Consider the following 140249-nt stretch of genomic DNA (forward strand, 5'->3'; position numbering starts at 1 on the left):
CGTCTCACTTCTTATCTCTCCCAGCACTTCAGAGTGGGGCAAGACTCCTTCCCTGCATGAGAGTACTTATTTGGGCTGAGTAGATCGTTTGAGGGATAAAAGTGCAAGGTGTTGGTCTCCACCTCTCCAGGGTTAATTAAAAATCCCGGTCCAGACTTCAGAGACTGAAGGCCTACAGGGGCAAGCGCAAAACACATGCAGATTTCCAGGCTGAATTTGCATTGCTGGAGCCGTGGCTAAAAAGAGAAGCAACTGTGTGGGCAGCTGATGAGAAGTCTTTCCAGCTGCCATCATGTCTTGCTGGTGCACAGAAGTCCAGTAGCTTGCACATGTGCTTGTGGAAATTTCTCCTTTTAACTGTGGCGTACTGAGGGGGTGCTTGGGGATGCCTCCGTGCCATAAAATGGGGCTTCAGGTAGGATTTCTCGTGACAATGGTGGAGAAAAAACAGTTTGGTCACATCAGGCTAAGGCATTGGGGCATCAGGGCATCACTGGGGCTTGAGGATGGGCCTGTGCAGCAAGGCCAGCTCCAGCACCCCGATCCCCAGCCTCTGCTGCAGGTTCTGATGGGACAGCCCTGTGCTTCTAGAGATCGCTGACTTTTGGAGATACGACTGCCCAGACCATGTTATATCCTTCCTTCAGCCTGTGGGTGCATCTATGAGGCTGCCTGCCAAAAGCCCTGCCTGTGCTATCCCAAAGCTCTCTTATTCTAACTTGGTTTTAGCAATTCCTCAGTTCCTCCAATCTTTCCTGTGGAAACAGCATGGGATATGTGCCTGCCAGACAGCCTTTCATCTCAGCCCTGCTTTATCCTCCTCTGCCCCAATACTGAAAACTTGTTCACTTTCCAGGGCAGCACTTAAACAGCCAGCAACTGCTCTGTTCAGCTGCTTTTGAGCAAAGCAGGGGCTTTGCACAGCATCATAGGGGTAACCAGAGCACACCTGGGACCTGGGAAGCACAAAGGCCAAGAGGCTGCACATAGCAGCCTAGAGAAAAAGGGGACTGTGGCAGTGAGGGGATTTCTGACCAGGCAAAGACAGGAAAGCAGAGGCAGTGTGGTGACCCCACCTGAGGCAGCTTCAGCTTATTTTGAAGTTAGCCCTAATGTCTTTTTTTGGTGTTATCTTGATCTCTCCTCAGGAATGACAGCAGCTGGAGACATCTCCAGGGTTTTGTCTAGAAAAGTGAGACGAGGAGGCTTTATCACATGCTCAGCTGAATTACCGTAAATGGGATAACAGCTGGAAAGTCGAGTTAATTTGTACGGATGGTCATTTAAAGTGTTTGCCAAAGCTTATGGATAAGAAAAGCATTTGTGCAAACTGTTTAAGTGTCTCTTGTGGCTCTCTTTCTGGTTCCAGCTGGTAAGGACTGGGCACAACAGGATGGGTACCAGGCAGTCTCAGCGCCAGCCCTGCTTGGTCTGTTTGCAGAGTGGTTCTGTGAGTGCAGATGGGGTCATTCATCTATTTTTTTTCTTGTTTGTATATCTTATTTTCAGAAACCCAGTCTGGAAAAAAAAAAGAAAAGAGAGGTGGAGGATATTTTGTTGGAAGGTTTTTGGGTGATGAGCTGGCCTGTGGTCATGCCTGATGGTTCCTGGTAGAGCTGCAGCCCAAGCAGTGGACAGAGAGTGGTCTTGGCTACACCCCTGCTCATCACATGCAATCTGCTTGCTTTTGTAAATGAGAGGTAATGAAGTGCTGGCTGCTTTTTCAATGCAAATTCAAGGTGTTTAGACAAGTCTGCTGAGACCTCCTGACTCAATTTTGCATGGGTGAGATATCTGAAAAAAACTTTGGAGAAGTTCTCATGTGTTAGAGCCCAAAAAAAGTCACAGGCTCTTTTAGTGGGGATTTAGGTCACATGTGCTTCTGCCTTGAGGTAGTGCAATGATTTCAAACCATTCCTGTCCTTGCCTGTGCTTTTCCAAGCAAAAAGATGTGGGTTAACCTGTTCTTGCAGTCTTTTATTCTTTTTTCCCCCATGGCAAAACGAAGTGGAAAGAGATGGGAATAGGGAAGTGAAACCTTCACTCACAATGGCTGTAAGAAGCAGAAAAGTATGTGATGCCAGGGGCTCGAGGTGAGGGGCTCTGCTCCCCTCCCAGCCCCAAACACAATGATCCTTCTGTGCCAGTGCCTCTCTCCATTCTCCATGCATCCCTATCCTTCTCCCTTGTCCTCCGGCTGCTCCAGGGCCTCAAAGTGAAAACTAATCCTAGGGGATAACTTTCCACTCTGTTCCGGGTGGGAGGAACGGGCTATTTATTCCTCTCCCTTAAGCCTCGGCAGTGGATCAGCGGCACAGTTGTCGTTGCCAGCTTGGGGTGGGCAGCAGCATCCACCACGTCCCCTGCCTGCTCCCATGCCCTGCCTGCACGCTCCTGCCTGCCTCGCTGCTAAATAAGGATGAAAGGCTAAAAATAGAGCTGAGATGGAGATTTTGGACAAACCAGGCAACCCTTCCCAAGGCTGGGAGCAATATGGGGAGGCCAAGCAGGTCTGTGTGCAAGGGAGAGCTGACTGTGGAGAAGGGTCTCACAAGTGGCTCCTGACCGTGCTGGCAGAGGGGAAAGTCTGAGACCTGCCACACTTGTGTCCCTTGTGCTCATTTGGCTCAGTCCCCTCTGCAGGATAAAAAGATCTGTCCACCAAAATATACAGGAAAGTCCATGCCACTGTGCCACTGCTGATGGAGGGGTACCCATGTGACCATTCCAGCATGATGGGGGTGCCTGGGGCAGCTCTGTCTGGAAAATGATCCACAAAACAGGGGGTAGGGATGCAAAAGGAAACGTTAAATCCAGCATTTTAGATAGACGGGTGGTAGGGATATTGTGGCAAACTGCCCAGTCAGGGGCTACCCGATGCCAGTGTCCCCTCCCCCCTGCTCATACACATCGGGTTCGAGGGTCCCAAATATGTGAATTATCTCAAATATCTCTGCTCTTCAGCTGCCACCTGCCCTGTGCCGAGCATGGGAGGAGCGTGGAGGTCCCGGCTATTGACCAGAGGGTACCGACCCTTGCACAGCCGGGCACCCTCGAGCGGGATGTGAAGAGAGCCGCAGCCCTGGGTGGAGGAGGGTGGTGGGGAGATGGTCGTACTTCCCCTGTCGGAGCGGGGTGATGTGTGTGCTCCTAGGTGGTGGGTGCAGCTCCCGCCCCCCCGCCCCAAACGCCGGCTCTGGGAGCTTGGGAAAGCGGCGCTTCCCGTCCCAGCATCCCTGCGAATCCAGTCCTGCGCTTGGCAGAGAAACCGGGGAAGGGAGGGGAAAAAAAAAAAGAAAAAAAAAAAAAAAGAAAAAAAAAAAAAAAGGGGAAGGGAAAATGTGAGCGTCCTCGGGAGAGGGAGGGGAATCGGGAGGTGGTGGGCCGGGCTCGGGGAGAGGGCTCATCCCCTCTGCTCGGGGCTTCATAGAGCGGCCGCTGCCAGCCCGGTCCCGGCGAGGTCACTCTCCGCTCGCCTCTCCGCCACTCGGACCAGCTCCCCGGACCCATCCCGGAGCGTTCCTGGCGCATTCCCGGAGGATGCTGTGCGCGGGGCTGACGCTGGCGCTGTGCGCGCTGCAGCTCGTCCCGGCCGCGCTCGCCGGGCCGCAGCCACAGCTGCTGGTGGAGCGCAGCGGGGCCCGGCGGCTCAGCAAGGTGAGGAGAGACCCCGCACTCTGCACCCCGCATCCCCCACCCTGCACCCCGCATCCCCCACCCTGCACCCCGCATCCCGCACCCTGCACCCCGCATCCCGCAGCTCCCGGGCATGGAGGGGGCTGCCGGGGGGGACTCGGCGGGACGGAGAAGGGGAACACTCCGTCATCCCGCTGAGATTGCAGGAGACCAGAAGCATTTTTTATCCTGTCAGGGTGGAAGAAGGTCGCTGGTGCGTGTTTGTGGTTGGGCAGGGGATCGGGGTCCATGGCCACCCTGGGGCCTCGCAGCCCCCGCGCTGGGGAGCAGTGCTGGAGGTTGGGGGCAGCTCGGAGCAGAAGGGATCCAGTGTTTACAAACACTTCTCAGTGCAGAAACCCAGCGGCGTCGTCCTTCAGCTCTCATTTTGTTGCTCCATGAGTCTTTTCCAGCCCAGGTTCTTTTTCCCTATTCCCACGGAGTGCTGGGCCGGGCTCATTAACACGCACTGATTAAGACACAGCAGACTACCACGTGTAACTCTCACGCGGTGTGGAGGGAAATATCGCAATTTATTTTCCAAGAAAGCTGCGCTTGCCCGAGGGAAGGGGGAACCGGTTGGGAAGGCTGGAGAGGGCTCGGCGGGCAGCAATTTGCAGCCGCACACTGATGCTCAGCTCGCTGGATCCTCTTTGCCTGCAGACTCTCGGGCTGGGGGCTCCCAGCTCTTGTTCAGTGTTGGGGTGCAGCCTACCCTTGTCCCGGCTTGTCCTGAGCCCTGTGTTCTGCCCCGGGCTGATCCCGGCGGGCGAGCGGGATGGTGGGATGGGCTGCTCGGCTGCGTGGGCTGCGCTGTGCCCGCTGGGGCTGCCGCATGGCACCAGCCAATACAGCCTTCACCGGTTCTGCGGCTGCGAGCAGGCAGGGAGAGCCCCACGTCATGCCATGGGGACACGGGATGCTCCGGCCAAACCTGCTCGGGGAGGGAGCTGGGCCTGGTCTCTTTGCCACTTGCCTCTGGCAGGCTCAGAGGTGGCTGTTGCAGACAAGTGCGGCCTTTGAATCGGAGTGTCTTTATTGGCGGTGGCTGGAGAGGTTGGTGGCACTTGTAGGAAACATGGGAGATGTCCCAGCATGACTCTTAATTCAGAGAGGACATGTAAGTGATGTCCATCATTCAGGTGATATCTTACATGTGGATTTTCATTATCCCATAGAGTAATGCTGCTTCCCTGGCTTACTTGTACTCTGGATCAGGATTTGTGCTAGTTTGTAGATCAGGATCAGGTTTCTGGGGTTGTATCAGGCAGAGGATGAACCCAGCTCATCTGGTCCCCAAGTGTGATTCCTGCTCCTGTGTGGAACCAGGTGGCTGGAGCTGGTGAATGAGGGCTCACAACAGCAGGGCTGGTCCTGGATGAGGTGAAAGGCTGTGCCAACCTCACAGCCCCTCCAAGGCGATCCCCCCACACCCCTGCCCAGCATCGCCCTTGGCAGTGCAGCCACTACCTGGTCCCTGATTGCTTTGACCTGTCCCCACACACCTTGCTTGGTGCCATTGGCATGAAGGATGCATCTTGCCTTGGTCACATGTGAAGTGTTTGAAGGCAGAGCTGAAGCAAGCTTAAAAATTGCAGCCTGGTATTCCTCTCTGGGTGTAGAGTACATGCAGACGCACATGGACAGAGGGTTTTTGCAATGTCCTCAGTCTCAGAGAGCTGGGAGTTCAAGAACTGGCATTTGAAGGGGCTGAAGGTCATTTTCTGGCTCTTTGTGACCAGATATTTGGCAGGGGTCAGAGGTGCAGCTCTGGATAAACCTCCTGTGAACATGAGGCAGGGCTTGCCCTACCTCTAACTCCTCCTGTCCCTCGGTGCTGCAGGTTGGTGGCTTTGCCTGGGAGAACTGTGGTGACAAGAGGGATCCCGTGGTACTGCAGAGTCTCTCTGTGGCACCCGACCCCATTAGCATTCCGGGGAGCCTGCGTGTCAGTGCGGCTGTCAAGAGTGGCAAGACCATGGGTTCCCCTCTGAAGGTAAGTGCCAGATGTGTCTCTGTGTGGTGAGGGAGGGCAGAGCTTCCCCAAACCATTGGCAGCTGGGAAATGCCTGTCACTGGGTACAGGAATTAGCAGCCCTTGGAGAGTGAGGTGCAGAGAAGTGCAGGGCTGAGCACACTGGTCTCTGTACAGGGCAGTGGGCATGGGGAGACCTGTGATGGGAGCAGGCAGTTCAGCAGGAGCCTCACAACCTTGTCCCTAGGACAGAAATCACCTGAGTTGTCTCATGTCCTGGGGGTGTAATGGCTCCAGGAGGGAAAGCACTGTGGGTGCTCCTGGAAGTTACTGCAGTACTTGTTTTTCAGCAGCCAACCCGGCTGCTCCCTCCAAGGACATGTCACAGCACTGCTCTGGGAGCCTTGGGCCTTGCCAGCTGCCCTGCACCACCTTTTGGGAAGTTTTCTGGAATGAGACATAACGTGTCTCTTGTCCAGTGTCCATGGGCTGTCTTGAGCAATGCTATGGTTTCTGTTTGGGACTGTGGGGCGAGTACTGGGGGAGTATGGAGCCAGAGCTGCAGAATGGGAGCACCCTGTTTTGAGACAGCCACAGGAGAGGGGAAGGAGGTGGGAATGTGAGGTGTTGGGGGTGTTAGCTTAAGGGGTCAAGCTGAGGTTGGAGGAACAGAAACTGCAGGTTGGGAGGAACTGAAAGCAGGCGGGGGAGGCAGAAGGGCATTCATGGACATCCCAAAGACTGTATGATCAGGAGCTGAGGGAGTTGTCTGGTGAGGAGATATGGGTGCCCTGCTAGTTGTGCTGATGCTGAACACCTTCCCTCCAGGCAGCGCTGGTGGTAGAGAAGGCATTGGGTGACCTCTGGATCCAGCTGCCCTGCATCGACCAGCTGGGCAGCTGCACCTACAACGACGTCTGCAGCATTCTCGATGAGCTCATCCCACCTGGCACACCCTGCCCGGAGCCCCTGCTGACCTACGGCATCCCCTGCCACTGCCCCTTCAAAGCGGTACGGCCGGGCCTCCATGGTGATGCTGGCAGTGCCAGTGGGTACCACTGTGTCCTTTGGTGCTGGGCTGGGCTTTTGGTTGACCTCCTGCTTATCCGTCCCCTCTCTCCATAGGGCTCCTACTCCCTGCCAGCCAGCGATTTTGATGTGCCTGATGTGGAACTCCCTTCGTGGATGACCAATGGCAACTACCGTGTCCGGGTGGTCGTCAGCAATGGCGGGGAGGAGCTCAGCTGTGTCAAACTGGCCTTCTCCCTGCACTCCCACTGAGGAGTTGCACTCCCCTCCCATCCAGTTGCACCCCATCCTGTCCCAACCCGTCCCTGTGAGGTCCATCCCTCCTGATGTCAGGAGGAGGCAGGCCCTGTCCCCACCGCCAGCACCTCCTCCCCTGCTACACCCAGAGAGGCCCCTTTGGCTGTTCTGCTGTCCCCAAACCCATGACCAGCGTGTCTTCTGCCTGGACAGGGTGGCCTTGGAGCCTAACCCCAGAATGACCTGGGGTTGTACTTTTTTATCCAGTTTCTTTTTTTTTTTCTTAATCCTATCAGGGTGAGTTTAGACAAAAAACATTCCAGGGAAAAGCAGTATTTCTTGGAGCAGTCTGTGGGGATGAGGAAGTGTTTGGGAGTGCTGGGGCAGGCTGGAGGGATGCAGCACTAGTTGCAGAGGGTGTCCCTGCTTCCCACCATCTCTGACCAGAGCATGGGGCTGTTTTGCAGAAGTGTTCCCAAAGTGCCTGCAGGAGACCTGTCTCCACACAGCAGCTTTGAATCTGCTGTTGCTGCATCCCTGCCCTGCATGGGGAACCAGCTTGCTGGCACGAGGCACCTGTGAAGGCACCTCCCCATGCCCTCCTGTGGCAAACATCAGGAACACAAGAGGATGGAAACCACCCGAGCTCCACATGGACATTCCCACTTGGTGATGCTCCCAGCAGCAGAAGTTGCTGGTTTATGGCTGTGCTTGATCCAGAGGGGACACAAGGCTGTGATGAGTCGCTAGGGCACAGCCTGGCTCATCTCGCACTTATCTCATTTTTCCTCAGGGAATGAGCTGAGGCAGATGCTGCATTTGGGACTATCCTTCCTCTATGCTGGCAGAGGCACCCAAACACAGCAGCATCCTGAACGTGGGATACCTGTGAGATGACCATGAAGATCAACAGCCCAAATCCGATTTGGGGGCATCCTGGTGGTGGCTGGGGACTGTCATGTGGGCAGGCAGCATCCTTCTTGCTGCAGCTTTGGGCAGGGTGTGAGCCTGTCATCGCTGCCCTGTGCCAGGTGCCACCAGCCACCCACATCCCTTACTGTCCCTGCCTGCTTGTGTTATTTAGCCCCTCAATAGGGCTGGTCTTCTACAAGCACTTTATAAGCCTTAACTGCTGTGGCTGTTCCTCCACCACGCAGATGTGCTCCCACTGCCTTTCTGTGCCCTCCACTCACTTTGTTTCACCCTGTGGCTTTAGGAGAAGCACTAATCCTCTGCCCCCGCTCCTGTTCAGTGCCAGGGCAGCAACCTCCTTTTGGGCGGGTTCTGCTGGTTCTTAATAAATCTTTTTATCAGGACATGGAGCTGGTGCCTCTTGTTGTTGCTGGGGGTGACCTAGAGGTGACATTTATTTCACTGGGAAGAGTGTGGATGTGGGTGTGAGCTGGGGTAAATGGACGTAGTGGTAGAGGATACTGTGGCCAGTGGAGCTGAGCAGCCCTGAGGCCAGTTCCTGTGGGGGGGGCTGGGCAGGGGTCTGCCAACGCTGATTTCTGATGTGGGGACACTGGGACACAGCCATGGCCCAGAGGGCCACAGCCCATGCTGGGGGGCTTTGAGGGTGTGGCTCATCCTGGTGACCTTCTATAACCCTGACACCTGCATGGCTCTGCAGGCCTTGCCCCAAGGAACAGCCCTCCTGCGGGGGATTACAGAAGCACAGAATCAATTAGCTTGAAGATCTCAGTGATCATGACCTCACTCTGCGAGCACAATCCCTGACTGAACACCACCGTGTCCACCACACCGCGGTGCTGAATGCCATGTCCAGTCTTTCCTTAAGCACCTCCAGCGATGGTGACTCCACCATCTCCCTGGGCAGCTCATTCCAATGCCTAATCACTCTCTCTGTGAAGAAAGCCTTCCTAACGTCCAACCTAAGCACTCCCCGGCGCAGCTTAACACCATGTCCTCTTGTCATGTCGCCGGCTGCTTGGGAGCAGAGCCCTAGGCCGCCTGGCTTCACCCTCTTTTCAGGGAGTTGTAGAGAGTGATAAAGCCACCTCGGAGCCTCCTCCAGGCCGAACAAGCTCAGCTCGCCCTCAGCACTGACGCTCCAGAACATTTCCCAGCTCCGTTCAGGGCTCGGCCCTCCCGCTTTTCCCCACACGAGGCCGCGGGACTCGCCCAGCGCACCTCTCCCGCTCGCCGCCAGGGGGCGCCGCCGCCGCCGCACCGCCCCAGCCCCGCCCCTCGCCCTCAGCGCTCCCCGCGCGCACGCGCGGCGCTCAGCTGAGCCGCGGTCACGTGACGGCGCGGCCGAGCGAGCGGGCCCGGCGGGGCCGGGCGGTGCGGGGCGGCCGAGAGGTGCGGGACCGGCACCGGGACAGCGACCGGGGGTGACACAGGCACCGGGGGGCTGCGGGTGGGGGCTGTCAGCCGCCTGTCAGCCTGCGACGTGTCCAGAGACCCGGGGGCGCCGTGGATACGCGGGGTTCCGGCAGCGCCGCGGTCCCGCGTGGGTGCTCGGGGCAGCTTGGGCGCGCTGACAGGGCTCGGGGCTCCACGGCCTCCTTGATAGCCTTTGTGCATGGGAGGGTGCTCAAGGTCTGGGGGTCCGGGCAGGTGACAGGGGTGCTGGGGGTCCCTGGGGGTGCTGGAGGCTGACAGGGGTGTTCCGTGGGGTGCTGGCGATGCCCTGCATGAAGGCTGGTCACCCGTGGGGCTCCTGTTGGTGTGTCCGGGCGTGCCGTGCAGTGTCGGGGGCCCAGCCCGAGGTGAGGTGCTGGGAAGGGTGCGGGGTGCTGTGTGGCACTGGGAGGGTGCAGGGAGCCCCACACCCTGCAGGCTTCAGCTGTGCTCCTCTATGGAGGGGCAAGGGGAGCTGGGCAGCACAGCCTGGCTGGGGTGGGAGCCGTGTAGACAGGTGGGGTTTGTGCCCAGCAGCCTTTCTGTGGGGAGAAGCTGGGGACCAGGTCATGCTGTGAAACTTTGGAAAGGTGCACCTGGGGGTTTTCTGGAACTGTGGGAGCACTGCGCAGCACAGGGACGAGAGGACTGATGCTGTGACTGGCAGGTGTCAGGCTGGCATCGGTGTAGTGGCCTGGGGAAGGGGCTTGTCTGTGGCCTCCCTGCAGGCAGGACAGGGAGATCTGGCAGCACTGGCTCTCCCTTGTGTCACGCTGAGGTGGGTTATTACAAGTAGTGCTTTGGAAATAAAGGTTTCAACATGCATGGTGGGAAGTGGCAGTGAGTTTTGCTGTGAGGATCACATTTCTGGAGGATTTCCTGATCTACACACATCCCCAACTCAGCTGGGGAGTGCTGTCAGGGTCAGCAGCAAGTCACAACAGGCTTTTGACTTCTGGCATGGGGCTGTCACTGTAAGGGATAAATTGCTGTCACTACCCCCTCCCCAGCTTTCCTAATATGATAAAATTGCTTCAGTGTGTGTGGGTGGCAAAGAAGGCACAGGAAAGTGGCTGAGGAGTTGGATTTGAAGTGGAAACTGAATGTAGATGTTCGTGCCTTTGCTGTTTCCAGTGACGAGGAAATGGCATAGTGGGGTTTTGCTTTGGTTTGTCGTGTGGATGAAACATGTTTTTCAGCTTTTTCTTGTTGGTTGTGGGAGAGCAGAGTGCTCACTCGCTCCCTGCTGCTATGCAACCTTTAATCCAGACACAAGGTGTGCAAGTCACGATTAATGTATTTCCCTGGCTCTTCAAAGCAGAAAGCAGGGCCTGCTTGAAAAGGAAAAAAAAAAAATCTAGAGGAAGCGATCAGGCAGAGTGATGTCAGCACGTTGAGTTTATCTCAAGGTCACTGCTGTTGGGTACTTTGGATGCTGTGCGGGCCGTCTTTGGGATAGGTACCATGCCTGACCCAGTCCTGCACCCCCTCTGCCCACTCTCCTTGCTCTCTGCCAGCCCATGGTACTTGGCAGAGCCTCCCAAGTTTCTCTCCTGCCCCTTGGGTCTGTCACTGATGACAAATAGCTTCTAACGCTTTCCTTGTGTAAACTCCTGCTGCCGCTCTTCCCGGTCCCTGCCTCGCCCGATCACCCTGCCAGCGGCGGAGCCGGTTCAGGACACGGTTACGTGTTCCAGCTGTGAGGGAGGAGGCTGGGCAGGGGTGATGCATGTACTGCCTTTGGCTCTGGAGTGCCTGCCTGCCTGCCAGCCAGTGAGCCTCACTGCTGCTCCAGAGCCTGGTATTCCATGGGACACACTGCTGCTTCCTGCTGCTAGTGTTGTCTGGTGCCTCAGGAAATATGGCACCACTGTTGTGGCCTGGATAACTGCTCCAGAGCAGATGGGGTCGGGAGCATCCAGACCTGAGGAAAAACCCTTGCTCCCTGCTACCCTTCTGATCGCCAGGCTGGACCCTCCCAGTGGTTGCAGCTTTGGCTTGTTCTCCATGTAGCAGCCAGGTTTGCAGAGCAGTGCTCTGGGGGTGAAGCAGCACCAGGGTGGCCTGGGCTGAGCGTTCCCTTCACATGCAGATGTGTCGGTCTGTGCTGAGGCTGCATCTGGGAGTCACTCACGTGACTCGATGGGTGCATGAAGAGCTCTGGCAGGAAATGAGACAGATTTTTGCAGTAGTAACATTTCACTGCTGCTTCCTCATACTCCCAGTTCTTTACCAGTGCTGGGGAGTGGGACGGGGAGCACCAGAACTACTGGGGCAGGTGTGGTGCCTGGGGCATGACAGCCCAGAGGAGCCGTGGGGCAGCGACTGGCTCACCAGTTTGTGGTGCAAGAGCCTTACACATAATTTCCCTGCCTCTAGTGCTCGTTCCCAGTGGGTGTTCGGGATGCTGGGTGTGGCATGCGTGGGAATTGAACCAGCTGACTGTTTTCCAGACAAAGGCATCAGGTGTGTGTCCTTGGTGAGGCTTGTGCGGGTGCTCCTGGGTTGCTGGACACTGTTGGAGTTTCTGCTGGAGCAGCTTTTCCCCACAAGCACCTCCTTGGCTGTGAAACCTTTAGGGCAGGTGTTTTGCTGTCAGCACATGGTCTGGCTTCTCTCTGAGGGAGTAAAATAAATTTTTGTATACATTCTCTTTAATAAAAAGTCTCCAATAAGGAATAAAAAATAAAACAGAAAAAAAAGGGGGAAAAGAAAGAGAAGTTAGGAAACTTTCCCTTCCCTAGCAAGAGCAAGCTGTTCCCTTGCAGCACACTGCGTGTGAGTTAAAAGCAGTTACACTTTCCTGGCCTATCCACTTGACAGCCCTTGCCCTGAGTGCCAGAGCAGGGGACACAGTGCCAGCATGTCCCCTCCTACCCCACTGCCTGTGGTGTCACATTCACCGCCCTTAGAGCAGGGGTACACAGCTCACTTGCCTGACATGAAGTGGGTCACATCCAGGCTCTGCCTGCAGGATCCTGACCCCGTTCTGTCTGGGTGTGCCCAAAACATGGGCACGAGCCTGAAGGAAGAGCCAGTGCCATGCGCCTTTGACCTTAGAACATGCCAACTCTGTGATTGCTTGGGCGGGAGCATGTGGCTGTATAAAAGCCCTGGAGGAGACCTTGCTCTGGCAGTGTGAGCTGGGCTCTCTGCATAATGGCTGACCCCAAGGAGCCTGAGAATGGGGCTGTTGAGCTGGGCACCCCTAATGCTGCTTCCCCCCCAGGGACCATGTCCACCCGGCGCCTGCGCAGCGAGGACTACAATGACTACAGCTCCACAGATGTCACACCAGAGGGGAGCCCTCCTGATGGCATGAATGGCTTTGCCCACCCCGAGTCCTACCAGCGCTTCGGGGAGACCAATGGCACAACGTGAGTGATGCTTCCCTCTTTCCTGGGCTGGCCTGATGCTGGGGAGGGTGGAGGAGGTCGTGGTGGCTGCCTGCTGACTTTCCTAGAGGATGATGCAGCTGTGGGGAGTTCTCATGAGGGTAATGAGAGCAGAGCTGTGGTCCTGCATCTGTGGGGTGCTGGCACCAAGCAAGCAACTGCCCCAGTGTTGCTGTTTGCTCTCTGGTGAACCTGGGCATGCTGGCAGTGGGCAGTGATTGATGCTTTTCCCAATATTTTCCCACTCTGCCTTCATTCAGTGAGGAACTCTGGAAAGCAAACTGTATGCTCACATTCAGAGGATGTGTGGGCATGTTGCAGCCATGCTCTGGGGGCTTCCTTGTGCCCAGGTGTGCAGAGGATGCTGTCTTTGCCTGGCAGAGACTGATGTCTTCAAGTCAGAGGCATTTCTTGTGCAGCTCCTTGGCGCTGGGCTGTGCTTTTTCTGGGTTTTGCAAATGCCCACCCAAAATCTTTGTTCAGTCTTTGCTTTCACACCCAACTTGGTCCCAGCTGGCTGAGCTGCGTTCAGGGGACAGGATCATGACCTCCATGCATTCCCTGCAGCAGTTCAGAGTTGCTGTGGACCTTTAACAGGATAAGCTGTGTATAGTCTGGGTGTGGGCACCTGCTGCCAGTGACCTCTGCATCTGCTCTCCCTCAGGTGGTACCAGACCCTGATCCATCTGCTGAAGGGGAATATTGGGACGGGGCTGCTGGGGCTGCCCCTGGCTGTGAAGAATGCCGGCATCCTGGTAAGGCAGCTTGGTCCTGCTGTGCTGGAGCTTATGGGGCAGAGTGACCCTGGTGCACTGGGCAGCTCACAAAGCCAGTGTTGAGGGTGTTGGGGCTTGAGTCCCTGCTCCGACACCTCTCAGTGTTTGGTGACTTGAACATGTTTGCACTCTGAGCTCCGTGGCTTTATTTTGCTGCTGAGACTTCCTGCTGCTCCTGCATTTTTGCTGCCTGGTGTGGGGGAGTTCAGTGTGTGAGCTGGGCCTGTGGTTTCTGTGCTGGGGTCAGGCAGGACGTTGTGTCCAGGCCATGACCTCTTCATCATCTTGCATAGTAGGGATGTGCAAGATAGTTTGGAAAACAATCCTGGAAGTGCTTTGCTACACCCAAACTGCCCCAGCTTGCTTCTTTTGCATAATTTCTGCCAAGCTCATGGTTCTGTCAGGTTACTAGGTCCTGAAGGGCTTGTTCCTGGGAGCTGCACCAGAGCTCTGGTTCAGCCTCCAGCGATTTTTGCATTTACCCAGCCTGAGGAGTTCTGTCTGGAAGTAGAAGGTACTGTGCAGCTCTGCCTTTGGCCATCAGAGTGCAGCCTTCCCCCTGTCTTCCCTGCAGCTGGGTCCTCTGAGCCTTCTGGTGATGGGAGTCGTGGCTGTGCACTGCATGGGCATCCTGGTGAAATGTGCCCATCACTTCTGCAACAGGTAAGGAGCAACTCCTCTTCTTGGCCCTGCAGCTCCTACAGTTGTTCCCTCTTGCCCAAAAAGCCCCGGGATTTTTCTGAGGCCACTAAGCAGCAAGTTGCTCATGCCAAAGCCTCAGTTGGGAACTGCTCTTCTTTTCCCCAGGAAGTTTTCATTTTAATGTCACTATTTGCCTTGGGAACTAGCAGACAGGGCTGATGTGATGACCCTTCTCTCTTCTCTGGACAGGTTCCAGAAGCAGTTTCTGGACTACGGAGGTGCTGTGATGTATGGGCTGGAGGCAACTCCCAGTGCCTGCCTGAGGACACATGCCATCTGGGGAAGGTACTGCTCCCTGCCCCAGGCAGGGACTTGTCTTTGAGCCTAGCCTGTGGTGCAGCTGGGATGGAAGAGCCTCTGGTCACTGAGCTGTCTCAGCAGATAAGCACAAGTGACATAAAATGGTGTTTGGCTCACCTGCTCTGAGTGCTCAGTGTCCCTCAGAGGGTACCACTGATGTCTTTGATCCTGTACTGTCCCCAGCCAGATGTGACTTACACTAAATGCTTGGGATGACTAAGCATGATGAAGAGGTGAATAGGGTCTTGCAGTTCTGGCCTATTTTGCTAGACATGGAACATGTCCAGTGGCTGCTCCCTGCCCTGTCCCATGTTACATCACACAGATCATTGCACATCAGGGGATGGGAACATTCACCTCTTCCTGGGTCCAGGGAGTGTTGTCTCCAGCTCTGATAATTCAGCAGCAGACTGGTGATGCTAAACCCAAAAAGAAGACTTTTTGGGGGGGCTGGTCCTGACCATGTGGAAAGGATAGGAGGGGGAGACTGGAGAGCCTGAGATCTGTGAGGTTGGGTGGAGAGAAGGTCCTCTCTCCTGATCACAGAGAAGTGAGCTGGGTGTACTCTGACCTGTACACCCCTACCTTGGGAAGAGCAGTATCACTGCACTGTGCAAGTGCAACCCAAAGCAGCCCAAGTGGGCTCTTATTTCTGTATGATCTGGCTGACAAATAGTTTTCTTTTGCTTTCCAGGCGTGTAGTGGGACTTTTCCTGATCATCACCCAGCTGGGTTTCTGCTGCGTGTACTTTGTCTTTCTGGCGGACAATCTAAAACAGGTTGGACTTACACCTCCTTTGTGAGCGGGGGGGAGGTGAGAGGGTATGAAGGTGCTTGGGTTGTTCATAGCTCCCGTGTCCTGTGCCCTGTTTTCTACCAAAGGTCTGGTTTCTGTAGGATGTGCTGCTCAGAAAAGTCCACAACTCTGCCCACATACTTTGGAGGGTTGGTTTTCCTGTTCAAACAGAGCAGGTTTTCCTGAGAATCTCTGTGATTTTGCAGAGCTGCTGGAGGTGTCTGTGTTGCCCGGGAAAAGTGGGGCCATTCTTAATGAGGGAACAACAGGAAAGGGATGAAAGCAGAAACACTGTGCCTTTTCTGTCATGTCCCCCTCAGTTAATTGGTTTATTGGTGATGATGATAATGTGTGGGTCCCAGGACCTGCTGTGAACCTGTCTTCTCTGTTCCTTGGATCTGTTTGCATTCCAGTTTCTTTCCTCATCCTGTGGCTCTGAAGCTTAATTACATCTTTAGAGAAAGAGTTTCTTCCTGCCAGGCCTCAGGAGGAAATAAACAGAAACCCTGAACCACTTGGCTAGCTCCTGTTCTGTAAGAAACTGGGAATAATGAGTCCCCATTCCCAGCCTCCACCAGCTGAGTGCCTTGCAGGTACTGCTCAGCGTTTTTCCCCATGTGCTTCTGCTCTGCTCTTGCAGCAGTGGTCTGGTCACTGTTACCATGGCTGTGCCCTTCATCAGCTCTTCAGTGATGGCCATCAGCTTCAGAGGAGGCTTCTGGGGAGCAAGGGGGGGGGGGTCCCTCCAGTGTGAGACTCTTCCTCTGCTCCTGGAGCTGCAGCTGAGGAGATTTCCCATTGTGGGGTGGCAGGAGGAGTAAATGGGTCAACACTGGTGATCTGACATCACCTGCCCTGAGAGCAGGAGGAACCAAGGGTGTGTGCAGGGGCCAGGCTGCTACTGGCCCCCACCCCTGGGAGCAGCCCCCATGCTCCACTTCAAGGGTGGGCTTCTTTCTCCTCAGCCCCTCACAACAAAGACTGAAGGCTGTCTCAAGCCTCAAGGGAAATTTGCAAAAACCTGCAAATCCACACCATGTTTTTAGGCCACAGGTGGGAAACCCCTTGGCTTTGGTTTTGGAATTTTTTTGGGTGGGGAGAGGGGAGTGTTGCTTGTTTCTTTTTGTGGTGAGGAATAGCGTGTTATGTGGGGAGTCATGGTGCAGGTGGTATCTTGGGCGAGGTGCCACAGTGTTGGGCAGGGCTTTGGTTTGGAAAACTGCTTTTGGAGCAAGCCATGAAGAGGCAGGGCAGGCTGGGGCTTGAGCAGCATTGTCCCATGAATGTGTGGCCCTGCACTGCCCTCTCCCACAGAGGATGCTGGTTTACACAGAATTCTTCAGCCTCTCCTCTGGGGCAGGACTTACTCTGGAGCAGGTTAAATCAGTTTCCAGGCTGCTCTTTGCTGCAGTGACTGGACAGGACCTGGTACCTGAAGCAGCTTGGTCATGGTTCTATTGGTGATTCAGTGAGCCCATGCTCTTAGGAGGGATGGCTCAGACACCTGGGTCCTGGGCCTGAGCTACCTCTAGAAATGAATACATGGCTTGCAGTGCCTTTGGAATGAAAGACCCCAAAGAAAGGATGATTTGTCATAAAGAAAATGAACTTGGGGACCAGCAGTAGTTTTCAGATGTTCTGGCATGTGAACTTGACACTGGGTAACTGAAGGACTGTGTGACTTAGATAACAACCTGGTGAAACAAGAGGAAAAGGACCTTTGGAAATAGCATTTAGTGCCTCTTTCCTCTCTTCTCAGCTGACCTCCTGGGCAGTACAAACATTCAGCCTGTGCTCTCTGCCCTCTGTGTGCCTGGCTGGTGAGTCCTCCTGCTTGGTGCACCTGGGCTTGGGCAGGATTTGCTGTCCTGGCTCAGGTGCCACAGCCAGTCCCACTTCTGCCCCCTGCAAGATAACAGGGATGTGCTTCAGAACTATCTGAAAACTCGTGTTGTTTAGATTTTAATCGGCTAGCTTTGTTTGATGTGAGCTCTTTGGGTACTCTGACCCACCTGGCTGCTAAAATCTGTGGCTTTTACACCTGTGTGATAGGGGTTCACCAGGGCTTCCTGTGCTTCCCCAGGTTGTGTCTGCTGCAAATGGGACCACCAATGACTGCAGCTCAAACAGGACGGTGGTGATGACCCCAACCATGGACTCCCGCCTGTATATGCTTTCCATCCTGCCTTTCGTGGTGCTGCTCACATTTATCCAGAACCTCAAAGTCCTGTCCATCTTCTCCATGCTGGCCAACGTGGCCATGCTTGTCAGCCTTGTTGTGATCTACCAGTACATTGTCAGGGTACGTGTGTATGGCTCCCCTGTCTCATTTCTGAGCTGTTCCATGTTTTGGCAGGTGGAGAGAGCTTGGCAATGGGGTATTTGGATGCTGTGGGGTACTGCTTGTTCCTGTGGGCATGATGGTTCCCTCTGCTCTGCAGAGCTTTCCCTGCAGCATGAGACTGTGACAGGGAGTGATGGGAAGAGGCCAGATCTTCCCCATCCTCCCTGTGTCTGAACTCTGCATGGGCTTTTTTCCAGGACATTCCTGATCCCAGAAACCTGCCTCTAGCAGCAGCCTGGAAGACCTACCCTCTGTTCTTTGGCACTGCAATCTTTGCTTTTGAAGGCATCGGCGTGGTAAGTCTGGGCGTGTGGCAGTTGGGCTGCTGCAAAGGAGGCTCAGCCCTGCTCGGACTTGCTGCAGCACCTGCTCTGCTTTGCAGCTGCAGTTGCAGCTGAATTTCTCTGACAATAGCCCAAATTCTGGATGATGCTGTTAGCTTTAGCTCCAGGCTATCTCCTGGGTCAAACTCTGGTGCTTCCACATGAGGCTGGAGGAGCATGTGCTTCAAACCTCAGGAGGTTGGTTGCTGCTTTAGAGGTGGCTTTTATCTGGCAGTAGACCGGGAATCACACCAGCCTCTGCCCTTGGGCTCTGCTGGCTGACCTGCAGATGAGGAATTGTGCTGGGTCTTGTTACCAGTCTTCATCCTGGAGTTGCCTAAATGGGAGGCCAAAAAGTGTGGCATGAAAAGATGTGATCCTTCCCTTCCCACCCTGCTGTGGAGGCACCGAGATCTCCCTTTGGCAGCCACGTGGCCCCAGCCAGCCCATGCAAATGGGCCTCTCATGCATGAAGCCGTAAATAGATCAACTGTGTCTGTGAAAAAAGCTGGGTGGGTGGGTGGAGAGCTTAATGACTCTCTAAGATGTTGTGGGTTGTTTCCGGGAGCACCCTTCAAAGAAGGAAAAAATGTTTTCATCTCTTAATATAAGCTGGCTGTGTAAACACAGGACTGGAGAGGGCCAAAGCCGTTACAGGCGGAGTGTTTACTGAATGCTGTGCCCTGGGCAGAGAGTTCTTGCCAGTACTGAGGCACAAATGCTCTCTTCCTCACGTGACTTGGAGGTGGAGAAGCAAATAAAAGTTTTTCCTGTCCTGCCTTTTCACCAGATCTGCCACTGTGTCTCTTCTTGAAATCAACACAACCCAAGGACAGCTACAAAATTGTTTGCTGAAGGCCTATATTTAGTGTTAGTAGTATAGAGATGAGAGAATTTCTATTGTGAAAGAATCTTTTTATTGTTCTGCCTAATTGAAATCTTGATAACAGAGGAGACAAACTTGATAGCAGAGGAGAGTGTGTCTTGGTCTTTCCAAGGTTTACTGGGGAAAATATGACAGTGTAAAACAGTGGGCATGGCTGTGCTGTTTTGGAGTGCAGAATGTAATGCACCCAAGGCATGGCGTGGTTGGCATTGCCCCAAGACCCAGCACTGGGCACAGCTCCTGCCGAGGGCAGGGAGCAGGTCCCATCTTTAAGACAAGGGCGTGGGTAATCTGTTGGAGACTTGCTGTGCCAAGCATGAAGGTCTCCAATGGGAGCACAGAAATTGGATCTCCAGTATAGTATTTTTTTCAGCTGGATTCTCCAAGCTCCATGTGGAACCATCCTATCCCCTGGCATGGAGGGCTGTGCTTGGCCATGGGGCTGCCCCTCCTGCTTTTTGGGACTGAGTGGTATAGAGGCACAGGCAACTTGCTGCTCTGTCATCTTCTTCCTCCTCTTCTCCCAGGTGCTGCCTCTGGAAAACAAGATGAAGAATCCACGGCAGTTCCCAGTCATCCTCTACGTGGGGATGACCATTGTCACCATCCTGTACATCAGCCTGAGTGTCCTGGGGTACCTGCGCTTCGGGGCAGACATTCAGGCCAGCATAACACTCAACCTGCCCAACTGCTGGTGAGTTCCTGTGGGCAGTGGAGGGACTGGGGGGTGAGGAATGAGGGGCCCAGACAGGCAGGTGGGAGAGGGGGACCTCACTCCTTATGGGAGCTAATCTGGGTGAGTTTGAGGAAGCTTGAGGAACTGTGCCACAGCCAAACTTCAGGGAGTTTGATAAGGATTGTCAGATGCGTGGGCTAGAAGAGCCTTGTTGCTGTAGTGTCTGAGCCTGGCCTTGGAGCTCAGGCTGCTTCATCAGGGTCCCTGGTGGTTCCTGCCTGGGTAGATGCAGCTCTGGGCTTTTTCTTGAAGCTTTGTAGCATCTTTTGGGGGCTCAGCAATGCTCTGGCTAGCAGATGTTGAACACAGCCCTCATGTAGCTGTACCAGAACATCACAGAATTCTGAAGAACCCACTTCTCTTCCTCCAATGTAACATGAAAAAACAACTCAAAGCTGGGAGCTCCCAGAGGGAGTGAGATGTGACATCTTCATGTGTGGGTTGTGTTCCTTGTTTGCGGCCCCGGAGCTCAAACTCACACTTCTTGGCTCCACATTGTGCCTGGATGTGGCTGATCTTGAGCCAATGCTTTGCCTATGAGCACTGGTGCCATGAGGATACCCCTTCCTTCTGTGGGGGTTGAGCTCTGCAGCAGCCTCCCAAACCTGTCTGTCCTTTGGGATCTGGTGAAGCCTCTTGACATGCTCCAGTTTCTGTCTGGAGCCCTGTGGCCTGACCCCATGCCTGCCTGCCTGCCTGGAGGGGTTATTTCTCCTCTTGCCAGGGCTGGTGGCTGCTGCAGCAGCTGCCCAAGCTGTGTGCTGCTCTGTCCCTGTGGATGGGTGGCTGCTCAATGTCGTGGATCCATATTCATTCACAGAAGAAATGTAAGCAGTTCTCTTTGATGGTCAATGCTGGGGGGTGAGACCTGGAGCTGGGGGTGCCTGTCCTCCACTTCAGCCCATCCTCTCTGCTCCTAGTAGCACCCAGCACCTTGCAGTGTGACTCACTGTCTCACTGTTGGAGTAAATTGGGCAGGACTCAAGTTTTGAGTCACTGGGTCTTTCACATGCTGTCCTTGTAGAGCTGTGCAGCTGGGGCTCTCAAGACAGCAAAGATTTGGCAAAAATAGAGCCTGGTTTTGCTTTAATTATTGCTGCGTGGGTTTCTTATCAGTTTAAGTGCATGGATGTTCATTCATGCTGGGTCTGTGTAGTGACTGCACTGCTGGATGTTGGTGTGGTAGAAGATCCATCCTGCTTCCAAGAGCCTTGTCTTGTCCCCTGCAGCGGTTGGGAGCTCTGCCAGGCCCCTTCTCTCAGTGAGGAGGGATGGGGCTGGTGGAAAGATGTGCCTGTGTTGTGGGGAGGTCTGAATCCCACCATGCCAAGCACAGGAGGTGTGAATCCCTTCTGCTTAGTAAACTGAAGTACAGTGTGGAGGGGATGAGATGCTGCTATTTCTCCTGAAGGTGGAAAGCAGGTCATTTCCAGGTTTGGGCTCTGCATGCCACAGCCTTCAATGACATCTGCTGACCTGAAATACTGCAAAGGGTCTTCTGCATGGAATCTCAACTCTGTTTGCCCTGAAGAGTGACATTCTCTTAGAACAGGTCCTTAGAATGGGATTACTATGACATGGCAGGCTACAGAGAGAAGATTGCAAATCCATGTTTCTAGGAGTATCCACACTTTCTGTCTTTTCTTAAAGTAAATTCCTTTCTTGAAAGTAAAGTATTCTAAAGTTACTTTTCTAAAAGTAACCATAGGGTTTTTTGGATAGGGAGAAGAGAATAGCCCTTTGGAAGCAGTGTCTGGGGAAGCCTGGGCTCATGGCAGGGCAGCTGCAGAGAAGGTGTGTTGTGGTACTTGGCACACAGGACACCTTGATGTTTGTGCACGTTGCCTCTTGGCAGTGGATGTTGGACTTGGAAGTGGGTTATCTCAAGTAAGGGCTCTGATAGTTGAGATAAAGTCTTCACTACAACTCCTGTGGATTAAACCACAGGTGTTGGGTGAAGACTTGCTCTTGAAATGAATGTCTTGTCCATCCTGCCTCGCCCATGGGTTTTTTTTCTGGCAGTAAAAGGCTGGGCTGCAGAAGCTGGTCATAAAGGCTGTGGGTGAGAAGTCATGGGGTTTGCCTGCAGCCTGGGAGACAAGGCAAGGATTGTGGTGCGGGTGCTGCAGCCTTCCTTAACTGTAACCATTGCCTGGAGGTCTCTGCAGCAGATTTGGTGAATGTTTCATTAATCATTGAGTTACAGGGTGACTAAGGACTTTCCCAGTCTCATTTCTCTGAAACCACAGCTTCCTCAAATGAGGAGTGTGTCAGTTCCCAGTGCCCAGGTCTAACTGCAGCCAAAATATGGTGCTGCTGTGCAGAAATCTCTCCTTGCCTCCTAGGAAGGGTTGCCTCACTGCCATCGGAAGGGTGAAGAAATGCTGTAGTGAGGGGGAAGCTGTTGGGTTGCATGTGGACGGTTGAAGGCAGGTAATGACAGAGCTTACAGTCCCGGGAGGGTATTTCACTTCTTGCAGCCTTTTGGGATGGCTGGCATGGCGACCTGGCAGATGCAGGCATTGCTGTGGTTGTCAGAGTGGCTTTCCAAGGCCCTGCATGGCCCTGTGTTTTCTGTGGATCAAGGGTAATGCTTGAATTCTTCCTCTTCTTGGTATTTAAAATGCCCTTTGATCTTGTTGTCCTGGTTCCTGACCTGTGCAGGACAGGTACACAGCCTTCTTCTGTACTTTTTTTTAGTAACAACTATTAATCTTGGATTGCCCTGGAGCACTTTACACATTTTATAGAATCATTTTATTGGGAATACAGTGATAAGATATGCCAGCTGTGGGTCAGTGGCTCAAGGCTCCTGTGCATACATGTGGCTGCACAGGTGCACTCTGGACTCTGGAGATTAACTTTGTGTTCAGTTTGCCTCTGGAACCTCGGGGTAATTCAGGTTGGAGAGGACACCATGGGATCACTGGGTCCTCTCACTTGCTCATAGAAGGGCCAGCTTAAGTGTTGACTATCAGTAGGGACAGAGATTCCCTACCAATCCAGGCCCTTCTTCTGGCCTTTAATCATCCTTTGGAGATGCAGATTTGTCCCACTGCACCTGGTTCTTCTGTGTGCAGCTCCAGGAGGCTGTTACTCTCTCCTCCATACCCGCCTATCAGGCAGCTGAAGACATTAATATCCCCTTTTAACCTTCTCATCATGCTGAACAAGCTCAGGGCTTCCACCCTCTTTTTGTACATCATGCTCCAGCTCCAACCATCTTAGTAGCCTGCACTCAACTTGCTCTGCAGGGTAAGTCAGTGTCCTGTTCTGGGAATATCAGGGCTGTACACAATACTCAAGATGCACAAGCCGCAAACAAGAAAATAATCTCTTGATCCCTATCCTTAACCTCCTGGCTGTGCTTTTGCTATCACAACCTGCTTTGTGATTGACTTCATGACTGCAGGGTCATGCTACTGGCTGATGTTCAGTCTGCTGCCCACCAAGATCCCCAGGTCCTGTTCTCCTGGGCCCAGCCCTTCCTATGTGTGGGAATTTGTGTTTGCACTTGAGCTTTGCCTATGACATCGTGTTGTTGCTCCAAGCTGTGTCAGCCATTTTCTCCAATTTGATTTTGCTTGGAATTTGCTGAGAATGTGCTCTGGGTCACTGAAAGCTCATCTAGGTCACTGATGAGGTTATTTGCATGATTGCCCCTTGGCAAATCCCTGCTGGCTGTTCACTATCCAGTATGTGCCTGGAAATGGATGCCAGGAGAACTTGACCCATACTCTTCTGGGGATTGAGGTGAGGTTGATTAGCCTGTACCTTCCCTCATCCTTCTTGAAGGTGGATATTATTCTTCTCCCAAGGCAGCAGGACCTCTCCCTGAGCACCTTGCTCTTTTGAAGATGATAAGGTGGCTTCATGCTCCTGTTGGCCTCAACCTTGAATACATCTGGTCTGGTCCCACAGACTTGTGTAACATTCCATTCACTTAGGTGATCCCTAACTCCATCTGTGGGAAATGTTTGACTCTGCCAGACTGCCAACTCTGCCACTAGGTTTCATAGCTGTCTTGCATGGGAATACTTGGATTCCTCTGATTTAAGGCTGTTGTAGGAGGTGAATGCTGAGACCCAGCATACAGAAGGGCACAGGCACAAAGAAGGTAGAGGGAAGGCAGGAGCCAGATTCATTCCTCAGATTGGATCCACCCCATATTTACCCAAGTGATAATGGCCAGGACTCATGTTTCCTGCTTGGTTAGTGTGTCTTGAGTTGGGGAAGGGTTAGGACCATGTGTGAGGTTACTTCTCTTTTGTTGATGCTTTTTCTGTGGCTGGGAATCTGAGGGCAGAAAAGGGGCTGGGAGGTGCCTTTTGGTTACCTGTGACAGGCTCTCTCCTGCAGCCACACTGTATCACTGCAGGGTACAGTGGGACACCATGAGATTTAACTTGAGGTGAGCCTAAGGTGCTTTTCAGTCTGTCTGCACTCTGCCTTCCTTCTGCTCAGCCCAAACTGCTCTTGTAACTCTCTTTCCAGAACATACATATCATGCAGCATTCCAAAAATAGCTGCTCTTTTTTGTTTGATGGAGGAGGCTGACTTGCCTGGTCACATTGCTTTGGTCTTGGAACACTGTCATGTTCACTCTGCATGGAAGCCCAGATTTATCCCATCAGTGCTATCCTCTGCCCCCTCCTCAGAAGCCAAGCAGTAGCTGGAATGTGTAATCATGGCTGCAGCTGATACATGTCTTTGCTGTCTCTTGCTCAATAGAGGTCCTTGTGAATTAAATACATCACTCCTAATTTTCTGAGAGTGTTCAGGAGTTGAGACCCCTGGCTCACAGAAGTCCTTGCAGAGCATTCTCCTTCTGCTTTCTGCTATAGGTGTTGCAGGGGCTGGAGCAAGAGGTTGTCTCATTGTGTCCTTGTTCTTTGCAGGCTGTACCAAGCTGTCAAGCTGCTCTTCTCCTTTGGGATTTTCTTCACCTACGCCGTGCAGTTCTATGTGCCTGCCGAGATCATCATCCCTCCCCTTGTGGCCCGGGTGTCAGAGCGCTGGGGCTGGCTGGTCAACCTGCTTCTCAGGATGGCCCTAGTCTGTGTGACCTGTGAGTACAAACCACCTTGTCTGACTTGCCATATGAGGCTGTGGCACCTCCTTCCCACTGAGCCTTCACCCTTCACCCCATCACCTTTGGCCCTGCTGCTCAAGCCCTCACAGCTGGCAGTCCCTGGGCCTGGCTAATACAAATCAGTGGGTCAAGTGGCCTCCAAGGAGCAGCAGCAGCAGCGGGCCTTTGTATGGGACCAGTCTTCTCAGTGGAGGAGTAGTAAACTGCATTGTTTAGAAGTGTCAGATCCCCATGGAGCCTCAGGCCTGGGGATGGCAATTTTGTGGGATGTGAGTCCCAGCAGGGTTTGCATGAAACACCCAGTACAGCGTTCAGTGCCAGGGCTGTGTAGCCTAGAGGCTGTTTTCTCTAGGCAGTGTGCAGCCAGGCTCCTCGTGTCTGTGTGATGGGGACATGACTGCAAAGGAGTTACTGACTGTGAGGGATGAGGTGTTCTTGTGCCCGTACACTCATTGCAGCACGGAGCACAGCAGGAGACAATTGATGGGCAGGTGACCTGTAACCAGAGCCCTGGTGTGCTGCAGTGTAGTGTTCTGCTGGGCAGGTGTGCCTGGAGCAGCCCCACAGGGTCCTTTCCCTTCATGGTGTGTGGTGCCTCTAGTGAGGTTTTGGTGGAACAGGCTCCTGGCTTGAGCCTGGTGGACCTTTGGGAAAGGTGTGGAATGAAATCAGGTGGTATCTTGTTTTGGCTGGCTTTGATTCCTGAAGACTAAATGCTTGGTATTGTCAGCACAGCTGAGATGCTTGACTGAACTCCCTGGTGTCCCCTGTTGAAATGGAGCTTTGCTCCATGACTTGATGCTTCTGATGCACCAGAGCGGAGTGTTAGGAATGTGTCCCAGCTGGCTTTAGTTTGGGTTTGAGAGGAGCCTGGTGCTGACTCTTGGGTGGTGGAGCTGGCTGAGAGCAGGGTGCTGCTGTTTCTGACTCTCAGTAATGAAAGGCCAGAAGTGCTGCATTAACAGTGGGCAGGGCTCATCTCCTCTGTGCTGAGTTCCTGAAGCCTTGATGTCCTCAGAGGATGCAGGGTTGAAATTCTGCCATGCTGGGTGATATGCTCTGGCCACCCTCATGCTGTGGGTGAACTTGGAACTTGATTGTGGGGTTGGAGCTTCTCCTGGAGGGTGTTGGGCTGTGCCAAGCAATGGAAGTGAAGGCTTGGAGGGATGGGGTGGCTTTAGGCATTCACAGTGGCTGTACCCTCCTATTTGGGGATGGGGAGGCAAGCAGAGGTGTTGGTGGAAGGATGCAGGTTCCTTTGTACCTCTTCCCTTCACCCTTCCCTGTAAGGGATCTCTGTGGCTTCTGCTGAGGATAAAAGTGATTAGGGGGGTTGCATGAATATTCATTGGATGATTGTGTGGCCGCACAACAAGCCCCCACCAGGGCTTTGGCTCCCAAAGAGAGGATGCAATCTGGTGTATGGGTGTCTTTCAAGCTTAAACTTCAAAACCAGCATGCTTAAAACCCCTTTGAATTAATACCTGCAGAAATTAAACTGTTTCCCCGGAGGCTGAGGACTGCAGCTGGTGTTTCAAATCTGCTTGTTTTAGAGGGGAGTTAATAATTTTGTTTATTTTTGAGTCCAAAAAGCAGTGTGGGGTGGGCTGAGGATGCTGTTGGAGAGGAGCTGCTCTGCTGTCCTCAGAGACTGCTGGAGCAGGGATGCTGCTTGTAGCAGTCACCTGGCAGAGCACTCTTTTGGCTCTGTTCAGGGCTGAGTACCAGGATAAACTGGCTCAGGACCTTTGTTGCTGTTTCCCTTGGTGAAGGGATGGTTTATCTCTAGGTTTATCCAGATGTCAGCAGTGTTGCAGCGGTGGCACAGTCAATGTCCCAAGCCTTCCTTCTTCTGCAGTTCCATGGGTGATCTTTGGCTCAGGGAATCTCCAACAGCCTGTCTTGCCTGTAGCTGATGGCCAGGGAGAGAAAAAAATCCCTGCAATAAAGAGCCCTAAGATGTCCCTTCTCCACTGGGGCTGCACCTGCCATGGTTCTAAGTGTCTCCTGTTTCTAAGCAGAAAAGCTTTCAAAGCAATAAACCAATTTATTTCTCTTGGTCACTGGTTAAGCACTGAACTCTGCTTTGCTTGCGGAGGGTTTTCTTCTGTTATGCAGAGCTCTGGTGACATTCTTCTGTCCTCTCCTGGTGCTGTGCAGGAGAAGAAGGAGGAGCAGGAATATCCTGGAGCTCGTAGTCCTAAGCTGAACCTGTCAGGAGTCTCCCAGGGGGATTTTCCTTGGCTGCAGTTTTCACCTAACAAATGAGTCCTAACAAATGTTCTTCCCCCGGGCTGTGCCGTGGGCGTGCTGCTGCTGGAGCAGCTCTAAACACACCGCACGGATTGATTTGGGGTGGGGGCATGCCTTTTTCTTCTGTTTTCCTGCTTTTATGGGGTTTCTGAGGCTTTGTGGCTCCCCAGGTGTGGAGAGCAGGAGTGCTGGCTTGCACAGGGGGGTCGGGAATGCTGGCAGCCAGCGGCACCCATCCTGCTCATCCCTGGAGCTCGCTCTGGTGGCGCCCAGGGCGACAAAAAGGGTTGTTAATTTAACAGCTTAATTGCTTCTTGAGGAGGAGTTGCCGGAAAAATACACAACCTTGCCTTCTGTCAGGGAGGAGGGCAGAGGTGTGACTCAGCCAGTGGCATCCCTGGGTGGGGTTTTGCTAGCTTTTGACACAGGGAGGAGCCTCTCTGTCGTCGGGGAGACGGCAGCACTGATGTCGTGTCCGTTCCTTCTCCAGGCGTACTGGCCATCCTCATCCCGCGCCTGGACCTCGTCATCTCCCTGGTGGGCTCTGTCAGCAGCAGCGCCCTGGCTCTCATCTTCCCCCCGCTGCTGGAGATTGCCACCTACTACTCCGAGGGCATGCACCCCCTCGTCATTGCCAAGGACATCGCCATCAGCCTCTTTGGCTTTGTGGGCTTCGTGGTGGGCACGTACGAGGCGCTGGTGGAGCTGGTGGCACCCTCGGCCACCGTGGTGAACGCCACCACTGTCCTGGTGCAGTGACCATGCCCTGGCCCCGCCGGATGCTGAGCTGGGGTGCATGGACACCAGGCACTGCTTTCCTGGGAATGGCCTCCCCTCTCTCTCCTCTTGGGAAGCTGGCAGTTTGGTGTGTGAGGGGATGGGGCTGCCCAGCACCGCACCCACCTGGCTACAGCAGGATCCTGCCCTGGGCTCCGGCTGGAAGGTGGGATCCAGCCTGGGGCAGTGCCTTCCCTCAGGGCTCTTAGGGCACGTGATAGAGCAGAACAGTTCCTCTGTAAATAGGCACTTTGAGAGGTGAGGAATCCCAGGGATGTAGATTTTATTTTATTTTATTATTTTTTTAAAACCCAACCTTTCCATATTTCCCCTGTCCCTTCAGTCAGGGTGGGGAACAGGGACTACTCTTTTTTGTGCCAGTTTGATTTTTTTTTTTCTTTGAGCACTTTATTTTTACAGCAACAGGCAAACCTCAGCTCAGGTGAGCGTTCAGCTCCCTCCTCAGCCTTTTGGGGAGGGTGGGCAGAGCCTGGGGTGTGGAGCATGCTGGGGCCCACAGCTCTCTCTCAGTGGGATCCCCAGCCATGGGTACTGGCTCCTGCAGTGCTTCAGCTGTGTTTCCAGCTGTCTTGAGCAGGAAGTCTGAACAGGCCCTTGAGCTGGGCACTGGGAATGGTACCTCCCTGGCCTGGGAGAGTTTGCTGACCCCTGGCCCATGCTTTCAGTAGTGGCACTTCTTTATCCCCATCCAGCGCACAACCCAATACTTGGCTTTCATAAGCTTTACAGAACCGAGGTGTGTGGGGTATGGCTCTGCCATAATGGGGGGCTGAGCTGGTCCCCTTTGGGTGGGATGGGGTGTCCCCAGGGGTCACCACATGCTGCCCACATGCCACAAGAATACATCACCTTGTTTACAGTGCCTGAGCTGGCCCTGGCACGCTCCACCTGCATCTGCAGGTCGATACTGAATGTCAAATCACACGCAAAAACTCCGTAATATTTCTGTTTTTAACCCCCTCCTGGTTCCACTCCCTCTGCATCCTCTGCTTCTGCCCAGCTCCTCTCCTCCCATAGGATGCAGCTCCCTGGCACTTCTCCCTGTGCTCCTGTTGCTTCTTTTGTTGTGGCTGGTGCATGCCTGGTGGGGATGGTCATGTGGCACTGCTGCTTTCCTTTCTCTGAGAGCCCAGCTTCCTTCCTAGAGAGTTTCCTTGCCTTTCTGCTGGATTTCTACTTTTTTAAAACAAGGGAGAAAATGCATCCTCCACAGGACAGGCTGAACTCCTGCCTGCTAACACAGCATCTCCCAAATGCTGGCTCTCTTTGGAGAGCCTTCATCCCTCATACCACTGTAGGCATGTCTCCTTGGTGGTGGGCAAAGGCTTCTGGTAGTGGGAAAGGAGGGCGAGTAAACCACCAGTGGGCTGTGTTCCCGTTATTTGGTGGAGGGTGAGATTTGTGATCATTTTTGGTGTTTGACCAGGTTCTGTGAGGAGAAGGCTGTGTGGAACATGTCCCTGCGGCCTGCCTCTCCCTGGGTGGTGCTTGTGTCTGTACTGTGTCCCTTTGCTGGCAGTTCTGGGTGCCACATGCAGGTATGTGGACCTATGGCCAGGCATGGGGTGGATCTGTGCCATGTCACTGCCCTTTTCCAGCCCCTCTTCTGCTCCCTGCATCTCTTGGGGCTCACCTTGTCTCCTCCAAGGCTGTGCTAGGAAAGGTTTTAACAGGACCAGCATTGCTTGGTCAGGAGCAGAGCGAAGCTTTAACTCAAATCCTCCCTCTGGAGGGCACCATGGGGATAGAGAGGCAGCACCCAGGGCTGGGGAGGGGCTCCAGGGCATGACATAGGCGGGACAAGTGCAATATTCCTGTCCATTTCTGTGTACTGACCCCAGCGTGGCCCTTGGGGTTGGGTTTGAGTCAGAATTGTCAAGCAGAGGAGGGAGTGCTGTGAGGAGCAGGCGATGTCTGATGCTTCCCCTTGCCCTGCTAGTAGTGCACTCTAAGAAGGCTGGCCACATTTTAGGGACAGCTGTGTGCCAAGGCATGTCCCCGGCCTTGCACTGGGCATCAGTGGGTTTGCTGATGAGGCTCCTGGCATCCAAACTCACTCTGCAAGCAGCAGTGAAGACCTCATTTCTAAGGGGGCTGGGATATCACACAAGCATTAAATGGGTTTTGCAACTCTTCCCTTTTATTGGGGTGAACAGAGGTGTTTGAAGATGGGGCAGATGTGCTTGTGGCACATGTGGTGTGAGAGGCTCTGCTGAGCCAGGGGGAGCTGCCGCAGGACCCGATGGACACGAAAAATTGACACTTGTATATTGTAGGCTGCTCAGTAACTAAGAAACTTGTCTGTGTAAATATAGCAATGGTCACGTTCATGTCTCGTGCCTATGGATATTGTCAGCGTACAGCATGGGTGGCTGCCCAGCAGCAGAGCTGGTGCTGCACCTGAATCATGTATCTTACTTTAATCAATAAATATGATCTATTTTTTATGTGTAAAGGATTTGGGGTGTGAAGTGTGGGTTTGTCTTCCAAAAGAAGTGAGAGCAGGAGACGTGGAGCGCATCAGGCAGCCAGGATACCATCCTGTGCTGCTCCCACCCCCACACAGCATACATGGTTTCACCTCCTAGCAAGGGTTTCAAATAAAAGTGTTCCAGCTTTACTGCCTGGAAAATTTTTCTTTTGACCTCATTTGTGCAAGTAGGTTGTGGGCAAAGCTTATGGGCTGGGCTTTTCTCTGCTCCACCAAAGCTAAGCATTGGTTTCTCATCTCCCTATTTATGCCAAAAGTGGGGCTGCAGCTGAAAAAAGAGCCTGGCATGTGCAAAAAGATGGGGGATGCTGAGCTGCTGCTGATCCACCCTAGAGATCAAAGGAGCAAAAGTCAGCCCACAATGGGAGACTGCCAGCACTGCTGTGGCTCAGCTTATCCTCACTGCTGAATAATTCATGCCATTGCAGTGTGTCATTTCAGGGCTGTTGGGAAATCAGTGCTATAAAAAGTTCATCTTTAGAAATTCTGGCAGAATTTTTTTCATAAACTAGGAGGCTTTTGCAGGCTGATGAGGACTGTGGATCTGAGGTCACCTGAATGACAGGGCAAAAGGGAGAGCTGAACATAGGTACTCCTGGTGCTTCAGGGTATTTCTGACTCTGGAGAGTCACCATGGTGGGATCCACAGCTATCCTTTCTTAGGGCTGAGCATTGCAAGGCTGTCCCCATCCCATGAAATGGCTTTAAGTGAGGCTGTTCCTTCCCAGGTGTCACTTCACCTAGGAAGGAGCTTCATCTCAAGTTGCCTTTGCCCTTCCCTGTGTTGTGACCACTGGCCAAAGCAACCCTGGGGAGTTTAAAAATCTGAAGGAAAATATCACTTATTTGTGCTGCTGCTGCTGCTGGGAAGAACAATTTGTGTTCTCCTTATGGGCAAAAGTGGTGCCTGTTGCTGAGGCACCTCAAAATTAAATGTCCTCAAAACAAAGTACAGAAATGCACTATTTTAGGATGACATTCGAAGGGATTTACCAAGCAGAATAAAACCAATTAGATAAAATAGTTCTAATCTAGGCAGGGACTGCTTTCTACTTAGCAGAGCTGGTAAAAAAGTTTTGTGGAAGTGCATGAGAGTTCTGAGAGATAAAACAGGTGTTTCTTAGGGATGCAAATTAAAGGCTTCAATTTGGATCCTTTTAGTCCCTTTACACCTGAGCTAAGAGATACAGGAAGCTCATGGTTTCCCAAAGCAAGACAGCAGCATACTGTGGGTCTGTCTGCCCCATCCCTCTAGCACTTACAGGATCCTCAAAAGTGTTTAACTTGGTGTCTTGGTGCTTCTCCGAAAGCTTTTGATGCCCAAACAAAGCTGTTATTCCCTTGGCTGGAGCTAGGCAAGGATGTCCTATTTACTTAGAAGAGAATCCCTGAGATATTGAATAAAATCATAATAGTAAAAAAATCCAAACTCTTTTTAATACTTTCCAAAAATTCAACAACAAAAAACGTTACATCAAACGACCAACCAAAGAAAACCTCTCACGAAGAAACTATACATTTCCAAGCACAAGGACAATCAGGCAAACCCATGCTCAGTAGCCTTGGTGCCTCTCTCTGCTCAGAGATTCCAGGCGTTGCTGGCCAGGTTTTCTGGGGTACAGCACGGAGTCCCTGCTGTTGGCAGGACTGTGCACAGCTGCATTCAGTGTGGGACCGTGACAGCCACGGGGACAAAGCTGTGCACACAATCCTGTATACAGCTCAGCTGGGCAGCCTGGTTTGAGTCTGTGGGCAGTTCCTGCTGTAACAAACCTTGTTGCTTGGTTTTTCTACAGAAATCGACTCTTTTATTTTTCTCCTTTTTTTTTTTTTTTTTTCTTTTCCCTTGGACTTCTTTTTAGCCAATGAGGGATGTGCTGGTGGGACCAGCTGCATTCCCTCTTCTCTCTCCCAGTGTCAGGGAGCAGGTATGAAGAGGGTTTGCACCAGCTGATCCATTCCATGAACAAACTGTTGGCTTGATGCAAGCCCTTGGAGACAGAGCTGAGAGCAGGGAGCCTCTGTACCCCACATGGGGCACTGCTAGTCCTTTCACACCTTTCCCCACCATGACTGGTGCCATACCTGCAGTGCTTGCCCTTCTCCTCCTCCTCATCCTCTCTGTGGCCAGGAAGCCTGGGGTGTGAGGAGGTAGCATGTGGTCCTACATGGTGAGGAGGCAGTTCCCTTGGTGAGGAGGCAGGTTAGTCATTGGCATCCCAGGAGCATCCTCCATGTCCCAGCAGTGGCTGGAGCATTTCCCCTCTATTTGCAGCAGGAGCACCATGGACAGTGAGGGGAAAGATCCAGCCAAAATTACAACCCAGCCATGCAGGGGAAGGATGGTGCAAGCTGAAGGGGACGCACACAGGCCTCCCCTTCAGCAGCGTGTGCCAGCCCCCTGCACTCTGTTCTTCATGGAGATGTGCTTCAGTCCTCATCCCACAAGCAAGCCCCACTAGAACATCACCTCCTCGCAGCTCCCGTAGTCACTCTCCACCATGTCGGAGCCCTCGTAGTTGGGTGGTGGCAGGGGCTGGGCTCGGATGCTGGGCTGGTGGCCCAGCTCACAGTCGGCATAGGAGGGCTGGGCCACGCTCAGCCGCATGCTGACCCTCTTGTAGCCCGGCTCGGGCTGGTACGGGACACCCTCGCCCTGCACCAGCTGTGCTGGGTAGTAGCTGATGGCCGTGTACTCGTTCTGGCACTGGGATGCTCCCATGTCCACGGGGCCCAGCGGCAGGAAGTCCTCCAGGTTCTGGTTGCTGTAGCGGGGTGGGATGGGGGCTCGCTTGTTGCTCTGGTCCAGCGGGAAGGGGAAGCCCCCGTAGAGAGCGACCGGCTCCGTGTCTGCTGGGGGAGGGGGTGGCGGCGGGAGAGGAGGGTGAGAGGAGGAAGCAGGGGGCCCTTGAATGACCTCGTAGTGGGAATATTCCTGGACATCTGATGACAGGTACCGGGGGGGCCAGTAGGTCGTTTCTGCTGGGTAGACTGGAACAAAAGAAAGTCTTGTTTAGCTGCAGCTCTAGGAGTTGCGCCTCTCTTGCCCTCCTGCCAATTCCTTCTGTAAGCTCTGACTGAGCCTGTAGGAGATGTGGCAGACTGGGGAGGAGAGGAGACGTAGGGATAGGGAAGGTGTAGTTGCTAATTTGGGAATTGTGGGGACCTGAGATCACCCCTGGCTGTGCTGAGGCAGTGTCCCCACCAGCCTACAGATACCCACTACTCTAGCACCCAAAAGACACACTTCATCATTATGTTTGGATACAAGAAACTCATATTATGAAGGGATTGGGCCAGAGATCCCCTGGATCTCTCCCTTTCCCTGCAGCTACTCTTGTGAGGAACTCCTGCATGGGATAACCTTGCTGTCCAGAGCTACTGAAGGGGTTTCCCTGAGAATGTGATCACTCTGCCTAGGAGCACTGATGTAATTGTCTTCACTAAAACTCCTACTCATTTTTAGTATCTTAAATTTTTTTTCCAATTTTTTGCTTTTACAGGGTTTTTTGACCCAGGATCACAGCATTAACGGTTTTTCTGCTGATTGTGTACAAGACCAAGCAGGTTAAAGCAGAAAATTGGGATGTACTGGTGAACTAGGAGGAAAGAGCCAATCAAGGCCCTGTAGCAGAGCTGGGGCAGTATTTGCCCCTGCTCTGCTTTGCTTTAGCCAACAGCATTTGTCCCTCATGTTTGCAAAGCTCGGATCCACTTTCCAAGGGAAAGAGGGATGTGTAAGAGCAAGAAAAAGCTGTGGCCACTGACCCATCTCCTCCCTGGCCCAGGTGCACTTGATGAAGGACTCGTTGTCAGAGTTGGACGGGGGTGCAGCGGGGGGGAGGTTGGGGGCCACACTGCAGACGATGGTGCCCCGGTGCTTCGGGGCGTTGGCCGAGTTGAAAGTGATGAACTCGGGGGTGCCGGTGGCTTTGCGCTGCTCCGGCGTGGCCCGGTCCAGGTTGTTGTGCGCCGTGTCGCTGAGGATGTTGAGCTCGATGGGGGGCACGGGCTGGGTGCCCACACCCACGCTCTTGGAGAACTCGCTCTTGGAGAGCAGGTCGGGGTCCTCGCGGGCCACCGGCTTGTGAGCCTTGGCGCGGTGGCGGCAGCGCTTGCGGACCAGCACGAAGGCCGCGGCCAGGATGGCCGCCCCCAGCACGCCGGCCGCGATCTCCGCGATCTCCTCGGGGCCCAGCGCCCACTGCGTGGGCACGATGGCGGGGGTGATGATGGGCTGGGTGCAGTAGTCCCCCTGGTAATCCGACGGGCAGATGCAGTGCACGGAGCCCTGGCTGCTCACGCAGCGCCCGGCGTTGTGGCACGGGTTGTCCTGGCACTCCTCTGCCAGCCTCTCACACCTGTGGGGAGAAAGGGATGGGAGACAGTCTGGGATGTACCAGAACTGCTTCATCCTGTTCAGGCTCTGGCTTACACCACTCAAGGGTGCTCTATCCTGGTCTGCTCCCCCTCCCTTGCTGGATTCTTGCTGCCTGCTCATCCTGGCAGAGGCTCCTTGAGTATAAAATGATGCTTTTCAAGAGACCATGTTTTACAGGGTGGTCCTATTTTTCAGTTCTATGCCCAGATTAAAATGGGGGTCTTTCTGCCTCAGGGCAGTGTTTTGAATTCCAGGGCTAACACTGTACAGAGAGATGCTCCCATCCTGTCAAATTAGGAAGCCCAGGGTCAGCGTGAGGTGTGTTAACCTCTCATGAAGTCTCCCATGTCCTCCAAGTTGGATGGCTCATTGATGTCTGCAGTTTGCAGCAAACATTTGGTAAAAGACTAACCTGTGAGGTGGTTAATGGACACCCTTGCTGGAGAGACTTTTTGACATTTTATGGAGCATCTTCAGAACTGATATGGAATTTCTAATTTTATCTTGCTCCACCCCACACACAACCTAAATGTTTGCCAACAGTACAGGGGACCCTTCCTTCCAACAGCAATGACCTCCCCATGCTGGGGGGAATACACAGTGCTTTCATGGCTTTCCTTCCCTTTATTTTGTTCTCATTACAGAACAAACACTGTGAGGTTTGCACTGCTCTTGTAGTCAGTGATTTAGGATGTGTGAGCTGGTGTGTGCAATGTGCACCCACAGGATCCAGCTGATGTCAGGTATTACACTGCCACCTAATGCTCAGCTACAGGCTTTTATTCCAAGAGCTGAACAGGTAATTTCTGCCTTTGCATTGATCCTCAGGACCAGTGTCCATCCTGGCTAAATGGGCAAGGCAGAAGGATGAACTGGGTGTGAAGCTGTTTGAGCCTGTGCTGGGAATCTCTGACCAGGCTGGGCTGGAGGCAAAGAGGGTGGTCTTGGAGGGGCTGCTGGGCTGGGGTAGTAATGCCCAGTGCTTTGAGCTGGGATTTGAATTGGGTGAATTGGATGAATCAGAGCTGTAAGTTGGGACAGAGACTTCTTTTGCATGAACCTCGTAGAGCTGGTCCTGGATAGAAGCAGTCCCTTTAGCACCCTGCAGGATGGGTGTTCAGGCTACTGAAGCAGGGGGCACCTCACAACTCTGCCAGGCAAGTTCCCCCAGCACCCTCCTGCTACCCAAGGCAGTGTCTGCCTCTACCCTGCTGCCAGGCCCCCCATTGTGAGCTCCCACCATAGCCAAGGTGTTCCCATTACTGCTGAACTCGGCTCCTGTCACAGGGAGCAGCATTGTGTGGGGAGAGACTCTCCCCCAGCAAGGAGAGGCTTTGCACTGCTCCACAGCACCTGCAGGCACCAAGGTATCTGTAAGCAGAGGAGGTGTCTCTGTTTTCCCTCCTGCTCAGAGGAGATGGGCACAGAGGGGCAATGGCTACATTATTTGTGTCCTGCTCTGCTCAGCTCTGCCCTTGAACACCTCCCAGCTGCAATGCTCAGGTGCCTGCAGCTTGCCATTAATCCCAGAGTGTGTGGGTCTGGTGAGCTCCAGAGAAGTGCAATGCTCACGTTTTCAGCCCATCATGGAATGTCACTTGGGATGTCCTAAAGCCCCACCAGGCCTTACCTTTCCCCCAGGTACCAGTCAGGGCAGTGGCAGGAGTAGCCGGTGGCCGAGAGGGTGCAGGTTCCCCCATGCAGGCAGGGCTTGGACTCACAGGGACTGTCCCCAAGCTCACAGTGCTCACCAGAGAACAGCCCGGGGCAGATGCAGCTGTAACCTGGAGAGGGTGAGAGTGAACATATCTGTGTGGAAAAATGGGCAAGGACAGGGAGGAGCAGTGCCTGGTGCTGGTGGCCCTCACAGAGGGCTCACACAGCTACCCAAGCACAGGTATTTGCTGCTGCAGCAGGTGCTGTGGGACACCCAGGCCATTCCTGGAGGCCCAGTGGGTTCATTACAGGATCTGGTGTGGTTACTGGAGGCTGGGTGGCCACTCTGGGGCAACACAGTGTCATTAGGGAGCTGTTTAAGCAAGTCAAGCCTGTTCCTCTCCTGACACAGATCAGAGATCAGTCAGGGTATAGCTTTATTGCATGAAGAAGCTGAGGGACAAATCTGGGATAAAGGAAGGGGAACTTGGCTGACTGATTCACAGTTTCTGACTCTGTTAAGTGAAATCCCCTGTAATTTGTTGTTCTCAGGAGCCTTTGGTCCTGCAAGTTCTCGTGGTATGAAGTGCTTGTCTCAACATGCTGAGTTTCTCCTGCTTACAGAGATGTCTGCTCACAGACAAAGAGAAACCCAGCACAGCCAGGGACTCGGAGGGGGCTCCTGCTGTTTGTGCTTTTGGCTACTCTTTAGCGTAGCCCTGAGCATGGGAATGTCCCTGGCTGTGCTGAGCTCCTGCTCGTCACCTGGCTGGTGCTGCTGTGTGGGATATTCAGTTTCCACCTTGCAGCACACTTGAAAAGTCTTTGCTACTCATCTGCAAGCTGAACAACTCTGCTGTAGAGCATGGGGCAAACAACCTGGGCCTGTTTCCACATGTGTGTCAGTGGTTGTACCAGAAGGATGTGCTGACACTGGTGCAGCAGGTGCTGGACATTGCCCACAAGGCTGTGTGTGTGCCCAAACACATGTCCTGGATGTGGGGCTCACTTGTGTTTGTGGTCCTGAGCGCTGTGGTTGGGGTGGTGCTGGGCTGGCCTGGGCTCTCTCCCCACAGATGTGTTCTCACACGGCCACGTGGTTCCCCAGGCTCGCTCCCACAGGCGAGTCCCTGCCTGTGCTGTAATCCCACGCCTGAGATCCCCGGGCACAGCTTTGCATGAACTCGTGCTGCCTGCCTGGGGTCCTCAGGACCAAGCCCATAGCACTCAGGGAAGCCAAGCAAGCAGGATAACCTCACAAATAAACATCCCTTGGGCAATCCCTTCCCTGCAGCAGTGTCCTGCCTGGGGCAATGTCCCACAGGCTCTTTCATGGTCAGTTGGGCCATCTGCAGGAGAAATTATTCATCCTGGAAGGAAACTATGGGAAGGGCTCTGGATGATCATTAGGTTATTACTGAGGGAGTGATTTTTCACCTCCCCCTCCTGCCATATTCTCTCTGCAATGAGAGCAGGGGATGCCTTGACTTAGAGATGTGTTTTCCCCTCAAGGGCTTTGAGCTTCTTCCAGCCCAGCTAGAGAGGTTTTCTGTGCAGAGGGTCTGAAGGCTGAGTGAGTGCCAGCCAGACTAACTGTACTGCACCTTTACACCTGGTGTCAAACAAGTTCACCTGAACCACGCAGCTGCTGAGTCGACAGGGCTGGGAATCTTGTTCCCAGAGGCAGCGGGCAGGGCAGGAGAAGGTGGTGCCTCCTCTGTCCTCACTTGCTCGCTGGGCAGGGTGTGCTTTGGCAAGGGCCCCAGAAAGCACAGAGCTCCAGGAGCAGCTTCTGCCCCACGCAGCAGCGTGGGAAGCATCCCACTGCCCCTCGGAGGGGCCGAGGCACTGGCAGTACCCATCTCAAAGATGGGGTGTTATGGGGTGCAGCCCTGCTGTGCTGGCAGCTACAGCAAGTTGTAGGGCAGTGACACATGGGTGGACATCACGGGCACCAGCTCCTCTCTTCACAGCCCTGCAGTGGGGAGGGGACACAGCTCACTGCAAGGAGCCCCTCTGATGGCAGGAACAGGGCAGCAGGGACACTGCCCAGGGCAGAGCCTCTATCAAACCTCTTTCCCCGTGTTAACCTGGGACTCTTGGGTTTGGGCTTACGGGTTTCCCATATCCCTTTGCATAGCCTTGGGGAGTTGCTCACTGTAGTGGGAAGAGACCAAGATCTTGGCTTGTTTCTGCCCAGATACCATCACTGCATGATCCCATCTTGCCTGATTCCAGCCTTGTTAACAGCTCCTTAAGCAAAAAGGATGCAGAGCTGTGGGTGGAATTTCTATATGCATTTGAGTTTTTGGCAACACTCTGCTCTCCTATGTCATGCACACTCCTTAGAAACACCCTCCTGCCCTCTGGGCCCATGGTCCACTGGTGAGAGCCAGGATGATGATCCCTGCAGCTTCTGCTGCACTGAGTCACTTGAAGTCCCCTGGGATAGAGGACCTCTGCTTCCCCTCTGGAATATTCAGCCCCTCCATGGGGATGAATAAAGCAGTTGCATCTTTCCCCCCTCACTTCTCATTGCTCTCCTATAGCCCTGTGTAGGATGTTCACATACCTCCTCCATGAGTTTCAGAGCACATCCCATTGTTGAGGCAAGGGTTGCTGCTGCAGGCACCGGTGGGGGAGCAGCACTGCCTTATCCCCACCTCCTCCAAGACTTCCTTAGACTGCCCTTTCCCAGGAAGGAGAACCACTTCTCTGCCGTTGATTGCAACCACATCCAGGCAGCCCCTGAACCCCCGTGTGACTCTCTGGGATTGCAGTGACTGCCGGAGGCCCCCAAAAATCAGGTCTCGTCTGCCCTGGGAGATACCACAGGTCCCTGGCAGCTGGAGAGAGGCGTTTCCCAGGCCATCGATGAGCAGGCGGACGGAAGTGTTCTTCACCTCCAGGAACACTGAGTGCCACTCACCGTCGCTCACAAACCTTGAGGAGGAGAGGTTCCCAGAGGAGCTCCCCCGGCAGCTGTAGCGAAGCTGAGGAACTCCATTAACCACCTGTAAAACACACAAGTCACAGGTAGCTGTGACACAGGTGGCTGCTGTTTATGAAGGGTTTCAGCATTTTTCCTGCTGCTTGTTCCCCTCTTTCCCGGCTTCACATTGACAGTTGAGATGACTCCCAACTTTCTGATTCCAAGAAGCACCAAATGCAGCCCCTTTCACCTTTTTAACCTATGCCTGGATCAATTAAGTGACTGCAATCCCCTTATCTTGCAGAACACCTCATCTCTCTGGCACAATTTCGCCCATGGTCCTTCCCAGCAGCCTTTGACCAGCATGCAAGGAGGGGAGCTCATCTTTCCCCATAACAGAGAGCAGAGCCATGGGATCATACATCTGCTGCTGCAGCTGACTGCCCTTTCTCCCACCTTCCTGAGCCTCAGCAGAGCCCTGGCATTCAGACTATCCATAAGTGGAACACCAGTCACAGATGGACTCTTGTTCTGGGCCACGTGGCTTTTGTTCTGTTCTCACTGTCTCATTAGTGGTGGGGAAGGTGCTGGAGCAGTTGCTCCTTTGGCAGGGATGAGGGTGGTGAAAGAATCTTATTGAGGAGAAGTACTGGCAGTTTTCTCTGGAGGAAAAAGGAGGACTTGGGAGGCAGAGAAAGGAATTACTGTTGTACCCATGCTGGAAAACCAGGCCAAAGTTACTGATATGTGCTGCAATCTAATCCTTGATCTCCACCAGACTAGAGAGAGACAAGGTACTGAGCCGCTAAAAGTGAACCACACCAACATTTTCTGCATTAAACTGGGACATCAGAAGTTCATATTTCTGGCACAAGATTAATCTTTAAAAGTCATACAGGACAGAGAAAGGAAAAGTTAGCTGCATTGCTTCAGGGTGAAGCCAGGATTAAATCCCTTTTTCACCTTTATCTCCCCAGTGCTTTGTTGATAAAACCTCTCTCTCACAGAAGCCAAGATCCTATGGAAAAGGAGAAAAGAGATGGAATGAAGTGTTGGTGGCAAACCTGCAGAGCCTGCTATGTAACATCAAACAATTCATCCCAGGCAGGAGCGATGTCCATGGGGGACATCAGAGACAGCAAGGAGGGTTGATTCTTAGAAGGGGTTAGAAGAGCAGGAACGATTATGGGCTACGCTGACTCTAGAGAAACCCACATACAATATGAAGGGGCTACTCTGGAGCAGAGGAGGACAATAGTAAACTCTTAGAGAAGCCCATGGTATAAATAAATACCAGTGGGAGGAGAGAACAACTGCTGAAGGAAGGAAGAACAAGAAGCAGCTGGCACATGCCATGGAAGGGCCTCAGGGCAACACGTGTGTAAATCCCTTTGCACAACTGGCAAGCACACCAGAGAATTTTGTCACTTCACTTCATCTACAGGAACATGATTTCACTTCAGATGGGTCTGTAGATTTGGCTTATCAATTTCTGGGGCTGGGAGACAGCTGAGAACTCAGTTCCCTGGAGCAAGAACTGACATGCTGCCAAGCCTTTCCCAGTTTGCCTGGTCTGCCATCCTCTTGATACAACCTATTTCTGAACATCAGGAGAGCTCATAGACTGGAAAAATGATATATGCATACTCTTGGGAGAGAGCTCATCCTCTTCATCAAATCTACAAACCATCACTTATGGTCCTTTCAAGCCTTTGGCTCATATCTGGAGTACTTCAGTCTACAAAGTTTAAAATCTTGAGGGCTTCCGTCATTTTTATCAGGCCAGGTGATTTAGAAACCTTTTTATACCTAAGATATTGCTAATAAAGTGAGTCAGGAAAGAAATGATTCACAGGCACTTTTATGGAGGAGGCTTTATTGAAAAGCTTGTGGAGACAAGCTTGGGCACAGGAGATCATCAGCTCACTGAACTCCACCAATAGTGAGCCTTTTCTCCCTTGACTCCCTGTGCTGGCCTGGATCAGCAGAGCTTCTCGCCATCTCGTACTTCCTGAGCACCATCTATAGTGCTGGATTGCTTCTGATGAACTGTTTGATGACTTTCCTCCCCAGAGGTGAGGTAGAAAGCTTGAGACCCTTCTTGATAAGTTTTTCTCACTGGCCCTTTACCGTTCAGCTTAGTCACTCTCAGAAATGGGTACAGGACATATGGATGGCATTTCTCTGCTCCTGCTCTTCAGGAGTGATGGCAGTGGCAGCAGGAGCTTGAAATATGTGCAAAAGGCATGTGCGTGGGGGTTGGCTGCTGTGCAGCTCCCTGTCTGTGCAGGGCTTTTGTAACAGTGGAAAGATGGAGCAACAGGAAGATGGGGTTGTGAAACCATGAGAAGGGATGGGGGAATCCAAGGACAGGATGAACACTTCCAGGTAGGTTGTAGTGTATAGCTCTCAATGTGATCAGTCTCAAGGACAAATCTCTGTAAGCTGGTAAGCATGTCCTGTGATCTTAGTCTCCAGTTAGTTTGAATTCAGTTGATGAGGAATATACAAAACTGCTATTCTTTAGTCATCTGCTGCTCTTTTTCTGTTGCCAAAGTGGAAGAGGGAGATGATCTTTGAATGATTTGGTAAGTCCAGTGTTCACCTGAAGGGAGGAGAGTGATCAGAATAAAATGTTCCTGTCTCTGCAGGTGTCTAAAATAGTGAAATCGTCTGAACAAAGTGGTTGAAAAGAGGGGGTGTGAATGAAAAATATAATTTAGGATTCCTGTTCTGTCTTTTCTGTCCATTATTGTAAAGGACCTTTAATTTGAAGTATGGGAGAAAGTTTACCATTTGCTTAAGTAGAAGCAGACTGGTCTATGGACAACTCCACCTAATAAACTCTTTGTCCTGAGAGGTGAGATGCAAGAGAGGAATGAAGAAACAAGCTGGAGGAAAGAAGGTGGTGTAGATCTGCTATGGGTATCTGATGACTTTACCAGAAGTCACACCAGAGACCAACAACTGCATTCACATGTATCGAGGACAATTCCCAGTTGTGGTTGCAGCAACTGCCAAACTGTGCTTGGCTCTCATTTGATCTTCCCAAGTCTTATATTTCAGCTGCACAAATTACTAAGAGTACATATTTTTGCATATTCTTTCTGTGATTCCCTTCCCTGAGGAGAGTAAGGTTTTTGTACCTGTGGAGAGAAATCCCCCTGCACTGCCATACACACCTCCAGAGTGGCGTGGTCAGTCCCATTGGTGTGGAACACGACTGCGTGATGCTGGTGGGTCTTGAGGCGAAAGTGCATGTGCCAGGAGCCGACCTGGGAGTGCTGGTACCAAATGTAGCTGTGGCCCCCAAACCTCACAGCTGTTCCTAAAAGAAGAATAAAAGAAAGGTCTCATCTTTGTGGCGCTTTGAGGCTATGGACTGTATCAAGCTTTGCCTCTTTTCCTAGCCTGATGCCACAACTGTCCAGGAGCAGTCCCATCCACGGCAACCCATGGATCCCTGCACTGCATCTCCCACAGTCCTGCAGGGAGCTCCCAGTATTTCTTCTATGTACCCTACTGTGAAGCAACCCTGAAATATCAGCCTGGATATTTCTGTCCTTTAAGGTGCCCTCAGCATGGTCTACAACACCCTTGAATTTCTCCACCCTTAGTAAGTTTTTATATTATTCTGTGGTGTCCCCTTACATTCCTGCCCTAGTGTGACTGATCCCTGCTCCCTCCAACTATTTCTTGAAGTATCCTAAAGACAGTATAACAAATATACTTTATTTGGCTTTCCTCAAATTTATCAGTTACTCTGTAACTTTGCCAGATCCAGGATCAGCACATGAGATCACATATAAATAATTCTAATCACTGATCTTCATGCCCTGCTAAGTATGAGTGACTTTTCCCAATAAGAGAGACAGATGTTGCTGTTATTAAATGCTACAGGAGAATAATTTTAAAAAACAAGACTATATGAAACTTTCAGACTCTAAGAGTCTTTGAAATTGTGGGCAGAGCTGTTGGTCACTGGACAACCTAATTCCATGGAAAATCCAGGTGCTCTATATGTACTGAAGGAAAACACAACATGCCCAGGTTTATAGGGTCAGACACTATCAGGAAGGATTTCTCACCATTGCAGGAGCAGATCTGCTCCAAGCTGTGCCGTGGGGTGAGGACGCTGAGCCGGGCAGTGCTGTATGTAGACATCATGCCTGGATCCAGCTGGATGGTCTCCTTGCAGACACGGTGGGCACAGTCTGCCCCATGACAGGGCACATGGATGGCTTTCTTCATCCGCAGCCCGACGAGCTGGTCCATCTCCCCAGCTGACCCAGTGAGCTTGCTGGCCAGCACCCGTGGCTCATACAAGGAGCCATGTGGCTCTCCAACAGCCAGGAGCAGATCCACTCCATCAGAGGCAGCTGCAGGCTGCAGGCTGGCCATGTGGATATTCTGACGCCGGGTGACAAGGATGTTCCCCAGAAATCTCTGCAGGTTGCGCCAGTGGTCCCCCACAAACTCCTCGGGGGAGAGGTGTCGGAAGTGCAGCACCACTGCCTTGTCCAAGGCCTCCTGCGTGAAGCACCACACGTGGACGCTGACGCTGGTGGTGGCTGTGAACGTTCCGTCACTGACTGTCACGTTCAGAAGGTAGTGGCCGTGGGGGAGCTTGTCCCCAGCAATGATCTTCCCATCCGCAGCCCCGACAGAGAAAAGCCCCTCCTTGGGCACTTGTGCCACCAAAGTGTACACCAGCGTGTCGTGGGGGTCCCGGTCCGTGGCGTGGATCTTGCCCAGAACGCCGCCTCGGAAGGCTTCCTCGTTAGTGGTGATGAATATTTCCAGGGGAAGGGCCGAGGGGGCGTACTGGCTCTGCTCAGTCACTTGGATATTTATAAATGCAGATGAGGAGAGGGGAGGGATGCCGCTGTCCGAGACCTGGAGAGGAAAACAGTAGGATCTGTTAGAGCCACACTTACTGTTATAGCTGACTTACTGTCACCTCACCTGACTGCTGAACTCTTGCAAAGGAGAGTGCCTTTCATGGAGCAATGAGTAGAAGCTCTCAGGCAGCAGGTTGGGAGTGAAGAAGGAATGAGAAAAATTGGCAGCAGTGTTGGAGCTCTGCCTGGAGAAGGCCCTAGGGAAAGGTCAGCATCCCTTCCAGCATGGAAACTGATTGAGGCCTTCTGCTAGTGGGGTCACACTCACTTCCCTGTGCATTCAGCAGCAGCTGAGGCACCTCTGAGTGGCTGTAACTCCTGAGGGTTAATTATTTTTTGTGATGTTGCCAATCTTTGTGGTTCCATGCATAACTGGAGTGTACAGAGAAGCAAAGCAGTTATGCACATCAACACAGTCGCTCACCTTCCAGGCTGATTAAGCCCCTGTCCCACCTCTGACAGTGTCTGTCTAGCATTGAATCAAGGAACCTCAAACACAAAAATGCGAATAATCAGATTATGGGATAAGTTTCTCCCTAATGCTAAGCAGTTAGAGGTTGAGGTTTGTAATTTAATAGTACCCAGCTTTTACAACAACTACCATTACTGAAGAAGTATGTACTTTACATGTTATTATCCTTTTGTTTGTAATGGACTATCCCTACTGATAACATTGAAAAATAATGAATTCATTCTGCAACAATAGAAATCCTTTTTGAAGAGGAACTGAAACCACTTCTTAAATGACAAGGATAATTAGAGAAAGCTTGTAGGACCAGATCCAGGTCTCACTTTAAATTGGAATTCACTAGAATGATTATGGGGAAAGCATCTGTCTAAGAAAACTGCTGACAGAGTATTTTTCATGATCACATTATCTGATTTTATCAACACAGAAGCTGGCCCCCTGCTTCTTGTGGGCAGACTGTGTGGAGAAATGAGCTCTGGAGCTGGCTCCAAGCTGCACAATTTGTGCCTGGATTGGATTTCTTCAAAGCCAGAGATGTTTTCATTCACCTGGGCCATGCTAATCACATTTTATTGCTACTTAAGCTGGCTGGGGAATTCAGGCACCAGGACAGTAACACAGGCTCTACCTGCACTTGCAATAGGTACTGTTCTTTCATTCTTCTGTTCAGGACAGATGATGTCACCAGCAGACCATTTTGGGTGACTTCAAAGGCTTTCCCATCATTGCCCTGGGTGATCTGGAATGAGTATGGTGGTCCATTTTCTGGAGAGTCTCTGTCACTCATGATCAGCTCCAGTACACTTGTCCCCACGGGAGCATTCTCCTGAAATGGGGAAAGATACTGTTGGAGGAAGGTAAGCAAAGAGAAATGGCCCTGGGAAATGTACAGTGCCCCAGGAGCTGCTGAATCAGGAACAGGAAAATAAATCCCACCCCTGCCCTAGAACACACAGAGCACCCAACAGCAATGTGATCACTGTCTCCCCACTTTGTTCCAACAGCAGCCTAGGAATGAGTTCCTCAGTGCAGTGAGAGGGACAGGGAGAACAAACTGTCTTCTGGCTTACCTGCACCACCACACTATAGTTGAGCTGGAAGAAGCGAGGAGGGTTGTCATTGACATCAGACACATGGACGTGCACAGGGACATCACTGAACTGAGCTGGGTGGCCGTTGTCTGTGGCTCGAACTGTCAGCGAATAACTGGAGATCTGGAGGATTTGTAGTGTGGGATTACTTGGAGAAATGGCAGAATGGTGGTGTTTCCACACTGAAGTTTTATTCTGCTGCAGCTTGTTGAAATGCCTGAGGCCATGCACCATGGCCTCAACAGCTTTGCCCTTGGCATAATTGTCACTCAAAGCTCATTGCTAAACTAAATCAGCCTCACAACATTTGCAGAGAAGAGAAACAACTTGGTGTCATGGTTTAGGCAAAGATGGATGAAACTAAGCTGGGCAAACACCTGTCAATAGTGGTTTAAGAATCACAGAATCACAGAGTAAGCTGAGCTGGAACGGACCAATCAGGATCAACTCCTGCCCCTGTGCAGGACTGCCCAGGAATTCCACCATGTGCCTCAGAGTGGTGCCCAAAATCTTCTCAACTCTGGCAGGCTGAGACAAGTTGCTGCTGTTTTATGAATGAGAGATTGTGACCTTTCTCCTCCCCACACCTGTTTAAACTAATGCTCTAATGGAGAGAAACAGAACCCAGCTATGTTGGTTTTCACAAACAACATTCCCAATACTGGTTGGGGCTGTCACCCAGCCAGTCTGAAGTACCAGTGGGACAGACCAGAACTCAGAGCTGTGGAAGGTGTCCCTCCCTGCCCATGGAAAGGGCTGGAACTAGACAATCCTCAAAGTCCCTTCCAATCCAAACCATTCTATGATTCTATACTGCCTTTCCTAAAGCCCAGCCTTCCTATTTCAGGATCTGTGAGTCTAGAAAACAAATTAATGCCTTGTCTTCTACCTACAATATTATAAGTAAATAATTCAGAAAACAGGAGGTAGTTGAGTAAGCTGCTCTCCCTCCGTCTTTTGGGACACATCGGTTCTAGCCTTCCCATTCTCACTTTCCTGAACTCACCTCCTCCCTGTCCAGATGCTTGGCAATGCTGATCTGCCCATTTTTGGGTTGAATGGCAAAGTGTCCCAGTGGGTTCCCTTCCACAATGGAGTATGTGATCTGATTGTTCATTGACCCATCCAAGTCATCAGCTGACACCTGTTTGGAGAAAAAACAAACAAACAAACAAACAAAAAAAACCTGCTAGGACCCTTGGATCAAAAAGGACATGCCATGGAGAAATGGGACCACTTTGTCCTTTAAGCGTATTGGTTTGAGCTTGCCTCAAATGAGGAAGGACAAAGCAAGGTGGTTCAAATAAGTGTCATTTAATAGTTTTTTTCAAGACAACATAGTTTCCTCAGCTTTCTCCCAGTCCCTTTCCTGACTTTACCACCCCTGTGAGAGTAACAGGCTGGAAGGAAACTCCACATCACCTTGGGCTCTGCTACTCCATCCAGAGGTGCCTCTGCCTTCCCCAGGTAACAAGGGCATTGTCCTTTTTCAGGAATGTTTGTTTTCTTGGGATGTTCTCAAAGCTCCTGAGCACACCCTTAATTTTCATTTCAAGGTTTCTTATAATGCAAAGTGTTCTCCATGTCTATGGAGTCTCAGGAATTCTACCAATCATCCTTTTTAAACGTTATGCTTCAATCTTAGATGCTGAACATCACAAGCCCACTGAGATTGCTGTGTCCAAGGAAAAGTAAAGTGCACAAGAGGACTGAATACTGCATAGCACAAATAAAGAAGAGGTAAAGACAGCTGGCCTGGTTCAGTCATACCGTGAGGATGATTTCTCCAATGGCAGCATCCTCCCGAATTTCAGTGAAGTAGGGATCTTGGATGAACTCTGGTGCATGGTCATTAATGTCAGTTATGTTGATCACCACCATGGTCACATCGCTGAGAGAGGCTGAGCCCTTCCTCGTGCCCTCGATGGACAGGTAATACTCGTGACTCGCTTCGAAGTCCAGGCTCCCATTGATGTACAAGGCACCTATGTTGGCAGATGGGGAGGAAAGGACAGAAAATACTTTGAATGAATGGCACGTTTAATGAGATTTCTTGGAATACTGCAGGTATGCCAAGGCAACTACCAAACTGCCAGCTGAAACAGTGTAGTTGACCTAACTTTGACCACCCTGATGTAGAAAAATTATGAAGAACCTTGTGACCAGAGAGGCTGAGGTGCCATTGATGAGGATGTTAGAGCCGAGGGCAGAAGGCCATTGCTGACAGAGCCATGGGCTTGTTTCAGGGAGTTAACACTGGCCTTCTGATAACAGCTCTTATCACATCCATGTGCAAACAAAATAGGGCTTTATTTGGCTGATAATCGTGGCTCACCACCTGCCCACAGTTAGGGTGCTATTATTCATGTTCATTGAGTGCTACTCTATAAAGCTGCCTGCTATCCTGGGCTGCAGGCTCCTCGTGGGATCTTGATGGAAGGTTTTTAAATGAAACCACTTTCCCCTGCATTTTGAAGTGGGAAAATTTCCTCATCCTGTTCTCCATGTACCTCTCATTCACATGGACCTGTCTCAGATACATAGAAGGAATCCTTCCATTAATTTCAGTAAGATTTGGATCACTCCTTAAATGACTTGGATAGCAAAATTTGAAGTAGAAAGGAAGACTCTATTCCCTAACCTTGTGCTGGGTAAAGACAGAGGTGAGCACAAGTGGGAGCCAAATGGAGAAGAACCCAAGAAGACACTCAAAGACAGCCTTTGATGTTGGATCAACCTGGACCTGCTTGGGCATAAAATCATTTTACCTGTGTTTGAGTTGAGCTGAAATTTCCCGTGGTCATTGCCATTCACTATTTCATACTTGATCTCTGTGTTTTCTGCATTGTCCCTCGTCAGGGCTGACAAGTTGAGGACCTCAGTACCCACAGCCACGTCTTCTTTTACCATGGCCACATATTCAGGGGCCAGGAAAACAGGCAGGTATTCATTGAGATCCACAACAGAGACAGTGACAGTGCCGAGGGAAGAGAGGGGCTGCGGGGTGCCCCGGTCGGTGGCACAGACTGTCAGCTCAAAGGCTGAGTGCTGGGAATCCTTCAGAGGCTTTTCCAGGCGGATCACCCCTGTGGTTTCCTCAATGGAAAAGTGTCCATTGGCAGAGTCAGACAGAGAATAGACCACTTCAGCGTTGAGACCTGGAAGGGTAATGGACAGGCTGCAATAATTCATGGGTAGGGATACTGCTGGGTTTATTTATAATGCATTAGGACTACATGAACTGAATGACCTTTAATTCCTAGAGAAAATGGAGGCTGTAGGAACATCATATGAACACTGAGTGTACCCCTGCCCATCTGCAGGTTCAGTCATCTAGCCACCCTCACCAGTATCCACCAGTGTCAGCTGTCTGCATTTACTAATGTTCCCCATTTTTAATTATCTTGTTTTCAAATCCAATTTCTCTTCATATCTGCTTCCAAAGAAGATAAATATGATCTTGCTTCTCTAAATTCAACCTCTGCTGGCTTATTTCCTTTCTTAGGAGCCTTACCTATATTTCTGAGAATCTCTGTGCCTTCAGGAGGTCCTCTCCATCCATATTACCTACCCCACCCATATCTAAGACTCCTTTTTCCTTTATTATGCTCATTCTCAATCCCCACCTTTGAAAAAGTTTCTGTCCAGTTTGGGTCCCTGTGTCACAGTTTGTGCTGTGTATCACAGCTGCAGTTACTGAGCACATTCTCAAAGATGGTCTGCATGTTTCTACAGATACTGCTCTCCCAACAGGGTCTCAAAAATGCTGATGCCAGCCCAGTAGTCAAGAACATGTCAGCGATGAGATCCAGGCACATCTTCACCAAGATTCAATCATCTAAGCCCATTGCTGTGGCACTTCCCTAGGTTTCAAAGGCCTCTATTCAGAATGAAAGATGAATGCTACTAACATATAAATCCCATTCTGACTCACCTTCATCAAGGTCCCTGGCAGCAACTACAGCAATGGGTGTCTTTGTTGTGGTGTTATCAAAGATGGCCACAGCACAGTGACTGGGGAAGAACTTTGGTGCGTTGTCATTGGTGTCCTCGATGATCAGTGTCACATCAGCCTGGCATGAACGGCCCCCACCATCTGTGGCTTTGGCTACGAGGTGGTATATGGGCTTCTGCTCACGGTCCAGGGGTGCAGATGTGGTCAGCTCTCCTGTGGAGAAGAACAGGAGGTGGTCATGTCTCCAGCAGTCACAGCCTACAAGACCTCAGAGAGGTTCAGCTGTTTTCCTGGATGAACCGTGGGAGACAATAATTGAGCTAATAGTGGTGATGTGTCCATGCCACATTGCTCAGGGTTATCCTCGGATCATTGCCAGCCAGGGTCCTGGCAAGGCTTGGCATGGGCAGTCCTGCAAGTTCAGCTGAACTTCATCCAAGGAATGCCATCATGGGATAAAACTGTTCATAAATAAATTGTACTTCTAAACCCCACAGCACTGAGCTTTCTGCAATTTAATGAACTCCAAGTGGTCTTTAGAATGATCATCAAGTCTGTTTGGGTAAATACACTACCCAACACCTGATAAGAGGTGTTCTGGAATTTAGAACTTTTGTCTTTGGCTCAAGCCAAATACTTGCTCTCTTTCCTCCTTGAGACCTGGCTGCTAGCAATAGTGCCTGCCCTTCATTTTAACAACATTTGCAAGGACAGCAAACAGGATGATGTGGAGCTCACTCTCCTATGCTGTGGCCATTCCTTCCCAGCTTGGGAGAGCTGGAATGAAGAGCTCCCTGTGTTTGCTCAAGAGGAGGTAAGTGTTGAGCCATGCTGGGAGCGTGCATTTCTTGGGAGTGGGTGAGGAAGAGGACAGAAGCATGCTGCTGCCCTGCTCTCACCGGTGTGTGGGCCCAGCTGGAACTCCTCCGCGCCGGGGCCGTGCAGGCTGTAGGTTATCTGGGCATTGCTGCCCACATCGGGGTCGGTCGCTGATATTTTCAAAATGAAAAGACCTGGCCCAGCATCTTCAGAGACTTTCCCAGTGTAGAGTATCTGGCAAGGACAGAAGAAATCACTGGCATCTGAGCCATCTCCAAAATACCACCATCCCATATGGGGGGAGAACAGACCCACAGAAGCTTCACAAAGAAGGACAAACCCTGTGGTTTACAGGGGAACACGATGTGCCTCCCATTCTTGGCTGCTGGGGTGTGGACTGGGACTAGTGAGCTCATTTTACACAAGCCTTTGAATCTCTTTTGGGAAGTAACCACCTCTGTCGTTCTCACCATGGGTGACGTCCACACCAGCGATCAGCTCTCTACAGCAACAAACCTCCTGATGGGAATCTCCCAGCTTAGCAGGATATAAAACTCAGTAATTTACATGCCCCTTCCCAAGAGGCTTCCTGGCATTGTTTATCTCCAAAAATTACTCTTCATAATGTTTAGGCTCTCACTTGCTGCTGGCAAACATGCTTGGAGGCTAGATTTAATATTCGTGCTTGACATGCAGCTTAATTAAAATTGTTAAGCATAATCAAAGCAACAGGATTGTGTGAGAAGAATTATGACAAGCCAAACCCTTTAACATGCTCTGCCTGTTCTGTCTTCTTTTCTATTGTGTTCTTTCCCTTCCAGGGTCTCCCTTTATGCCCTGATGCCCCAGAACAGATGCCTTACCTGGCCACACTCAGGGCTGTTGTCATTGATATCCAGTACAAAAATTTCCACTTCAGTGGTAGCCTGAAATTTCCCATCAGAGGCCATAACCCTGAGGAGATATTTCTCTGTATCTTCTCTGTCCAGAGGCTTCTTGGAAGAAATTGTCCATTCGCCCTCAATTTGATCAACTGTGAACTGTCCCAGTATGTCGCCTTCTAGAAGGGAGCAGGAAGCAAGTAAAAAAAGGCATTTACTAGGTGCTGAAAATCAGAAGTGATAAGGAAAGGGAATATGGGTGTGTCCCACTGATGGCTCCTTAGGAGACCTGAAGGACCTGGATGGACCTTAGAGGTCTTTTCCAACCTAAATGATTCCATGACTCTCTGACTCACACTGGTGATGCAGAGAGGGCACTGGTGAGGAGCTTTTGGTCAACCTCACTGCCCAGCTGGGAAATACCCTGCATGTTTTAGTTATTCCCCATCTGCACATTACAGCGGGAGAAAGAAACGAATGCAGAAAAGTCAGTAATGTTCTGCAGATGTGCATATTCATTGCCTCAAAACCACATTGTCTCACCTTCCCAAAGCCTGTCAGTCTTTCTTGGTGCATGTTCCTAAAGGGATCGGAGAGTTGGAAATACCCTGCAGACATGGTTTGGATCTTACTGTTAAGGTACCATGTACAGTTGTACTTCCTCTTAACCCATAGAGGTATTTAACATACAGCTTTGTTTTCTGGGGCCACTTTTTTGTTTCTGTAAGAGCCAAATGATGACAGGCAGGTAAATCCAGACTAGACAGGCTCTCTGGTTCACCAGATTCATGTTGCTCCTGCTGTTGTTACATATGTTGGATTTTAAATGGGCTGGATGCTCCCAGTGGAGAATCCCTCTCTCCTGGGAAGGAGCTGCTGTTCTCTGCTGACCCAGGAGGAAGCACGTCAGGCAGTGGGAGTCAGTGAAAATAGCTGCCTGTGGAATCTGTTTGTGTTGGACCCTGAAGGGTCTTACACAGTGGGATAAATTAAACTCACTCCCTTTCTGCTTTCATTTGTGCTGCAGGCATGAGGCTGTGGAGGCACAATGACACCTGTACTAGCTCTTCTTCTGATGCTGGGAAATACCAGCCCATGCCCAGATTTAGTTTTCTCTGTGTTTGAAATCAATGTGAATAGGGGGAAGCTAGGCTCTGTGTTCACCTAATCCTCTCTTTTGCTGCATTTCCATGTTTATTTGTAGAGTTTGACCTGTGTTTGTATGTGCAGAGCAGAGAGCACAAGGTGTTCACCCCTAACACCCCTAAGTGTGTATCCTCTCAGGTTTAAAATACTTGGAAGTTACTACTACCTTTAAGATGGCAGAAATGTGAATACATAATGGATTAAATCTTTCCTCCCAAAGGCTTGCAAATACCTAGGCATGCCATAAACTAAATTAAAGTACCAGCATTCCTCCCTTATTTTGGATGGTTACAATACTAGATAACAGGTTGCAGCATGATCTGGCCTAATGTTTTGACCCTGAAGGGTCCTTGCTTGAGTCTGAACAAACATTTTAATTTGAAGTATCTGCTCCAGGTCTTAGAAAGACTCTTTAGGGTCAAAAATACCATAAAAGCAAGCTTCTACTTGAACAGATGCACAACAAACATTCCAGTGTAACTTTTTTGTTATTTTACAGCAGTGATTAATTTTAGTTGGCATATGATGTTTCAGGGATGCAAGAGTAATTTTTAGTGTTTCTTGTTAGCCAAAACCTTTACTAAGATTGACGTGACAGTGTTAAATATCTCCCAGTGCAGAATGACTACGTACAGCGTTGTTATTAAGCCAGTCTCCAAGTGGTTTTGGAGGAAACACATTTATTACCAAAAGGTTATATATAGTTATTAAAAAACACAGGCTACAGGTATACATGTGATGTGTAAACTGACTAGAGTGCTGGCAGGAGAAAAAGCTGGGTCAAAGAACTTAAATACAGATCACAGTATCTCTGTGAGAAAAATCTTCCTTCGTGCTGTACTGCCTCTCCTGTCCTTCCAATAGATACTACAATTACACTGTCTTAATTATTCCTCTGTTAAGAAAGTATAAGTAAATATTTCTACAGTACAGTATAATTACTTCTATGTATTTTATTTATTTATTTATTCCCAGAGAAATAGGATGATTCAGTGGTGAGATAGTTATTTTAATGATCATTCCATCCACTGCAGTTACTAAAGGGTTTTTTATTCCCCAGATTCATTTGTATTCCCCAGATTCATTTGAACTCATGACAGAGCTCAGCCTTCATCTCCTGCTTCTGACAGGATGGTCAGTATAACACTATTTCTGTACCAATAACGTGTAAGACAAGGTATCAAATCCTCACTTTGAGATTATACTCTTTTCTTGCTCACTGGATATTCAAAGTCAGGAAAAACTCACCGGTGATGTAGCAGGTGACACGCCGGTTCTGCTCGGAGATGTCCGCGTCGATGGTGCTCAGGGTGACAACGACCTGCCCCGGCTCCGCGTTCTCAGTGATCGACCCCTTGTAGAAATCCGAGGTGAACTGCGGGGCATTGTCGTTTTCATCAGAGACAGTCACCTCCACCAGGGTTTGGGAAGAGAGCTGGACTTTCCTGCCATGGTCAGTGGCCACCACATAAAAGCTATAGATCTCCTGGTCTTCACAGTCCAGTTCTTTCAGTGTGGTGATCCACCCGCTCTCACTGTCGATAGTGAAGAGCCCACGGAGGTTTCCAGATTCTGCTTCCAGACTGTAGGTGACCTGCCCATCATTTCCCATGTCCTGGTCATTGGCTGTCACTTGAATGACTGTGGTTCCTGAAGGCATGTTCTCCATGACAAAAGCTCTGTAGGGATCTGCCTCAAAAACAGGTCTGTTGTCATTCACATCCTGCACTTGGATATTCACAGAGACCAGAGAGACCAGCTCAGTCTCCAGATGTGAGCAATGAGCCATGACATCAACCTGGTACCACTTGGTGGTTTCATGATCCATAGGTTTTTTGATTTTCAAAGCCCCCGTTTGTTTGTCCAGCGTGAACACCTCGTCCTTGTTACTTTCTGTAGTGGTTCCCTTCACCAGGCTGTATATAATGGGATCCTCTGCAAAAGCTTTGACTGACCCTATTTCTGATCCCTCTGGAAGATCCTCAGATGCAGAGAATGTGTAAAGGGGCTCAGAAAACCTTGGCAATGTCACCTCCCTGGGGACAATCTGGAGATTCACTGGAACAAGAGAGTTCCAGTGAGGGGGTCTGCCATCTTCAGCTTTCACTTTGAAGTTAAAGGCTCTGTTTTCTAAACCAATAAGGCTCTCCTTGACCTTAACAACCCCAGTGGCAGCATTGATCTCCACAAGGTCTTCTGCCACATCTTCCACAGAGTCAACAGAGTAAATGACATCTGCATTTGCACCTTCATCAGCATCGTAAGCCAGTACCTGGATGACAGGAGAGCCTTTGCTGACATTGGACTGGATGGACAGTGTGTACTCAGATGCTTTGAACAGAGGTGGGTTGTCATTCTCATCTGTAAGGATTATTTTGACAGTGCAGAAGGCCACCTTCCCACCCCCATCCTTGGCCATGACTTTAATGGCAATGACTCTCTCTGTGGAATTTTCCCTGTCCAGTTTTTGCAGTGTGGCAATACAGCCTTTATTGTCTATGGAGAACTTTTCATGGGCAAGTTTATTTATGATGGTGTAGTCTATGGTGCCATATGGGCCACCATCTGGGTCAATAGCCAACAACTCAATCACTTTGGTTCCTATCTCAGCATTTTCTGCCAGCTCTGCCTCGTACACACTCTGCTGAAAAGAGGGGCTGTATTTGTTGGCATTTGTGGTGTTGATATACACAGGCACAGTGCTTTTGAAAACTCCATCTGAAGCAGAAACTCTGAGATTGTAAGATGGCTCCAAGTCCTTTTTGCAGCGGTTGAACATGGATATTATCCCAGAAGTGCTGTTGATGGCAAAATGCCTGTTGTCATTACCCGAGAGGATCACGTATTCCAGCCGGGTGGTGTCTCCACTGTCGGGGTCCAGGGCCTGGACTTTGATCACAATGTGCCCACATGTAGCCATTTCACTGACTTTTGCTTCATACTGAAGCTGGCTGAACTCAGGGGGATTGTCATTGATATCTGTCACATCTACAATTACCAGGGCATCGCTACTGAGTGGAGGCACTCCATGATCTGCAGCTCTGACTTTCATGCGAAATTGTTGATTTGTTTCGTAATCAAGTGCTTGAGCTGTTGTTATTTGCCCTGTGCTGGCATTAATATTAAAGAACTTGGCAGCATCTGAACCATCATCCATGATCTGATAGGAGACCACTTTGTTTCTGCCCGAATCCTTATCAGAGGCAAAGAGCTGGACAACAGGGGTCTGTGGTGGCAAACTCTCTGAGACGGATGCTGTGTAAATGATCTGAGAAAATATGGGAGGGTTGTCATTAATGTCCTCTACCTCCACTTCTACTCTGGCTTCTGAGAAGGATCCAAGTGCTGTGTCTGTGGCTCTAACAGTGAATGTGTGTTTTGTCTCTAGCTCATAGTCCAGCTGCCCTGTGACAGTGAGGACACCAGTTTTGAAGTCGGTGTTGAAGAGTTTCAGGGAATCTTCTTCCACAATGTTGTAGATGAGGCGCAAGCCTTCAGGGCTGCGGGCCTGGATGTGGAGGATAGATGTGTATGGGGGGACATTTTCTGGCACCTTCACTCGGTAGTACAAACTTTGGAATAGAGGGCTGGATCTGTTCCTCACACTGATCACAACCTCCTCTTCAGCATGCAGGGGAGGCTCTCCTTTGTCCTTAGCAATGACCCGGAGGTTGTATTTATTTAAAGCTTGATAATCAAGAGGCCTCTTAAGGGAGATGTCTCCTAGGTAAGGGTCAATCCGAAAGTATTTGTACTCCTCTGCAAATAAGTAGGTAACAGCCCCATTATTGCCTATGTCTTTGTCTGTTGCTGACACCTGAAAAAGGACATCCCCTGGCTCTGTGCCATCCTGAACTGAGGCGTAGTATGGCACATTCTCAAACTGCGGGGTGTTGTCGTTGACGTCCTCTACATAAACTCTGACTGTGGCTTGGGACACTCTTGGTGGTTTCCTGTTGTCCTTCACTTCCACAGCTACCTCGTGCATGTCTTGCATTTCACGGTCAAATTTCACACCCTTGGTCTGAAGAACTCCAGAGGCCTGGATCATTTTGAACCTTTCCTTTTCATTCAAAAGTGAATAGCAAAGGGGTTCATTTAGCTGATACCCTTTGACCCCAAGAATGGTTAGAGTTTTCTCATCTGTAGAGTTCTCCATCACAGTTGCTGTATATACGTCTTGATCAAATTTCAGGCTGGTACCTTGTGCCCGAGTTAAATTTAGCTTAACCAGAGCAGTACTCTTATATAAGCCATCACCAGCTCTGACTGTGAGCTCTTGGTAGTTTCTCAGGCCAGTAGTGTTAAGAATGGTGATGAGACCTGTTAGCGGGTGGATATGGAAAGCATTATCAAGGTTCCCTTCCACTATGCTGTAGGTCACCTCCGAATCGGCATCTTTTGCCTGCACTGACAAAAGCTCCATCCCCGGGTGGGCAGGTAGCAAGACAGAAATGTCATAAGTGTCTTTAAGAAAGACTGGAGGTGAATCATTGACATCTTTAATGTGGATTGTGACCTTGGCAGGCTTGGATGCGAACAAGCTGGGACTTCCACTGTCATGCACATGTACAGTGAAGTGGAAAACTGGGGTGAGTTCATAGTCTATATCAGCACGACTGGTCAGTGTCCCCGTGCTGGGATCCACTGTGAAATATTTCAGTGCCTCTGGTTCCAAAATCTCATAGACCAGCAAAGCATTGGAGTCTTGATCAGCATCTGTTGCATAGGTCACAAGGGGAGCATTGCTTTCATCCAGAACCATGGTTTGTGATGGGGCATTCTCCATGATCCAGCCAATGAAGGAAGGCTTAACGAAGACAGGCACATTGTCATTCTCATCTATGACATAGATGAGCACCACTGCATCCATAAATGCTCCAGCCATATTGGTACCGCGGACTTTCAACTGGTAAAAAGACATTTGCTCAAAATCTAAGCTCTTCTGAGTGGAAATAAGGCCTGACTGATAGTTCATGGAGAACACTCCATCTCCATTTCCATCTTTTATTTCATAGCTGACTGGTGACAAGCTTGTGGCTGAAACCTGGATCAGAGGAGAGCCAATAGCAGTGGATTCACTGATCTCTGTGATGTATTCAGCCTCTGGAAATTTTGGAGGGGTTCGATCCGAGGGTCTAATGTGGACATGTACTGTAGCAGAATCTTTAAGCTGAGGAAACCCCTGATCTTCTGCCTTTACAATAAGAGTAAATCGCTCCTGCCTGGATGGGTCCAGTTTCTGGGCAACTGTAACAATTCCAGAATATGGGTCGATGCTAAAGAAGCCTTCCCCATTACCTGCAAGAAGAGAAATTACAGAGTGAAGAATCCAGACACCTGATTGGTCTTCATTTTCTGAAACTCTGTTTCATAGATTCTCCTGACTGCAGACCTCATTAACATCTGTTTCTTTTACTAGGAGAAATTAATTCATTTCTAAATAATCTTAATTATATGAACAATGAACCCATTGGGATCTGTGAGCTGACATTTGAATCAATCAAAATGTAAATTGGAGATAAACACCCTTCTTATTTGAGCATATTTAGTAGTGGCAGAGCATGTGCTTGAAGCTTTTGCCTCGTGTGCAGAACATGGTAGTACAGACAATACTAGTTCCTTCAAGCCCTGTCATGCTTGTAATTACCAATACTTCAGGAGCAATTAAATTCCTCAGTCCTTGATCTAAATTGCAGTGAGAAAGATGGAGCAAAGGATGGCTTGTCTCCTGCAAAGAGTTTACAGGTTAAATAGGCTGTGTGGCACAGACATAAATACTTAAGTTTTAGCCTTTATAGTGAATGATAAAATATTTGCCCACTGAGCATGATTGACTCAAAACCACCACCAGTCCATGCTGAGAGGGTTCTCACCATTCCTTGAGGATGTGTTTCTTGGTAGAAATAGTGGAATGATGACGACTCCTGTGGGAATTGGGAGCACTTTTGCCTAACAACTGAATAAAGAGGAGCAGGTTTTAGGTTGTTCTAACTCAGCCAGTCACAGTTTTTCTTAGACCAGTGACTCAGCATTGATCTGACTTCTTAAGAAAAGATGCTAATATTCCACAATATGGAAATTACCTACTCACTCTGGATTTTTTTCTGGGTAGGAAGAAAATCACATTCTAGAACTGTGCAGCCGTTTATTTGCTGTTCTTTGTAACAGCTAGAGAAAGCTGGTCAAATGGCCACTAGTTAGAGCATGGTAATGCAGGTATGATCATAACCTAAACTGTCTTGTTGCATGGCTCTCACCTGCCTGAAGGGAGTAGTGGACTTCAGCATTAGCTCCCTGGTCCTGATCAAGGGCTCTGACTTGTATGACCTCTGTGCCCACCACTGCTGAGTCCAGCACTTCTGCTTCATAATGGATACTGCTGAACTGGGGAGGGTGAAGGTTGCAGCTGTCCACGTGGACGATGACTCGGACAAAGTTCCTCTTGATGGGAACCTCCTGGTCTCGTACCTGAATGGCAGAGAGAGAGAGAGAGCAAGAACAGTCACACCCAGGGATAAGCCAGTCTTGCCTGCACCATCTTCCAAGTAACTCATCACCACTCTTACAGAGGTGGGTGTTTTGCAATGGTACCAATCCCCTGGCTGGGAATGAGCCTAAAGTTTCAGCACCAAAGCTCAGCCTTGAATCTGAAACCAAGCATTAACTATTACATGCTGTGTTTTCTTTTAGAAGAATCCAGTGGCCCTCCAAAGAAGGTGGTTAGAGGAATGCAGAGTGTTAACTACATTTAGCCATATAGTAAAGGTTAACTCCCTGCCTTCCTCTTCCCTATCATTCCAGACAAATCCTCCCTCAAAGACTAGAACCATGTTTAATTTCTCCAGTGACCCATATATCCTGGCCAAGCTGGTGGACTCAGCAGGGCTTGGTTAGTACTCACCATCACTGTGAGGGTGTGCTGAGGCATGGGCTGGGAACTGAAGCCTTCTGCTGTTGTGAGGGCTCCATTGCCTGGATCCAACTGGAAAAGTCTTGTGCTTTTGGGGTCCACACTGCCATGGATGGTGTAGATGAGCCCCTTTCCTTTGTCCTTGTCTGTTGCACTGACTCGAAGGATTTCTCTCCCTGAGGGCGTATCTTCAGGAATCCTCACCTCATAATGGCTCTCAAGAAACTGGGGACGGTGCTGGTTGATGTCAATCACATGGATAAATGCCTGTGGGGGACACAGCACAGTGAGGGCAGCAACTGGACATGCAGCCATGTAAAATCTCAGCTACCAATCCTTCTTGGGTGTTGACATACTCTGAGTGCTGTAACCATCACAGTTTGCCAACTCTTGGAGCTTTGCCATCCGTGATGACCGGGAGCCCTTTTGTCCTAGATCCCAAGGAACTCCTGCTGTGCCTTCCCCTCTTGTGTTTTTCAGTTTGCTTCCTCTCCTTCTTTAAAGTCTCTCCAGTCTTGGCAAGGCATTCAGAGTGAACGTGCCTGCACTTGGCACGTGGGGAAGCAGTCACAGCCTGCCATGGAAAGCAGCAGTGGTTCAGCCATGGTGCCAACTTTGCTGCCGGCTGGTGCCTACACAGCAACCCCCATTATTTACTCAACAGAAAGCTGACAGAAGGGGATGTTTGGTAAAAGAAGGGAGGGGCTGGCCTATCTCAAGAGCAGCAAGTGTGTGGAGAAGCAAAATTTCTGTTCTACCCTTTTTAGCCAAGTTTCCCTCTCTGCATTTAACAGCACATGCTGGGAATCCTGAATCCTGCTGGGGAAATCACTGCTTTCTTCTGTGTGGTCTCCTACACTGGCTGACCCTCCTACTGATGTACTTTCTGCATCTTAGGAAGTCCCAACCAAGTGTAATAATTTCCTTCCTTAGCAAACCTGAACATGCCATGGGGGTTTTACACTAGCAGGTTTCTTGACATCTGCTAGCAGCCTTGAGTGCCAAAATAAATGTAGGGATGAGATGCAAGGTGGCAGGGAATGCACACTAGGCAAGGTGGGGCTTTGTTTGTTTATTCGGAAGATACTTGAAGATAGTTGAGACAAGTGGCCATTCCTTAGCACCATGTTTCACAGGAATGGTGGAGTTCCTCACTCATCATTCCCCACAGTGAATTTCCCATGATAAGCATTACTGACAGGTGACTCATGTCCTAGGCCTTCCTGTGCACCAAGGGCTGGATTTTTGGCTGGTTCTTATGTGTGGAGAGAATGACTAGTGAAAGATCATGCACTGAACACCCCTCCTCAGGGTAGATAAAGATGGGCAAAATCGCATCATTTTAGCTCAGGGACATGCCTGAGAGTGAAGTGACTCCTTTTACCAGCACTTACTTTATATGCTGAGAGCACACAGCATCTCTGCAATTGCCCACTCACTCCCTGGGCCTGACCTCACCTCTTGCAGATTAATTTGTGCTGGCTGTACCTGGGCTAGCATATTCCAGAAACACCCCTTGACATGGGAATATGGACCCAAGCCTGACCTAACTGTGTACACACTTCAGCTGTGTACACACTTCTCTAAGATGTTATCCCAGCTGTGTCATAATTCAGCTTGAGCAGCTGAGACCAAGTTGAGGTCTGAGTGTGTGAGCTTCCACCCCAGCTTGGCTGGTGGTGTAGACATGTCCTTGTGTGCTGCCTGGGATCAACAGGAAAGACCCAGGCTTTCCTAGACCAGCTGTGTTTCCAACAACATTAAAGCAATCTTAGTTTGGTATAAGGGCCACAATGTAATGGAGGATCACAGTGTAAGGAGATTCCTGTGCCTGGCACCTGATCCAGAGCTCAGCAGATTTAAGAAGAAAGCTTCCCTTTGGCATATGCTCCCTCTCGATGGGGTCTCCACTAAAGCAGAAAAACATTACCTGGGTTTTGATTGTACTGGACCCATCAGTGACTTCTATTGTCAGGTTATAGTTTGACTTCTTTCTTGCATCCAGGGGTCTTGCAATGACCATGCTGCCTGTACTCTTTTCAATGTCAAAATCCATGTCATCATCACCACCTGGGACACGGGACAGATGGAAAAGGGAAACAGGAGGATAGTTACAGTCAGCTAGATTGGGGATAGTAGCACAGGTAAGGTTTCTCCCAAACCTGGAAACTCAAAACAACATGTGATAGATAGATGCACACAGGAGATAGGGAGGACAAGGCAAAGCTAGACAAAGAGATAGTTGCAGATGGCAATGAATGAGTGTGAAAAGGAAGGTGAGGAGAATTAGAGAAAATGAGGAGAAGGAGAGAAGGGGAAAGGATGCACTTATGCATGTGATGTCCTGGGTAGATTGGCAACAGGCCTATTGGAGCACTGATTTACTTGCACAAGGTTTCAGCCATGCACCATCACTGGTTCAGCATGGATCAGCGACCTGCTGGGTAGAACAGGGCTCTTGCTGGCTTCTGATTCAAGGTCACACCGTGGGCATATCAGCAATGGTCCTCATCACCACGGCTGGGAGCCTGTGAGCTACCTGAATTCTCAACACTCCAACAGTTGGGGAGGCAGACGGTGCTTCCAGGGTGAGCAGAGCCTGTTGCCTCCAACCCAGATGGCTGAGAATTGCCAGGAACAGCAGGCATGAGCAGCTCAGCAGCAGAGGGCTGTCCCCCACCCTACGGCTGCTCAGCCCTGGCATGGCAGCTCCTTTCTCATGCCTCACTTGCTGGGACCTGTTGGGCCCTTCTTGTACATTAAACCCTCCAAAGCTGCACTGAGATATGGAAGAGCTGAAACAGTTCTCTGAGATTTATCCCAGGTCTCAACTTCTTCCTTCCTGGCTACTGGATGCCTTGGATTCTGCTTTATTCTATTACCAGCTGGTACAATCTTTGCTGGCTGTAAAATTACGTGTCTTCCCTTGCTGGAGGAATGCAGTGCTCACCAGCCATCTGGACAACTGCTCTTCTGCTGGGAAGGAGACAGAGAAGAAACACAGACAAAGGGAGAGAGACCCATGGATGTCTTTCCCTGAGAAAAGAGAGAAGAGCTCCCTGTGCACAGTGCCAAATGAAAAGAAGAAGCCCAGAAAAGGAAAGAGATGAAAAGCAACGTTGCTTTGTCAGTTATTTCAGACTCCATCAATCCCTATGACAGTGTTTGTGGTCTGGGAAAGGTGAAACTTTGAATGAGGTGCTGAAGGCTCCTGGATCTCTGCATTACTCCATTGGTTGCCAGCTACTGTGATGCTTTCCTTCCCTTGCAGGGAAAATAAAATCCTGTCCTCCTCCACCAGGACAGAAACCAAGAGAGCCTTTGGCATCACTGGGAGCTCTAAGATGGGGAAAGATGATGTCAAGCTATGCTCCAGCACTCAGCAGGGAAATAACAGGATAACATTCAGAGGAATACACTGTTAATTCTGCAGACCCAAGCAGACACTACTAATGCTGGATAAACCTCTCACTGATATTGTCTTGCTCCTTGTAGTGTTGTATCTCTTGTTGCTTAATTGTATTTATACACCATTATCCTTGCCCTAACACAATAAGGGGAAAAACTATTCACTTGCCCAATTAAGGCTTTGTCTGACAAGGGCAGGCCCTGCAGGCAGTACCAGGGGAAGGCTGTGCAAGATAGATTGGGGCACCACTTCAAAACATCAAATTAGACAAGCACAATTGGCCCTCATTGGTAGGACCAGTTCTGCACACGCTGCCTGGAGAGTCCCCTGGGGTGACAGCCCACATCCCCTCTGAATCGTGTGTCTTAGAGGAGGCCCTAGAGTTCCACATTCCATGTCTAAATCACCTCTGGGATGTGGTGAGGAGGAAGGGAGAGCACCACAAGTTAGGGCAGACCAGGTCTTGGAGGAATGCTTCCTTCTCAGTTCCCTGCTCAAGACTCAACATGGAGGGAGATACGGGGGGTGTCTGTAACACTCAGCCACACAGCTGGATCCTTGCAAGCAGTTCTAACAAAACCAACAGTGTCACTTGACACCCAGGAGGAGCTGGCACTGGCATGCCCTGCCTCTCATGTGACATCAGAGAACACCTCAAACACAGGCAAGTTCCAGACTGTCACTACAAAAGCGTGTTGGTAATTGCACTTGGCACCAGAGGCCTTGGACAGCCAGCTTTGTCTAATGGCTGTTCAAACCTCCCAGTGCCTGTGAGAAAGCTTTCCCCATAGCTCACCTACACCTAAAGCAAACAACTTCATTAGCTCAGGCATGCGAGTGCTGAAAGCCAAGGGAGCCGGAGCAAATGCTCCCAGACACTGCTGCCCTGCTCTCATTTGTGTCTCACCTGTGATATTAAACCACACTTGGTTGGGGCCCATCTCTATGCTGATCACTCCCACCATGTGGTTCACAGGATCTGTTTCCATCACGGCAAAGTTGAAGTGGGGCTCGTCAAAAGCCAGCGGCTCTGAGGAAGGGCTGGGCCGGGTGACCCAGCTGATGTGAAGTCTCACATGGGAGGAGAGTGGGGGGCTGCCGCCATCTGTGGCCTTCACCTGCAGAGAAAAGCATGTGCACTCAGGATGAAAGCTGAGTTAGCTCATGGGAACTCCATGGAAAGCTCCTTCTCCCACCCACCAGGAGTTTCAGCTCCCAGTGTGCTCAAAATCTCATGGAACAAATTTGAGCCAGTGGTCCATGCTCTGGCTGCTTCCAAGGCAGAGCCATGCAACCCAAATTACTCTTGACTGTCAGGTAAATCTGCCAAGCTCTATCCATAGCAGAGACCTGGATCACGAGCCTTGTTGCAAGGACCCACAGATTGTGGGAAGGCTTTGAACCTACGTCCAAGCTCCACGGCCTGATCAGAATGCCATATAGAGGCATGATGGAACCCAAAGACTGTTCAGGTTTGGGTCCACATCTATATGGGATCACAGATCACTGTATTCCTCTCTGAAGGTAGGTTGGACAGTTAATTTTACATTTATTGTCCATTTTTAATAGCTTCCTACCTTCTGCATTTCCTATCATTCCCTCTCACTTTCTCTCCCTCTTACCACACTTGCCTTATTCAAGCTCTCCTCTCCACTGCTACATTTTCTCCATCTCTTTCATCTTTTCTTTTTCTGAACCCCTTTCTCTCTTTCCCTCTCCACCTGTCTCTTCCCATCAGCTCTTTGTGTTTCCTTCTCCTCTCACCGTCAGGATGTTGTATTCAGAGGCAGGAAAAGCTTTCCTGGAGAAGACTGTGCCAGTTGTGGGGTTGATGGTGAATATCCCCTCCTCCTCCTCCTCGATGGTGTAGGTGATCTGGCTGTTCTGGCCCTGGTCACGGTCGGAAGCGATCAGCCTGTAGACCGGCAGTGGAGTCTCCGAGGCTGCTCTCTCAGGGAGCTGCACCATGAACAGCTTGTGGGGGAAACTGGGAGGGCTGTCATTGGCATCCAGGACTTGGATCACGACTCTGCTGGTGGACTTCAGGGCTGGCTCTCCGTTGTCAGAGACAGCCACCTGTCAGCAAGCAAAGGGAGTAGGTGACAGGGCTCTTAGAGGTGACCCAGAGTGTGACCAGCCAGTCCCCATCCTGGCAGGCAATGACAGCTAGGGGCTTTTGCATGGGTCTGCATTTGTATCTCAACATGTTCAAAGGCACTGCTCCTCTCTGCAGGGCAAAGCCTGGCACTGTGCAGGGCCTGCCCATGCACAGGGCAATGAGTCTGCAGGGCTCCTGCCTCCATCTGCTCTGGGCAGTGGGTCAGGCTGGTCATTAGAGATCACACATCTGAAAACATTTGTATTGCAGTGGCTTGGCCAGGTACCAGCCATCCTCACCCTGCCCTGCCTGTGCACGCTCCCAGCACATTGCATTGCAGAGAGAAATGACAGACCCTGATAGACTCAAAAACCTCCAGATTCCTCTGACGGGAATACTCATAGCTGTGAGCAGCTGAGGATGGGGGCTGGTGACCAAAGCTGCACAGCAGTATCTGATACAATGAGATAAACGAAGGTGGATTTCTCTGGCTTGTTCTTTCCCTCATAATGTATAAACCATTCTGCTAGAGACAGTTGCAGTCCTCTTTCTGCATTCCCACAGCTTCCAGAACAGAACTTTTGCTCCAGTCTTCAGCAAGAAAATAATAAACCCCGCAGTACTGCTGCAGCTGTCTCTTGGGTTAACACACACCATTTAATTAAGTTTCCCAGCAGTTGGGAGCTGATGGGATGAGATTCTTTCTCTGTGCTCCGACTTGCAAGGAAAGCTCTTTGAGGACTTAATACACTTGTAGGTAAATAAAGCTAATTACAATCATCATTACCCACCTCTAGGATATGTTCAGCCTTGTATTCTCGATCCAGCTGCCGTGAAGTCGTGGAAATCAGACCTGCCAAGAAAGAAACCCTTGGAGCTCCAAGACTCAGCACGCAAGAAAAGCCAGGGCTGATCAGATCCCTGAATGCCCAAGATCAGCCTGCCCACCTGCCCTGTTTCAGGCTGCCTTTGTGATCAGAGGAGAAAGACAGATACCCCCAGAGGGTAAGCCATCCCCTCCCAGCCTGAATCCCTCTGTGGAGGTGTTGCTGCTGCTCTCTGATCACAGAGACCACGGAGGAGGGGGAACACCTACCAGATGCCTGCATCAGTTGAGGGTTGGCAAGGCAGTAGGTGAGAAAAGCTGCAGGACCATGAAAACAAAACTTTTCTTATGCCTCTAAGTGAAAAACATTCTGCATGTGCTGGCACAAGTCTGACGTCGTAACAAGTCTCTACTCCTTTTTTCCCTGTGCTGAGCCTTGCTCTTTGTAATTTACAGTGTTTTGACAAAAGTTTGTCTTCTGTCTTGGGAAATACCCTATAATCAACTGCTAGAACAAATGCATTCCAGCTAAAAATAAGGTACACACTCAAAAATAATGTCAAAAATTAAATAATATTATTTAAGTCTTGCTGAGGCACAGGATGAGTCCTCCAACAATTGCAAGATTTGAGGGATTTCTGAAAAATACACAGTTGTTTAACCACAGGGAATAGGTTGGATGCAGGAGGGAAGAACTGTGGCTATAATAAACTATAGTTGAAACAAAATCATCATAATTGCCTCTTTTTGGCCTGTCAACGACTAAGCTGAGCAGATGCAATTGTGGAAAGGATGGAGTTGAGGCTTCTGTTTCCACGTCTGGTTTTATAACAATCCCTGATGAGTGCCTTGACTCTTCACTTTTGGGGAAAAGCAGTTCTAGATCACTTTACAACTGCTTTACCAATGATGGAAATTGTATATGTAACATTTGACCTCCTGAAAGTCATCAAGGCTGACACATGTGAATGTTTTTGTCCACTCTCAGTTATCAAGGTCTCTCTCTTCCCTGTGAAGGGAAGTTATGCTTCTTCACACCAATGAAAGGCAGGGTGAATTTTCCTAGGCTCAGCAAGCAGAGACACAGGTTCATGCTACCTTGGGAAATGCTTGCACGGGATACCATGTGCATGTGCAGTGGTGTGAGCACATGCACTTGTGTGTCCTGAAAGACTTGTAAATCCCAGCTGCATGAACCCATCTCAGCTCTTGTTTCTGGTGCAAAGCAAGAAAGCTTTAATTAATAGTATTGTCTTCAGCTGTATCATACTTTTTGTATATGTCTGTCTGAGAGCATGACAGGCAGGAGAAAATTTCACATGGCTGCAGGAAACACGAGGCAGCTGAAGGAGGGAGCAAAGAGCAGCTGCTTGGAACATGACTGTTGTTCACCGTTTCCACTTGTTCTCTGGGATTATTCACATTTGGCACCAGCCATGGCACTAAACATCTATTTGATGCCTTTACAATCATAAATCAACACTCCTTAATGTGTTATGACAAGATGGCTTGAAAAATTCTGTTTGCTTGTCTGTCATAATGTTTTTTTTCTCTCCCTAATCATCCTTTTAATAACTCAGCAGGTGAAGAGGACTTAGCAAAGAGCCCACTGGCTAAGGAGCTTTTAAACCTTTCCCAGGTTACTAAGAGGCTGGAGCGCTCCATTAGCAATAAAACTCATGGAAATGCTCTCCTAATAGGGGCCTGGAGAAGGAATTGCAGCAGCAGCTCACTGAGATCTCTGATATTCCTGTTCTCACTGCCAATAGGTTGGCTATTGAGCCCAGAACTCCAACTGCCTCAGGGAATGCTTCATGATTTTGGCCTAAAAAGCCCACAGGACACACAGATATTGACAACAGAGCTGCCTGACATCCATGTGCACACTGGGGATGTTTCTGGTTTATCAGATTGCAAAATCCAGTTACAGCAGACTAACACCTTGTTTGCACTGGATTACTGCATGCCAGCTGATGGAGGGGAATTTAACCACTCTGAAGTGACTATCTGGATTTGCCTGGCCACACCCTGAGATTCTTCCATGACTCAATGAAAAAATGAAAGAAAGCAGGATCATAGCTCAGCTTTCTAGTGCTGGAGGAGGACTGTAGTGAAGGCAGATGAACTGGAATTCAATGACACTCTTGAATGTCTGTACCATTGAAGATGCTCGTATCTCTTGGGGAGTGAGAGCTGACCCTGCTCTCTATCACATAACCTGTACTGTATCCTAGCTGGGAGTCTCAACAGATGGAATTCTTTTGGTTTATCTTCACATCCACTGAGCCAACATGGCAAAGGATTGGCTTCTCCTCCTGACCCCAGGCAAACTCTGTCCCTTACTCCATACCCAACTGCGGCTCCTGGTTCCCCCCTCTGGAGCCAGTTGCCACTCTGCCCTGGGATCTGAAAGCCCTTGTGGTTAATTAATTAGGGTTAATCACCCTAATTCCCATTTGGAGCCGCAGTGCTGGGCGATGCCAGATGCACAAACTGACAGCAGTGTTCACACGGAGCACCTGGAGGTGGGGAGATGGACATTGCACACGATTCCTCAGAGAAGCTGGCTGGAATTAACACACATTTCATTTGTTGCTGCTCGGTTATACACCCTGTGAGGCCAGAGGGCTAAAGTGGAAATGGAAGCTGTTATTAGAGGGGAACTGCCATCAGCTTTTGTGGCCTGAGGACACAGTTCCCTGGTTCCTTCTGCTGTCCTCTACAAGGCCTGGGAAGTGCATGCTTAGTTTAATGAGTGTTTTGTGTGTGCATGTGCATGTGTGTGAGTTACCAGTACCCTGCCCTGCTGGAAAACCCCATCCAGCCTGTCCCATGGGACATGTGTTGGAGTTGAGTTGGTGTCCTTTAGTTGTGTTCTTGCATGAGGCCCTGAAGGTTTCTGCTGAATCCTCCAGAGACTGAACAAAACTGTCAAAAGGTCCTAATTGCACCTGGCCAATTAGCCAAGCTCTGCATGTAGATGAAGGTCCAGAAACAATGCTTTCTGTTGCCTGCATGCAGGCAAGCATAGACTGTGCTCCAGCAGCCTGTCCACACACAGCAATGAGAAAGGATTGTCTGCCTCTCTCCTGCTTGCTGCCTGCAAAGGGCAGAGAGGAAGGCTGGTCATGTTGGAACAAGAGCACAAAAATTACCAGGGCATTGTTGTCAGGGAACAAAAAATAATAATAACTTCTCCTGGCAAGAACAGGGCTGGGGTGGAGGTTGCTGGCCCCCCGCCCTTGCTGCAGGGGGGAAAATCTAAGATAGTTAAAATAGCCAGAATCAGGTTTGCAGGCACCAGGGCTTTCACAAGAGCTTGAGCAGGGAAGAGGTTGTTCTCCTGAGATCCTCTTTCTCTTGCCTCACTCCTGCTTCTATTTAACCTTTTTTTTCCCTTCTCCTCCTACCACCCCAGCACTTGCTTTGACCCTGCTGTGCAGTACTCCACACTCAGCTGTGTGTTATGTTGATCTAGGGAGCAGCCATGCAGCCATTGCTATGGCCTAAAGAGCAGAATGTCCTTTCTTGTAGAGAAATGCAGGGAACCTCAGGCATCCAGGGAAAGCCATTGAACACTGACACAGCAGAAGGAACACCAGAAGAACAAGCACTAGATAAGAGCTGGAGACAAATAATCCAAAGTAAAAGGGTTCTCCAAACAGTCTTTCAGCAGGATGAATGGCTTCATTCTGACTCTTCCTGCCACAGCCTCCCAGTTCCTCCTGGTCCTGTCTGGACTCGAACCCCCTTCACATCAAATCCTGAACAAAACAACCTGAAAACTCTTCCAGCAGAAGAATACCCCAAACCCCACTATCTGCTCTGTCTCCCACAAACACTGCTGCACACCAGCTGCCAGGCTGGGCTGGAGAGATTCCATTGCCAATGGCACAGAGCTTTCATCTCGGTGCACAGTTTTGTTCCCTCTTCTCATTAGCCTTTCATGTATTTCCCCCTTTTTTCTCCACCCTCTTTAGACAACTGAGAGCTTGAAGATCTTCGAGCCTTTCTGTGGTACTTTGGGAATGCTGGAGGAGCCCAGGACAGTTACCATGGCTGTTCTGGCTCCCCTGCAAGGCCTCAGGAGAAGTCAAGGGGCCTTGCTGGCAATGTCTCCACTGGCCAATCCACCTCCATGTCAAGGTACTGAATCAAACACACAACCAGGAACTGAATTAGGTTACCTGGAGCAGTGTGTCACTCTGCCCTAAATTATTATCCAGGGCTATTCTGCAGGGTTATTCTGGGTATAGATACACCTGTTGTAGCAATACATCAGGAGCTTAATTCCTATAAGGACACAGGATGAGAACAACCTTCCTCCTCTCCCTTTGCCAAGAGGCCACTACTAGGAATGTCCCACCTAGGAGAGACCCAGACTGAGCTCTGCCCCTCTTGTGCTGTAACTTATTTCAGTGCCAGTTTGACTTATTTATCTGTCCTTTGATGACAATGACCATGCAGGATAAGCAAAAAGGAGATGTCTTGATCACAGTCCTCTGCCTTGCAGTGGGATAACCTTTTTTTTTTTTAATACAATCCTGCACTAATGGGGATGACCAGCAGTTCATCTTCCAGTGCTGCACTACCAAGTTGAGACCAAAGATTATTGTTTTATTCTACTTAATGGAGCATCTAGCCTGCAGAATGAAAATACCACTGGGTTTCCAATAAGCTGCCTAGGGCCCTGAACCTTAGACAAGCTGTGATATTCCTTCTGGCAGTAGCAGCAAATGACAAGCTACTGTAAACATGAGGGCATAACTGCTCAGTTTATGCCAATGTTCACAGGCAATTATAGGTTCTTTTGGGTGACACGAAAGTAAAATAATGGATAACTGAATCTTCACGAGACTTGGAAGCAGGACCTTAAACAACCTCCAAGCTCAGGGTTTAAAAAAGAGACCTCCAGCAAGAGATAAGATCAGCCCATGGGTTTCTTTCAGAACTGACAAACTTATCACTCTTCTCATGTAAATCACCTGAATGTAGGGAGAGATGGAGAGGAGATGACTCATACCTGAGAGCTTTTTTTTCTAAGATGGGGATTAATGGGTTGGCTTAGACGTGAGGTGTCTCACTAGCAAACAGTTGGATTTTGCCAGTCACTCATTTTGCTATGGAACATGACAGCCTTGGAGCGTGACTTTGCAGGGCTGCACTCATACTGGGCTGAAAGCTTTGCCTGCAGCATAAAGGCTGAATTTCCTGCAGGGTGCATGGTTGCTTGGCTGAAGAGGGGAGCCAGCTTGGTGTCTTGATACCCATCCTGCTCCACATCCCATCAAAAAGGCAGTGGTTTTATGCAACAGCGCTTCTGAAGGAACATTTCTTTAGAACCCTGCATTGTGCAAGCTGTCCTGGGGCTGGGTTGTGCATAGCTGTTTGGATTATGTGGGAAAGTTGGATGCAGAACAATGTCCTGACAGGACTAAAAAGCTTCTGGCAGCATAGACAGCTACAGCTGTGGGCAGCAGTGGTCACAGTTAGCTGACATCTCCAGGTGCATTTATATAGTGCCATGTAAACACACCCTGTGAGGCTCTTGTGACAGAAAGATTTTAGTACTTCATAATAATAATTTCTTTCTTCCATTCCCCTCCTTGCCAGTTGTAGAGCACTGCCAGAGAACCATTACACCACTGGTAACACACAGCTGAGAGCAACTCTAGCCTTTTTCAATACATCCAACTCCTCATCTGAGAGCAAGCTTCCATGCCGCTGCAGCAGCTGAACTGCTTTTATCATCTCCAGGAGATCAAAGTCATGCAATTAATCCTCTCCCATACTCAGGCTCTGTGCCCTCCCTTCCCTCTTCTCCCAGGAGCTGATGGCATGAAGGGGCTCGGCACAGCTTTCCTTGCAAGACTGGCCCAATGTCAGCTCTGCTGGGATAGTTTGAGGAAGCTGTTTACACAAAACATCAGTGGGTTTTTGATGGCTCTGAAAGATCTGGTAAATAATCCTCAGATGAAAGATATAGTCTAGGAAGATGGCAGAAGAGACTTACTACACTTACTACATTAATAGTGCTGGAAAATGGGTGTAGCCTTTAAGTGCAGTGGAATTCATTTTTCTTAATCCTGCCTGGGTCTGTCAGGAACAGTCACCTCCAGAAGGGTGTTCCCTGGCTCAGGCTGTGCAACAGGGCAGTTGTTTATAAGGGGGAAGATTAAAAGCAACTGTTTAAGGCTTTGAAAGCAGCACATTTGTGTCATTCTAAGAGCCATCTGGATGCAAATCGCAGCCCTCAGGTTGAGGGTTTCAATCCCCAGGCTCCCCACAGAGTGTATTTGGAGACTGGGACTTCTGCTGCAGGAGGAAAATGTGACAAAGGCAGCTGTGTGGGCTGTTTATATTGAACATGTAACATCCTCTGGACACTTGGAAGCCTCAAAAACAGATCTGTGCTAGGTCAGTCTTACCTGTAATAAGGTTAATGCTGAAGAGTCCTTGGGGATTTCCAGTTAAGATGTGAAAAGTTAGTTTTCCCTCTGAGCTGGAGTCTGGATCGAAAGCATCAAGCTGAAGGACAGATGTGTTTGGCGGGGAATTCTCCATCACAGAGGCATAGAAGACAGGTCTGGACATCTGAGGAGGATTGTCATTGGTATCGGTGACTTCAATATAAATTTCAGTCACAGCAGACAGAGGAATTGTTCCCAGGTCAAGGGCTAGCACAGTCAGCCAGTAGTGAGATGTTCCCTCTCGGTCGAGTGATCCGATGGTCCGTATGGTGCCTAGGAGAAGGACAGAGAGTGTTTGCGAGGGATTTAAGGAACTCAGACTGCTTAGTCCTTGATGACAGAGCAGTCTCAATCTGCTTTCTGCTCTTTGCTGCATGCACAAACTCTTGCATCCACCTTGCCAGGCTGTGAGATTGTGTGGAAGGTGAGGTCTTGCTTCTGCTGAGGATAATTTTTTGGTATTTTGGGGGAGGACATACATTGATTTGCCATTATTTTAAGAAGAATAACCCCCAGCTATTCCTACCCAGATCCAGGGATAGACTTAGTAAACCCCTGCACAATCAAGAAAGACTTGAATGCATAGAAAATTGTAAACAGCCAGGCCAAACACAGCAGGTAGTTTAAGCCTTCAAGGCACACTATCAAATGAAGATGTCCTTACCTGTGTCCTTTTCGATGTGGAAGACAGACAGGCCAGTGCCTTCTCGGAGGAAATACTGAACCTCTCCATCTTTGCCCCTGTCTATGTCCTTTGCTGTGACCATCATCACCGACGTGCCCTCAGGGCTGTTCTCCTGCACCCAGCCTTTGAAGACAAAGGAGGCAAATCGTGGGGGGTTCAAGTTCTCGTTGACATCAATGACGTTCACTTCCAGGTGGCAGAGGGAAGAGCGAGAGAAGGGCTTCCCACTGTCACTGACCTGCACGGTTAGATTGTAAGAGTCCCTCTTCTCATAGTCCAGCTCCTTCTCCAAACGGAGTGCCCCGGTCACTTTATCCACATGAAACATCATCTCCTCATTGTTAATGAGGCTGTACCTCACCTCCCCCCCAGAGCCAGCGTCAGGGTCAAAAGCCTCCAGAAACAGGAGAATGGTCCCCACGGGCAGGTCTTCGGGGACCTTCACACTGTTGAGGGCTGGGAGGCACTGTGGGGTGTTGTCGTTTACATCCTCCAGAGTCACAACGAGGTCTGTAACAGAGAACAGCTGGAAGCCTGTTTTGGGCTGATCCCTAGCTTCTATTTTCAGCACATAGCAAGGCCACGATTCTCTATCTAGAGCACCTGTAACCATCACTTCTCCAGTGACACTATTAATGGCAAATTTGTCTGTGGGAGTTAGGAGGGAGTATTTTACTCTTCCATTGTCATCTGTATCAGCATCTTCTGCTTTCAGTTGAGCTATTGTTGTCCCTGCTGCTACATGTTCTGGTATGACCACCCAATAGGCACCTTGAGGGAATTTAGGAGTATTATCATTGCTATCCAACACATTCACAGCCAATAGTTTCCAAGATGATTTTTGTGGTGTGCCAAGGTCATACACAGTAATGTTAAGAATGTAGAAGCTGTTTTTTTCATGATCTAAAGGAGAAAGGACTTGAAGGAGACCCAGTTCCAGGTCAATTGTAAAGCAGCTGTCATCATTTCCATCTGAGATCACATATACCAATTTTCCATTAAAACCAGTGTCAGGATCAATGGCTGACAGGTCAGCAATAGTAGAGTTGATGGGAACAGTCTCTATGATATCAATAGATCGTGGAAAGCTGTCATCAAATTTAGGAGCATTATGGTTTATAAGGTGCAAGTTCAGAGATGTTTCATCATCCTGCCCATGGCCTTGAGACTGAGACTCGATGGAGTGTATGATGGTTTCTGTCAGTTGCTTCAAGACTCCTGTTTCCTCACACTGCATTTTGACAGGGAGGCCTTGGCTGACCACAGTGATATTTACAGATGTTGGCAAAGCGTAGTTCTCTCCATCTGTTGCAGTTATTTTCAAAGAGTAGAAAAGTGGCTGTTCAGAATGAAGATCTCGCAGAGATATTCTAAGGGATATTACTCCAGAGATGGGATTCAGTTCAAAATGCTGTAACTCGTTGCCAGACTTGATTTCATATTTGATATGCTGCAGCTCATCACTGTCGATTGCAGAGACTGTGGCCACAGGGCTCCCAACTGGAAAGTCCCGTGGGATGGTGCCACTGCAGCTCGCCTTCTCAAACACAGGAGCGTTGTCATTGACATTGCTCAGTGTGAGGGAGACGTACACCTCTGTCTCGTGGCGGAAGGGTGAGCCCCAATCTGATGCCCACACTCGCAGGTGGTACCATCTCTGCATCAGCTCATAGTCCATCGACTTGGAGGTGGAAATGACTCCAGAATAGGGGTCAATGACAAAGGGAACTGATTTCTGGTTAGCTATGCTGTAGGTGACAAAGCCATTGTCTCCTTTATCATCATCTGTAGCCCTTACTGTTAAGACACTGGTACCAGGAGGAACATTTTCATCAAACGCCCCATGGTATGAAGATTGAGTAAAACTTGGAACATGATTGTTGCAGTCAGTGATGTCAATGATGACAGTCGTGGATATATGACTGTTACTAGTTGTAACTTCAAGCTCAAAACTAGACTGCTCATGGAAGTCCATTGCTCTGACTGTAGTTATCAGTCCAGTGTGAGGATTGATCTTAAAGCTTGTGCTGTCAGGAGTAGATCTCAAAATGTATTTAAGATTTGGGAAAACCGGTGTGATTTTCACCGTAACAACTTGGCTTCCAGCTGGGGAAAATTCACTGAGCTGGACCCGGTACACTTCCTTCTCAAATCTGGCAGAAACATACTTGGAGGGAGGTATGTGGACAACTCTGACAGGAGAGAACAGTGGTGGCTTGCTCTTGTCCTTAGCTTGCACACTGAGGTTGAAACCAAATGGGTAAAGTAACCAGTTTATCTCTTTGTTTGACACAATCATGAACTCAGTGCTTCCAAAGTAGGATTTGATGGCTTTGAAATGTCTTCCCGGATCTCCATCCACAAACTCAACCGAATCAACCCCTGCTTCTGAGTCACCACTTTCTACAGAGAGAGTTGCATAGATAAAGTCTTCATCTGAGTCAGGTGATGTCACCTTCACTGAAGAGATAGAGGGGGGTTTCCTGGCAGATGGCTCCACCTGGATTGTGAGACTAGCCAAGTTCCCAAAGCCATTCCCCTCGGTGATCTTTCTCATTCTGTCCACAGCCAAAACCTGCAGGTTATGCCTGCCTCGATGGGTGCTGTTCAGCCTGCCTGCAACCATAACTGCCCCCGTGGTGGGGTGCACAGTGAAAAGGGTGGACTTGGTGTTGAGGGCATAGTAGAACTCAGCGTTCTGGCCAGCGTCGGCATCAGTGGCACTGAGCGTGCTGACCACTGTTTTCAGAGGAGTGTCTTCTCTGATGGACACTTTGTAGGAAGGGGGTGAAAAGAGAGGTTTCAAGTCATTCCTGTCCAAAATATGAATCAAGACTTTGGCCCAGGCTTCATAGGCAAAGGTGCTCTCTGTGGCCTTGATTATTAACATGTAACTGTCTTTGACCTCACGGTTTAAAAGTGCTGTGTTGCTGCTCCTGGTTCTTATTCTCAAGAAGCAGAAATCCCCGATCACGTGCTCCTCTGTTTTAAATAGACCAGTGTTGTCCCCAGAAGCTATTCTGTACCTGATGTCCCACTCAGGGTCTCTCTTGTAAATACCCATTTTGACATAGCTCTCCACGTAGGTTTTGGGGGCAGAATTCTCATAGATGGTGGCATTGTAGAAGAAGTGGGTGAAGTGCAGAGGGGAAGTGCTGCCCTTCTCACAGCTCGCCTTGTGGACCACACAATGCATCAGGAAAACAGTAACACTCAGGAAGTGACTCCTGATGGAGACTTCCATGGTGTGGTGTCTCCTTGAGTCCTGCAGGTGTCAAAGGAAGAACATTGGTAATTTTCATTAAGGTCAGTGTGTTACAGAAAAAAGTCTGCAAGGGCTCACCTCCCAGTTCTGTCTGCCTCGACCATTTTTGGTACAATGGTTAGCTCAGCTCTTTTTCCCTCTGTCCCAGTGAGAGACCTGTCCTCCCACATCCCTACGCTGGCTCAGATTTCTCCACTTTCTCTGCTTCAATTTCTGCCTTTATAGAGGGCAAAATATGCAAAGTCATGCAGGATGCTCTGATCAGGCTGAGTTGCTGTTCTGTGAACAATCTTGCCCTCCCTTCATTCTGCTTTCTCCTAAGTCAAACAGCATATCTAAACTCTCCACCCCCAATCCAAACTCCCTTTCTGTTTCTCCAGCCTCCCTTCTCCATCTTCTCTCTCCACTGAAGTTTCTGCAAAGTATCTTTGAGAGTCAAAATACAAACTGATTTATATGCCTTTCTGTGGTCTGTCTTCCCTTTTCCCTCCCTGTGCCACAGGATGTGTTGTCCTTTCCCAGTAATGATGAGGAACACATGCCATGTTGTATAAATTCCTTCTGAATGTGCAGCTCCAGGATGTGGCCTTTCCCACAGCTTTCAATCAGTTTCTAGTTGAGCTCTGTCTGAATTACCTCAAAGTTCTTGTAAAATTCACTGTTGACTGCTGTTGGCGGAAGGAGCAGGTTTCCAGCAAGACACTTTGCCCATGTCCCCCTCAGCCCTTGAGAAATCTCTCTGGTTCCTGCCTTTTCATGGCAAAGCCCCAGGGTCAGGATTCCTGCAGAGGAAGGATCTGCCATCCATGACCACCCGCCATCAGCTGCCTTCTCTAACAACTCCTGAGCAGCTGCGGCTCCATGGTTTATCTCTGTGAACAAGGTGCATCAAAGAAGGAACTGGGGAGCACATATGTGATTAACAGGGATGTAACTTTATTAGGGAGCTTTGCAGAGCTTGTTAAAGGATCAAGGCCTGTTCCTTTCAGAAACTAAGTGCATGCTGCTGTGTGTGCAGTTAGGGGTTGAAACCAGGGATAAGCTAAATATAGGTGCATATATTTCCCCTAGATATCCTAGGAGATCTTTATCTAGAACTGTTTCTTCCTGTTTTAAATTTAAATTATATATCAAGTACCTGCCAGTCATTTGGCACATTCCTAATTTAAACAGGGAAGACTTGTTTTTCCAGACACTTTTTCAAGACTCATCTCTTTAAGAACCAGAACTAGTTCAATCTGTAACTCAAGCTGAATGTTAGGAACAAATTGTTAGAGCCCAACTAACAGTATGTGTCATATTCTCTCATTGAGGTATCTAATTACTGACAAATACAAAGCTGTAAATTTCATATTTGCTTCAAATCATTTTCTCCTTGGTAAACAGATGCCAACCACCCAAAACTCTCTGTGATCATTCCTTTTTGAAACAAATGGTCTGAGGTTGAAGTCAAACTACCAGAAGTTGGAGAGAAAGCAACACAATTCAGTTTTGACAAAATTCAGACTTATTTTTTCACACCGTCATTTCACTTCTAGGAAACACAATGTAGTCTCAAATGTACCGCAAATTAAAGGAAAACTTGAAGGGCAGGGATAGGTGACGCAGAAAGGCATGTGGCTCTTTCTGAGAAGTCGAAAACCATGTTCTTAAAAGCTCTGCTTGTTACTTAACAGCAGCGCTTCAGAGCTGCGCAGCATGTAGGGACTTGCCTAGAGCTACTCCCTTCCAACATTTTCAACTGCTGAACTTGGAGAGAAGATGTTGACAGGCTGCGCACGCGTCTGCGAGCACTGGAACTGGGTAATCCACACAGCCCAGAGTGCAGTAAGGCAGCAGAATAAACCAGCAACCAAACCAGATCTGTTCCACCAACAGCAGACTTAATGAAGCCGATCACTTTGTATCTGGGCTAATTGACTTTTTAATTGAATTGTACTGAAACGGCAATGTGAACTCATCTCTCATAAGACATCAGAGAACCCACAAAGCAGAGACGTTATGAACTCCACAACCACAAGAAAAGCTGGATCCAGAGCACATGCCTTCCTGGGCACCAGCAATTCAATATGGGAGGATAACCTTGAGCAAGGAGTGGGTTTTCTGGCATTTAACAAGATGCAAGCTGTCGTCTGAATCCCTCCTGGAATGTACTTAACCTCCCTCTTACCTGTATATTTCCTGACATCTAAGAAGGGCATCACTTTAACATTGCTGCTTTTTCCCTCTGTATTAGCAGGGGTTTAATCGTCTGTCCAGATAATTATTTTGCAAAACCTGTTGTGACCTCAGTATTTCTTAGAGCTTTGCTCTCAATTACAAGCTGGACTGAAAGCAGTCAATGGCTTCAGCAGTTATTATGAGGGATGGAGAGTGACTATGCATCTGAGGCATGAGGCAGAAGCCTCATTTCCTCTGGAAACGATCTGAAACTTTGACACAGTCAAAACTTAGGGAGAATTGTCTAAGAGGCATCACCATCAACTTTTCAAGAGTTTCTCTTTGTGTCAGGACCATGCTCAATTGAACAGTATCACAGAGAGTCTGTGTCCCCTGACAGCAACTTCCCACCCTGGGCCTGGAAATCATGACCTATCACCTGCAGCCTTCAGTTTCTCTAGTAGGATGCACTGGGAAGCAATCATGCTCTTAAGGTCTTGTTTCTCTTTCTCCAGCATGGTTTTAGTGCAATTTGAAGTGTAATAGATCTCCCAGGAGATGACTGTGCTGTCCCTGATCTGTCCTCTTCTTCTGTAATCATTTATGCTGCAAAAACAATGCAAAACTATCCAGAAGTGGGACTGGGAAATTTCCAGGAGTCATCGTGAAGCTTAACAGAAAATCTGGGGACAGTGCTCTGAAGAGAGGGGAACTCTGGTTAATTGGGTCAACTCCAGGGAAAATCCTGTTGGGACAGAGTCTGGAAGATGACAGCAATGAACCAGCAGAAATGGATTTCTATGACTTTTGTTCTGTGGGTTGAAAGCTGTGCTTAGCATGAAAGAAGCAAAAAAAATAAAAATAAAAATAAAAATTAAAAAAAAAATCAATTTACTGTCCCTTATTCCCAAATGTAGATGGCTACCAAGAAGGGGCAGCGCTGCCAAGCTCAGTGGTCCTTGTCATGGAATTCAAGGATCTCCACATGGAAACTGGGTGAAATCAAACAGATTTTTCATTAAGAGAACCGTGCCTCCTGCTTTTCCGAGCTTTGCTACCCCATGTGTCCTTGTGCTGACAGTAATTGGTGCACTATGCACAGGACCTGTGGCAAGGGCCATACACACTTCAGGGCTACCAGATCAGATGCAAGCATTTAACACTTGAACACCCTCACCTACCTCTGGTCTCTTCATCTCATGGGATCATTTATTTCTACTCCTTTTTCGTGGCCTGGTGGAGCTGGTTGCACATGGGGAGGCAGCAGGGCCTCCATGCTCCAAGCCCAGGGTGGGATGGAGTGTGGAAGGCAGGGCATGCTCCCGACTGAGGGAAATACCAGGGTATCATTATGTGGTGATTCAGCCTCCTTTCCAAATCACCAGGCGAGGATCAGAGAGCCTGGGGGGGGGGGGGGGCTTTGCCCTCAGCCCTGTAGATGCAAACTCCCCACAAAGCCAGTAAACAGTCGCTGTATCTCTAATCAGAGCCTGAGCGTGCGTCTAAATTTAACATCCAAATTGTGAACCTCTGTCAAAGACATGCCCAAATCTGTCAGCTTGAAATGAGGGAACAAACACAGCGCTGAGATTCAAAGCGTGTGCGTGGGGAGACCGTGGAGATGGGTGATTTGGGGGGATTGGTGCAGGAAAAGGCTATTTCTGGCTAGCTGGGGCGAGTGGCTGGGGCTTGGCCAGGGGCTACTCTGGGGGCCCTCCCAGGGGTCTCCTGCAAAGTGTGGGCTGCTGTGTTTGTTGGCCATATCGCAGAAAAGTGCTACAGCCTGCCAGGAAGCAGGTGTGGCCCCAGCCCCACCTTTTGATTCCCTTCAAGAGGAGCATTTAAAAGCAGTAAAAACCCAAAACACAAAACAAAGCGAGTGCTGAGTGCACCCAGAGCAGCATTCCCATCATGAGCTGTGGTGGAGGCTTGGCTTAAAGTTTTGAGATCGGAAGATTAAAGAAAAATCATAATTTTCATCGGGAAATAAGGACAAATGTTCCCTTATTACTCTTTTGCCAGCATGTATTCCAAGTTCTCTTTCTTCCTCTCTCGCTTTCTTCCCTCACCTCCCTCCATTTTCTCTTCCTTTTTTCTTCAATACAAGAAACAGCCTCTTCCCCACGATAAGGACCAAGCAAAATCACTCCCAAACACATCAACTTCCTTGTCAGAGGCTGCAAGAACAGGGAAAGACAGGAGATGAGATTGGCTGTTCAAGTAGTTAGTTTAACAACACATTTCAATGGGCACCGTGAAACAGAGAGAGCAAAGGGAGTAAATCCCATAAAATGGTGAGTACAAGGTTTTGGGAAAGCAAATAGGAGATGGCACACTGTTCTCCTGGCTTGGTGGAGCACAAGGGGTCCAGCCACAGATGGGGCAATGTCCTTACAGCTGCCTCCCAAGCAGGGTCAGCCAGAAAGCAAAGTCACAGAGCTAAATGGGCACTATGTTGGCCATGTCTGTGAAATGTTTTGCTTCCCAGTGCTGAAACAGCCTGCAGGGGGGTTGTGCTGCTTGGTTAATATTTGCCCTCTCCTCTGCCACAGTGATTTTGGTGGAATTGGATCCTTTCCCACTTGGGGAGCTCCCTGATGGCTGCTCACAATCACCCTGTTGTGGGGTTTGAATTGTCTCTGGAGATGGGTGTCTTTCAAACTGTTTTCTTGGAATTTGAAAAAAAAAAAAAAAGAACAAAACCATCCCATCTTTCGAGATCCTGCTCCTGCATTTGGCTGTGCATTCTCTGCTTGGTTTTGCAGTGCAGAAGAATAAATACATCCGGGAGATGCTACACAAAGCCAGAAAACTAAAGAAAAGAGCCCCTGAAGTTACAGTGTTTCCTTCTTCAATGTATCTCGGGGTTTTCCAGCGCCTCTGGATGGTTTCTTAGGGCTGATGTTTGCAGAAGGGCTTGCACCAGCCTGATTGGGGCCTGTGTTAGTGTGGGTGCAGCTTTTTGCTGGACTTGCAGATTCCATCCAGGCACAATTGGGCTGTTCCTTCCCCATCTCGACTTTCCAATCTCTGAATGGCTAGGATAAGAGTTTTGGAAATAATTTCCAGCTTGCTGGACAGCCTGGAGCAAGGCAGCTGATCATGTAGAACCCAGAGCACGTGCCTTTTACAGCCAAGGACTGCCCTTGCTCCCAGCGTCCCATGAAATGCTGTCAACGCCAGTGCCAGACCTGTGCCATAACCATCTCATGGCTGAGCTGTGTTCCTGGGGCAAAGTGGCTCTGTACTGATGGGGTGAGCTGTACTGAGGGCTTCTCAGCTGCAGAGCCATGGAAAGCCATGGGATTGATGAGTGTCATGCTGGAGTACAGAGCAGTGAGCCTTTCCTGTGGAGGTCATACACATGTGCCTGAGCAGAACAGGTAAAGTCCTAAAACACTACAGATGTTCCTTCCACCATCTCCCAGCTAAACCAGGCAGGTGCTTTAACTCAGGGGTTCTGAGTACTCCAAGAAGCTTGGACTGACATCCTCTATGGGGTGTTGGTGGAATAGAAAGTCCCTTGAAGGAGTTTGGGGAAAGCTTGTGAGACACTGAGTTGTGTGGGGCGGTCTGGGCCCCAGGTTGGGAGGGAGATCTGGCAGAGATAACCTTTTTCCTCTGCTGCTGGTAAAAATGCTTCATTCTGAGGCAGCCCTGCCTTCCCCAAGCCTGGTCTGACATGGCCAGGGGACCTGCAAGGGGTCCTGCCAGACCACCATTCAGGGCTGACAGTGGAACAGGGTGGAATGCTGTCCCTTGAGTGGTGCAAGACTTGGAGGAGTTGAGCCAGAGAGGAGATGGCAGGATGGCCTTCCACATGGGAAGAGCAGCTGGGAAGCATTTAGTTACTTTGATGTGCAACTCCTCCTTCCCCCTTACAGCTGGATGCTTTTGCCACCTTTGCCACTGTGCCAGACTGCACAGGTTGGATGCTCAGACCCAGACTGACTCTAAAGGCATCTTGCTCCATGACATCTTACTGTGTGTGGCTTCCTCCAACCAGCCACTCACCCCCTTCTCCCTGGCACATCTCACCCATTCGCCCATCCTTGGGGCTTTGGCTGTGCCCTGATGCTTCTCTTGCTGCCCTGGGCTGACTCTTCACTGGAGCAAGCAGGTGCTGTGTGTCTTTTCCTCCAAGCCATCCTCTGTCCAAGAGCATCACCTGGTACGTGAAGCCAAAGGCTTTCTCTTGCCACCCTTCCACCTGCAACGCACATTTCTCTCTGCTCGGTGAGGAACCCAGAGAGAGCTCTACTGCTACCAACACCTAGGCCTGGCTCAGATTTGTCACCTAGCCGAGGTGTTATTGTTGTGAGCTCATCTGTTAGGCACAGGACAACTCCAACACGCTTGAACTCTCTGTAGAGCTGTGAGGGTCAATGATCTCTCTCTGTCTTGGCATTGCAAAATCATTCTAGAGCAAGAGTTAATGGGAGCAGCTCCAGAGCTATGGAGTGAGGCCCTCAGTGAGGTCTGGGGGGATTGAAGGAACCTTGCAGTGCCAACTGCCTTGCTGCTTCCTCTGTGCAGGGAAAGTGTGACATGAGGGAAGTGAACTTCTTTGTGCTAAGAGGGAAGCATCCTTATGCATTATTCTTAATCCCTTTCCTCTGCTCTCCCCAGTTAGGGTAGCAAGTAAATCCTGCTTATGATCCAAAAGCTGCCACTGTACAGATAACCACTGGAGGTGTTGAGGGGTGGACAAGGACAGCAGCTATGACAGCCAGGAGACAGGGAGGAGACAGCACATCCCACTGGTGGCTCTCATGGGAATGGGGTACCTGCTGGCTGGGACAAGAAACAGCCCTGGGGCTGGAGAAGGGGCAGTCAGTGCTGGTAGGAAGGAGTCTTGGAGGGAACTGCTCACCAGGCAGGGTGTGAGGGACCTTGGGCTGGGCACCACAGTGCAGCAGCCCAAACATTTTGGCACAAGAGCCAAGTGGAGCATGCCAGGATCTCTCATGAGTGTGCCCCAACTCTGCTGCTGCTGGGACTGTGCACCACTCACCCTGTGATTCAGCTGCCATGGAGGCTTTTAGCACCAAGGACCTCATACCTCAGTCACTGCAAACTATCTGTGAGAGCTCACAAGGGATCCTAGGCTCTTCCCTGATTGCTTTCTCCTGCCAAAACTCATACTGAGCCTTTCACATTTTCCTCATGCTTGGGATGCAAGTTATCTTACACTGATAATCATTCCCCTGTCTGCAGACTGCTAAGGGAATCGGGTGTGTGGGACCACATTGTCAATCCTGCTACCATTCAGATCCACTGGCCAGCTTTGGCCAAATTTAACCAGATAGGCAAAGACTTGAAAGGAGTTAACTTTGCACAAGCTTGTGAAAGGCAGTCGGACAGAGGAGAGAAATCCAAATTAGGACTCCCAGCTGGAAGAAAAAGCTCTAATGTAAGCCCAACCCAATTATTAGACATCAGAGAATCCACACAACAGGGAGCGCCACAGGCAACCAAGCTTCATGAATTCTGTTTACTGAGGTGCTGCAAAACTGGGAGAGCCGAGGTCCCCACACACAAATCCCATCTGACCCACCAGAGCTGTGGACCCAAACAGGGCTCAGCTCACCCCAGCCTGGTGAGAGCAGAAGCTCTGCTCAGTGTTGAAGAGGCTCTGACCCTGAGCTGTCTGACCCTGCGAGTCCTCACTGTCACCTGAACTCAACCTGGTGTTGGTAATGAGGCCACTGCCCTCATCACCTGAGTGCTGGTAGCCCTCCAGTGACTCCCCGCCTGGAACATACGTGCCAATCTAAAATCGCTAGAATTCTTTGGGAAGGAGCCCAAGAGCATCTTGGCGTGCAGAGCTGCGTGAGGGACCTTGTGCCCTGCTGCACGCAGGTGAGGAGCCCCAGCGCTCGGCAGGACAGGGACTGCTCAGCCTCTGTCTGCCCTGCAGCCCAGCCCTGCCCACCGTGCTCCTCCCTCACCTCTTCCCTCCTACCCAGCGATTCTCCTTCACCCGCAGACCTGTTCCTGCGCTCATCCGACCACGGTCTCCTTCCCCTGCCCAGCACCGTGCTGGTGTTTCCCTTCTGCTGCCCGAAGGTGAGCACGGATCATTGCTCTGCTCTGCCTGCAGCCCCTCTCGCTCCGCTGCCATCTGCTCACACTGCTCCTTCCCGTCCCTCTCCTGCCTTTGGAGGCAGCGTAAGGACACAGAGGACAAAAAATGAATGAGACAATCAGAGCATCATCCTCCCAAGTAAAAGGACGGCTGGCCAGGATGCCAGCAGCCGTGCCACAAAAATCCCCTGCAGCAGATACGTATTGAATGCAAAGGGATACCTGCAAGCTGACTGAAAACCTTCATCTGGCAGACCTGCCCGCAGCCGCCCACCTCCTGTGCCGTGTCCAAAGCGCTGCACAAGCAGCTGCAAGGCCAGTCCGTGCCCTGGGGGAGCTCGGCATTTCCCCGGAGAAAAGATCAGCCCCCAGGACAGACGCGTTTGCCCAGGCCGGTCTCATTGCCACAGTATGTCCCTGTCAGCTCCTGTTACGCTCCCAGCACCGGTCACTACCTCCCGCTCCGGCCTCTCTGCTGGAAGCGATTTTCTGGGATCTCCCGCCATTGCAGCACCTCTGTGGAGCCAGCAACGGTGCATGGACGCTGCTTGGAGCACCTGTGACAACCAGGCTGGGCACAGAGTGTCCCTGTCAACCTGGGCCATATGGAGTATCTATTAATGGCATAACCAGTGTCTCCCGGGCCACCTGAGTCACAGCATCTATCCAACGTGCAGCCCGGCCACTCAGAAATAGTCACACCATGTAAGAGCATCAAAATAGCCCTGCTTGGCTACCTCCCTATTCTCTCTCTCCCAGTATGGCCACTTTTGATTACTTAGTAGAGGGGCATAAAAAAGAAGGCACAGGTAACCCACTCCTTCTCTGACTTGTCATTATCTGTGCAAGTTCGTGGCTGATCTTGGGCTGTTGCGTTTAAAAACCTTCACTGGAGCCATCCATCCCAAATGGATCAAAACCTTGTTGAAGCCAAATACAGCTTTGGTGTGTGCAATATCCTGTGGCAATTTGTTCCACAGTTAATTATGCGCTCTGTACAGAAAAAGAAAGTGTTTCCTTTGGTTTGTTTCAACCCTGCTCCTTGTCCATTTCTGAGCTACAAACCTTTCCAGCAGCCCTTGCAGCCTGCCCCTCCCTGGAGCTCCTACTTCCAAGAATTAGAGAAGAAAGTTTCTTTGCTAATAAAGCAGTACCTGCCTCATTGCCAAGGAAAAAGTGTGGTTAGAGGAAAAACTGCTTGCTCAGCAGATCAGCTTGTTAATAGACAATGCAGCATCCATGTTACCAACCCAGTTTAAGAATTTTAAAAGGACTCAGGGGTATCTAATCCTCTTATGTTTGTCCATGATACAGGAGGAAGCCCACTGCTAACTGCTCGGGGTGCACTTGAATGCTCCACACGTGGCAAAAAACAAAGTGAGGTGCACGGAGCAGGGAATGCCATTGCTGGAGCATGCAGTAGCTGGAACGATCCTGCAGGACTTGCCTTGGAGCAGTTGGCAGGAGAGCAGGATGCAAAATGCATTAGTTCCTAACAGATGTTTGATTCCAGGTGTCGTGCCTCCTTTGAACTTTCCCTTCGTACATGAATGATGCTTGTTTGTTTGCAGGGTTGGGAGATGCACTGGTTTGGGAACAGTAGGACTTGAAATGCATCCATGGTGCAAGGGAAAGGCTCGGGAGACGAGCGGACCCTGCTGCGCTCTTCCCTCCACAGGCAGGGCAGGTGGGCTCATTTTGGGAATGTTACAGAGCACGCTGGAGTACAACAGGCAGACTGGGAGACGCAGACACCGAACGCCCGGCTGAGTTAGAGACCTCTCCCCTGCCCAGACCCTCTGGAACCCCAACCCTTTAGCAGACAGGCGGATGTCCCTGAACCCTTCCCGATAATGTGAGGTGTGCTGCACATTAGGAGGTGATAAAACTACACAATACCAAGCCCGGAGATTTTGCTGACCCGAATCCCGAGACAGCCCAGCCTTGCTCAGTAGCCCAATACAGACAGCTTGCTTTCTGTCCCGAAGCTCCGATAACCTCCCAGGTCTCTCTGGCCGACAGCCTGGAGAGCCACGGCAGCTCCCTACACATCCCCTGCCTGCTCTTTGCCCCTCTGAGTGCCGGGATAGGGGGAACAGAGCATTCCATGTCCACCTGCCGGGATCCAGGGCACCCTGGGTGAAGCAGGAGCCCGCTGGCCACAGTCCTGCCTGCTCAGCAGAGCCTGCCCAGCTCGTACCCCATACATCCTGAATTTCCGCATCTCCTGCAAACTCTCAGCCCTCCGCAGCCACAAATGCAAAGGAGCCAGAGCTTTCTTTTAAGAGTTTTCTCTTGAAGCAACCCCAGTCGCGTGACCACTGATCTTTGCCCCTCTGGAGTGCTGCGCTCCACCGAGCCCGCCTTCAATTTCCCGGGAGGCTGATTAGCTGATAAGGGCAGTTTGGAAGGGCGCCGCTGGCTCCCAGGGCCCAGGCCTGCCTCCCTGTATTTTCACCTCTTTTATCAGGGCTGCACATGTACATAGGAAATAATTCCTGCACGCCCTGAAGTGCAACTGGGCTTGCTCTGGGCACCTGACAGTGAACGAAGGTGCAGACATACAAATGGTGGCTTCAGCTCCCTGGCTCTGCTGCCCGTCGTGGAGGGGCATAAGGACAGGTGAGGAGCTCTTACCTGAGTGTACAAGGAAGCAGGGCTGGACAACACCAGCGCTGTGACTACACTCAGGGATTCCTAAAGCAGAGCCCAGCTCGAGGTGGCAGTGGCTTAGTGGGGCACGTGGGGACAGAGTTGGGAGCGGTACCACCTCACCCCGGTGAGTGGGGTTGTACATGGCCAACAGCCGAGCCTACAGCCAGACTCCATCGCTGCTCCTGCCACAGCTCATCCATTCACTTCAGCAAAAGCTTGCTCCCTGCAGAAATCCTGCGCTGTTCAGACACCTGGAGTGCTTCTCCGCTCACTCCCTCCACACCTGCCTTGCTCTGCAGCGTCCCTTTTGCCTTTGATACCTGGAGCCCACCTGCTTGCACTGGCTGCAGCCTGCTGAAGCTTCCCAGCTCAGACCAGATGCAAACACGAATGAAGCTTCTCCTGCCTCCTTCCATAAGCCCCGTGATAGGGGTGCCAGAAGGGAGGAAGAGATTAAAAGCTCTGCATCCCAAAGCTCAATCTGTAGGTGAAGGCTGCTTCCAGCAAAAGTTATTCACATGCAAAAGCAGTTTCACGACTAAATCTCTGCATCCTCCTTGCCTTCCTCCATCCATGCTGTACAGACTGCTCCCTGAGTCATTTCAACTCCCCACACCGGTGAGCAGCGTGCCTTACCTGTTGCAACAGGAGAGAGACCTCTCCTGAAGTTCACTGTCTCTCTGCTCCCTCCGCTGAAAATCCTCTCCCGCAGCAGCAGCACCTCGCTGGCTGCCGGGGATCCATGGTGCTTGCAAATCACAGAGGGCTCCGAGAAATCCCTGCAAGAAGGGGTTCTGCCGGCTGAAACTCCGGCGGCACCGGTCGGGAGCAGCGAGGGAGAAAGTTGCGAGGGGTGGAACTCGCTCGCAGGAGCGCCAGCCCTTCCGTGACGGGCTGGAGGAGGAGAAGAAGCATCGCCCGCTCCCTCGCTGCCGAAGTGGAGCTGTGTGTGTGTGCGTGTGTCAGAGCTGGGCAAGGACCCAAGCCTTAGAGCCAAATAATTGCAGCGCTTTTTACTGTTAGATTAACTAGCATTGCCATGAAATCCAGGGCTTCAACTGCAAGGGGGGGGGGGGGGGGGGGGGAGGAGGTGGGGTGGTGGAATATGTCAGGTAAATCCCTCCAACACACCTGAAAAACTCAAAGATTGTTTTTAACTATCTGCCAGGTGGGTGTTGTAAGGAGGGATGGGTAGAAGGGGGTGGGGGAAACCTGAATCTGCCCTCAGAGCAGCTGCATTCGAGAGGCACTTTGAAGGTTGTTGTTGTTGTTGTTTGTGGTGGGGGAGCCCCCAGAAACCTCAGCTGCTGCCAGTAAGCCCTGGGGTGCTCCGTGCTGCAGAGAGAGGGGATGAAAAGGTGGTCCTGTCCTGAAAAGGCAGGAGGCAGAGCAGAGAGAGGGAGGCAGCAAGGAGAGGTGGCAGCATGGGGAGATTGTTCTTTGTACAAATAGAGCATCCTCACTTTGGGGGGGTTGTTCAGGGCTGGACCATGGTGAAAGGACACAGGCCCTTCTGTGGGTGTTTCTGTGGGGGTCCTTTTTGTCCCCTTCTGCCTCCCCTCTTCCTTTCCACCCCAAACCCCAGTAAATACTAGCATTCCCCCTTTAGACTGAAGTGAGGTTTGAACGGGGTAGCTCTCGACATGGGAGATGAATATTCAGCTTTAGGTGAAGTTTCCTCCCCCTCTGGTGAATTTTTGCAGATGAAATTATCAGAATGCTTTCTGTATGGTTTTAGGGGAAAAGAAATGGAAATGGCATAATTTTAACTCCCAGGCACATAGGTGCCTGGCTGCTCCTCATGAGGTTCCATGTACAATGATGGCATAGAAATGAGTGGAGGAGAGAGACAGGGTCTATTAACATCCCATTAGAGGAGGAGTGCAAACATGCACCTTACTGGTCACCAGCAAGCCTCCCAAGACAGGAGGTTATTAATCCTCTGGCCACATGTACAGCCTCAGCTGGAACTTGTCTCAAACTAGATGCTGTCAATTTAAATCATGTGGCACCAGTCCGTTGGAAAATCCATATGATTTCATGGTGCAAGTCCAAAAAGATGTGATGAAGTTAGCCCATGATATACTGGGGCTACTTGGAGTTGTTGGTGGAGATGAGTGAATGAAATAGGGTAAATTCACCAGAAAATGTGGTTTTGATGGAATCAAAATTGGTCAGGAATTTAAATTAAATCTAGGGCATTTGTACTAAAAATGAGAGAAGAAATGTGCATGGTATGGTGAGACAGAACAATCTCCCTGGGGTCACTGGGACACTGCTGTGTTGGGAAATCTCTATAGCTTTTGTGCTTCAAATGTACTTGTTGGGTGCTCTGCTCACAGCATCTTAACTCCACTTGGAAAGTGACTTTGATTTCAAGCTTGTTCATGGCCTTTCAGAAACGCTTTGAACTGAATGGGAGGAAGGCAAAAACTTAGTTGGATTTACATGCACAGTTTGTCTATTTTTTCCAGCTGGTTTGTTCAGATGATTTCTAGGGGAACTTGTAGTGAAGTTTTGTGGATTATGAAAGTGACAGGAGAAGTAATAGTACCTTGAAATTGCAAATTAGCTCCTCTTCAAGGACATCTCATGAGAGGAGGCCAGGTGATCAGCCAGTGATGGCAATGGGAGGCACGTGTTGGAGGAAGGAAAGGAAAAGTTCTTTCACACAAGCTGCATGTCTCATGCCTCACAGCTGAGGAAGGTGAGAAAATCAGGTATTGGTGGCTGGATTTCAGCAGGGCTGATGCAGGGCTCAGAACAATACTTGTATTATATTTAGACACACCAAGGTGCAAGTGAGCAAACCTCTGGCTTCAGGGCATCAGCTGATTGCTGCAAGAACCAGCATTTCCTTATGTTTGGAGCCTTTTATGACCGCATGTGTGCCTTGTTCCTTCTGTTTGCATCTAGAGCAGTGGGGACTTGGTCTCATCTTGTGCAGCAAGGTGTGAACCCTCAGTGAGCAAGGCCATCAGTGCTGATCTTAGCAATGCCACCCACGAGCCAGCTCTCCCTGTCTGCGCTGTCTTCTTGCTCTCCCAGGTGGTGACAAGGGCCCTCTTTCATCCCTTTTCTTTGCTCTGCTGATGAAATGCTCTTTGGGGAGGCTGGTGCTCATGTAAGAAGTATGCATCAATCGGGCCCTGCAGAAAAATTGGGTGTAAGCTGGTTAGTACCCGATCCCCTTACAGAAAATGTACAATATCTAGTGAATGCAAAAGCCACTGACAACTCCACCTTGTTGCCAGCAGGCTGGTGGCACTGGGTGTTCCTTCCCACAGAGGTGGCAGAGCATGGTACTTGTTGGCGGCAGGGGACTTAGCCCTCAGAAAAAACTTTGCTCCTTGGCTGTGGAGCAGCGGGACATGACTGAAGGAGGGCTTGATTATCCAAAAGCCCACCTGGTTTTGCAAATGGACCAGATGGTTTAATAACAAACATTACCTTTCCTAATTAAATTATGGCTTTGGGGTGAGCAGCAGTCTAGCTATGGAACCCCCAAAATCCTAATATTATACTTAGCTGGGATACTAAGATGGACTTCTGCCTTCCATACAAAGACAAACATAGAGCACATTTGGGTTGGTTACTATCCCAGTGGTCCACGAAGTCCAAGAAGCAGAGGAGAACTTTTTTTGAGGTCCAGCTGTTCATTTTGTATCAGTGGTGGGTGAGAGCCTGGAAATGGTGAAAACTTTCTGGCTCTGCCTCCTCAACTCTCCTGCTCAACTTGAAGTTGGGCCGGGTTGGGAAGAAAAGCGTTGTGTTTATCCCAAGGAACAACTCCTGCTCCTGCAGAAAGGGGTAGGTTGCAGAATTACCTGTGGCTGCAAGCAGAGAGGATTGGCCTGGTTGGGGGAACTGTGCCAGGAGGAAAGAAAGAAGATGGAACTGTGAACGATGCCTGGCTTTGTCCTTCTTCACACCACTCAGACAGTCAGTCAAAAAAAGCCAACAGCACTCCATAAGCTGCTGTCAACGCTTCATGCCACCATTTCCCGCTGTCAGGATCTCTCTCACCCTGTCAGAAGCAATGGGACCTTTTTCAGGGTGTGAGGAATGTCAGAGCTCCATCACTTGGCTGGCAAGGGTGCTTCTTTCTTCCTAATCACGGGGAGAGATTTCATTTCCTGGTTCCACCCAAGATCTCCGTGTAATAAAGCCAAGACGTTCTGCTGTGGGTTACCTGCATGCAGAGTTCTGCAGTGAAGCAGCGTGTTCAGGCTGGGGTAGGGAAATCACCACGGGTCTCTCTGCACCAGCAAGAAATCCTTACAGGGGCCTCTCTGCCAATGGCTGGACTCACTGCCCTGGGGAGCAGCCCTGCCTGTCTCCTGAAGACATGTCTGCAGGCCCATCTTCCACTCTTCCTCCCAAATATGTGCCTTTTCTGGCCAACACTTGCAGCTGGCCCCACTGGAGTGTTGTCTCTGTGGACCCAGAGGTCAGGGCAGCACTGTTGAGGTGTGGCACTGGATTTTTTCTCCAAACCCTTCTGCCCTCAGAAACAGCCATGACAGCATGACCCCCTTGATCATCCCTCCTGAGGGTCTGGGTGAGCTGGGCACTGGAATGCTCCAGCTGTGTTGGTGAGGGTGGGCAGCCAGACTCCTGTGGGCATTTCCTCAGCCATCCCGGCTCCCACCACTCTCCCACAGTGCCTTACTTGCCATATCAGCCCACCTCCAAACCTCCGGCAAACATCCATTTCAGGGGTGTGCTGGGACCTGTGAGTTACCTCCCTCAGAGACAAACAACTTCTGTTTCCCCTTTGCAGAGAATAGAGCCTGTCTGTGTGTCTGGCCCTTCAGCCACGGCATCTGCAGCCGTGCTCTGTGGGTCTGTTTGCACGGCAGCGTGCAGGGACTTGCCAGGGAAGGGGCGATTATCTGCCTGGAACGGAGGCAGTGCTTCCCCAGCAAGCGGGAGCATGTGCTGGGGGCAGGGAGGATGCAGTCCTGGGCAGGGATCGGCTCCCTGAGCTGTGTCTGACTGCAGCCTCCTTGACCAGCACTGATGGAGTGGCTCCAATGACTCAGGATCGCTCCTACAGACCTGCAAAACAGCCTGAAGCTCCCAGACAGGCAGAATCTGTGGGGGAATGAGGGGGTGCTGTCTTGAGGGGGACATTTGGGTTGCTTGGAATCTCCCAAGGGGCACAGGCTGGATCCATCTCTCCCCTTGCAGCAGAATGGTAATTACAACCCTGAATCATATCTCTGTGAGCACACCTAATTCTCACTCTGAGACTCACCCTTTGTACCCAGTACAAATTTGAGCTGGGATTTCCTTTGAGCTCCAGGTTATCCTGGCCTGAAGTCCAAGAGGAGTCCAGCGATGAATGAGTTTGACTCAGGCCATCCATCACACATGGTTTTGGGAATAGAGGCTGATGCATTGCAGACCACTCCCCTCCATCCAGTGTAGGATCTATTAAGACATCTTTGGCTTATGAGGCTGAACACTGGGTTGTCCCTGCCCTTAGACACTCAGGAGGGCATCACCATGAAGCTCCTGCTGGAGTCTACGAGCTTATTGTTGGGACAGATCAAACACATGGCTAAGAGTGAAGGACACAAGGTTGCTGGCAGTGTTGGGCTGGAATCCAAGCCTCTTTGGGCCCTGTGTGGGATCATAAGGATGCTGTGGCATGCTCCCCACGTTGGCTTCCCACCAAGCATGATGCACATTGATTCCTACAGGGCACTGCTGACAGATCCCTTGCCCCTTTAAAAGAGATGAAGTCATCTGCCTCCGAAGCCATCTGGCACCAGGACAGAGTCAGAAGCTCAGTGCAACAGAAGGCTGGGATGCCAGCCCGCAGAGGAGGTGTCATTGCTCTACAGACAGATGGGACCCTGATGGGGTGGGGTGAGATGCTGCTCGAGACCCCGGGAGAAGGTTCGGTGTCATGGGGAAGGAAGTGAAGACCCGCTGGCAGAGAACCAAGGTGTGCCATGGCCCCACTGCCATCATCCATGTGAGCAGAGCCCCACTGTGGGGCTGGAGCTGCACGTTTTTTGGGGAGGACAGTGGGCTGTACGAGGCCCTCGTCACGGGCTGAGCTGACGAGTCAGCGTGTCTCCTCCTTGCCCTGCATCCGTCTGTGCAGAGCAGGCATGAGCTCATCCTGAGCCACTCGTCCTGTACCGTGTGCCGGATGGCTGATCTCATGGGTGGCTGATCTCATGGATGGCTGATCTCATCGCTGGCTGTGCCACCAGGACTGACTCCGGAGCAGCGTGCCACCGCAGTCCGTGGGAAAGAGGAGCCACCGTGTCCCAGCGAGGCTTGGGGAAATGATCTCAAGCAAAACTGCCCACCAGACTTGAGTGGGTGGTGGGGGATGAGGTGAATTCCTTGCTGGCATGCCCAGGAAACACCCTCTCACTTCCAGGTCTGGCAGGAGGTTTCTCTCTCAGTATTGCTGGCCATTCCCAGATGCCTTGTGTATCACAGACTTCTTAACCCTCCTGGTGTGACTAGCTCAGGTCCCCTTTGCAGTACTTTGCTTGTTCATGATTTTGTGCACCAGGAATGTCCCAGGCCACCATAAGTCTTTCTGAAGTTGTTGTGCTGGACCCCCTTCTCCCCACCATGCACTGCAAAGCATGGTGGCTTCTGGCCAAGGCAGGGACCCAGTAAGTGCCTCCTCCTGGCTCAGTTTTGCAGGAAGAAGCTGGGGCTGTGATGGGTGGATTAACACAGAGGTGCTTTACCACCCCCTGACTGAGAAACCCAACTTCAGCTTGGTGTTTGTGGAAAAGATTGGTGAGGGTGGTGGTGAGTAATAGAGGAGGGACAACATGGGAATTGCTTGGGTCTTACTAGGAGGTGGGGATAGAGGACAGCGAGTTTATCTGAAGGGTAGAACAAGGATGAGAAGTTAAATTACAGCTCCGTAGTTCAGGTTTGTGTCCAGGGAGAATGAGCCATTCCCAGAAGATGAGTCTCTTCCCTCACTGATGCCACACAACCAGCTTGGACTGGATGTTTAACTTTTAGTCCAGTGCATTGGATCATGTGCTGGGGATTGCATGGGCACTGGGAGATCAGGCACAGGCAGAGCAGGGTCTGCCCACACTCTTGCTTCACTCAGATGTCTCTGGTTTGCCTGGCTTGAGCAGAAACTCTTTCAAAGTGGAGGTTAATTTTGAAATAGGGAAATAATTTGTGTTTGTTCTGATCTGGCCTGAAAAGTCTTGGACTACTGACTCCTTTTCCTAGGAAAGACCACTCCTTTTCTGCTTTGTCTTGCTTTGGGAAAAACATTCCGTTCTTCTACTCTGGCCCAAATCCTTTGTACTGTCTCCTTTGCGTTGCAGTCCGTACATATTTGTCTGTTACTCTATTAACCCTCAGTCACAGACTTCCATGGTCCCCTCTCAGATCCTTGCTCTCTACTTCTCCTTTGCTGTGGCGCTTAGACCTGACACCCAGTCTTGCCTGGCAGAGAAACCAGCCTGGAAGTTCCTTGCTCCAAGGGCATTAAAAGAGGCGCCATTGTGCAACAGAGCCTTGTACAAGGAATACAATCCATGTGATGATTATCTCGATACCATCCTCACTGAACCAGGCAGCCTGAGCCAAAAGAAGAATTTAGAGCTAAACAGCTTTTGTTTACAGGAAGCCAGAGCACAGTGTCTGGGCTTGTACCAGTGCAGCAGGAGATGCTGCTACTGTCTCAGACTGCGAAATATTGATGGATAGTGTGTCCCTGAGATTTCCCAGGGACGTTATGGGAGCAATCTCCCTCATTTCTGAAGCATCTAATACAGGAGCCTGAGGGGAAAACTGTTTCCTTTGGCTGACTGGACAGCCAGGCAAAGGTCATCAGCTTTATTTACTGCTATGTTTGGCCATGATCACCACAGGCTTTGCAACCTCTCCAGCAATCTGTGCCTTGAGATGGAAAAAGGTTGTGTCTCAGGCATGTTGTAAAGGGCAGTGGCCACTAAGGGACACTGCACCAGCAGCCCAAACCTCCATGAATTTGTACTACTGAACAAATCCACTGTCCAAAATCCCAATGATTTCTCACAGGCTAGCAAAATAGACGAGACAAACATCTCTCTGAATACTGAAGCTCTTGCTTTTCAGGGGATATTTCTTCTTACAAGCCTTTCTTTTGAGTTTGCAAAACCACTGTCCTACAGGAAGAAAAGCTGGTGGACTGCTCTGCAGAAAGAGGCAAAGAGCCTCATCTCCAAGGCTTGTCCTGCTCAGGATAAGGAAACAAACAATTGAGAAAGAAAATCAAAATGTCTGACTGCTCTCCAGATGTGAGGGAGGGCTTGCCCACATCTGGCGGGGAGTGTTCTACAATGGGAACAGCTTTCCTCAGCCCTCGGCACATGGCTGGGGGTGGCTGTTGTACCCACAAACAGGATGGTCCAGTTCCTGTGGAGGCAGAAGATCTGTTTGGGCAGTTCAGTGAGTCAGAGAACATTTACCAAGACCTTTTCGTGTCAGGAAATGTACTTTGATGAAAAAAAGGAAGACGTTTAAAATAAATTGAGTGAAAAAAGGAGTGAAAAATGAATGAAATGCAGGTTGCAGAGGCATTTTCCAAACAGCAAATCCTGCTGCTGAGGAATACCATCCAGCCCAGTTGGGATGGTCTTTGTGGATTCACTGGTGGCCCACTGCCTGCTTTCAAGTGAGCCGTGTTTGGTAACACCTCATAGAATTACAGCAGGACTTTGCCTGTCCTTGAAGCACTTTGTCCAACCATTTGGAGAAATACCTGAGAAATTTACCTTTGGAGTTGTGCTGCTCTGATCTGTATCAGTCCCAGACTACTTCCCTTAATTCCTGGGATGGGGGATAATGATGTCTGTTGGGCTGACAGTCTTCCTGGTAAAAAATATGTGCTGAGAACAGGGGTGGCAGAGCCTCTGTGGTGTTGACCTCGGCCCATAGCATCCCCCAGATGTCTGTCATTTCCCAGTGCCTCCAGGGAAGCAGGGGCATCTGTTAACCTCCTTTTCACTGGTAGGGAAACTGAGGCATGGAGATGTTCAGCCATACTTGCAAATATTTTAAGCTAAACAGGGAATAGATGGATGAGCTAAAGCAGAGGAAGGGAGCAGGGACCTGAGGACTGGGAGGTTTGGTGGGGCCAGAAGATACAGGGCATGGAAATGCCGCCTTGGAAGGTGAGCCTGCCCAGCCTCCATTGCAGAGCCAAACCTTCTGTTTTGTTAGGACTGGGGAAGGCACTTCCCTCATCACCCTGTCCAGCAAACCCTTCTCCAGCAAGCTGGGCATGAGGGCTCAACTCAGCTGCTTGAGGTGAAGGCTGGACGCATTGCTGATTAACAAGGTTGGTCCCCTCTGAGTTTTGTCAGGTTTCTCCATTTTCTGCTATGGCAGCACTCTCCACCACTGATTCTTGTTTGGGGCTTTTGCTCTGAAGCAGCTCTGAGTATCCACCCTTCTCTCCTCCCTCTGATCTGTGCAGTGCAGGCAGAGTGTGAGCAAGAGGAAGGGGCAACCTTTGTTGGAATAAGTATGAGAGGCAGCCTGCCAGAAAGATAAACGGCCTGGATGAGAGGTGTGGAGAATCCCTAAAGCTGAGGGGCTTTGCCTTAATTATCATGTTAAGTGTTCAAAAGGCAAAAATACTCATCTCCATTTTCATGCGCGTTCACTTTAAAAAGAAATAAAAATCCTGCTTAATTGCTCCACTTAATTCATTAAAGGATTAAGGCAAAGACTAAAGGAAAAAAGTGAAGTATGATGATGGGTGGTTCTGGCATCCTGCTCCAAACCATCCGTGAGTGTTTGGAGGGAGCCAGGGTGTGAACATGACTCCTCCACCCAGTACTCCTGCCCCATTCCCAGTGGAGTGGGTGAACCCTGGAGCTTGAGCAACCCTGACCAGTGGGTCTTGGGGGCACAGCCCCAGGCACTGTTCTGTGCTCAGCAGATGCAAATCCTCCCCCTAAATCCTTTGCAGGAACTTTGCAAAGACCTCAAGGCATTTGCCATCCTCTTTGGCTTCATATTTGACAGATGCTTCTGATCCATGGACCAAACCTGGTTCTGAGCCATCCCATAATCCAAGGGTTTCTTTTTTTGTTTTAAAGTGCTGCAGCAGGAGGCAATGTTGACATTTGCAAAATGTTCTCTGTAGTCGTTTACACTGAGTTTAAAAGTAAACCTGGATGGCTGGTTTATCTCTCAAGCCCATTTTAATTTGAGTTCCCCAAGTTTAGAGGTCAGGTTGCCTGCATCACATCTGGGCAGGGACTGTGCTGGAAGAAAAAGGATATGGGGAAAATGTGCAGGTGGGAAGTTTGCTGCCTGATAAAGGGGAGAAGCTGGCTGGAGGTTAAGATAAAGGTTAAGCTCAGGAGAAGAGGTTGCCCACCACTTCTCAGATTGGTGTGACCAAAGGCAGGCTGGAGTGCCGGCTTTGGAGCAGGAGAAGGACAAGGGTAAGCCCACCTCAGGGGGACTGGCAGTGCTGAGGAATGGAGGGAAGTACTGCCACGGGCAGGGGATGCAGGGGATCTCACAGGGCAAAGAGAAATAGGAAGGGAGCTCTGCAGCCAGAGTGTGTGAGAACAACTCTGGGCTACTGCCTTCTCCTGGGGAAGACTGGTGGCTTGACAGAGGAACTGTGTTTGGGGATGTGGGTTTGCTGCTGTACAGCCCCTGAAGTCAGATCCCACATTCCCGAGCAGTTGAGGTGGAGGTCGCCCTGCGCCCTGGTCCTTGTGGCTCGGCACAGGTTTGGTTGCTTGAGGAGGCCAGGACAGCGTGCATCACCCTCCCAGCAGAGCTCCTGCAGGGCCTGGGGTCAGTGTTCCAACACTGCCTCTTCCCAGCTGCCAGCGTGCCCCGAGCCAAGATGGGCTGGGGAGGGGAGTGAGGTATTGCAACCTGTTCCCTGCAGCAAGGACTGAACACGATGCTCCTGAGCATAGCAGGGCTCTTGGGAGGGGAGCCAGGGTTTGGCCTGAGAGGGCAGCAGAGCATCTTCTGCTCTGGGGTGCCCCCAGGTCACTGTGCAGCACCTGAAGCAGCTGGGCTTGGGCAAGGCTGAGCACCCAGACAGAGCTCAGGCCCTCAGCGGGGCATCCTGGGTTTGTCTGAGCAGCTCAGCTTTCACTCCCTCCTTCCTTTGCTTATCCCTCTCCTGTCTCATCGCTGACCACAGGTGGTAGCAGGTGCCTCACAAAAAAGCCAGATTGGAGCTACAGATTTGTGTGTGTAAGGGAGAAACAGCAAATCATCCTTGAAACAATGTCCCTTTTCAGAGTCTTGGCTCCTGTCAGGAATAATCTATCCTCCCTGGGCAGCTCAGCCTGGCAGCAGCTCTGCCTAATCCTGCCCAAGTCATGGCAAATCTGTGGATTGCTGAACTGTGGGGTGACACAGAATGCTTCTGCAACCCCTTGGGGAGCTTCTGGGGCTTGTTGTGGCTCTGGAGGAGGCTGGGAGGAAAGGATGAGGGATATGCTTATATGGGGAGGCAGGCACATCTGTCTGGGCAGGCAGGAGTGCTTGGAAGGTTGGGTTTGTACTCTGTTCTTAGGACAGCCCCCACAGAGAATGCTGAGGGCTGATCCAGGGTGGGGATCAGGGTTCATTAAGGAATCAGCCTGAATGAGCATCCATTGCTGGGTGGGGAGAGCACTGACTGCTGGTTTGTGGGTCACTCTTGGTACCTCAGAGCTGGACTCAAAGCAGAGACCCCAGTCCTGGTGTGCTGCAGCAGCTGGATGCCCTGGAATGCCTTGGACACAGCTGCTGTCACCCACAGTGAAAAATAAGGGCTGTTCAAAGATTCTCAGTGACTTAACCTTCTTTCCCCAAGGAGAGGAAGAGGCAGCACAGTCCTGCTCTCTGGAGCTGTTTGCAGTAGTGTTGCTCAGATTACGGGGAGGTTGTGCACAAAGATTTAATTTCAAGAGTTTCAGCACTGTGGGCTTCTTTTTCCAAGAGTCTTGTGCTGTTTTGGATGTAATAGTCATGGTTTGAAATGCCGTCCCAGAGTTTTTCCCCTACCAACTTTTATCTGTCTCCACCATCGTAAATATTGTCTCATTTTATCTTTCAGATGGGCCCTGGAATGAAGGCTGTGGGCTGTCTTGAACCCAAGACTGGGGAATTCAGATTTTATTTGCAACATGCCAGGGAATTTTGTTTTCCAGTAATGACTTGTGCAGTAATTGTGAACTTCCTCTTATAACAGAGATCTAACTCCCCACTTCCCTGGAAGGGAGGCTTGAGCACTGCTGGTGTTTTCTACAGTCCCTTTGAAATTCTGTTTTAGCAAAGCTGATGCAGACAGAGATTTGTTCACCTTTTGATGCAAAACATTTGGAGTTGGAGGTGCAGGAAGGGTCATTGCAGCTGGACCTGCCCAGAAGGGAGGAAGGAAGGAAGGAAGGAAAGAAGGAAGGAAGAAAGGAAAGTTCCTGCTTACCTCCACCTTCCCAATTCCTATTTTCCACTTCCTTTGTCTCCTCTCAGTGTGCTCTGACCCCAGCCTGGCCCTGGGTCACCTCCTGCAGACCGGGATCAAAGCCAAGCTCACACCTCCGGCCCTGGCAGGAGGGCAGTGCTGCCCTGTCACCTGCTGCCAGCCCAGCCCAGGCATGCCAGTGTCGGCTGCAATTAGGATGGCAGAGGAGTTTACTCAGCCTGCTCCTGCCAGACCCCAGGGTGATGAAAGTTGCTGTTTAAAGGCAGCGAGATAGGACTGGGGAGGGGATCAAAGGCATCCTGCCTGCATCAGCACTTGGTGATGCAAAGCTTGGGGTCATGCTCTCCGAGGTGATGCTCAGCCCTCCTCGCCCCCCAAGCCCTGCTGGCTCCAGACCTGCTGCTTCCCAGCAGGGAAAGCTCCAGGCTATGCTGGGCACAGACATCCCTTTGCACAAACCCCTTCTGCATCGGGGCACACAGGAAGGTGGCTGCAGTCCCTGACATTTGGGGGCCTCTTTGGTCCCTCCTTGGAGGACACACAGCACCTGGTGTGCCAGTTCCAGGGGCAGAGCTGCAGAAATTGCATGCACATTAAAATGCAGCTTGTGCTGCCTGGCAGGCGTGGAGCAGCCTCTGTTCCCACGGACTCATTTACCTGCTTCGAAGTGGAAAGTGTTCAGTACCTGGCAGGCTCTGCTGAACTAATTAATTTATTTAATAACAATTCCTAGCTGCTCTCCAGGCCTAACTGCTTTGCATCCCAAAGAGTGATGGTTTTTTTTTTTTTGTTTTTATTTTGTTTTTTTTTTTCCAGAAATTCCCAATGGAAATGTGCCTGGTTTATTTATATAGAGAGGTATTACCTTTTTTTGTAGCTCTCCATTTGAACAGCACATTGCACAACAGGGCTCTGGCTCTGCACCCCTGCTCTGACATGCTGTTGTCATATACATCAGCATGCCACCACTCTGGGGACACTGCTCTGGGGATGCTGTGGCCTCTGCCCCTGGGACAATGGGTCTCAGGGCTCCATGAACCAGCGGGGCTGCAGTTTGAGCTGATGATCCAGCCTAATTAACCTGAAATCCTCTAAGGACTGCAGTCACTAGAGGGAGATGGGGGAACCCCTCTGCTGGTCTGGGTGGTTCATGGCACCCTGTTTCCCTTCCTCTGCAGTCCCCAGGAGGAAATCCTGCTGTCTTGGGGGGATGCAGGAGGATGCATCTTTCCATCATGACTTTTCAGCTCAGCATTGCTGCTCTTGGCCAACACCCTTCCCTTGGAAGTAGGGATGAGGCTGTGCCCTGGACTACGGACACACATTTACTAGCAGGAATTAGGAAAGTCTTGTTACCTTACCTGGAATCTCTGCCCATTTTCCTGCTGCCCCTGGCAAGACTGTTAGGACAGTTGACTCGAGGGAGTTTGTGTCTTGTTACAACACAACATGGAAATGCTGATCAAGGCTGCCTTGCCTTCAGGGACAAGCAAGAAAACAGGGGTGTGGGAAAAAGCCTGTTACCCTGTAGGGCAGGTGCAGGGCATGCCACTGGAATTACCCAAAGCTGTGCCATGGAAAACTCGGTGCTGGGACACTGGCTCACGGCTGGGGCACAGGTGCAGGCCTTGCTGTCCTAGGGACTGGAGGAGAGGAACAATGTCCCATGGATTGGTTTTCCAAGAGCCTAGCAGTGCCACTGTCTGTCATGAGAGTCTGACTCCACGGCAGAATCTAGCAAGGTGCACCTGTCATCATCCAGCCCAAACCTCATGTGACCATCCTGTTCATGTGGGGGCTTGTGTGGCTAGATCCTATCCCAAAACAAAAAGAGAAACTCCAGCACTGTGGCTGAGTGAGGATCTTTTCCAGTTGAGCTCAGACAGGGCTGGGATGCAGAATCCGTGGCTGAGGAGCCCATGGCTCTCGGGGTGGGCTTGCTCACCCCACACCATTCCCCGAGCCCTCTCACTGCTCTGCAGGAATTTCTTCTCCTCCTCAGACAGACCTGGGTGTTTCCATACCTTCCACCCCCGGTTTGTGCCCCAGCGGGCTCCTTTCCTCCCCCGTTCCCCACTCCTACCCCAAATGGCATTTTTCTCTGCCGGTGATTCACGTCGTACTGTTGCAATACTCACCTGGCCACGACCTCAGTGGGAGCCCTGTCCCTGCATGCAGGAGCTCATTGGGGAGCAGTGATTCAGCTGGGATCAGAGGACTTGCACCTTTTCCCTGTTCCCAGCTGTGTGTATCCGAGAAAGCATTTCTGCCTGCTGGGGAGTGAATCACCCAGGAGTGGCTTACCCAGCCCTGCCTGCTGCGAGCAGGAAGGGGAATGGGAGGAGAGGAGGAGTGTGGGCAGCCTTCCTCCTGCGCTTGGGACTGGGGCTGGTTTTGCAGAGGGAGAAGAATCAAGTGGGGATGGAGCACTTGGCTGCTCATGTACAGCCCTGCAAGGCACTCTGTGGCTGTCACCCCCGGAGCAGAGAGCAGCTGAGCCTGCCCTGTGCTGGCTGCATGGGCTGCAGCGTGTTCCAAGCCCAGTGGCTCATTCTCTGCTGGTGCTTCAGGCAAGCTGGGACACGGCCACGGCAGAGGGGACATGGCTGTGTCATGCACTGAGCTAGTGCTGGGCTCATCTCTCTGCCAATTCCCACAGGAGCTGGAGGCTGGGGATTTTCCAGGTGGGGAAGCTGGTACAGGGCCATCCTGCCTGCCCAGCTGTCGTCTCCCACAGGCAGTGTGTGGCCTTTTGTGTGGATGGAGCAAACTCTCCTTGTGTTCTTTCTGCTGTGTTGTTTCATTTGCTGTGGTCTGCATTCGCTGTCCACTGGCTCAGAGCAGTTAAGAGCATCTAATTTAAGAACTACTACAATAAAAACAACTTGTGGCAATGACACCAGTTTTAAAAGAAAGCCAGTTGGTGAGTCTTCCTCTTTGACCTGTCTGCTTTTGGTGCACTTTGTAGCATGATGAGCATTAGTCACTTGGAGCAAAATCCTCTTTGCACTACCAGGTCCTGGGAGAACCAAGTTAGGAGCTGAGGGAAAGGTTGCATTGGGCTCCCCAGAAAGCTAATGTGGTGGGTAAGTCTGGTGAGCATCTGTTTAGATGGGATTTGCAAAAACATGTCCCTAATAGATCAGAGCAACCCTATGGCCAGTCACTGAAAGCCTGCTGCACTCAGAAAGGGCAGGACCAGGTGTTAGGGACCACAGACATCCCACCTGGGGTTCCCCTATGTGGAGCTACTCTATGCTTGGCTGTGACTCTGACTTGAGTTTTCTGATGGAATGTATTGGCCAGGATTATTGGACCTTGCTGCTGGCTCCATTCAGTCTACCTAAGGAGTAGTAGATCTGAACAGCAGCAAAGTTGTATCTGATCTGGAAACAGGTGCATGGACAGCATGGATGCACTCACTTGTATCTCCTCATCCTGCATCACATCAGGTTGCTTGTTGCCTCCATTCTCAGGATGTATTATGGCTTATCCCACCCATCCATGCCTTCCTTATTTGATACCAAGCCATGGGGTTGTTCCCTCCTCGTTTTGGGCAGAAGGGATCGTCACCCTGGTGGTGTCACCATCCTTCAGGCACCTTCTTGGTGCTGTTGCTGCTGGCAGAAATGTGCACGTGCCTGGTGCTGAGGCACCCTGGGACAAGGGCTTTGAGGTGCTGTGGTAATTCACATCATCAGTAACTGCAGGGGATGAATCTCAGATACACATCTCTGGGGCAAGGCGAGGGACCTGCAGCTCATGCATTCCTGGCACGGGAATCAAGAATAAAATTGCAGCCCCTGAAAGTTCAGTGATAAGCCTGACAGCGATAGGTGTAGGGAGGGAATTTCCTGCAAACTGCTGACTATAAACATGACTATTAATACTATTCTGAGAGGATCTGGTTCATGATTTATTAGGATTGTGTAGGACAGGCCTGTAGAAGGCATATGGAACAAATGAGGTGAAACCCAGAGCTGGTTCCACCCCTGCTGCTGCAGTGAGGGTGGTGGGAGCGTGGCAGCCTGCAGGGAGGCTTTCCCAGGACACACCACAGCACTGACCAGGGTGGGTCTGAGGTCTGTTAACAGGACCTGGTGTTAGAAGAGGAAGTAAGCAGGGAGGCTGGGAGGTGAGAGGTGAGGAGCTTGGTCCTTCCCAGGCCCCAAAATGTCTGGGCTAAAGCACTGTGCAGCTTGGTGCCCCACACCGCCGATGGAGAAAGGGGGTGGGAGGGAGGCGTGTTGCTACAGTTCTGCCATTACCACATCCAAAATTATCGTTCATATAAACAAGGAGAGCAAGAAACAAACCTCAGGACAAACCAGAACTCGTCTGGGGGGAGCGGGAAAAGGCAGGAGCCACAGGGAGGGGGAGTGAGAGGGGGGCTCCTGCTGCAGGCACTGCGGTTTAACCCATCTCACCCATCGTGCTGCTGGACACTCTCACCTCACCTTGTGGCTGAATTTCCCCCGGTGCAAGTTGGAAGAGGAAGATGTGGAGGTGAAGGAGCAGGGGTACCTGGGGAGCAGCCCTGCCGTGCTGATGTAGGAACTTCTCCCTAGCCCCAGGCAAGTATCCAGCAGCAATTATCTCCGGTGGGTGCCACCCAGAGCGAAGCTCTCCTGGGTTTTGTTTCCCGGCCATCTATTGAGCTTCCTGAAGAAAGCTCTGCTGTAAAACCTGTGTCCCTCCCCTCACTGTGAGGGTTGTGGCTCCCTGACTTGCACTCGGATAAATACCAGCAAATGGGCTCTGTGGAGGGCACTGGGCAGCAAAGGGACCATCTGCACCAGAGCACCCCAGGCTGAGGTTTAAAGCCTAAGCTGGTATGTTGGCATAAATCATCTTCCCATTCAGCATCCCCACCTCTCCAGACTCTGGTGCACCCTTCTCTCCATGACTGTAGGGAGGTTTTAGCTCCACGGAGCCCAGTCCTTCCCTAAAAAGTGAATGTTGTGTGCCATCACTGCCCCTTGGGGCTGAGGGTGGAGATTTGTCACTGAGTTTTAGGAGGTCGTCAGGTATTAGGTAGCTTCTCTTAGGGAATTCATAGGAAATTAACCTAAGGGTTCACACACCAGGCTCTGGAGGTGCTTCAGGTGGCTGAGCTGACCACTGGGGTCATTCTGCCTTCTGAGGGGCTCTCCCTAGTATCTGGAGAGCATCTCACCTCAGTTGCATTTTCTTGCTGTTAGGGTCTTATTTAATGCCAAATAAGTAATCTGCAGGTGAACAGCTTGAACATCCTTGGTATCAAATCAGAGGGATAAAGTCCCTGAAATAAGGAATTTGAAACACCAGGAGAGCAGGAATTGAGAAATAACCAGTTTCTTGGCTGATCATGGGAAACCCAGCCTTCTGGTTTGCTGCAGCACAAGTGTTGCAGATGCAGGCAGGCAGATGGATGGTTGAGATCTAATAAATATTGGCCAATACTGACATGGCTTGGTCTTTGTGTACAAAGGACGACTGTGAGCAGCCTAAATATGATTGTTGGGCAATAGTTTGCTGCTGTGAAAATCACACCAGTGTTGCACAACCAGGGAGGGGTAATTCTTCAGGTGTCCCTGTGCCTCAGCTGGGGCTCTGCTTGGCTGGGATCAGCTTCAACAGTGCTGTAGGATGAAGGGCACAATGTATAGCTTAATGTCTTGTTCTGGACTCAGAGGACCGATCCTGCTCCGTCTCTTTTGTACTGTTGTCACAAAATACACACAGCTGGTTGAGGTGCTTCTCTCTGTGCCCATCTGCCACCACTTGTTCCTTCATTTAACATTGTTCAAAGCTGGGCAAAGGCACAGGAGCTGTGGCTCTTGCACAGAGCCACTCCAGACACAGGTCTGCTCTCAGATAAGCTTGGGGCCAAGTGTTTAATCCAGTTTTAAATCTGGAGAACTTCATGCTCGCAGCCCCAGGGCACAGGGAGCCCAGGTTGGCTGCAGCTGGGAGCACAGCTCTGCTTGTCATTGTCTCTTCTGCTCACTGCTGCTGCCGCTGCTGGGAAATGTGGCAGTGTGAGGTGTTCCAATGTGGATCTGCACTGGCTGATCCTTAGCCAGGCCCAGATTGCTATTAATATGCTCTTAATGCTCTCTAAGCTGGTTATAGAGGAAACTCTAGACACTACCATGCACTTTTTACCTGTCCTTAGCACAGCTTGAGCAACATGCAGGATTCCCAAATGAATAGAAAATTATGGAGCATAGCTTTGCTAGGTACTTGGAAAGGATTTCCTTCTACAAAAGCATGTTGTGTTAATGGGAGAAATTATAAAGAGGTTAGGAGGGAATGTACCTCTGCAGCAGATGGGAAAGGGCAGAGCAGTACAGGAAAGTGCAGTGGAATTGGACTCTGTGGCCACCTGTGGAACAACCTGGGTTGGGTACAGGGAAGCCTGGGGCATGCAGAGCTGGAAGGGGAAGAGCCAAAGCCCCTGGCTATGCACAGTTTTCTCAGTGGCCTCAGGAGCCCGTCCCAGGGCAGATCAGCTCAACCTTCACAGCTCCTGCACCAAGGACCTGTGAGGTGTCAGTGGTTATGGCTGAATCCTCAGGTGAGGGGCAGAGCCATCAGCTTGTTCTGACTGAACCCCTGAGGGGCTTTATTCGGGGTGGCTTCAAAACACTAAATCCAAGGGGCTTAAGGTGAACAAAAACTACCTGCTGGGCTATGCTTTTCTCTGGGGAGATGCAGTTTCAGGGGTGAAGCAGGTGCTGGCATGCACCGTGACTCTGGCTGTGAGTCCTGGGAAGCAGGACATCCACCACGTGTGATGTCTGGTGCAAAGTGAGGGGCAGGTCCTAGGTCACAAAACATGTGCCTTGAGCCAAAGCTTGCAGCGCTGGTCAGGAGGCTTCCTGTGGCAGCTGGTGTGCCTGCTGGCCAGGCTGGCTCCAAATGTGGCCCAGTGTGTCCAGCAGAGAGTGTGTGCAAGGACATGAGCCCCACAGTGCACAGCAGGGACATTTGCTTCCTGGCTGCAGGATTTTACATTCTTCTTCTCTTTGTTTTCTGGAAGAACAGGGGAGTATGTGGATCCTCATGAGTTCTGTATCGCTGACTTATCTCCTTTCTCTTCATACCTGAAATCACTAAGGATGGAGGAAAGAAAGCCTGACTGCCAGCAACACTGAAAGGCTCTCTATATTACCCTGTGGTTTATGATTTCCCAGGTACTTCTGTCCAAAGTTACCAGAGGGCAGAATGGCTGTAGGGAACGTGGAAACAACAGGATGGCCACAGCTTACTCTTGTTTATACAGGAATGGACCAGCAAGGCAGTGGGAGCATGGGTTTTCAGCAGGCATGTGGGTGCCAGATGGACAAATCCCCAGGAACTCCTGACATGGATGTACCTGGCCAATGCCTTTTTCTGTGGTGGACTTTTGCATGCATGGACTGTGTAAACAGAGGGTAAAGGCAAAGTGACCACAGGCTGTGGTGTTCCACAGAGGAGTCAACCTTCCTGAGTGTGCTTTTATTCCTAAAGAGACATATGGACCTGTGTAGGGGTCAGGAGACAGTAAACTGAAGGTGGGGGAAACTGTTCTCTGCCAGGGCCTTTGATGAGAGCCAATTCTGAAGGCAGAGTTAATTCCAAGGGAAAGAACACAGACGTTTGGGTGTTTTTAGGATCAAGGGATTGCCTTCAAAGCTGGTTGAGCATCTTAGGCTAACCTAAGGTAGGTGTTGTAAATAAAACAAGTGACCCGTAAAATACACCAGGTCTTCACATCTCTGCTTTCTCTTCTGCTGGGCAGCCAGGATGCAGAGGCTGGGGCAGGTTGGTGGGGAATGGTGCTGCTCCAAGGATATGACACCAGCAGTGGAGAAAACCATGCCAAAGTTGTGCATGTACAGAAATGAGTGATTTTAGGGACACAGAATAAACACTTAGTGCACACATGTGTCAAAACATCTGTGTAAGGTGCAGAAGCAGCTGCTGATGCAGAATGTATTTATGTGGAAATATGTCTGGAGGTAGTAAACACCAGTTTATGCTCCTCTCCATGTATGTGCACAGATGCCTTTCATGGCATAACATGAACATGACTGAAGGGGAGGCCTGGTAATCGAGATGAGAAAAGATATGGAAGCACATAAAAGGCAGAGATTACACATTCTTGTAAAGCCTTCAAAGATGAATTCATGCACTGGTATACAAATATGCAGGGTGGGGGGAAGAGATGTACCCAAACATATCAACAGGGAATTATGCCCACAGAGAGATGAGCAGTCCCCCTCTCTTTTTGGATGAATGTTTAATACCTTTGTGATGATAATTAAAGCCCCTGTTTGGGTGTTGCATCTTGTGATTTACTGCGGTCTTATAAATCTTTCAGCAATTTGAAATCTGCAGGGAACAAAGGTACTGCAAAGTTTGGAAAAGAAACAAAGAGAAGGAGCTGCACTACATTCAGCAGAGGGTACCCTGGGCTATGTGGAAAGGGTGGCTGATAGGCAGGGTGGGTAGGAGGTCCCACAGGACTTTCCAGCCCAGGAAACCAAAACTCATTGCCTGTGGACCCCAATTCCTCCCACCAAAGGGAGGCACCCATCCAAAGTATTTCTCCCTCTGACTGGCTCTTATATTTATGGAAGGGTGATTTCTCTCCCAAAAGGCAGAACCTCTTCTGATGGCTCCATGCCCTCCTAAAGAGTTTGAGGATGGGAGGGCTGAAGGTGGGCAGGGAGAGCCATGTGTGAGGTAGGCAGTGCTGTTGGAAGCTGTGGGTGGAGGTGGACAGAGAGCACACTTGAGAGCAGAGAAAAGGGGGGCAGAGGTGGATTTAGGGGAGCTAGGGAAGGAAATGGAGCCAGTGAGGGATGTCCTGGTGAGTGACAGAAATAGAGCAAAAATACTTAGATGAGATGTGTGAAATGGGTGGCTGTAGCAAGAGGCGCTGGAATGCAGAATTAGGAAGGTGAATATGGGTAGAGGCTGGAAGGAAGAGCTAGAGGTCTGGAGGACTGTATGGAGACACACAGAGGAGTGGAAAAAAGATGTCACAGTGGGATAGAGAACAAAGATGAGGTCTCTCTTAGAGGATGGACATGTGGGAGAGGCAGGTGAGCCAGGAAAGCTCCACTCCACCACAGAGCATCTCTGCTGCAGAACAGGGAGTGACCTTGAGGAGGGATCTCTTCCCATGCAGTCTGAGCCTCTGACCCACTGGTAGTGGGAGCACTGCAGTGGATGTCTGTGGACATGCACAAACCACATATCCTCCCTACCCTCTCTGTGACCTTGGCAGGGTGCTCTCTCTCCTTGCTTCCTGGAGGTGAGCAGGCAGTTTCAGCAAGCCAAAGCTTGAGGACTCTGTCTGAAGTAGAGCTGTGGCTGCAGTGTCATGGGGTAGAGGCTGAGTGACCATCAGAGGAGCTGGATGGCTCCTAAGTTTCAAAAACAAAACCTGTAGTCCCTTTCTTGAAAATGCTGCTGGGAGGCAGACAGGAAAGGGATTAGAGGCAGGAGGGGGCCCAGGTGAGAAATGTGAATGGTGCTGGTCAGTCCTTGCCTTGCTGGCCTCCTCCCATGGGCTGAGAAGGGACATCCTGGGGACTTCACCAGAGCCATGGTGGCCCAGCGTGGTGTCACTGATGTGCTGCTGCCTGGGCCTGCTAAGGAAGTGCCACAGTGGGGGAAACAAGGGGTGTCTGGGACAACACCTGGAGTGCAGAACAACCCCCAGCTCTGTGGATGATGGCCAGGCTGCCCTGCCACTACGAGAGCAGGGAAATGGGGAAGGGACAGTGCAGGGATGAGGCTGTTGCAGGAATACACAACCTGCCTCTGGCCCAGCAGCATCCAACACACCACATGTGCCACCCCAGCCCTTATCAGACAAAATGCTTGCTTGTGCCACCGTTCTTTGGGGTTTGTTTTGGTACTCTGACACTGAACTTGTTTTCTTCTACTTTTTGACCAGCTTGCCTGATGTCCAGTTGGTATTCGGTGGCAGAGTGGCTCTGATAGCAATCACAGCCATGACAGCAGTCCTGAGTATTCCTGCCAAGAAATCAAAGCTGAAGAGCATGGAGGTGGAGGTGATGGTGGTGGAGAGGCATAACAGACCATCTGCAGAGAACATGGGGTGGTCGGTGCAGTTGACAGTGACAGTGAACTCCATGACTTGCCCGGTGGAGGTGGTGATTTTTGGCTTCCTTTCTCGGATGAGATCATTCATTGGATTCCCACCAAAAAATCAGCACTCCCTCCTGCAAACAGTTCAACCCTGCTGAGGGCATCTGTGCTGATTATTGCTGTAGATGAGTCTCCAAGAACGCCAAGGGGCTGATTCTTCAGGGAATCGAAGCCTGGCCACGTGTGGGTGGATGAGAAAGTAAATAAAAGGATTAAGAACTTGGTCAATCAATGCCTCCCAGTGCTGGAATCGCGCTTATCATCATCAGAGTCAGGAGAAATGGGAGGCACTGGAAATGAGAAGAACTGGAAAAGAGTAAAGTCAGAGGAGGTTTTGGGTGGTTTTTTTCAGTGATCACCTGTGTGATCATAATTTCACCACTCCAAAAGCAGCACATGGCTTAATTCTGAGTTCTGCAAGGAAGAAAGATGTTGTTGCCAGACTACTTCTGATACCTTAAATAATCTACAAGAAATCTAACCATCTCTTCTCAGCAATGTAGGGTCAAGCTAAAAGTACTCAGATAAGAGCTGAACCCCACAGCTCATCCTCCCATTCCTGGGGTGCCTGTATATGAATCAACTCAGCTGGAAAGCTGAGACCCTTCAATTTGTGCTCATGTTTTTCAACTTTGCTTCTCTACAGTCTCTAGGCAGAGGTCACAGGCAGGGTCCTGGTAGGAAAACGTGCTGAGAGATCAGTGCCTGCTCTTTCCCAACACCTGAGGCTGAGAGGGAAAGAGGAGACTGGTGGGGCCAGGAAAATGAAGGCTGATGTTCCCTTGTGGGTGAGCAATGGGCTTGCCAAGAAGGTGGGAAGCAGAATCTCCTGTTTAGCTCTGGGGGAAGGTTGACTTCACTCCAGAGGGATGGGGATAGTGCTGGGGTGGCTGCTGGCCATGGCACGTCTCTGGTGATTTAGATCTGGAGATATGTAGGAGGTTTCTCTGACTCCCGGAAACCCCAGCACAGCGAGGCAGAAAATCCCTTCCAGCATTTCCTGGGAAGTCTGGTAGGCTCTGGAGAAGGCAGGCTAGAAAGTGGGCAGGACGAAGTGCTCAGAGTAGCTCAGAGAAGCTCTCCAGACCTATGTGGGGACCAGTCTGGAGACAGCTGTGGCCCTGAGGAGCTGCTTGGTGGGATGGGAAGGATGCAGGGAGAGGGAGTGCAGAGATGGACATGGGGTTTGGCTGGCAGGAGGGTTTGAATGGATCACTCCCATACAGAGGCACGCACCCACCAAGAGCTGTCTCTTGGGTTAACAAGCCCCACTCCTGTTCTCTGTGGGGCTGGTGTGGTGCCCATGGGGCTGGGAAGAGTCAGAACCACCTGGACTCAGTTTTACTCTCAGCTTAACTCACTGCGATGGAAGGAGCTGTGCAAGGATGAGCTGAGCCCAGGGAGAAGCGAGTGAGGGAACAGAACATGGAAGAAGAAGTAGAAACTTGTCAGATAACCCAGGAACCCCTGTCTGTACGTGGGTGTGCACACGTGTGTGTGAAGCACGGCTCTGCCATGTGGTCTTGGTTTGGTCTGCATGGAAGGGGAAGATTTTGCTCTCCCACCTGGATGGAAAGAGGAAACATTTACAAAGAAGCAAGGATGCCAAGGCAGGTTCATTCATTCTCTTCACAGATGCTTTGGCACCCTCACAGAAGGAACCTTTTGCAGCAGAGGCATGCCTCAACCCCATCTTGTTTCCTCTGTCCCTGTGGCTGCCAAGCAGAGCTGATTCCATCCGTTGCTGCCTCCTCCCTGGGTCCATTCACAAGCCTTCCCAGACAGGGCTAGATCAGGAATCCAAAGCCTCTCCCAGCCTTGGCAGTCCAAGGCTGGCCTTTCCCCAGCAATTCAATCATTCCTTCTCTCCCAAATGGAACGTGCCCCAACACCTTTGCCTTGAACCGAGTTGCATTCAGGAACCTGGGTTTGCCCACACATGTTAAAGGCACGGCTGGAGGCGAGAGGCAGGGAAGGCAGCCACGGCTCCAGCGTGGAGGAAAAGGGGAGCCCTCAGCAGAGCCCTGAGCTTGGGGCTGTGCAAGGGAGGCTGGCTGCTGGAGCAGCAAGGTGTGCCCTGACATCCCAGCTCAGCTCCTTTCCTGCCTCAGCTAACATTTGGCTTTTCAAGCCAGAACTGAGCATCCTTGGGGTGAGAAGATATCCAGAGTAGGACAACTGTGTCTGCCAGGGGGTCATTGCAGAGCATGGTGGTGATGGGGTCTGGAGGTGGAAGGAGCAGGGAGGGACACAGCAGTGAGCCCCGCAGTGCTGAGGGCTGTGGAGGCTGCTTGGCTCCCACCTGTGTTCTCCTCCCTGGAGGGCTGCCCCTGTGGGCAGCACAGGCAGGGATTTGTACGTGTGAGCTCTAGGTGCATCTCTTTCATCCCTGCCAGTTTTTAGGCAGAGGCAGCCAAGGAGAGGGGGATGGTCTTCTCCTCCCATCCTCTTCTGCCCTTTGCATATGGAGAGGGAAAATCATTCTCCTTCCAGTCTGCCCACCATGCCAAGATCTCCAGGGGAAATGAGTTTCCATGGCCAGGGGTTGAAGTTTGCCAGCACTGGCTTGAGAACATCTGTATGCACAGGTCCTGTGTTATGGTTAATGTGCAAGGGATATGGGCATCTGCCTCTGAAGAGGAGCAAGCCTGTGGAGCCCTCCAGATTTCTCCTCTGATTATTACAGCATGTTTCTTCCTGCCACAGGTAGTTCATCTGATGCCAGCTGCCAGGCAAAGGAGAAGGATGCAAACAAGACATGTTAAGTAAAATACTCCTGGATAGCAAACTGTAAAGGAAAAGGAAATTATTCCTGTGGAGCAGGATAAAGGCTCACCAAACAGACAGCATGTGGGCAGTGCTTAGAATAGGGAACGGCTCTTTGAAGGGCATGAAAATCTGCACCAGAGCTAAAACCTGGAGTTGGCTCACAAGTGATGGGGGAATCATCTGATGGAAGATAAGGCAAGGTTTTCATTAAGGACACCAGGACCAGGAGGAAACAATAGAAATCCTGAAGGATGAATGGTGCTGCTCAAGCCCAAGCAGACAGGGCATGATTGCAGGTGTGGTTAGTGCAGAAGAGCAGCAGGACTGGGTCAGACCAAAGGTCTGCCCTGACTCATCTCTGCACTCAATAGCAGATGCTTCAGGGAGAAGGAGTAGAGCAAACAAGTGGTGATACTTGACCCAAATATTAACCCAGCTTCCAGACTGCATCCAGTTCAGGCACTTGTGAGCTGAAGCAGCTCTTCTGGGGACATTAGTGCTGGGGGCGAAAGAGCCTCCAGTTTCCAGGAGACCCTTCATTTCATGGGAAGGAAATGCATAACATGTGTGGTCATCACTGAATGGTCAGTGTGGTGGTTTTACACTGCTCGTGGCTGTGAAAAGCCCTGCCAGCTGTCAGGTACAGCCCCAACCACCAGGAATTGTCCTGCCAGGCATGGTTGTGGTGCCATGACTGCCCTGGGCAGCCTCAGACAATCACCATCAGGCTGCCATCAGGCTTGGCTTTGTGCACAGAGAATTTCGGCCCCAGAGCTGATGGCAGCAGAGTCTCCAAAACCCAGGCAGTAAAGGTGATCAGTGAGGTGTTTGGACAAGAAATAACAAGAGACTTGTACAGTCTCTCGAATCCAGATGGAGTAGCAATCAAAAGGAATATGAAATTAAGAAAAATGTAGGGAATCCACGTCAAAATCCTGTCCTGGGGCGAGTTGTTTCCTTAAGAATCACAGAACCAGAGTTTCTTTGATTAGGAGCATAATACTAAGCCTGATAAAAAATAGGCTCAGTTGGGAAATGGCCCTGATTTATGTGGTAGGACATAAAATAGAAAGTAATGGAAGTTCTTCATGGGCAGTGCAGAAACTGGACAAACCCTGACACAAATAATTATTTAGTGTGCAATTACCTTGGCACCAGAGCATCTGACCAAGCCCAGCTCCTGTTAGAATTCAGCATCACTGTGCAGTGAAGTAGTAGTCTGTCTGTCTGTCTGTCTGCATCCTCTCTCTGTCTTCAGGCCACCCAGAGGAACGCCATGGCTGTGGTTTTATGCCCCATCAAGTCAAGACCAGCCAGTAGGTTCAAAAGTTAGAAGGAATGGTACTGAGAAAAAGAGATAGAGCTGCAAAACACAAAGTTTGGGATCGTATAAGCCATGAGTTCTTTAGACTGCAAAATGGTCTGTGCTCCAAAAGGGCTGGGGGGGCTCGGGTGCCTCTGGGTGAAATGGGATGGTGTAGTGAATGAGTGGCTTAGGTCATTTAAAGAGTCACTGAAAATGGTATCAGCAAAAGCAAGTTTGAATGTAAGTTTGTGAAACTGCAACTTAACAATTTGACAAGCAACATCCCCTTAATCATTTCTTATGTGGATGAAGCATATAGAGGAAAATTGACCAAAATCATCTTTAAAGGATTTGCTCGGAAGCCAGAGACACAAAAGGATAAAGACTGCAAAGGGTAAGGAAGACCCTCCCATTGAGTCAGGAGGTTCAGAGTGGATCCCCTGGCAAAACAGCCTCAGACTTATCAACTGCTTTGTGTGTAAAGGATTTAGAAAATGGTACGGGATGGGATGGGGTGGGATGGGATGGGATGGGATGGGATGGGATGGGATGGGATGGGATGGGATGGGCTGGGATGGGATGGGATGGGATGGGATGGGATGGGATGGGATGGGATGGGATGGGGTAGCCAAGTGTGGTGGGGAATTAGCCCTAAAGGGACCAGGGCTCTGAGCCGCTCCGCTGCGAAGGGCAGAGCCCTCAGCTGAGAGATGCGGGAGCGGGTCCCTCCTCTCCCCGGTGCCCGGGCAGCCCCGGGACAACCTGCTCTGCCCGTCCCGTCCCGTCCCGTCCCGTCCCGTCCCGTCCCGTCCCGCTCCCGCAGAGCCTCTCCCAGCGCCCGCTCCATCCCCGGCCACACCGCTCCCCCCGCCGGCCGCTCCGCGCCGCTGCCAGGGATGGCATCGACCGGGAGAGGAGCAGGAGGAGAAGGAGGAGCAGGACGAGGAGGAGCAGGACGAGGAGAGGACACGCCTCTCACAGTTTCAGAGAACTGAGGGGCATCTTTACCTCCTTCCCCTCTGCCGCACGGAGATGCCTCTCTCCAAGCGTTTTGCCCGGCGTTGTGTCTTCGCTGGAAGTTGGGCAAGATTTTGCTGAATTCGTCCATCTTTGAAATATGTGAGATTATAAACCAAAAGGATGCTCCGTGGTGGATATGAGCAGTTTGGCAGCTGCTTCTCAAACTGGAGTAGGGCAGAATGGGATCCTGACACTGGGGGACACTCTCTGTGCCAGACCCATGATAAGATCCACCCCTCAGAAGTAATTCTGAGTGTGCTTGAACTGCTGTAAGAGAGACCTGTGTGTGAGATTCCCACTGGGAACAGTAACTCCATCAACCCCCCCAACCTGGATACCTGAACACAGGTCAAAGCCCTCAGTTACATGGTTCAGTCTTCCTCTGCAGGGCTGATTTTATCTGATGAGACTTGAACCTGTGTGAAATACCAGCCTTCACACAGGGAGCCTGAGGGAATGATGTGGAGCTGTGTCAGGAGAGGCTTAGGTTGGATATTATCAAATATCCAGAGGATGCTGGGCACTGGAAGAGGCTCCCAAGGGCAGTAGCCACAGTGCCTGCCTGATTTCAAGAAGCATTTGGACAACATTCTCAGGCACATGGTGTAATTCTTGGGGTTGTCCTGTCACAGGGGTTGGACTGGGAGATCCTTGTGGGTCCCTTCTAACTCTGAATTTTCTGTGATTCCATGATTCTCTGCCTTAGGATGGGTTTAATTCCATGGCTTTCCAGTGTCTGTTAGCTGGAGTAGAAGCAGTTCCAGGTGCAGCTCCACCTTGCAAACAGTGAGGCTCTGAGTCCAGGCTGTTTCCAGGTGTGTGACTGCAGTAGTCATGGTGATCCCTGGCTTGTCACCTTTTACGTCACCTTTTACATCCCCTGCATTTTGTACATTTAAGCCACACACCTTAATGCAGTATTTGTGCCACAGTTTGTTTCTCTTACAAAAGTAAGGGTCGGGAAAACAGACAGGACAGCACAAATCTCTACAGAAATCTTTGTCTGCCCCATCTTTCCTCTCTTGAATGCAGGACATGCCTCAGTGAGTTAACTCCACCAAAAGGAACCATCTCTGCACATGCACTGTAGCACTGGGGTCAGGTTGATGCTGTTTTTGGATCCAGATCTGTCTGTTATTTTGCCATTTGATTTTTTTTTTCAGGTTTGCAAACTGTGTCCTCAGTCAGCACAAACCACAGGGAGAATTTCCACTCAGAAAGTACAGGCGAGTTTCTTTACTGTTGTGCAGGCAGGGGAAGGCTCGATTTCAGCTCTAACAGGGAAAGGGCTGTTCTGTTGACTGTTCTGTTCCTTGCTGACTGTCTGGCTCTGAAAGCTCAAAGAGGCCAGCTTATTCCTCAAGTCCTGACATAACCCCTTGTATGGCATTTGCCCCAAGGCAGTTAAATTCCAGACACTTTATATTTCAGGCTGTGACCTTTGAAGGGTTAAGAGAGCCCCAGCTTCAACTTCCTGAGCTCATTCTGATGCTCAGTTAAAGCCAGGGCAGCTGCACTTTGTTATAGCACTCATAGGGTTGGCTCCTTTGGGCTCTGCCAGAGTGCTGGGACATGAGTATTGTCCCACGGGATGGGACATGGCCATGGAGATGGATCACTGCACCTTCCAGAGCCGTGATAACCAGCTCTCCTGCTGGCTTTCCTGAGCCTCCTGGGGCTCAGAGCTGACTTGTGCACCAGAGGGGAAGGCAGGGGAGAGGAGGGCTGGAAAGCCTTCCCTTGCACTGGACCCAAGCTCCCATGCCTGTCTGGTGGCACTGACAGCAGGCCTGAGCTGGAAGGAATGCAGCTGCATCTCACAGGGGAGTGGAGTGAGGGTTTCTGGCTGAGAATCACTGGAATGCATGTTTGCACAGGATGGCTGATCTGCTCCAGCCCCTGCCTGTCTTCCTGTCCTCTCCCCTGCCCAAAACTTCTCTCAACAGCTCTCCAGGCCTGGGGGTGGGTCACATCCAGCTGGCTCTTGCACAGGTCATGGGCAGTGGTGCCCCTCTCTGTGTCAGGTCTGCCAGTTTGTAGTGGCTGCTCCCACAGTGGGGAGGCATTCACTGAGCACCCCCCTTTGGCTAATAGCCCAGGGAAGCAGTGTGGCTGGGTGGTAATGGGTGCTGTGCTTCAAGGCAGGGGTGGAAAACACTCACCTGGCCCCTCTGGACAACAGCTTTCCCACTGGGGTCGAACGCCTTGGCAATACAAAGTGACTGTGTTCTGTGGGATCTGCCCAGGGCTCTGCAGCCAGGAGTGACCCTGTGCAGGATCCGACCAACAGCTCTGCTGGGAGCACAGCACATCCCACAGGGGCTGTCACCAGGAAACTCACAGATCAGACAGAACTCTTGCAACTTGGCTATTTTTAGCCCATGCCAATCGGGGTGTTTATTTTCCTACTGTCGTGCCTTTTTGCCTTTCCCAGGGATTTTATTGCTGATGAAAGCAATGGCCTGAGAGCCATGTGAGTGTCTGTGCTGGCTGCTGCAGTGACCCCTCTCTGCCCATGTTACCCATCCACTATTCCCCAAGCCCTTTACAGTGATGGGCTGGAGTGGGCAGAAGCACCTCAGCTTATCTTGGACCACCTTTACCTCACCTCCCTTAGACCAGAACCTTTCCTGGGGCTGAGAGACCTGTGGTAACAATTTGAACCCATGCATGAGGTTGGTGTTGAGGGGGCAGTCCCTCTCACCAGGATGGGATGAAACAGAGGAACATTGCAGGCTGGTTTATTGTCAGTGTTTCAAATCAGTATTTTTTATTCCAGAGACTCATCAGGTTGCTCACACTGTGGCAGGAATTTAATAATATAAGGCACAGGGAACATTCAGAGGTAAAAAAAAAAAAAAAAAGAGTTCTCAGCCTGTGAGATTTAGCCATCACTTTGCTCCTGTCAGGACACTCTCTTGTAAAGCAAAATCTAAATACCTTCTCCCTTCCATCCTTTGCATCCCTTAAATCCACAACAGAAAAAAAAAAAAAAACATACAGCCTTTCCCTCGAGCATGTGGCAAACACAACACTTTCTGGGCAGAAATATCCCTTCAAAGTGTGACACAACTTCCCTGGGAGAGCAGGGCTGGAATTTAAGCACAGCCAAGGCAGAGGGGTGGGAAGTGCTTAAGGGCACAGTGATCTGGGGTGAGCCAAGAGCTTTATCTCACCTACAGCTGAATCACAACATCACAGTGAGCCACACACACCCCGGGGAACAGGCGGCCACACCCCATCTCGCACAGAAAACAAGACAGCAGTGTGGTCACTGAGTGATGGTGAAGCATGTAGCATTTCCAAACCTTTATTATTCAAGAGGATTTTACAGGATGGGAATAATTTTATCTCATTTGTTTTAAATTCTGTGCGCTTCCCTCTTCACTTGTTCAATTTCCGGTTTTATTTTCTTTTTTATTCCCCCCCCCTTTTTTTTTCTTTTTTCTTTTTTTTTTTTGTGCCCAATAACTGCAAAATTCAAGCCCTGGGAATGGGAGGGGGAAGGGGGAAAGAAAAGGAAAACAAAATCCTACCACTCTCTGTCTTTCTCACCCCTCTCCATACTTCCTACCACGAGCTGGGTGGCCACAATGTCACCTGCAGCTGCTCTGCCTGAGAACCCAATCCTCCTACATCCTCTGGCTCTGCCTTCCCTCGCTGGCATCCGTGCCTGGGGCGGTGAATCAGCTGAGAGGGTTTTGTGTCTGGAACGTGCTGCTAGTGAGAAGTTAAGAGAATTGGATCTGAGAGCGGATGGTGAGGCAGAGCAGATATTTAGCACAGGAACAATCAGCGGTAAAGACACGTCCGAGAGAGAAAAGGCTGGTAAAAGCATGTGGAAACAGCTGGTCGAGTAATCTAGTGGTAATAGATAAGGCTATGAACAGGACTGTTATTTCTCTTAGCACCGTTACTACATATGTTTAGACCTATATTAGCACCTTGTTCCCAGGGAAGAACAAAAAAAAAAAAAAAACAAAACAAAAGCAGTTTAAAAACCAAAGGAAGTGGGAAGGTTAAAACATGACAAAGTTGGCAGCAGAGCAGGAAGGCAAGCGTTTAGATGACAAGATCCTTGTCTATGTCCTCTGTGGAAGGAAAAGAGAGGGACAAAGTTAGGAGGTGGATGCTGCCAGGGTGCCACTGTTCCTGTACCATTCCCACTCCCCCTGCTTCCCCTCACCCAGGGCTGGCTGGGTGCATTGCTTCATCCACAGTGGGGATCTGGGGGTGCTCTTCAGTGTCCCCTCCACCCCATTCCTGCCCTCCTCAGCACTTACGCTCCTTGATTCCAAAGCAGCTGGCCCACTCCTCCAGGGCGATGTACTTGTCATTGTCCAGGTCACAGGCCTCGAAGAAGCGAGTGGTGCAGTGTTCCATGGGGATCAGGGGGGCACGCAGCGGGGCCAGCTCGGTGTGGGACAGGTATCTGCCAAGGTGACCACACGGTCACAGCAGGGAAGATGCTGGCCCCAGCTCTCTGGTTTGGCTGCTGTCCCAGTGCCCTCCCATTATCAGCCACCGAATGTTACAAGGGTCAAGGACTGGTATCTGCCTTTGCAGCCAGCTGTGCTGGTCAGAAAACAGCCACCAGCTGGGGGGTCCCTGCCAGCTGCCCCCACCCCACAGGCCTGTGCGTGTGGTCACTCTTATGCCCATCTGCAGCCCACAGCTAAGCCAGCAGCTGCTATCTCAGCTGCTGAAGTTATTCCAGGGCCTTTGGACTAAGATATTTTAGGGCACTATCATAGAACAGTAAATCTGAGAAGAGAGAAACTCCACACCCGAGGGAGGTGGGAGCAGCTGGGGCTGGGGGAGGCCCCTCTTCCTGCAGAAGAGCAATTTGCAGGAGGCAAAGGTGCCTCTACCTCAGCCTGGTTTGCCACAACCTCTGCCAGCAGCCACCCACTTGTGTCGCATCTACAGCCTGCCTTGACAGCTTCTACTGCCAAATCCCCCTGGTCCTCAGGCTGGAAATGGTTCGGTGTGACCCTCGTCCTGCTCTGCTGGCACTCACCCATCAATGGGGTGCTGGTCCAGCTGCCCAAACTGCCAGTGCACAGGGAAGATGTACATGTTGTAGTTCTTCTCAAAGTCCCGGGCCAGGAGCTCCACGGTGTGGTCACCGGCCTCCAGGCGCTTCTCGTTCTCGTGGATCTTCTTCACCTGCCATGGGAGAGGCCGGAGAGGCCCTGTCAGCAGGGAAATGGGGTGCAAGTGGGGGACCTCGGGAGAGACTTTACAGGGATCCCACAGGTCATTCTGGATGGATGATGGCTTCCATTGTGGGGGTGAGCTCCCAGCCCCTTCCCCTGTCCCCCACCTTGAGCTTCTGCTTCTCGGTCAGCAGGTTGTTGTCCTCGTCACGCTCGTACAGAGTGATCAGCACATTCTTGAGCCAGTCCCGCATGCGCAGGGGGAACTCGGTCAGCTCTGTGTCCAGGCAGGCTGGGATGACTGCAAGTCACACACAGTGGTCAGTGCAGCATCTGACACCCTGGATATGCAGCCCCAGTGCCCTCCCTCCTCAAACTCAGGACCTTTGTTCTCCATCAGGCTGTGAACATGGGGGCTGTGCACAGTTAGGGGTCCCCTTGTCTGAGGGAGTGGCTCCACTTACATTTGCAAGGCCCAATGTAGTCCAGGTGCAGCTTGTGTCCCTTCTTGGTTCCCTCCAAGGTGCACTTGGTGGCAAAGAAATGGCAGGAGGAGTCATAGGTCTTGTTGTCAGTGCCACAGACCTGCGCAGGAAGGGGAGATGCTGCGTGAGAGGCAGGGAGAGCCTCCAAACGAGATGTTTAATTTGTTTTCTGGGATGGGCAATGGCTCCTTCTTCACCCCTAGATGGGGACCAGCCACCCTGACTCTGTCTCCATGTGTAACCATCTCTGGCAAAGCCCGTGTGGGTCCCTCCCTGCCCTGGGCCACCAAGCAGATCCCACTCTCACCTTCTCGAAGACGCCGGCGGTGGCAGGGCAGCTGGAAGGGTCCTGGCACACACACATGGGTGAGTTGTTGTCATCCACCTCACACACCTTGCCATGCTTGCAGTGGTGGTTCTGGCAGGGGTCTGGAGCAGGAGGGGAGCAAAGTCAGAGCCGGCCACATTTTTATCTCCCACGAGATGCTCAGGGAACCTCAGCACAGAGGGAAGACTGAGACTTCACCAGGGACAGCCCCCAGCATCTGTTCTTGTGCAGGGAAGATGTGAGGATTTCCAGAAGTCCATGTTAGCCCTGGGGCCAATCTTGGACTCCTTTCTGTAGCCACACCAATGGCTTTTCTGTTGCAAAATGGGCTTAGAGAGAGCCCAGGACTAGAAGAGGCCATGTGCTTCTTTTGCTTTAAATGTGCATCCAGGCTGGCATCATCCTTGTGCTACAGCCCTTTCCAAAGGAGCCCCTCTCTGTTTGGGACAGTTGAAGCTCCCCCACACAGGGAGGGGATAGTGTCCCTGCTGTCTGGAGGGAAGGGAAAGAGTGACTTACTCTCTGCAACAATTTCCTCTACATCCTCCGTGGCTTCCTCGAATTCTCCCACCTCCACCTGGACAGGATTAGCTCCCACGGGCTCCTGCAGAAGAGGTTGGAGTTTCTGGTGTGGGTGCACAGACCCAGCTCCTGGGGGGTAGAGCAGCCCCCACCCCCCCACCGGCTCCCCAGAGTTTTGGAGATGCACTTTCCAGAGCAGGGGGTGCTGAGGGGATGGATGAGAAAAAGGGACAGAACCACTTACCTCTGTGGTGGGATCTTCGATGACCTCTGTCTCATCGGGCAGAGCCTCCTGCTGCAGATGAAAAATGCACAAGGGGGGTCCATGGGACAGTCCCAAGGGGGGTGACCCACTGGAACAGGCAGTAGGGCCACTCTCAAGTTGTCCCTCATTCCTCAGGACTTTATTTGTTATAAAAGAAGAGCCCCATCTGCTGCTCCAGACGGACAACCCCGACCTCAGAGGCTCCACTGCCTCCTGCACTTACCGGTGCTGCCAGGGCTTTGCCTGCCAGGCAGAGAAGGAAAAAAATCCAGGCCCTCATCTTTCAGCAGACCTTGAATAAAGCAGAGGAAGAGGAGGGATGAGGAAAGAGGCCACTGTGTGCTGCCGGGCTTCAGGCTGAGCACTCAGACACTTTGAGAAGGGCGTTCTCTCCATTTCCTGCCTTGTCTGTTCAGTAGTACAGACCCACATGCTGGCTTTTCTAGCCAAAACCTTGGGCCAAATGGTGTTTCCAAGATAAATTCATTTGATTTTGCAAATGAGACAGTGGGATTTAGATGGCTGTTGCTCTCCTGGATGCCTTTAGGAAAATCACAGTCAAAATGGCTCTTTCCTTCTCTGGAGGCTTTTTTTTTTTTTTTTTCCACCAACCCCCCCACAATTTTCATGTTAAAAATTCCATGATACGAGTTCCAGGTACAACGAATGAAACTCTATCATCTTAGTTGTCAATCAGAAGAAATACGGAAGTGGATGAAGGAGGGAGATAACAGAGAGACAATGAGACAGAGCACTTGAGAATCAAATCCTTTAGAAAACCCCTTTCCCTATGGACACAGACCTCCCTAGGGCTGTCAGAATCCAGTCCCTCATCCCCAGCACCCCAAAATGTTGGGGTATCTATTATTTTTCCCTTTCTTGCTCAGACCTGAGGGTCCCCAGACTGGGTTTGAGGGATCCAAGACACTTTGGGGTTGTGTCCTGCTGGGAGACGAGCTCCAGAAGGATGAGCCCTTTGCACCATCCCGGTGTCTGTAGGACGAGGCAGCCCAGCTACCAGCGGCTGTGATGGGAGCCAGGAGCGTGCAGCTGGTGACATCCCGGTGTCCTTGTCCCCCCCCCGATTCCTGTTTGGCAGGGCTGTGCCGCTCTGTGCGGGTGGAGAGGAGCTCAGCTGGTCGCTTAATATGCCGGTGGCATCCCCCTGCTGCCAGCGAGGGCTGCCCGCTCCCTTCCGCCCGCGGGGACAGTGAAACACCCCCGTTCAGCGAGGGCACCTGCCCCCCTGCCAAGCCTTCCCTTCCTCCGCTCCACCTGCAGGGCAGGGGCACCACAGCCCGCCCTGGGGCCAGGCAGAGGGAGGGATTTGCTGGGACAAGGTTTCTTCTTCTCTCCCAGGATATCTAATGCCACTGAGTCCTTCTCCTCCTCATTCACAGCAGCTCTCTGGGTATAAAACCACCCCAAACTTGTGCTGCCAGGACACCAACCAGGCTGGGCTCTGCTTCCTAATTTAGCAAGGTTTGGCCACTCAGAGAAAATCCTCTTTCCAGTCTCAGGACCTCACCCAGCCTCTAGTGGGGTGTCTGTGCAAAATGGGGGTCAGGGAATGGAGGGCAGCTCTCTTGGGATGTCAGAGGGCTGGGAGGAGGTGGTGGGGATGGCTTGTGAAGGGCCTGTGGCAGAGGAGCTGTGGGGAGGGGTGATGAACCCTTTTGCTAAGTCTTGGCTGCAGCTGAGCAGCTCCCTCCTCTCCTGCTTGGTGTGAGCTGTCCCTTCCCCTCGTCTTGATTTGTGCTGGAGGCTTCTGTGAGCCCTGCCAGCATTTGCCAGCAGAGATCACTGGTTTACTCCTGTAAAAGTTGTTTGGAGAGGAAGGTGGAAAAGTACAGGTGATTCTGGCTGTCTCCTCCCTTGCTGGTATCCCCTGGCTAGTAAAGGCTCCTCCTGGACTTCTCCCAGGGACTTGTTTGCTTTGGAAGGTGCTCTGAGGTTCAGTGATGCTCATGGGGCAGTGCCCAGCCTGAAGGAGAGGGCAGTGCATGCACATGTGGAAGGTGGCACAACCCCACACCAAGAACATCTTAGATAATTTCCCCAAGCTTTAAAAAAGCTTTGAATTTCAAAGTCTGAGCATGCAGTAAGTGGGGTCAGGGAATTACATGTTTGCTAGGAGCCAGCAGACAGTTGGAGCTGCCAGTGTTGTGTTTGGAGGAAGAAAGAGCATGAAAAAGTCTGAGCAAACAAGCTCTGTCGAGCTGTTTTGTGCCTTAGATGGTAAAACAAATTTATTATAAAGCAACAATTTTTTGGAAGCCTGTGCAGTGAGGACATTGCAGTGTCTGTGAACCCCTGGCTGGGTTGCAGATGGCCATTCCTGAATGCCTAGTGGTCAAAAGTCCTGAAATAACAGCTCAGGAGCCCTGCACACAGGGTTGCTCCATCAGGTTAATGTGGTCCGTGGTGCAAGTCTCCCTCCTTGTGGAGCAACCATGGTCCTGCTATCCAAAAGGATGCTCTTTGGAGCTGGGCCACACCAGGAGCTCAACATCCATCCCTCAGCTGGAGAGACTTGGGAGGATCCCTGGGGGGCTCTGTACTGGGAATGCCTGGCACTACCTTGTGAGCCCCATGGAGGGCAGAGGGCAGCAAGGGGGGTGCAGTCAGGGGCTCATTTTGGACAGAAGAAAACAGGGGAGAAGATTTTAGTAACCAGTGACTTAGGCCCTTCTGCTTCCTAAAGGAATCAACAGACACCAGCGCTTTGTAGGATGCTGGAAACAAGCACAGAAAGCACTGGTGAATACAGATTAAGAGAAGCTCCATGGTTGCCACCGACTCCTCGGGCCTGCCCTCCTGAATGCTGTGGATTGAGCAGACAACAGGAAACCATGGGCTGCAGGACCCATGGGCTGAGCAGACTTTTTAATACCTGATCCCACTTGCATCCTACACGGGGACTTCAGCTCTATAAACTGAGTCTGGGGGCTCCCAGAAACCCCTCCCAATGGTTCACCTCTCCAGCATGGCCCTCAGCACCAGCTGCTCATTGCATTTTGCAGTCATACCCCAAAGAAGAAAACCATGGGGTGCAGAGAGGGCTGAGGCTGACCTCATCACCTCCACAGATTCAAAGCCAGCTGCTCTGGGGAGCTCTTTACCACGCTCCCCACAAGACTGTGGCACCATAATCAGTTTCTCCTAACAAGAAGATACCCCAGAGTGATACACAGAGGAGAGTCTGTGCCACTGGGTCTGTGGGTCTTTCATGGGGACCCCAGCCTGGGGGCTCCTGTGGGCTGGGGGAGGACACTGTCGAGGTGGGTGCAGCCTCCAGGAGAGGTCCCATGGACGGTGGAGTGTGGTCCATGTGGCACCGGTCCTGTCCAGGGTTGCGTAAGCCCTTTGGGATGCCACGTTAGCGTGGGGAGGAGCCTGTGCTTGGCCATTTTGACAGCTCCTCCCCAAGGCCACCGGGATCACCCCAGCTGCCACCCCTGCTAACCCGGGCCAGGGGCTCTGCCGCCTCTTCCCACCGCAGCCATGGAGGCAGGAATGGGCAATGGCTGGGCAAAGCCCTCCCATGCCTCTGCTACTGCCTGCACCCCAACTGGGCTGCAGGGTCTCCTGCACCCACCCTCCCTCTGCTCGCTGCTTTTCCAAGCCCCTGAAGGGTCTGACATTCCCCCACCTCACACTGAGTGTAAAGGAAAAGCCGGTCCAGAAAAAGATTCTGCCAAGCCCAGCTGGGGCCACAGTTTTCAAGGTGCAGATAGGTGACCAAGTATGACCCCCACAGAGACACAACACGGGGGCTGGGTCCCCACTGCCTGGCCCTGACCTCCCTATGAAAGCAAGACCCTCTGAGCTTTACTCAGCAGCCACTCCCAGGCTGGAATTCCATTTGAAGCCGGAGTTGTTTGCATGAGCTCCCATAAAGCTCCCTGCTGAACAGGTCCCTGCATGTTCAGTGCTGGCTCATCCCAGATGTGCTGCAGCTGCCCTGGGTGCCTGGGGACAGGGCAGAAGCCAGCCTGGCTCCTGCCACCTGCACAACCCCTCTCACAAACTGTGCAGGCTCAGAAAGCCACACAAGGTTTATATGGAAGTGAAATTCCTTTTAGCTCAGCTCACACGCGCACACACATGCACACACATGCACACACACACACACACGTACACGCGCACACACACACTCACACACTCACACACACACACTCACACACACACACTCACACACACACTCACACACTCTCTCACTCCCAGTAAAACACAGCAGGGGACAAAACCTCCCTACCCCATGTGCCCATGCAAAATCACTAAAGACACAGCTTCACCACAACATTGTGTGAACCCATTCCCTGTGCTGAGAGCTGGGCAATGTGTGAACTCAGAAATGCTCCAGATCTTACGGGGCTTGTTGATACAATAGCAAGAGCCCAGTCCCATCACAGCTGTGTGCCGAAGCTGTCCCAGTTTCTCCAGGTTGCAAGTTGAATCTATACTGGAAAACAATTAAATTACTACCAAGAAAAGTACCGGGATGACCTGTGGGCTGCAGGCAGATACTCATGGATGAGCCCTGTGCAAACAGGCGAGACAGAATTTTGCTGTCCTGCCTGAGCTTTTACTTTTTTGCTTCTGTGCCAGGTGCGGGAGGTCCCTCCGGCCGCCGGGGTGCAACCAGCTGATCCCGCACAGCTCCACAAAGGAGGCAGAGACTAAACTGTCCAATAAATATTCTGCAAAAATGCAAACCATCTCCAAAGCATTCCCTGGACCTGCCCTGCCACAGCCGCTCCAGCGATAACAGCCCGACATCCCTCGGACCAGAGGACCCAGAAAAGGTTTCCATGGGAGCCGACATTCCTCTGGGGCTGAGTCATGGAAGAGCAGAGTGTTGTGGAAGGAAGGGCTTGAAAAAAAGTTTGAAAAGTTTATTTCTGCTCTTCCCCCTCCCAACACCGCCCGCACCCCTGCTCCTGCATATGTGGCAGACAATGGCTTGGCTTTATCTGCTGCGCAGCAGCCTTTCATTTTCCACTTAAACCTCGCCCGATCGACCCTAACAAACGTCTGCAATTAATTTTTGTCCTTTTGGAGGGGCGCTGAGTTTTTGGGCTGTTTCAAGTTGGTCGTCTCTGAGGAGTCGGGAGTACTGGTGACGTTCCCGGTACCCTCAGTTTCACTCCAACTTGAAACTTTGCCTTTTGGTTTGGGTGGGAATTCAGCTCCAGAGAGGTTAGATTTCCTTGTTTTTGTCTGGATGCAACAGAGTGATTTCTTGTAGGGGGGACACAAAGAGCCGAGTTAGATTGTCACGTCCCCGGGCCGCTAAGGACAGCGGCTGCCTTTAAAGGAAACAAGCCCTAGTGCCTGACAGAAACCAAAGTTCTTAAAACTTAAAAAAAAAACACCCCGAAAGAGCTTTGCTCCTCCTCTCCTGCAATCTCTTTCTCCCTAACAGTAGATCAGCCAGAGTTCGGCAAGCAGACTTGAAAGGCTTTCAAAGTTTGCTTGGAACAAAAAGCCGAGTGTTTTGGGGTTTTTTTTGTTATTTTTTTTTTTTTTTTTCCACGGAAGAAATAAGACCGGCTGCATTGAGAAAATAAAACTGCTGACATGAGGTCGACAGCTCTTTTGTTCTTCCTCTGGATACTCTAGTGAGTAAAACATCACCTGTCAACACACCTCAGGCTGGGAGAAGTGGGGGCTGTTCCTAACTAAACCTGATTTTCTCTGCGGCCGGGTTTGACGCGCCCCGACCTTGGTGTCAAGGATCTCGCTAAGCACCTACCCACCGGCTGAAAACCCAGAGGGGAAAAAGGGAGGAGAGAGAAGAATCAGGGCAAGTTAAACCTTTACAGTCAGATGCTACCAAAGCATTAAAGCTCTGGCAGCGAAATTGTCTAAGAGAATTTAGAAATGGAAATGCTGCCATGAGGAGAAAGGGGTTGAAGTCAGGAGGGGTCTCCAAATGCACGGCTTGGGGTGGAGAGCGTCCAGCTGCCCACCCCGAGTGACGCACTGCCAGCACTGGAGTCAGTCCCCGGGCTGGGACAGCGGGTCCCGGGACAGGGGCCCCCCCGTGTGGGGACCCCCATGTCGGGAGATAAAGCACAGCAAAGGCAAACGCGAAGCTCGGGGCCATACCTCGCAGTCCCGGCAGAACGACCGAGGTGAACTTCAGGCGCTTGGACAGGCTGGAGGAATCTGCAAGTTTTAGAAGGAGGCAGGAGGAAGCCAAAGGGTGGGCTGGGTTTCCCTCTGCCTCTCCCCCTCCTCCTCCTCTCTAGCTTTCCAAATCAGTCTCTTCCTCTCCTCCGCTTCCCAGTGGGCAGTCCCTGAGCCTGGCTCCAAAGGATAGACCAGAGAAATCAAGCTGGAGATCAAGGGGTCCCTGTCAGGGACAGACCAGCCCAGCCCTCCCAGCAGTCACAGTCACAGCAGCTGCCTGCACTGCTGCCATGAGTTTTCAGTTCTCTTTCTCTCTTGGACTGACAGCACAGGGAGATGGGGGAACGCCATCTCTCCGCCTGATTTTGCAGCTTCCTAACACCTGGAGCTGCTGCAATTATAAAGTAAAATGCTGTCATTTCTCAGCGGAATAGCTCACTCCCATCACACACTCAGGGGGATGCAGAGGAAAGCAGGAGAGTTTTTGCTTCTCCATCCTGTCTCCTAACATTGCTGATATCTGTGGCTGCCTTGTGGAGAGGGAGAGGAAAGAATGACCCAAGAATGTGGAGGATAAAGACATATCTGAAGTGCTGTAAGTAGGCAGAGAAATGCTGGGCTGGTAGATGTGACTCTCAGCAGACTGGTCTCTGCTGCGGTTATCATCCAGCAGATGTGGACTAATTGAACAAAACCCACAGCCAGAATTGCCAGTCAGCTGAATTCGGTTGTCTCTTCAGATACTACTCACTATTTTGACTTTAAAGATCATAACTCAGCTAGAGCAGCTGCCCAGCCAGAGGCAGCCAAGCAGCAAAGCTGTTTGGAGTCAAGTTTGTCCATCTGTTCCTTTCTATGCTCAGGGTGAAAACCCAGCTTGTCTCTCCTTGCTTCTTTCCATGGCTGAGAGGATCTGAGGTGCATCTGCTCTCCCAGCACCAGCATGGCCTTGCCACTGCACTGCAAAGGAGAAACAGTAGCCAAAAATTGCAGTTTGGGCATCCCTAAAGAGTGTCTCCATGCTGTACAGGGCTGTCCTGAGCCCAGTGGAAAATCCAGCTCTTTGCAGCTTGTGATCCTTGTGTGGCATCAAACCTCACCCTGGGGCTGCTGCAAAGATTGTGTCTTGTGTAGCTGGCAGGACTGAGGACATCTGGGCACCAGCAGTGTGATTGTGGATGCTGGTGAAGGACACCCGGGACCATAGCAAAATTCAACATCATGTTTTGTTTTGTCTGCCTGGGGGATTGGGTTCATTCTTGATTATGTGCTATCTTTGAGAGGGATGAGACATGAACCTGGGTGCTTAACTCTTCCCACTGATGTTGCTGAGGATTTAGATGTCACCACAGGGACTGGCCCATGATGACCTGCCAGGCTGTGCTGGCTCCTTGCTCTGTAGGATGCCTTTGTGTCTGTGGCTCTGTCTGTATCAGCTCACTCCTCATCCGGCCTCACAGCACTTCTGCTGCATGTGAGCGATCAGATGTAAGACTAAACATCCCATAGCCAACAAGGAACAAAATATAAACAGAAAAGAAAGGGAAGGCAGAGGGGAAAGAATGGGGGAGGGATTAATGAAACCCCATCATCACTTCCCCGTGAACAGGTCAGTCTCCATGATCAGGCAGCTCAGGAGGCTGGTGGCAAAGAACAAGCAAAAAAAAATCTTCTTCACCCATTTCTTTATTTGCCTGCACACTTCCCAAAGCAAAAGCCATCCCTGGATGGTGATATGTGGATGTTGATACCGCTCACAGAGACATCCATAAATATTCCATGTGACCCTCCCAAGTCCCTGTGGAGGCTGGATTTATGATGGTGTCTAAGAACTCCATGAGTCCTTCTAATGCAGCCAACTGGAGCACTTTGTCCTCCCACCACAAGTGTCTGTAGCTCCCAGGTGCAGCCCAGTGCCACTTGTACGTCCAGTTTGGCTCCAGAGGTCACACATCCCCTAAGCCAGAGTTTCATTTGCTTGAGTCACAACCCAAGGAGTTGAACATAGCTGTTGAATGCTCTCTGCAATGGATTAGTCATGGCTCACATTGAAATTGTATCATTGCTGGTTCTTCTCCTAAGGAAAAAAAAAAAAAAAAAGACATCTGGAAAAAATTTTAGAGAGGGGAAAAAAAAAGAAGAGAAAAGAAACCACGACTTTTCTAACTGACAACGTGGCAATTGCTCTGCACTGTAGGCTGAAGTTAAGTCCTCTACTAAGGGCTTAAACAAATGATAGTGCCACGGAGATAATTATAGCAGGGATTTCTTTATGGATGTGGTGGCATAGACCTGGGTCTGAGTGAGAGCAAAAAGCAGTGGTGCAGCCACATCTGGAAATGGCCTCCAAGCTCATCCAGCAAGCCCAGCAGGGTAGGAGTGAGGATGCTCAGTGTGATCCATGCACATGGTGGGGACAGCCAGGTCCTGCACCTTGAGAAGGACACATTGCCAGCACCAGCAGTGGGATGGAGGGGGATCACAAAGATCCTGGAGAAACTGGCTGGCTCTTTAAGCAGCTTTAAAGAGCTCCAGAAATGACTGAGAGCTTGCAAAGGAAGTCCTGGAAAGTCCTTTCAGCTCTTACAAGGCTTAGTGGGGTCATCAAACAGGAGAATTTGGTGTCAGGTTGCCAGGAGGAAAACTGGATCTCACACATATTTAGGAAGATGTCCTATGCCACATGGGGCACTTGGATGGGCAGCCCTGACAGGGCTGCAGCAGGTCCAGATCAGGCTCCTGACCATGTGCCAGTGGGTGCTTTGGGCACAGCAGATGAACCGCAGGGCTCCTGGCACTCGCTCCCAGCTCAAGTGACTGCACAAACTGTGATGGAAAGAGCAAACAGGACAAGACCCTTTGAGGCTTGAGCTCATTTTACAGCAAAGCCAAGAGGTCTGGAGGGGTGAGGTTTGAACTCCAGCTAACCTCACTTCAAAATCCAAATTTCTTCATCCTGCTTTGAGCCAGGCTGGGCAAATCTGGGCTGGTGCAGTTGAGAAAACCCTGGTCTTTTCCAGGAGAGGAACAGTTCTGCTGTAAGAGATGGAGAAATGGCAAGTGTGCAGCTCTGTAGGAGTGATACAAGTGTGGATTAATAATCCTGCTGTCCCCTGCTCACAAGTCTGTCTGTGTGAGGAGCCTTTCCTTCCCTCTGCTCTGGGGGGGATTCTCTAATGTGTTTTTCTCTAGAGGATATGTCTCCATTAATTTCTGGTGGATGCTGCTGCAAAACAATGAACCCAAAGTGCATATAAATAAACAGGATGCCCTGGAACCACTGTGGGAATGTAATTTACTAAGTCTTCATCCCTGGGTGTATGGCTGAAGGCTGAGCTCCTCACAGATGCAGGACAGTGTGGGGGAAGTCAATGGTTGCAGGGGTGGGACTCCAGCACTCAGCTCAGGAAAAGTTGAGAGTAAATGCAGAGCAGAGAGGAATCTGCTTATCCCAGGAATTTCCCATCTCTCCTGCTCTCCGGGAGTGTGTCAGCCGGAGGGTTTCTGTTTTTTTCCATTTCAGAAGCAGATCAGAAGGCAGAAGGGCTTTGCTCTCTGGGCTTGCACTAAGCAGATGCAGGGCCACTGGAAGCACCATCTGCACAGGGCAGGATGAACCCAAACTGCCCTTGGAACATGCCTGAGAGTGGCTGTCTTTGTCCTTCATGGGACAAGCAATTCTCCCCAGTGGGATGGGATTGTCTCTCAGCTGAGCTGTAGGACTGATGCCTGATTCAGATGGAGCAGATGGACACTCACAGTCTCTTCCAATGTCTGCACTGGGGTTCTGGTCAGAAGCAGATGGAGAAGGAGGAGTGGATTTAATTGCAGATTCTCAGCTGTAATCCAGAGGCTAGCAGGGCAGGGGATGGAAAAGCAGCTGTGCATGGCTCTGCAGTGAGTCATGGCCTGGGAGCAGGCTGCAGAGCTAGAAAGCAGGACAGGCTTACTGTGGGATGTCTAGTTCTTTCCATGGTGTGTGTGGACTCTCACGGCTGTCCCAGGGTTCTCTGGTGGAAAGCTCTTCCATGTCCCATGGCAAAGGTCTCTCCTCTGCCTCTTTCAAACTCCCCCTGCATTATCGTCTCACTAACTTGGAAATGTGTGAGGCTGCAGGCTTGGGATAAGCCTGTCTGTTGTCTCTGAAACCAAACTGAGGCCAAAGAAGCAGGGGAATAAAATCCATCACCTTCCTCAGTTGTGGTGCAAGACAGGAGCCCTGTGTGCTGCAGCTGCCCCTGCACTGCCCAGGACACTGCTCCTTGGCATCACATCAGAACACCCAGAAAGGCTGGTAGATAGAACCCCTCTGGCTGTAGCCCCCCACCCTGTCCCTGTGGCAGAGTCCCCACAGCCCTGCCTGGAGACATCACACCAGGCACTGGCAGACAGGACATGTCCTCAGCTCGTTTGAAACTCCCAGGCACATCCAGCCTGCCTGAGCTTGGTCCCAGCCCAACACCTACAGTATCCAAAGAACCTGAATGTCTGTCCCAAAAGGCCTCTCCCTTGCTGCAAGGGGCTGTTCCCCATTTGTCTTGGGCACAGGGATGTTGTGTGCCTGAATTACAGTTGGGTATCTCATCCCAACTCTGCTGTTGCTTGAGACCTTGTGCTGGAGTTGTGCCTGTGACTCACAGAAGGTGAAATAAAACTTCCAGGAGGAAAGTGCTGCTAACTCCAGGTAGTCCCATCTTGCTCCTGGTGTTTACCTATGATGCACTTTTGAATCCTCTTGGCAGATGCGGTTTGGCAGCTTTTGAAGGATATGAATAGAACTGCTTGAGGCAATAAACAGGAATCCACTCTCAAGCCCCTGGGACATGTGGGGAGGGAAGCTCCTGGGCTGCAGTGGCAGCTCTTTTCCGTGGAGAAACACAGTCTAAAAGGCAGCTTTGATGGGAGTACCCAGGTGAAGCTGTGGCATCCCCAGAATATCAAATGCCATCTGGAAAGGAGTGGCAATAACAGTGGGTGAGGAAAAGACCAAAAAGGCAAATTCCAGGGTTCACAAGGCTCTCTGGGGCTGTCTGCATTTGTTTTTTTGGGTCATGAGTGTAATGAGGTCCTCTAAGAGAAGCTTGATTCTCAGATGAGTTGGCCACTTACCCCCACAACCCCTTTTGATTTAATTAGCCACACCAACTTACATCTAAGGAATGAAACCCATGGTTTTATGGGCCATGTCTATGCTGAACATTTACAAGGTTCCCCTTTGGGAAAGTGATGCAGTGGGCAGGCTGGTGAGTGTCCAGTGGGGCCAAGCAGTGATGGGGCAGAGCTTGCATGGACTGGCGTTGCAGCTGAAGCAAAGCAGGCAGCAGGGTTTGGTGTCCTCAGCATAACTCGCTGTCTTCAGGATCCAGCAGCTGGGAACATGGGCTGTAATCGAGGGCTGCTTTCACTCCAGGCTTGTGCATTGCTGAAGGCAAAGAGAGGAAAAGCCTGTCTTGGTGAGGGCAAGGCACACTGGTAACAGGATATACGAGTTAAAGCCCGGAAAGTTTAGCAGCTCCCCGTGGAAGCCGAAGAACAGGACTTTAGTGTCCTCCTATCAACCCTCGTTGCTGGCAAAACCCTATGAAAGTATCCCCACTCCCTTACAGTACCTCTGTGTGTGCACACTATGCTCCGTGCCCCAGCTCCTCCCCATCCTCTGCCCTCTGCTCAGCCCCACGTTCTGCTGTGACACAAGCCAGGAAAGGCTCAGACAGAGCCATCCCGAGAAGCCACATCCCCTCTAGCACTGCTGGTGGATGAACTGCTACAGCATCCGAGCTGTGCTGGAGCTGTGGCTGCATCCAGATAGGACACAGTGCTTGAGGTGCCCGAGGTTCCAGGGCCACCCCTGTCTGAGCCTGCACCAATCCACCCTGAGAATCCACATTTTTCTGTCTATTGCTCTGACACTTTCTGCTCAAGCTGAGCTCACTTCAGAACAAGCCCTGGCTTGAGAGGTACCAGACAGATGACTGAGCCAGACTGCTGGATGCAGGAGGCTCCATAAACAGGGTGTCCCTTAAAGGAGACAAAATGGGATTGGTTTTGGCAACATGCATTTGGAAGGAATTGTTACAGAGGGAACAACAAGCAGCTGTGTTGGTGCTTGGTTGCCCACTGGGATTACAGCACCATGGCCAGCCTTAGAAGCTGGCAAAGAAGATAATAGGGGAGATGGTAGAAAATATTTTTTGACAAGACTTTGGGACAGGATATCTTGTGAGCCTGAGCCACCCCTGTTATGCAGGAGCTGTGTGAAGGGTTGTAGGATCAGGCAGGGCTGGTAGGGACAGTGCTGAGACCCACTCCGGGATTTTAGCATCTGGTGACTGTGATTTACAAACACGGCCACTCCAGGCAAACACCAAGTGCAAACTGACCTCCACACCACCTCTGCTTGCTGGCTTCTTTCAAATCATCTCCTGCGCACTTTTGAACCTCTCTAGGCTCACCTGTTCAGTGTGGAATTTACTCTGGGGAGTTCAAGTTCCTTAAAATCTTCTTACCTTGAGCAAGTCAGTTTAAAGCCATGTCTAGGCCCTTGCAAGGGCCAGTGAGTGGAGTAATCATTTGCATAATCTATGTGAAACTTGATGGAATTTCACTGACCAGGGAGTAAAGGAAACCCAAGAGGACACAATCCCCTCAGTTGGATGAAAATACAGCAGACATATGTGGGCAGAAAATACCTTGTCCATCACTGCTTCGGTGTGATGAGTTCTGGGGATCTCAATTTAGCCCTGAAGCTTGTTTACTTCCCTTCAAAAAACCACCATCCCGTTTGGCCAGGGTTTGGCAGGAGCGGTGCTGGGGGCAGGAATAGCTGGGCTGTGGGAAGGCTCAGGGCTGATGCCACACCGTGTCTGTGGGCTTGGGGCAAGGTTGGATGTGGGCAGCCCCAAAATAGCGAGGTCATGTGGGGCCCTGAGCAAACGCTGTGACTTTCCATCCTGTGCCTGGCCCAGAGCAGGGTCCCTCCCTCAGGACCTGCTGCTAAAATTAGCAGTGCTTCCCCATGCTGTATGCCCTGCATATGTTATCAGCAGCTGTTCAAGGAGATGGAGGGACCAGAATCTCAGTTAAAAAAACCCCCATCAGATTCAGAGAAGTCTCCTTTAAGTTTCTATTTTATGGGAAAAGCAGAGAGAAAACATTCTTCCTGAAATGTGAGAGAGAGAGAACACTGGGCTCTTTCCTGTGTGATGCTGCTGTGAAACTGCTAATGAACATTAATTGCATCAGGCATCTGCAAAGACTAACCAGAAAATTGCAGAGGTGAGATACAATCACTGGTGATGTCGCCCCCCAGTCCCTTAACTTCAGACGTGGCCAAAGTATGCCCATTGCATCCTCTCTCCTGTGCCTGCCCACGTCACCTCAGGGAGCAAGATTGACCAGGATTTACTACCAGGATTAATGGAGTAGATTTTTAATGGCATGAACATTCAAAATATTATGATTTTCACTTAGGGGGAAGAGGTGAGAACTGGGAAATTAAGGAAACAGCTCTTTCTCAGTGAGTGGGGTGGTGCAGGCAATTATCTGGGTCTCTCTGGAGGTACTCAGCTGCAAAACAGGAGGGAGACCACACTGTGCTTTTGGATTGTTGATGGCCACCTATCTGCATCCAAACTGCCATGGGGATGTTCATCTGTTCCCTTCACTAATGCACACAGAGGCTGATGAAGCTGTGGACAGTGAGGGCATCTGGGCAGCTGCTGAGGGAGCTTGGCTCCTGCCTGTGCCCAAGGGCTCCTTTCCTGCTCCTCTCCCTCAGGCAACTCAGGAGAATTGCAGAACCATACAAGAGTTTGGGTTGGAAGGGATCTTTAAAAATCATCCACTGCAACCCCCCAGAACAGAGGTCCTCACTGTCTGAGGTGTGCCTGGTCTGACATTGATGCCATCTCTCTCAAGGCTGGGCCATTCATGCTGGCTTTTCTCCAAGGCATTAGAAACAGCAAGTGCTACCAAGGGAATCTGTGCTGCTTTCTGGATGGAAAGTGTGGGTGAAAAGGCTGGATGAGAAGTGACACCTCTTTCTCTGACCCCTCCCCAAATCTCTCTGTGTTCAGCCACTTCCAGTGGAATCAGAAAGTTCACCCCCCTCCCTGACTTTCTGGGGGCTCTGTAAGTAATGAAGGGAGGAGTGAGACCTCATCTCCTGGCCCCTCTTTTTGCACCTACCAATGGCCACATCTGGGGCATGGTCCCAGCTTGATGTGTTGGGGAGGGGGCTCCAGCTGCTGGCCCCCAGCCTGGGAGTGAGGTCTGCCCCGCAAACCAGGGAGGGCAAATTGCAACTGGAACCCTTTCCCTCCTGCTCCCCCACAAGCTGCAAGGCTGAGACTGCTGGGGACAGAGGGACAATGCCAGCGTGGGGAGCAATGCCTGGCTTTCAGTTTTACACAGACACACAAACAAGTTTGCTGCTCTGGCAGGAACTGGCTGCTCCTGTGTTGGGGTTGCAAATCTGGAAATAACAGCTGGGGGTTTTCAGCATTAGCCCGTTCTAGGGACGAATTTTAAAACCCTCTGGCATTGGGTTGGGTCTATTGTTTTCCATGGTAAAGAGCGGTTCATACCCAGCTCTCTGCCTCAAAGTGACTCTTCAGCATTGATCCCTAGTGCAGCTCCTGCTTTACACTGGATCTCTGGGTGGCCCACAGGGAAGGTTTGTTAGCTTCTTGCAAGGCCTGGGGTGCAGCTGAGCCTGTGCCATTCCACCAGCATGCTGAGACCCTATTTGGAGGAACTGTGACCAGTTCTCTGCCAGGGAGAATTAAAACAAGGGTATGGCAGGAAGGGGTTGGAGACACTTTGCTCAAATGATTTCTGGATTTCATGTCTCTCATTTCCTTCTGGACACACCAGGACTTGTATCTGTTCCTAGCTCTAGCTGTACCTAGCAGAGGTGACCAGCACTAGTGGCAAAGGATGGTGGTTCATATCTGGGGATACACATGTGTGTCTTCAGCACATGGACCCTTAATGAGAAGTTCAGCACAAAGCCTTTAGAGTCAGAGCTGGCCTCCTGCCTTCCTATGCTCTTGCTTTGACCATACTTTGACATATTTTGACCTCAGGGCAAGGCAAGCTTGGAGGGCTGCTCCTGAAACTGGAAAGCTAAAAATCCCCCAGCAGTTGTAAAGCCAGCTGGGAGGACTCTGGATGTGCCACATCTCTGCTTTTTTGGCTTCTTCCCTGGCAAAGGAAAGGCTGAATTAAGAAAGCAAATGGAGAGGAAACTGTGGAGAAATAAGAGCGGCTCTGTGAGTCGAGGACACTCTGGACTCAGTCCCGTCCCAGTTGCCCTGGAAATTGGATCGCTCCCACCGAGCTGCCTGCTTTGCTGGCTGCTCCTGGGAGGGCACAAGCATGGAACACTGGACAGATGCAGGGGAAGGAAAAACCACAGAGAAATAGAGATGCAAATGCTAGTGTCAGAGTTTTCTCCACCAAAAGGAGACCCTTTGTGGGGATATAAAATATCCCCACAATATATCCCATACCTTTGTGGTGATAATAAAATAATAATACAATAATAATAATAATAACCAGCTCCCACCAGCTGACAAAGGTAAGGGAAATGCCAAAGGACTTTAGGCTCTATTTGTAGAGCAGCACAGCCCAAGCCTGTGCTGTGGCTTGTCCACAGAACCTGGGACAGCCCCGGGGACCCCAGGGCTGCTCCCTACACTGCCTCAGGGACCCCGGGGCTGTTCCCTGCTTGTCCACAGAACACTGGAGCGCCCCAGGCGCTCTGTCCTGAGGCGGTGTCCCAAACAGACTGGTGATGCAATCCGTGGGATCACCGTGACAATAGCTGTGTGGGCTGGGGTTTTTTGAAGCTGTGCATAACAGATTAAGTTCGAGGCCCCTGTTGTCATTGTTGGGCACTGTGCACCCTGCTGACATTGGCTTCTGCGGGCCAAGTTCTGCCCACAGCCCAGCAGGAGCTTCGGAGGGGGGGAATTGCCCCATCTCAAATGGAGCAGGAGGGTACTTGCACACAGTAGATTCCTGCTCCATTCAGGCATCTCCTTTCATTTACAAGGGCATGAATTGCGTTTGTTGATTTAACTCATCTGTTGAAAATAGGTGAGCAAGTTGCAGATGGGCTGAGAGAGATGGTCCTGCCCTGGAAATTTCATGCCAGCTGGGAATTATGGAAAAATCTGAAATGCTGCAGGATCTCTCTTCTGGCTGTGTCTTGCCCCAGTGACAGCAACCCCCTAGTCTGGACTGGTGAAGAGGAAACATGAACCCAGCCCTGCAGCACCCAGCAGGGCTTTGGGAGGTGCTCAGGAACAGACACGATGAGCAGAGGGACAATAGCAGGAAGGGCCCGGCTGAAGGCTCCCATCTATGCAGACCAGTTTCCCTCATCCCTTCAGGGGACCTGGGACAAGCCCTCGTAGCAGAAGAGTCAGAGGGCAGATCTGCATCCCCCACCCCGAGCACTCAGGGTCCTTGCATCGTGTCCTGTGCATCCCACAGCCCCTCCGAGGGAGCTGCTCGCTTACCAGAGCTGGCCCCAGTGTGCCACTGCCTGCAGCAGCTGTGGGGCTGTGAACCTCAGCTCTCCAGAGCCCAATAAATTAAACCTTAGTCCAAAAGGGGCTTGGGCAGTCTTTTGCAAACAGAGGCTGCACAAAAGCTGCTTTTCTCCCTCTAGTTTGACTTTGTTTTCTCTCCCTCCCCATCTGCTTTTAGCCAAATGGTTGAATAGCTTCAGTATATACTGTGGGAGCCTAAAGCCAAAGCCTGGAGCATGGGGAAGGATGCAGAACAGCAGTGCCCTGTGGCTGCTGCCTTCCGGAGGGGCTGGGAACTGTTTGCTACCCTTGCTCTGTAACCCAGCCCTGATCACCTTACTGAACCCTTGGAGAAAGCAGCTCCAAAAGAAAATATTTGTGCTCTGGCAAGCACACGTGTGCACATTTCCTGCTCTTGAAGTCCTTAATTAAGCCTGGTTTTTGTTTGTTTGATTTGTTGGGTGTTTTTTTTTCTATTTATGCTGCCACAGTCTTGGAGGGGGAGTCTGTCAGAACCCTGTGTGTTTTCCTGTTTTGGAGGGGGAGTCTGTCAGGTCCCTGTGTGTATTGCTGCTTTGGAAGCTGCAATGTGGAAAGCTGCCTGTGATAATCACTCAGGGAATCTGCATGTATCAACAGGGGTGCTGGGAACCAGCCAGGCCTTTGATGTTGTTCGGTATGTCAGTGCTGCATTGGGACAGTCCTGCAAATCACCCAGTACAGAGGGGCCTCTGCCCAGCTGTGGCCTCATGGCGAGGTAGACTGGGTCTTTGCAGACCTTATTGAAAAGATTCAAGACCAGTACATTTAGGTCAGAGAGAACACCAAGGTTTTTCCAGACAGTTTTGATTCCTTCTGAAGGGACCACGTCATTTGTAGAGATGTTTGACCACTTCAGGTGATGCTTTTGACTTTGAATACCCAGCCCAGGGCAACCTCCAGGGCCAGCTGCACAGCTTTAGTTCAAAGAGCAGCTGCTCAGTTGCTGATGTTGACCCCAAAGTGTGGGGGCATGATTCTGCCCACCAGCCCATCACTCATGGTGCTCATCACCTCCCAGCTCTGCCACTGCCATGCCTGGGCTGGGAACAGGCAGGCAAGCCTAGGTGGAAGCCTGGGCTTGGTTGTTTCTTACAGCAAACATTTAAAAGCACAGTAAAACTAGAAAATCCCCATATTTTGGCAATTAATCCCACATGTAACAATGTATCATGCATCTTAATACCCAGACACCACGCCTGTGAAATTCCTGAGATTGTTGCAAACTGAACCCTTCTTTCCCACCCTGAAATTTCACAGCAATTTACCGCTCCAAGCCACCAGGAATAACCATTTGCAGGCACTGAGGGGGATCTCCTGTCCCTTGACTGCTTTCTGCAGCCTGCGGTGCTATTTTGGAAATTCTCTCATTTACTGGGTGGCTCGACTGAGTACAACTGCTCCTTTGGCTAAAATCGTCCCCTGCCTGTCATCAGATAATTAGAAATCACCCAAAAGCCAGTGGTGCTTAAGGCGGCCCTGGGATAACCACGGCTTTTCTTTTGTGGATAAAGGACTGGGCTTTGGAGGCTGTAGATTTTTCCACTGAAATTAGATTTTTGTTTAAAAAGTGGGGAAAGGTAACACTGGGTGAAAAGTGACACCTAGAAGCATAGCAGCAATGCTCCAAACACACAGAGATGGGTGAGAAAAACAAAGGCTGTCTGCTGGAAACACTGTGGAGGGGGGTCAGGGGGAAAGATCATTTTGAGGCAGGGGAAACAAAAGAACTTTTAAAGCCTATCCCTCAGGGCTTGCCCAGTTCTTACTGGTGCTGCAGCTAGAGGCAGTTTGTGGATTCTCGCAGTTCAGCTGGAGCTGGGCTGAGACCCTTCTGAAAAACCCAGAAGTGAAGAAATTAAACAAAAAAAACCCAAAAAAACAAAACAAAACAAAAAAAACCCCAAAAAAACTGCCGTGAAGTCTCGCTGCAGCTGGGACAACGTATTAACGGATGGCAATGCACCATGGACCTGGCCAGCTGCTGCTCATCCTACTGACACATCACTCTTCCAGCAGGTCACTGGGATGTCCTGCACAGCCTGGGTGTCTGTGGTATAGGAAAGCTCCTTTTCCAAGTGCCACCCTTTCCTGTTTGCATTGCAAACTGAG

The 140249-nt window shown here is 50.8% G+C and overlaps 4 protein-coding genes across 4 annotated transcripts; 2 read left to right on the forward strand and 2 right to left on the reverse strand.

The window, feature by feature from the left end:
* The first annotated feature begins 3012 nt into the window (after positions 1-3012).
* Positions 3013-6931, forward strand: GM2A (ganglioside GM2 activator). Its single transcript, XM_062502270.1, has 4 exons — positions 3013-3657; positions 5519-5671; positions 6479-6661; positions 6776-6931. Exons 1-4 carry the CDS (start codon positions 3541-3543, stop codon positions 6929-6931), a joined length of 609 nt encoding a protein of 202 aa, XP_062358254.1. The 5' UTR covers positions 3013-3540.
* A 2285-nt stretch (positions 6932-9216) lies between these two features.
* Positions 9217-30136, forward strand: LOC134049658 (proton-coupled amino acid transporter 1-like). The gene is made up of 11 exons (XM_062502234.1): positions 9217-9241; positions 12513-12660; positions 13343-13433; positions 14029-14117; positions 14346-14441; positions 15151-15235; positions 17336-17554; positions 17794-17892; positions 19333-19499; positions 24440-24609; positions 27377-30136. The coding sequence occupies exons 2-11, from the start codon at positions 12518-12520 to the stop codon at positions 27643-27645; spliced, it is 1428 nt and encodes a 475-aa protein (XP_062358218.1). The 5' UTR covers positions 9217-9241; positions 12513-12517; the 3' UTR covers positions 27646-30136.
* A 2497-nt stretch (positions 30137-32633) lies between these two features.
* On the reverse strand, positions 32634-76051 carry FAT2 (FAT atypical cadherin 2). The gene is made up of 23 exons (XM_062502137.1): positions 72787-76051; positions 72081-72395; positions 65618-65679; positions 64493-64804; positions 63636-63846; positions 61250-61389; positions 59311-59586; positions 58667-58877; positions 53655-57707; positions 51243-51439; positions 50460-50613; positions 49540-49773; positions 48374-48763; positions 47376-47590; positions 46612-46749; positions 45585-45728; positions 45143-45340; positions 43233-44040; positions 42327-42472; positions 38785-39226; positions 36187-36340; positions 33944-34536; positions 32634-33166 (listed from the first exon to the last, which is right to left on the reverse strand). The coding sequence occupies exons 1-23, from the start codon at positions 76049-76051 to the stop codon at positions 32634-32636; spliced, it is 13191 nt and encodes a 4396-aa protein (XP_062358121.1).
* Positions 76052-117054: 41003 nt separating this feature from the next.
* Positions 117055-121702, reverse strand: SPARC (secreted protein acidic and cysteine rich). Its single transcript, XM_062502172.1, has 9 exons — positions 121646-121702; positions 121390-121452; positions 121155-121236; positions 120615-120736; positions 120287-120407; positions 119990-120123; positions 119684-119832; positions 118947-119095; positions 117055-118754 (listed from the first exon to the last, which is right to left on the reverse strand). Exons 1-9 carry the CDS (start codon positions 121700-121702, stop codon positions 118726-118728), a joined length of 906 nt encoding a protein of 301 aa, XP_062358156.1. The 3' UTR covers positions 117055-118725.
* Positions 121703-140249: the final 18547 nt, after the last annotated feature.

Source organism: Cinclus cinclus, chromosome 14 (assembly GCF_963662255.1).
Source record: "Cinclus cinclus chromosome 14, bCinCin1.1, whole genome shotgun sequence".
NCBI lineage: Eukaryota > Metazoa > Chordata > Aves > Passeriformes > Cinclidae > Cinclus > Cinclus cinclus.

Coding starts and splice junctions, on each gene's coding strand:
- LOC134049658 (XM_062502234.1), top strand. CDS start 12,518: ATGTCCACCCGGCGCCTGCGCAGCGAGGACTACAATGACTACAGCTCC. Junction 13,434..14,028: donor TGAAGAATGCCGGCATCCTG/GTAAGGCAGCTT, acceptor TCTTCCCTGCAG/CTGGGTCCTCTGAGCCTTCT. Junction 17,555..17,793: donor TCTACCAGTACATTGTCAGG/GTACGTGTGTAT, acceptor GCTTTTTTCCAG/GACATTCCTGATCCCAGAAA.
- GM2A (XM_062502270.1), top strand. CDS start 3,541: ATGCTGTGCGCGGGGCTGACGCTGGCGCTGTGCGCGCTGCAGCTCGTC. Junction 5,672..6,478: donor CCATGGGTTCCCCTCTGAAG/GTAAGTGCCAGA, acceptor CCTTCCCTCCAG/GCAGCGCTGGTGGTAGAGAA. Junction 6,662..6,775: donor GCCACTGCCCCTTCAAAGCG/GTACGGCCGGGC, acceptor CTCTCTCCATAG/GGCTCCTACTCCCTGCCAGC.
- SPARC (XM_062502172.1), bottom strand. CDS start 121,702: ATGAGGGCCTGGATTTTTTTCCTTCTCTGCCTGGCAGGCAAAGCCCTG. Junction 121,237..121,389: donor CCACAGAGGTAAGTGGTTCT/GTCCCTTTTTCT, acceptor CTTCTGCAGGAG/CCCGTGGGAGCTAATCCTGT. Junction 119,096..119,683: donor GACCAGCACCCCATTGATGG/GTGAGTGCCAGC, acceptor TCACCTTGGCAG/ATACCTGTCCCACACCGAGC.
- FAT2 (XM_062502137.1), bottom strand. CDS start 76,051: ATGGAAGTCTCCATCAGGAGTCACTTCCTGAGTGTTACTGTTTTCCTG. Junction 44,041..45,142: donor AGTACCTATTGCAAGTGCAG/GTAGAGCCTGTG, acceptor TTTCCTCTCCAG/GTCTCGGACAGCGGCATCCC. Junction 39,227..42,326: donor CTGACCACGCCACTCTGGAG/GTGTGTATGGCA, acceptor TGTGTTTTACAG/GTGGTTAATGGAGTTCCTCA.